This window comes from Aquarana catesbeiana, linkage group LG01 (genome assembly GCF_042186555.1).
Source record: "Aquarana catesbeiana isolate 2022-GZ linkage group LG01, ASM4218655v1, whole genome shotgun sequence".
Taxonomy (NCBI): Eukaryota; Metazoa; Chordata; class Amphibia; order Anura; family Ranidae; genus Aquarana; species Aquarana catesbeiana.
Window position 1 is genome coordinate 142,646,901 of NC_133324.1, and position 130,399 is coordinate 142,777,299.

The following is a 130,399-nucleotide window of genomic DNA, read 5'->3' on the forward strand; positions in this document are numbered from 1 at the left end:
CATCTACCATGGTAAAACTACTTGGTCTTGGGTCTTTTTTAAGACTTTTTGACAACAAACATACAAATTATCTGTTTTAAGGCAACATCTGACTGTGTGTATGCTCCATCGGACAAATTTTTTCAGTTTTCATCAGACAAATGTTGGCTGTGCGAACAGACAAACTTGGCGGCAACAAAAGTCCTACGTCGGCTAGTCCGATCGTGTGTACACAAAACCATTGAACTTTAGTCCAAAGTACAAACACGCATGCTCAGAACCAATGCAAAAAATCAGACAACAATACAGAAGTTACGAACAAAGAGGAACACAAAAGAGGGAGGAAGGAGGAGTGCTGCTCACCCCTAATGATCAGAGCGAAATTGGAAGGAGGGTTTCCCCAGATGGGGTTTTTAGGCAGCAAAATTAAAGTATTAAACCAATGTTTATAAAAAAGATTTATATTTTATTGTACAAAAGTTACTTCAACACAACGGTTAAAAAGATGAGCTCCATTATAGAGTGTCTACAAGTCTCGTGACATCCAACACGTATGATACAGACATATTTTCATAACAACATGGTATATATATTGTCAATATTAGAAAAATGGAGCTGACGCGTTTCGACCTATATATCCCAGGTCTTGGACAGAAATCCACGGAAAAGTTTGTTCAAAGTCCAATCGTGTGTACGAGAGTTCATTCTATGTTTGGCATTTTCCAAGCTTTAGCTATAGTCTGTTTAGCAGCTGTTAAGAGCTGTATTAATAATTTAAACTGTTTTTGTTGTAGAAATTCCGGTCTTAAGTTTAGAAGGGCCAATGCCGGGTCAGGTGTAATAGTGCTTTCGAACATTGCTGAGGCAAGCATGAAAATAGATTTCCAAAATTCTTGTACAAACTATTTCTTTCACTAACACATGCCTGTCAGGACTGTATGAACTGTATGTAGCATCAACTACATACAGTATACAGCATTTTGTTCCAGCAGCGGGACAAGAACTTCCTGTCCCTCTCTCAGAAAAAAAGTTGCGCTGAGCTCTGCACAGCTGTTCACAGGAGGCTTTGTATTATTTGAATGAACACAAGACTTCCTCTGATTGGCTGAGGTGACGAGGTTGGTGGATGACATTACGATCTCCACCTCAGCTAATCAGAGGAAGCCTTGTATTCATTCACAAAATTAATGTGACATGTGATAGCAATAATAATAATAATAATGATAGTTAAAGGAAAAAAAGTATAACTTTTTAAAAATTTTAATAGACTAAATAAAAATAATAAAAAATTTAACAGCACCACTGTTGCACTGTACATACATACGAATGCAAATGCATGTTCAGGTCCCACTTGTGTATGTAAACAGCTATTGCACCACTGGGGAGCGGGAGCAATAATCCTAGGGCTATAATTCATGGTTAGCTCTAAACTGATAAACTTTAAAAGATTTTACAACATCATTCATGTAAAATTTTAGATAAAGCGTTTTTTTGCCATTTCATGGGTGCATGCAATTTTGTGTCTTTGCGTGGTATGTTGGGTTTTGTATTGTGCTCCACAGAGGACACTGTAACTCGTCATCAACACGGGCAGCTTCCTGCAAAGTACTCTGACTATGCTGTTTGAATTTTGTATGGTACGCCTTTATACTTTTGGTTGCAATATTCATGTTGTTCTTTCTTGTATTTTCATGCTGAGGACAGCATCTGTCAAAGAGGGGGTGTAGGCAGGTGTAGTCCACTGCTCAACCACAACGGCATTGCAGAGGGAAAAACAGTCAAAAGAAACATAGTTCCTCTATGGTTTTCTGGGTCACTGAGGCAGTGATCCGGTTTAACGTTAGCTGCCCGTGTGATTCTGGTGGCCATCATAGGTGCGGCAGAGTCTGTTTAAGACCCTGGCTCCTGGGTTTGGCACTCATTTTAGCACGTAGGTAGTGTAGGACAGGTCACTGTCTGGCAGGGACATTATTAGCAATAGGGAAAGGTTCCAGATGAGGAGTGAAATCATGGGGATATGCCACTCTCCTTGAAACCTCCCCACTTGGCCTCGGATTAGCCAGGCCGCATTCTGCCCCTCAAGACAGTCAGTTCAGCTGAGACCTGCTCCGCTATACGCTGCTGTCAACCGTGAGTGTTTTCTGATTGCGCCCTTTTCTGCCAGGCTTATCGTCAACTGTTGTACTTTGACTTCAATAAATATTTTTCAACTGCATCTAGACTGAGTGTGTGCTACTGCCGTCACACCACTCTACACCCACCCACAGATTGGATACAAAGTACGGTAATGAAAACAAATCATGTTTATGTGTTCACTGTCTGCATGGAACTAAAAGGAGGAAGAACCGTGAAGATAAAATGTGCTTTGGAATGTTATTTGGGCTTCTGTTCCAAGAAACAAACTGACCTGCTACCAGTTCTGTAACACATATTGTATTTGATCACCTATATCATCTCTCTTTGGGACTAGGACATCAGTGAAAACACAAGTGGCTGCTTTCAATCAAAATATAGCGAAGAGGCCAGGCCGTATTATAAAAGTTTTCTTTTTCTTTGTCTCTAGCACAGATACTTTGTGAGTGACTCTTTCCCCCCAAACACATCCCACCTGGGAGAATCAGTGCCATGGGACCACTGACCACTACTGCACTTTCTCATTTCACTGACAGCCACTTAGGGTTGCCACCTTTTCTTCAAGCCAAACCTGAACACTTTAGCAAAAGACAGCATTTTTTTCTTAAATATACATACATAGTTGGTAAGGTTGAATAAACACACCAGTCCACCCAGTTCAACCTGGTATACACTATACATATATTACATTTCTAATCATATGGAGTTAATCACAATACTCCCCCCCCCCCCTTTCATCAGAGTCTACAGGGTCCTCTTTTACATCTGAATCTGCACCTTTCCCCCTTACATTTGAACCTGCAGTGTTCCCTTACACTGAAAGGGGGTGGGGGGGGACGACGACTCTGCAGACTCTGATATAAGGGAGAACTCTGGGGACTCTGATCTAAAGTATGCTCTATGAACCCTGACCCTGATTGATCAATAAGGGTGTACAGGTATACAGCTGTACTTTAGCGAGTGCTGTGCTACTTTTAGGATTATAATTCAATAAATAGTGCATGTAATTTACTGACTACCTATCACGTATTTGAAGGCCCCAAGGTATTTTTTAAGAGGCACGATGAGTCCCTTGAGGATTTTTTTTTTAAATAGGCTTTTAGAAAATGTGGAAAGAAAATTGATATTTATTGTTTTTCACAGTGGGGTTGATTTGTCTTATTAACACATTCTCACCAAAGCCGGGTGGTGGCTTTGCCATCCTGACTGAACGTCATATGACGTCCTTCACATCGAGCCGCTGGTGCAGGCCCCTGGCGGGTGTGCAGCATGGCGATCCCTGGGACACAGCGTATCACCGATCAGGATAAAGAGCCGATGATGTAGGCTTTTTGCCATGTGATCAGCTGTGTCCGGTTATCGGCATTTCCGCTGTCAGTGTCTGAGGAAAAGGAAAGCAGATAAGCGGCTTTCCAGTTACAGGGGACATTTACACTGATAATCAGGGCACTGATCACCAGTTTTTTGATTTTCAGTGCAGCTCTATCACTGCAGCATATCATTGTCCATCAGTGCAGCATATCAGTCTCAATCAGTGCAGCATATCAGTGCTGCCTATTCAGTGCCCATCAGTGCTGCCTTATCAGTGCAGCCTCATCATTGCCCATCATTGTTGCTTATCAGTGCCCATCAATGCAACCTCATTAGTGCTGCCTATCAATTCCTATACTTGGAGCCTCTTCAGTGCTGCCTCATCAGTGCCCATTAATGCAGCCTCATCAGTGCTGCCTCATCAGTGCCCATTAATGCAGCCTCACCAGTGCCCTTTAATGCAGCCTCATCAGTGCCCATCAATGCAGCCCATTAGTTCCCATCAGTGCAGCCTCATCAGCGCACATCAGTGAAGAAGAAAAATTACTTATTTGCAAACTTGTACAGCAGAAAGGAAGAGTTTTTTTTTCAGTCTTTTTTCGTTTGTTTAGCAAAAAATAAGAAAGCCAGTGGTGATTAAATACCCCCAAAAGAAAGCTCCATTTGAAAAAGCTGTTGTATTTACCAAAGGCAAATAGACTGTGCACTTTGTAAGGTCAGTTGCTCTAATTTTCCCCAGAACTTAGTGAATATGGTGAAGCATGACTTTGTAAAGAATACAATGGAAATCAGCAGAGCTTCACCACATTCACTAAACTCTGGGGGAAATAAGTGCATAGTCTACTGGCCTTTAGTAAACAAATTGAAAGTCATATATTATTAAGATATTTCTATCACACAGCATGGGCATACTTAGAATTACACTGATAAACACATTTTGTTGCATCCCCTGAGTATGGGGATGCCACATATATGAGATTTTTTTGGAGCTTAGCTGCATAGAGTTGACCTAAATCCAAGGAACACCTTCAGGCTTGCAAGGTGTATAAATTACACATCTAATTTCCTGACCACCAATCACATTTTGGAGGTCCTGGAACGCCACTAAATGACCACATTTTAACCACTAGCCGACCAGCCGCCGTCATTCTACTGCGGCAGGTCGGCTCTTCTGTGCAAATCGCCGTAGCTGTACGTCAGCCCTTTAAACAGCTATAGCAGGCATGCCCGCTGCATGGCGGGGGACCCGATGCGTGTGGCCGGCAGGCGCAATGTCCGCTGGCAAAGCGCGATCACGGGCATGAGAGCCAGAACGCAGATGTGTGTGTGTAGACACACACATCCCCATTCTGTCAGGAGAGGAGAGACAGATCGTCTGTTCCTACTAGCTAGGAACAGCAAACTGACTCCTCCTTTAGTCAGTCACATCCCCCCACAGTTAGAAACACACATGAGGGAACACATTTAACCCCTTGATCGCCCCCTAGCGTTAACCCCTTTCCTGCCAGTGACATTTACACAGTAATCAGTGCATTTTTATAGCACTGATCGCTGTATAAATGTCAATGGTCCCAAAAATGTGTCAAAAGTGTCCTACCTGTCCGCTGCAATGTCACAGACTCGCTAAAAAATCGCAGATCGCTCCTTCTGTTAAAAAAGAAATAAAAATCGCAGATCGCCGCCATTACTAGTAAAAAAAAATTATAATAAAAATGCCATAAATATAGCCCCTATTTTGTAGACCAATCAATATACGCTTATTACGATTTTTTTTACCAAAAATATGTAGAAGAATATATATTGGCCTAAACTGAGGAAGAAATTAGTTTTTTTATATTTTTTGGGGGGATATTTATTATAGAAAAAAGTAAAAAATATTGCCTTTTTTTCAAATCCGTCGCTCTTTTTTTGTTTATAGTGCGCAAAAAAAAAAAACGCAGAGGTGATCAAATACCACCAAAAGAAAGCTCTATTTGTGTGAAAAAAAGGATGTCAATTTTATTTGGGTACAGCGTCGCACGACCGCGCAATTGTTGTATCACAAATTAATGGCCTGGTCATTAAGGGGGCAAATCCTTCTGGGGCTGAAGTGGTTAAAAAGCGAACACCAAAAAATATTTTTTAAGAGGCATAGTGAGTGTCAGGAAATGGATCACCTGGAAGCATAGTGTGGAGATTAAAGTGGAGTTCCACCCAAAAATGGAACTTCCACTTTTTGGATTCCTTCCCCCCTCCGGTGTCACATTTGGCACGTTTCAGGGTGGAGGAGGGAGCAGATACCTGTCTAATACAGGTATTTGCTCCCACTTCCTGGCATAGATCACTTGCGGTGACCTACGCCACTTCCGGCGCCTACCCCGTCCTCCCCCGCTGATTTTCTTTCTGATCTCATAGGTGTTCTGCCACTTTGCTATAAACTTGCTCACTATAGTTGGCACTAACACTTAAGGCCCGTACACACTATCGGATTTTCTGACGGGAAAAGTGTGATGACAGGCTGTTGTCGGAAAATCCGACCGTTTGTATGCTCCATCGGACAATTGTTGTCGGAATTTCCTGCCTACAAATGTGGGATAGCATGCTTTAAAATTTTCCGACAACAAATGTGTGTTGTCGGATTATCTGATCGTGTGTACAGAAGTCCGTCAGACAAAACTCTAAAGTACAAACACGCATTCTCAGAAGCAATGCTAACCATAACACAACATTAGCAGAAGTTGCCCAAAAGGTGGCGCTAAAGAGCTGAAAAACTATGTAGTTTCGTGTTTGTTGGCCAACAATTGTGTGCCATTTGTATACAAGACAAATTCCTTGCCAACGCCCTTCGGACAAAAGTCCTTTGTCCGTGGAAAATCCGATCGTGTGTACCAGGCTTAAGACTCTGTCTCCTGATCTAAAGGCTTTGATTTTAGCAGACTGGTTATAAACTCTTAATAAGTGATAACAAAAACATAAAGTCCATAAGAAACTGTGAAGGTGCTTCACAAATAATATGTAAAAATGCAGGGAATGCTTCACATTTGGTGTGCAGAAAGTGCAGAGAAAATGTTGCAGAAAAATTTTCAGGTGTACCAAGGCACCCCCCCCCCCCACATGTGTCCCCACTCACCAAATCACAATGACACCCAGCTTTGCAGTCTAGGAGTCAATATAGCCTTATAGCGATATCCAGAGAATGTTGCAAGATGGCAGGTTCACTAATGAGATGATAAACGATCCTTCAACGTTAATACTCAGCCATGCAAAAGCAGATACCCAAAAAGGAGGAAAAAGGAGGGCACTCGGTACACCTGAAAAATTTTATGCAACATTTTTTTATCACTTATTATGGGTTTTTGTTTGTGAGCGCTGTATTTATATTTTATCACTATGTTCAGGTGTTTAGCACTTTGTGTATAGCAGCTTCATTCGTTTTTTATCACCCATTTTTTTACACCATCAGCATGACTTTATATATTTAGATTATATATTTTCCTGGTTATAAACTCTGGCATTATCTCTTAAGCTTACTGCATCTGTTGCTGAACTATGGCCATGATTGCTGCTATTACAGTGGAGACGGAAAGTATTCAGACCCCCTTAAATTTTTCACTCTTTGTTATATTGCAGCCATTTGCTAAAATCATTTAAGTTCATTTTTTTTCCTCATTAATGTACACACAGCACCCCATATTGACAGAAAAACACAGAATTGTTGACATTTTTGCAGATTTATTAAAAAAGAAAAACTGAAATATCACCTGGTCCTAAGTATTCAGACCCTTTGCTGTGACACTCATATATTCAACTCAGCTGCTGTCCATTTCTTCTGATCATCCTTGAGATGGTTCTACACCTTCATTTGAGTCCAGCTGTGTTTGATTATACTGATTGGACTTGATTAGAAGTGGCAATTAGAAAGTTGAGACAAACCATTTAACACTGGCAGTGGTGCTTAAAATGATTAGCTTTTATTCTTGTAGTTAAAACCTTTATCCCAAAAGGTAAAAAAAAACAAAAAAGCTGTTTTTGTAAAAAGTGCTACCTGTAGTTAGGCTTTAATTTGTTAGTCACTTACAGTATGTAAAGTCCATCTAAACCTATTGATCTTTCCGACACTACCCTCTCCGTACAATGCTGCTGTCCAAGGGTGTCCCGTTGCTTCTCCATAGATAGATGAGACACCCTAAGAAAGGAAACATGTTACTGGCCAGATCACCACAAAAGGGAAAAAAGCCTGAAAGCGGTGTTAAACCCAAAACCATGAATTTCATATATTGCAGCTTACCAATCCCAAGCCCTGGTTCACACCAGTGTGACTTTAAAATTGCGCTACTTTAGCGTTATTTTAAAACCACAGACCAGTGCAAATTGGACCTCCGATTTCACTGCGGCTTGTGACTTCATTAAAAGGAAGTCAATGCAAGTCACAATGAAATCGGCAAAAAGTAGTGCAGGAACCTCTTTCAAAGTCGCTGCGACATGAGTAATGGCGATTTGAACAGTTCCATTGCCGACAATGGGGTGCAACTTGCAACACTTCCTGTATTAGAGTGCCCTCATTCTCTATGAAGGATCACAGGGGGCACCAGGAGCAGCCGGTCTATTAAGGGCGAGCCCGTACCCACCCACTTGTGACAATAGCGAATTCACTACTATCTTCCGGCTTCTCCTGCCGGCCAATCAGGAGAGGAGGCAGATTGTGTTAGCCGGTAGGTGAAGTCGAGGAGTGGGGAGAAAAGCTGAGTGCGGGGGGGGGGGGGGGCGTCATTGTGGAGGGGCGAGTGCACCAGACGCCACTAGGGGGCACGTTTGGACAGCTGCATTGTCAGTCTGGGGGAGTGGAGTTTTAAGATGTTTTGGCAGATTTAAATACACAAACAAACCGAAGCAAAACTCCAGCTCACACTTTATAAGCAGTTACAGCCACTGTTTTTCTTTTTGAGATAAAGGTTTTAGATAAATAAATACAAGCCGATCATTTTAAACACCACTGTCAATGTTAAATGGCTAGTTTGATCCCTGTAACTGGTACAATCTGCAGGAAATCTTGTTCTTTTGAAAAACGACAGACTTACTGGCTGGGTCGTCATGTGAAAAAAAAGAAAGCTTTAAAAAAAAAAACGAATGTAACCATCACATCTAAGAACTGGTAAGTTGCAATATAATACATATTTACTTTAAATTTGGTTTAATACTGCTTTAAAGCATAAAACTCCTTTAAGAGGATTCAAAACAGGACTTTGTTTTTTCCACACAGCCATACAGTAAACCCTGGAGCTATACACATAAACAGAAGTGACTGACCTTTATTACAGAGGCAAAGTGCAGGAGTTGTGTCATGCTGGATTACTGTTGTGGAAGATATACCCCAATTCCAAAAAAGTTGGGACGCTGTGTGAAATCTACATAAAAATGGAATGCAACGAATTGCAAATCTCATAAACCCATGTTTTATTCACAATAGAAAACTTCCAAAATGTTTTAATGGAGAAAATGTACCATTTTAAGAAAAACTGAGGTCATTTTGACATTTAATGCAACAACACATCTCTAAAAAGGTAGGACAACCGCAAAACAAAAAGCTGGCAAAGTAACAGGACAGGAGTCACTTTGGGCAGGAGACTTGTGGAACCCAGCTTACCTTGGAGAGCACTGGAATCTCCTTGTCCTGCCCCCCAGCCCCTCCTATGTGTAAGTTACTCTGTGTCTATTAGGGGCACAGGGTGACCGAGAACCCCAGCCTGATCTGCACTAGTCAGACTCACTGTCCAACCACACTGGAATATTGTATATACTGTGTATATATATATATATATATATATATATATATATATATATACACATACACACAGGTGATACTCGAAAAATTTGAATACCGTGCAAAAGTTCATTTATTTCACTAATGCAACTTAAAAGGTGAAACTAATATATGAGATAGACTCATTATATGCAAAGCAAGATAGTTCAAGCCCTGATTTGTCATAATTGTGATGATTATGACTCACAGCTCATGAAAACCCCAAATCCACAATCTCAGAAAATTTGAATATTGTGAAAAGGTGCAGTATTTTAGGCTTAAAGTGTCCCACTCTAATCAGCTAATTAAGCCATAATACCTGCAAAGGGTTCCTGAGCATTTAAGAGGTTTCTCAGTCTGGTTCAGTAGGAATCACAATCATGGAAAAGACTGCTGACCTGACAGTTGTGCAGAAAACCATCATTGATACCCTCCATAAGGAGGGAAAGCTTCAAAAGGTAATTGCAAAAGAAGTTGGATGTTCCCAAAGTGCTGTATCAAAGACATTAATAGAAAGTTATGTGAAAGGGAAAAGTGTGGAAGAAAAAGGTGCACAAGCAGCAGGGATGACAGCAGCCTGGAGAGGATTGTCAGGAAAAGGCCATTCAAAAGTATTGGGGACTTTCACAAGGAGTGGACTTAGGCTGGAGTGCATCAAGAGCCACCACACACAGACGGATCCTGGACATGGGCTTCAAATGTAGTATTCCTCTTGTCAAGCCACTCCTGAACAACAAACAACATCAGAAGCGTCTTACCTGGGCTAAAGAAAAACAGACCTGATCTGTTGCACAGTGGTCCAAAGTCCTCTTTTCTGATGAGAATTTTGCATCTCATTTGGAAACCAAGGACCCAGAGTATGGAGGAAGAATGGAGAGGCACACACTGCAAGATGCTTGAAGTCCAGTGTGAAGTTTCCACAGTCTGTGTTGATTTTGGGGAGCCATGTCATCTGCTGGTGTTGGTCCACTCTTCTTCATTAAGTCCAGGGTCAACGCAGCCGTCTACCAGGAGATTTTGGAGCACTTCATGCTTCCTTCTGCAGATGAGCTCTATGGGGATGCTGACTTAATTTTCCAGCAGGACTTGGCAGCTGCCCACACTGCCAAATGCACCAAAACCTTGTTCAATGACCGTGGGATTACTGTGCTTGATTGGCCAGCAAACTCGCCTGACCTGAACCCCATAGAGAATCTATGGGGCATTGCCAAGAGAAAGATGAGAGACATGAGACTGAACAATGCAGAAGATCTGAAGGCTGCCATTGAAGCATCCTAGTCTTCCATAACACCTCAGCAGTACCACAGGCTGATAGCTTCCATGCCACGTTGCATTGAGGCAGTAATTGCTGCAAAAGGGGCCCAAACCAAGTACTGAGTACATATGCATGCTTATACTTTTCAGAGGTGCGATATTGTTCTATGTACAATCCTTGTTTTATTGATTGCATGTAATATTCTAATTTTCTGAGATTGTGGATTTGGGGTTTTCATGAGCTGTAAGCCATAATAATCAAAATTATGACAAATCACGGCTTGAACTGTCTTGCTTTGCATGTAATGAGTCTATCTCATATATTAGTTTCACCTTTTAAGTTGCATTCGTGAAATAATAAACTTTTGCACAATATTCAAATTTTTCGAGTATCAGCTGTATATATATATATATATATATATATATATATATATATATATATATATATATTGTATATCGTCTCATATACTGTTGTAGACTTTTTACTAGATTGTTTGAGGTGTGGCTGTATCCCATTGTTCTATTGTTTGTGTTTGCCTTGGAAGAAACCTAATATGGAATGTATATGTATATGTGTGTAGATTAGCTGTGAGAGGGGTTTTTTTTCCAGCAGCCCCTCCCAAAGACAGTCTAGTGATGAGAAGTTTAAATACCCCTGTGTCATGCTACTGGTGGAGGTAAAGGCTTCCCCGCCCTGTTTCATTATGCAAAGAAGAGGGGATTGTCCCCTGAGTGTATAACTCTGGGTGCCTTTGTTCAAATAAACAGTTCATGCTCCAGTTCAGCAGCCAAACGAGTCCTGCCTAGTTCTTGGTTGCAAGCGGCTGTAATATCTAATGTCTATATTCAGACTGGAGGAAGCGGCAAATGACGGAAGCACTCAATCGGAGTGTTGGACATTCCGTTACAAGTGGTACTAACAAGGAAGAGCTGGAAGAGCATTTTGCAACAAATTAATTTATTTTACAACAACTCGGTAAGGCTGGTCATACATTATACAATTTTCGTGTACAATTTTCTTTAGATTTACCAAAACCATATAATATGAGGTCAAACCTAAACACTTTCAATATGTATGCAATCAGGCAGGGCCCTGCACTACATGGTTGTATGTAAACCTAATAGAAATTAAACAAGAAAATTGTATAATGTATGGCCAGCTTCACATGGTCGGGTATAAAAAGAAAATTTAGAGAGTCAGAGTGTCTCAGAAGTAAAGAAGAGTAAAGGTTCACCAATTTGTGAAAAGCTGAGTCTGAAAGTTGAAATATCCAGATTTTAAAGCAGCATATGCTCCTCTCCATATGATGTCTTTTTCAGGGAAGGCCTTTCATATGTCAGCAGGACAATGCTAAAACACATGCTGCATCTATGACAACACCATGGCTTTATAGAAGAGTCTGGGTGCTTGACTGGCCTGCCTGAAGTCAGACCTTTCATCAATTGAAAATATTTGGTGCATTTTTTAATTAAATATATGACAAAGAAGACCCAGGACGTTGAACAGTTAGAATCCTATATCAGGCAAGAATGGGACAACATTCCTTTCCCTAAACTTCAGCAACTAGTCTCCTCAGTTCTCAGACATTTTCAGTGTTGTTAAAAGAAGAGGGGATGCTACACCGTTGTAAACTTGGCCATGTCCCAACTTTTTTGAGACATATTGCTGGCAACAATTTCAAAAATTATCTTTCCTTTTTTCTTAGTACATTTTCTCAGTTTAAACATTTGATTTGTTTTCTATTTTCTATTGTGAATAAAATATGGGTTTATGAGATTTTTGTTTTTATGTAGATTTTACACAGTACCCCAACTTTTTTGGAATTGGGGTTGTACACAAAGGACACCAAGATTCATGTAAGACTACACTGGAACTTGTATTTAGACAAATTTTTATCTAGATCTCAGTTTTAATTTTATAATTTTCCAATCACATTTCTAATCTTGAATGTTTGGAGGTAGGAGAGAGGGCATTTGCCAGAACAAGACTAAACTTCTGGACTGAGGGTGCTTCTCTTTCATGTTGTTAAACATATTTAGATCATCTTTATCCAGAAGCCACCCCAGCATCCATATTGTTGTCAGGTGCGGTAGTCTAGATACAAACCGAACGAAGGCGGTAACAGTGGTAGCATGACACTTCATAGATTTTTTAATGCTAACCATTCTTAGAAGGTTTAATTCTGGCATATCTCCAGCTGTTTCAAAAAATGTTCTCCATCCAGATTCTGACACATTGTAACTGGCATCAAGCTCAAGATGGGAAAGCCTTTTCAGGCAGCCTTTCTTTGCTATATTTCCTGAAAATGTAAGGTTTGAAAAAAGACATAAGTTTAAATTGTTAAAGTACAACTATACACAGACCTTTTTTTTTTTTACATTTTGGATAGCGTAAGGGAGGATTATAACTCCTGTCAGTTTTTTTTTTGCTGTCTGTGTCCCATTGGGGGGATTTACTTTCACTTCCTGTCCCATAGCCAAAATAGGAAGTGAATGGAAATCCCTGCCAATTAAGAAATCCCTTTAGGCCCCCCAGGTCACCAGAATTAGTATTACCATTGGAAGTTTTTCCCTCTATTAATTTTTCTGGGGGCAACCCAAAATTGGGGATTTTCTTTTACTTTTACTTTCAATTATAATGGTAAACAGGACAAACAGAGAGGGGGAATCTCCCTAATGGAGACACAGACAGAAATAAAAACCTAATAAGTGTTTTTATCTCCCTCCATTTTATTCAAAACAAAAACATTTTTTTTCTTATTTATGCTTTAAAGCGGAGCTCCACCAAAAAGGCGAAGCTCCGCTTGTTAGCTTCCTCCCTCCCACTATTTGGCACCTTTCGGAGGGGGGGGGGGTTACCTATTTTGACAGGTACACGCTCCTACTTCCGGGTGACTTTGCCGCAGCGAATTCTGCCAGAAGTTGGGCCCCCCCTCCTCCTTCCCCCACCGCCGAGCCATTCACAAAGCGCAGCATGCTTCGCGCATGCGCAGTGGGAAACCGGTTTTACTGTCAGTTTCCCTTACAAAAAACGTCGGCGGCAACACTCACTCAGTCACTATGAGATTTGTTTTCTGTATTCTGCAAAAAAACTGGCTCATCCTGTAGTTCTCTATCTCCACCTTCTGTTCATGTCCCCAATTCAGCTAGGGTTTATGCAGCTGTGGTGGCAACTCTACACATGCTCAGTTTTCAGTGAGATTCTATGCTGAGCATTTCCACCCTATCACATCTGAGCAGCCCATGTGACTAGAGTCACACATGTGGACGTATACACAGTGGTAAATGACAGCCCACTCCCTCCCTCCTCCTCCTCCATGCCCACTAACCAGCTAAACACAATAGGGGCTTCACCCCCCTCTTAATCTAAGACACAGGCTGAAGAAATTTGGCACAGCCTGTGACTGGCAAAAATCTGCCCACACCATGTTACTGCAAAAAAATGATAAAGATTTGATTTCAAATATATATTTGTATGACAATTTAAAACAGTTTATTGATATTAATTATTTATTTTTCCTCTGTATTCCAAAGGCTGTCTTTTTTTATTTTGAACATGTGACCAGCAGCAGAGGACTAGAAGCTCCTCCTGCTTATGTTTCCCTGCAGACAGGCTGGGAAAGAGCTGGGTCATGTGACAGCTGTAATTTGATTAGAAAAAAGATACTTAGATTTTTTATATTAAACTAATTACAGTGCCATTATCCATATACATGTTAAAGTGTGTTCTTAGTATCACTTTAATGCCCCCATAGACATCTGGAGGTGGCCAGACATGAAGGCATAATCTGACAGCTTCGGTGCATCTGACCTGGCCACTGGGTTCCTACATATATGAACAGTTGGATTTGTGCTTATTTTGTTAAAGTGGTAGTAGACTCAATTTTACCACTTGTACCTACAGGTAAGCCTATAATAAGGCTTACTTGTAGGCACTAACTGCAAAACCAAGGACCTGAGACCAGTGGCGTTGCTAGGGGGTGGCTTTTGGGGCTATAGCCCCGAATCTGGGGCCCATAGCCCCGAGTCTCTCAGAGACAGCCGTGGCTCCTCTGCAGTCGGGCCACGAGTGTGGCGGGCAGCACCGGAGAGTGGGCAGGCAGCACGGAAGAGTGAGGGGTGGGCGAGAGAGCAGAGAGATGACATAATCTCTCACTGACCGCCCTCTTTCTAGTGACCCTGATGTAAGGAGCGACTCTCTGGGGACCCTGATGTAAGGAGGAGAATCTCTGGGGACCCTGATGCAAGGGGGAGCTCTCTGGGGACCCTGATGCAAGGGGGAGGCTCTCTGGGGACCCTGATGCAAGGGGGAGGCTCTCTGGGGACCCTGATGCAAGGGGGAGGCTCTCTGGGGACCCTGATGCAAGGGGGAGGATCTCTGGGGACCCTGATGCAAGGGGGAGGCTCTCCGGGGACCCTGATGCAAGGGGGAGGCTCTCTGGGGACCCTGATGCAAGGGGGAGGCTCTCTGGGACCCTGATGCACGGGGGGGGGCTATCTGGGGACCCTGATGCAAGGGGGACGCTCTCTGCGGACCCTGATGCAAGGGGGAGGCTCTCTGGGAACCCTGATGCAAGGGGGAGGCTCTCTGGGGACCCTGATGCACGGAGGGGCTCTCTGGGGACCCTGATGCACGGGGGAGGCTCTCTGGGGACCCTGATGTAAGGGGGAGGATCTCTGGGGACCCTGATATAAGGGGGAGGATCTCTGGGGACCCTGATGTAAGGGAGAAGATCTCTGGGGACCCTGATGTAAGGGGGAGGATCTCTGGGGACCCTGATGTAAGGGGGGGATCTCTGGGGACCCTGATGTAAGGGGGGGGATCTCTGGGGACCCTGATGTAATGATAATATATAACATATAATGAAATATATATATATATACACATATATTATACATGTGTATGCCCGCCCAAGGGTATAACTTTCTTTACTTTGCTAATATGGGCTCTAGCCCCACATCTTTTGTAGTCCTAGCAACGCCCCTGCCTGAGACAAAGAGATGTCTCCCAGAAATTCCTCCTCTGAAAGTGAGAATAAGCTCCATCAATCTGTCTGAGAAGGACCAATTGGAAACGGAGGATCCTCCTCCATCCAGGGGCATCCTAAAAGAAGGCAAAATAGGAACCGTAGACGGAGGAAAAGGAAAAAACTGTGGAAATACAAAGTGGCTGGGGACCCCAGAAACACGGAACACACCACCACCAGGAGTCAGAGAAATCATTGTTAGATGATCCTACATTACCCGGACCGGAAACAACCGGCCCAAGTGATATGAGGGTCATCAATTTATCTGACTTCCAGCTTCAAGATGGCTATCTGAATCTTTTGATAAAGGGTTTGTCCTTCTCGCCAACATCCAGGATGGACCATTTTGAAGTCTATAAAGATATATGTATATTTCTGAGAAAAGTATAATATAGGGGCCTCTGTTCAGGGGGGCAGACTGCCAATTCAGCCACTCAAGAAACCAATCCTATGGAGACAGTGGCTGTTAGTCAACTTGTCTCTCTACTAGAGGGGGCTGGATTATCGTTGGATGATAATGAATCGACTGAAACTATACCTTGGAGGCGGAGTCCAGATTTCAAAATTAGATCGACATCTATGCCCCAATTTCGGAAAAATAAATGGCTCTGTGTTTTCTTAGACCTTGTCCATGAGGACCTTCAAAAGGTAATTGGGTGGCCAACACCATAGACAATTTTTCCCCTGATGAACGCCAAGCATTAAAAGAACTCCAGGACGCAGAGAGGTTAGCAATCAAACCCAGTGACAAAGGAGGGAACATTGTTATTCTATCTATTGAAAAATATGAAAGCGAGGTTTACTATCTGACAACTATAAAAGACTAAACTCTAACCCCTTCCTACAATTGGTCGTGTTAATTAATGATAAGTTACAATGGGCTTTTGACGTTGATCTACTTACTAAAAAAGAGTTAAACTATTTGAGGGTAGATGACTTTAACATTCCGATATTTTATATTATCCCTAAGATTCACAAAAAGCAGGAGTACTCCCCAGGGAGACCAATTGTCTCGGCAATTAGAGGCCCATTGGAACGAGTATGTAAATACATAGACTCCCTGATTAAGGATCTGTGGGCACTTTGTCTTCTTATGTGAGGTACACTGGTGATGTCCTCAATAAAATCAAAGACCTGACCTTCCCGTGTGAGGTTCTCCTGGTTGGCATTGGCGTTGAATCTTTATACATGTCTATACCCAACGAATTAAATTCAAAATACTAACAATAAGTTACAAAGCCATCCACAACTCTGCCCCCAGCTACATCACTAACCTAGTCTCAAAATACCAACCTAATCGCCATCTCCGTTCCTCCCAAGACCTCCTGCTCTCTAGCTCCCTCATCACCTCCTCCCATATCCGCCTCCGGGACTTCTCCCGAGCCTCGCCCATCCTCTGGAATTCCCTACCCCATTCTGTCAGACTGTCTCCAAATGTATCCACTTTTAGGCGATCCCTGAAAACTTTCCTCTTCAGAGAAGCCTATCCTGCCTCCATCTAACAACTGCACTATTTTCTCCATTAGCTCATCCCCCACAGCTATTACCCTTTTGTATAACTTGACCCTCCCTCCTAGATTGTAAGCTCTAACGAGCAGGGCCCTCTGATTCCTCCTGTATTGAATTATATTGTACTTGTATTGTCTGCCCTAATGTTGTAAAGCGCTGTGTAAACTGTCGGCGCTATATAAATCCTGTATAATAATAATAATAATACCCCATGAGTGGGGTATTTCCACAGTATATCACTTTTTGGACACATTTTTCCCCACCATGGGTGCCCAAAATGAGTTCATTATCGAACTATTAGATATGGCCCTAAACAACAACTAATTCCAGTTCCTGGGCGCGCAACTGTCAGCAGATACGTGGTACATCCATGGGTGACCCTTGGGCGCCTGCCTATGCTTGCCTTCATTTGAGATGGTGGGAGGAGGAGGTGGTATACGCCTCATCGAAGTACCTTGGCCATGCTTGCACTTAGCTAAGGTACATCGACGACGTCCTTATGATATGGGAGGGATCTATGACAGAATTAACTGCATTCTTGGAAGAACTCAACCACAAAACCCGCAATATACATTTGACCTATGCGGTGGACCCCCATGAAATTTCTTTCCTTGACCATTCCATTAGGCTAGAGACGGGTAAACTGATAACTAAAACCTATAGAAAGCAAACAGCGGCCAACACCCTCCTCTCAGCTGACAGCCATCACCCACAACATTTGATACGGGGGATCCTGGTGGGACAGTTCCTCAGAATTCGCAGTAACTGTTCAACCGAAAATGACTATAGACGCAAATCTGACCTACTTTATAGTCGCTTCAGGGAAAAAGGGTACTCCCATCGAACTCTTAGAAGGACTCAAAGAATTGCTGGGCAGAGGACTAGAGTTGAACTTCTCAGTACCCAGACAAAGAAAACTGGTACATCAGAGGGCGCCATAAAATTGATCATACAGTATGGTGCACACTGGGACCAGATTATGAAAATTCTGCAGAACCATTGGCATATACTTACATGTTCGAAAGGTATGGAAACCTTTGTTGGCTCTAGACCATATATGGTGGCGATACGTGTCAAGAATCTCAATGACACACTTGTCCAATCAAAATATACTCGCCCCTCAACAGAAATTGGTTCACTGATCTACCTAAGTTGACAGGGATGTATCCCTGCGGACACTGTGGGATGTGTTGCTATGTTGAACGTTCAAAAGTTTTCACTGATTCTGACAGACGACACAAATATGAGATAAAACAGTTTATCAATTGCGCTACAGGGCGAGTGCTCTACATCCTGCAATGTCCTTGTAAAAAACAGTATGTGGGAAAAATCAAGTGCCAGCTTCGGGTGAGGTTTGGCGAACATTTAAAAAGCATTAAGCAAAAAGAGGATACTCCTGTAGCACAACATTTCTTACAGTGTCATGGTGGTACACCTACTGGTCTTAGAGTTATGGGATTTTTTGCTCTGAACCTAACTGACCGTAGAGGTGACTATGACACTGTATTACTACGTAAAGAAAAATCCTGGATATTTAAGCTAGGGACATTACAGCCTAAAGGATTAAACAATGAGTTAAGTCTCAAGGTTTTTTAAAGCCTTAGAGGAATATGATATCATCTTTGATCCCTAAATGGGAATATTTGATCTTCAGCTTCGGAATATTAACCTGGGGACTTAATCTCATTAAGCTTTATTTAGAATTTTGCAATTTGGAACCGTAACCTGTGTAGACATGAGACATGTATGAATGTATGAACAAACAGATTGATACTGCTGTAAACATTCAATTGTCTTTATTTCCCCTGTGTTTTAAATATGATATGTCACCACAAGATGGCCCTAGAATGAAGTTCTGACATTCTTGATGCTGATTGGGCATTTGCCCTTTAAAAAGACATGGATATTGAATGTCATACGTCCTGACAAAGCGCACGGTCACGTGTGCGAAAAGCTTTGATGTAGGCAGCGCCATCTCCACCCCATGCGTTTCAACAAGCGTGTGCTGCTTTGAACCGCTCTGCTCACATGGACTGATTGGATGAGCTCTTGGTACACTCACTCACTGACGGGTTCAGTGACCTGACGTATCTACATCTGACTGCTCGGTGGCTGTTTGAGATAAAGCCGATGTAACCAACACAAGGATATACTCCGGATGTGCCTATCGCTGACTGCAGCGTTGATAAAAGAGTATATCATCTCCATTGCAACAACAATCAGGGAGTTGTGGGAGACCACGGGCATTATCTTCATCCCGTTTTTGAACGGCTTGCTAGACAAGCTCTCAGCGATACGCTATACCATTTTCATGCTGGACTGCTAAGGCTATTAAGGCGCATAATGCTATTGACTGCTATTGTCTACACACGATCGGACTGTATTATCCCCAATACACTGAGGGACGTATCTGTCCGGTCTCTGCATGGTCCTTGGTATAAACATACCCCAGCTTTTCAGCTATACGCTGAGCAGTGCAAGTCAGTATCATTGGTTCCTGATCATTGTACCATGTTAGCTTGAGTGATTAACACAGCTGTTCATTTGAATTTTTCTACACAATTACTGCAACAGTCCTGACTGGGATATACTCTGTATGGACTACTTAACTGTTTAAATCGCTCCAACAGCTCCAGTCACTCCACTTGGTTATGCATGTGTGTATGCATGGGACCCGGTATTTGGCGCCTTAGTGTGACAACTTTGTCAACATTTTATTAGTAGAGTGTTTTTAATAGGGTATCCTGGGGGGGTTATTCCACTAGCATGGTGGAATCTCACCCCTAGTGTTACTGTTTACATCACAAATCATTTAATAAAGGTGGTTTTTCTATAAATACATTTTTTGATATACTGTGGTTGACCCCCGTTATTGCCATCTTCTGGGAAACATCTCTTTGTCTCAGGTCCTTGGTTTTGCAATCATTGTCCCGTCCATTTGACGAATAGGTGTTGATATACTTACCTACATGATACCAATGGTCACTGGGCCCTTTGCTCTATTTTATTTTTGTAAATAACTTGTAGGCACTGTGTATATCTCCTAAAATTGCACCATTTAGGAAATATTCACACTGCATGCAGCCAGGGACATCACCAGAGCATACCGTGCCAGACATTCAGAGCCCGTGCCGTAGCCGAGGGCTCCCCTGCACATGCACGGGAATGACGTCATTGTGGCCCCGTCCAACTTTATTTTTCTAGGAATTGGCAGCCTGTTCACTGTGACTGAGAATCCCTGGGGAGTTCCATGTGAATCTACAAACACTGTTTGTTTGAACTACATTACCCAGCATTGCAAATTCCTTCTGTGAGCATCGTTTAGATGCCTGGGCATCTGAGATCCCGAGCACTTAGTGACCCATACAAAGCGAAATATACTGAACAGCCTGCAGGCTTTTTCAAGAGAATAGGGTGTACATTTTTTAAGTCAAAATTAGTGTGTGCATTTTGGGCAAATATTCTTTTACTGTCCTCAGGATCTTAGTGCTGCCCTGTGTAAATCTCAGAGAGGGAGGTTGCACAGCAGAACATCATGTAACCATAAATTGCTTTAAAACTCACAAGTACTATCAAAAGTCTGCTAAACCTGGATGTACACCAATTTTGTGCATCCTCTGAAAGTTACACCCATATGCCAAAAAACAGGAACTCACCTAAAAGTGCAATGCTGCCATCATCTAGAATCCCCGTCATGACGAGGAACTGGAGGTTAGGCATTTTCGGAAATTGTTCAATAATTAGTTTAGCAGCATTATCTATTCCTGGTCCAAGTGGTAACCACAGCTTCTCCAGGCGAGTAAGATAACCCAGAGCAATTGCTGGAAGGAAATACATATTTTATTTTACATAGCAAGATCACCTAACACACCTAGCACAGAATTGTAAAATACATGACTATAAAATTACTAATTGTTATCGTAAATCACCATACTAAGAAATGATATTTAGGTATGATGTACATATGTATTGTGAAGAGATGTGGGGACTGGGAGCTGGAGGGGAAGAGGATCAAAGCTAAAAGCCCGCTCTGTATGGAATTGGGCCATTACTGGTAGAAGATTAGGTCAGTGTGCCAGCTCCAGGCCACACAAAATCTGTGGAGAGTCACTGATGTAAGAGGGGAGTGAATGCACCAAGGTAAGGGGGGCCACTCAAATAAATGTTCTCCCTTATATCAGTAACACCCCCTCCCATCCACCTTAGTGTATTCACTTTGCAGACTCTGATGTAAGGTGGTCTCTGGTCACCAAAGTCCCCCCCCCCACATCAGAGTTCCCAGCATTCCCCATTATATCAGAGTCTTCAGGGTTCCCCCTTACATTGCAAGGGAAAACTCTGATGTAAAGGGGAATGCTGCAGATCGTGATGTAAAAGCAAACTCTGTGGACTCTGATTTAAGGTGGGGGGGGGGCTCTGGTGACCAGGGACCACCCTACATCAGAGTTCCTCCTTACACCAGAGTTTGCAGCATTCCTCCAGACAGAACAGTCCACAGTGTTCCACTCTACATCAGAGTTTTCCTCAGCAATGTAAGGGCGAACCCTGTAGAGTCTGAGGTAATGGGGGATGCTACAGATAGGGTTGCCACCTTTTCTTCAAGCCAAACCCGAACACTTTACTGGTGCACATCATTTTTTTAGTATACACTATAGACAATAGGATTGCTAAAGATCTTGGAGTGGGAGTGGACGGGGGGGGGGTTAGTGAGATGGACAATGCTTCTAAACTTTTTTCAAGGAATACTTTGCCAACTGTATAAATGTTAGGTTAAATCAGCCCAGGAGTGGAGTAATGTGTACCTTATGGGGTTGGTGGTCATTGTAGATGGCCTGGGTATAATACAGGAGTGTTGCTAGAACTATACAAGACCTGGGGCACCATTGGGTACCCAAACTAGAGCAGTAATTTGTCACACACAGCGCATTGCTGGGCATGCTGGGCGTTGGCCCAATTGCGGTGAACAGTGAATGGGCTTAAAGGAGTATGGTTTAATAAATCAAACCTTGGTTAACTCATTAAATAGGCTTTGATTGCTGTGCCACAAGAATATGCATACCCATCAGCTCTATCATTTAAAAAAATATGAAATGCTACCATTACATATGATTTTATGTGCACTGAAAATAAACAGCTAACTCTTTGTCTGTTTGCGGGCTTTCTTGTGCATCATCTTTAGAAGAGACATGCAGACCAATTTGATGCAGTGTGCGGCGTATGGTCTGAGCACTGACAGGCTGACCCCTCGCCCCTTAAACCTCTGCAGCAATGCTGGCAGCACTCACGTCTTTTTCCCAAAGATAACCTCTGTATATGAGGCTGAGCAGGTGCACTCAACTTCTTTGGTCGACCATGGCAAGGCCTGTTCTGAGTGGAACCTGTTAGACTCCTGTACGGTCTTGGCCACCGTGCTGCAGCTCAGTTTCAGGGTCTTGGCAATCTTCCTATAGCCTAGGCCATCTTTATGTATAGCAACAATTCTTTTTCTTAGATCTTTAGAGTTCTTTGCTATGAGGTTCCATGTTGAATTTCCAGTGACCAGTATGAGAGAGTGAGAGCGATAACACCAAATTTAACAAACCTGCTCCCCATTCACACCTGAAACCTTGTAACTCTAATGAGTCACATGACACCGGGGAGTTTAAATGGCTAATTGGGCCCAATTTGGACATTTTTACTTAGGGGTGTACTCACTTTTGTTGCCAGTGGTTTAGACATTAATGACTGTGTGTTGAGTTATTTTGAGGGGGACAGCAAATTTGCACTGTTATACAAGCTGTACACTCACTACTTTATATTGTAGCAAAGTGTAATTTCTTCAGTGTTGTCACATTGAAAGATATAATAAAATATTTACAAAAATGTGAGGGGTGTACTCACTTTTGTGAGATACTGTATACATACACACTCGGATATATACACATGCTCAATTACGTACAGTACATGCGCACACACACACATACTGTATAGACACACTCAGATATATATACTAAGATACATGCACACACACATATACACACTCAGATATATACATACACACATATACACACTCAGATATATACATACACACTCAGATATATACTATACACACACAGATATATACACTCAGGTACATGCATACACACACTCAGATATATACTGTACATATGCTCAGTTATATACATGCATACACACATATATTTACATACTGAGATATATACATGCACTCAGATACACATAAACATGCATAAATACACTTGACACAACCACAACATACTGTGAGATGACTACATACATGATTAGTCTGGTAATGGGCAGCCAATTTCTCTCCTCCCCTCTCTGTCCTGCTGTTCACTCATATTCCGTGCAGCTCCTTCATCTTCCTGCCCACACACACTCACAGGTCGTCTCCAATAGATCGGTCTGCCAGAGTGAGCAGTCCTGAGTGTGCACCAGAAGTGAAACTATAAGCAAAGCATCAGAAAATGGGGCCAGGAGGTTCTGTATCCCTCCACAGAGAGAAACAAATCCCTTGTAACTAGGGCTGTTTGCATCCAGGCAATTACATACAGTATATGTAAAGATAGGTGAACTTCTGATACATGTTATGGATGCTAGATTCTGATCTGTTTTTATGGGAGTGTTGGAAGAATTTTTTAAGGGTGCCCTGGTGTCCGGGTGTCAGAAACCCAGACAAAGGATGCTAAAAACAGACTGTCCGGGTGAATCTCTGACAGGTGGCAAACCTAGCTACAGACCATGATGTAAAGGAGAACTCGGAGGACACTGAGGTAAGAAGTAATTCTGGGGACTCTTGTGTAAAGGGGGCTTTGGTGACCAGTTGTATTGTAGACTCTTGGTGCTGGCTGCTTATATATTTAATTTTCTTTTTTGATTCAGTATATATTTAATTAATTTTTTAGCGCAGCGTTTGGCCATTTGGCCCTTTTTTTCTCCACATCTACAGCATTCCCCTTTATATCAGAGTCCGCAGTGTACCCCTTTATATCAGGGCCCACAGAGTTCCCCCTTGCACTGTAAGGGGGGATGTAGGGGAGAACTCTTGGAACTCTTGTGTAAGGAGGAACTCTGATGGCCTCTGATGTAAGGGGGCACTCTGGTGTAAGGGGGAACAATGGGGACTCTTATGTAAAGAGAGATTCTTGGAAGCCTGATGTATAATGGATGGAAATGCTGGGGACTTTGATATAAGAGGGGACTCTGATGTGAACAGAGGGTTCATCCTGACTGGTGTACTCTATATACTCGTTTGTGTGTTACTTACACCTGACCCCTGCACTCTATACATTATGTTGTACATTACATAATCCTAACCATGATATTCATTGTCCCAACAGTTGCTGGTTTTAATGGAGCTCTTCTTAAGGCTGGGTTCACACTTATGCGAATTGGATGCAGGTTTCCCCACATCCAATTAGAGTGACAGGAGATTGTGACCGGCTCTCAATGGAGCCAGTTCACACATCACCGGGGCGGCCGCGGAGCGCATTGCACAGGGGACCTGTGAGTCTTTCGCTCAGTTTCAGGTCTGAATTCAGGCAAAAATTTGAGCCTGATTCATCTCTGAATGGAGAACAGGTACGCACCAGATCCCTGCTGTGAGCCGCATCTGTTTTAAGTGTGAACCCAGCCTTAATGTAGGCTCAGTCAGACAAAATGGATGCAATGGAAATGTTATATTTTAAAAAAATTATCCTTTGTCCTGATGTTTATTTGTGTCTGTGAGGCTGCCAGTTGTGGTACAGTAATTAGGAATATTTTGTGGGTCCAATGACTATGTTATGTATGTAGTTTATATAGCAGCTATGCACAGATTCTGTTCAATGATTCCCTTTAAACCCCTCCCACTCCCACTAAAATTTGGCCATACATAGCCACTGATTGCTGAACTTATTTTTCTGTTTTATACTAGTGTGGCCCAGGTCTTTCATTATCCTAGTCATGCTCACATTTTGTTACTCTGTTGTGAGTTTTTCATTGCAAAGGCAGAAGGTAATTAACATCTAAATGCTATGAAATATAGAAGAAAGAATGTTTAATCTTAGATTGTGGAAAGGGTTCTTTACTGTTTGAGCAGTAACAATTTGGAATTCCCTCCCCCTGGAAGTGGTACCAGGTGAGAGCGCCTACAACTTCAAAAAGCATTTAAATGTCTTCCCCGGGGAGCAGACTGTACAGGGTTGTGGGAATTGTTAGATAATAAAAATCTTACACACATATACACACAGGTTGAACTGGATGAAGCTGTGTCTTTTTTTCAACCGTATATACTATATACATTTCTGTGAGCTTTTAATTGTGCTCTGTTATTATTACCTAATATTACCTATTTTAGTGTTTTAACCACTTAAGCTCTGCAAGACTTTACCCCCTTCATGACCAGGCCATTTTTTCTATTCAACACTGCGCTACTTTAACTGGCAATTACATGGTCATGCAATACTGTACCCAAATGAGATTTATATAATCTTTTCACACAAACAAAGCTTTATTTTGGTGGTAATTGATCACTACTGGGTTTTGTATTTTTTTCGCGCTATAATAGATAAAGTCTGCTGTAAAACATATCCAATGAAAAAAAATTAATAATACAAATTTCATCAAAAATGTATTCTGCTACGTCTTTGGTAAAAAAAAAAAAACAAAACAAAAAAAAAACCAATACGTTTATATTAATTGCTTTTTGTGAAAGTTATAGAGTCTCCAAACGTTGGTATATATACTGGATTTTGTTTCTTTTATACTACTAATGGCGGCAATCAGCAACTTATAGCGGGACTGTGATAGTGCGGCGTACTAACTGACACTTAGTGGGAACTGACTGTCACTGACATCTCCAGTGACACTAATACAATGATCAGTGCTAATAATATACACGGTCACTGTACTAATGACACTGGCTGGGAAGGGGTTAACATCGAGGGCGATCAAAGGGTTAACTGTGTGCATAACAACTGTTAATGTGTGTACTGTGTGCTGTTTTTAACTAAAGATTGTGCTGGTTTTTACACCCTGCTTTGCAGGGAGGAAAAACAGTGGCACACCTCTGCTGTTTGTAGAGCCCTGTGTTGTTTAGCAACACAGGGCTCTCTCTTTTCATTTACTCAGCTGATCAGCAGGTGCTGATTGTACATTATTGGCCCAGGACCCACTGATCGGCTTGTGCTGCAACAAATGGTAGTTTCTGGGTGCACACACACATGTGGAAGAAAGCCATGATGTACAGGTACGTGATTGTGCCTGTACGAGCTGACCTATCACAGTAAATGTACTGCGGTGGATTGGCAAACAGTTAAAACAATCTACTGAGCTGGCCAGAACCAGCTCTTGAGGGAGTCTATTCCACATTTTCACAGCTCTTGCTGTGAAGGAGCCTTTCTGTATGCGAAGGTTAAAAGTACAGTAAAACCTTGGTTTGAGAGTAACTTGGTTTGAGAGCGTTTTGCAAGACAAGCAACATTTTTTCTGAAATTTTGACTTGATATACAAGTAGCGTCATGTCACAACTGTGTATAAAAGAGAAGAGAGACGCAGAAATACAATTATATTTAATGAAGGTACAACATTTAGCAACTCACATGACTGATGATTAAAACAGGCACATCTAAGTATGCAGGCATCCGGGGTAAAGATGTCTACATAGACCATCCTCCTCATTGCTTTCAGATCGCTCTACTTCCGGGTAGTCTTCCCGGTCAAGATTGCAGACAGCTTTACCCCGGATGCCTGCATACTTAGATGTGCCTGTTTTAATCATCAACCATGTGAGTTGCTAAATGTTGTACCTTTAATAAATGTAACCATATTGCTACACTTAGAGGCGCCTCTCTTCTCTTGTATACTATGTAGCTCCTGCTGGAATTTGCTTCTAATCCCCTTTTGGAGGCTGCCATTTGTGGATGGACATTTTATAGTTCCTTTTATATGGACTATAAACTGAAGGACTTATGAATGGTTGTGGAACGAATTATTTGAGTTTTCATTATTTCTTATGGGGAAATCTGCTTTGATATACAAGTGCTTTGGATTACAAGCATGCTTCCGGGACGAATTATGCTCGCAATCCAAGGTTTTACTGTAGGTGAAAAACTCTACACCAAATTCACTATATGGGCCACTTATATATTTATACATGTTGATCATATCCCCCCTTAATCTCCTCTTCTCCAGAGTGAATAAATTCAGTTCCTCTAATCTTTTCTCATAGCTGAGCTCCTCCATGCCTCTTATCAGTTTGATTGCCCTTCTCTGCACTTTCTCCAGTTCCCCGATATGCTTTTTGTGAATTGGTGTCCAAAACTGAACTGCATATTCCAGATGAGGTCTTACTATTGATTTGTACGGGGACATAATGATATATCTCTCTCTGCAGTCCATGCCTCTTTTAATACAAGACAGTATTTTGTTCGCTTTAGAAACTGCAGCTTGGCATTGCATGCTACTATTAGGCTCATGATCTACCAAAACCCCCAGATCCTTCTCTGCCATTGACTCCCCAGCTGTTCTCCTGCTAGTATGTATGATGCATTCATGTTCTTAGCCGCCTATTGCATGACTTTACGATTATCAACATTAAACCTTATTTGCCACAATTGCCCAAAATAAACAGTGTATTGAGGTCAGCTTGTAAGTTGGAGACATCCTGTAAGGACCTTATTCCACTGCAATGGAATTGCACAGAGCAGCACCGAACTTTCCCTTCTCAGGTCTTGTTGGTGATCCTGGCTTTTCCCCTTCACAGAGTGCCCACATAGAAGGGCACTTTCTATAGGGGCACTTCTGCAGGCTTGCTCCCGAGCCTTGCTGTCTGCGTCTAATCGATACAGTCGGTAAGATTCAGCCCTTACCCCTCGCTCCCTTATCACTAATTGTGATTGACAGCAGCGAGATCCAATGGCTCCCGCAGTCTCAGCAAAGCCAGTGAGACCAGTAAGTGAGGGGAGAGAAAGAAGAGGTGCAGATGTGCACAGCGTTGGATTGAATGAGGGCTCAGATAAGTAAAATGCAAGGAATGCATTAAGGTAAAAAAAATGTGGCTTTAACCACTTTAAACAATTTCAAATGCATGGCAAGCACAAAGTGAACACAGAACAAACACATTTCAAGTGCTCATGTACATTCAACCTAAAGCTGATATCACACCTGCAAACCCGTTGCTCATGAAAATTTACCAGCAACAGCTTTAACCACTTGCTTACTGAGCACTTAAACCCCCCTCCTATCCAGACCAATTTTCAGCTTTCAGCGCTGATGCACTTTGAATGACAATTGCGCGGTCATGCTACACTGTACCCAAATGAAATTTTTATCATTTTTCCCCACAAATAGAGCGGGTGGTAATTGATCACTTCTGCGGTTTTTATTTTTTGTTAAAAAAATTTTAAAAGACCGAATTTAAAAAAAAAATTGCAAATAGGTAATTTTCATCTTCATAGATGTACGCTGATTAGGCGGCACTGATGGGCACCGATAGGTGGCAGTGATGGGCACTGATGGGTGGCAATAATGGGCACTGATTGGTTACACTGATAGGCAGCACTGCTAGGTGGCACTGGTGGGCACTGTGGGCACTGGCAGGTGGCAATGGCAGGTGGCACTGGCAGGGGGTACTGGTGGGCACAGATGAGGCATAATTGCCTCTTCCTCTTCGGAAACAATGTCCCTTGCAGATAAGCCAGTAATCGGCTTTTTTCTCCTCCAATTACCAAGCTTTTGTTTATATAATGTGATCAGCTGTCATTGGCTGACAGCTGATCACATGGTCAGGGGCCGGGACCGGCCCCTTGCTCGGATCTGTGATCACCGGAGTCTCAGTGGGGGCGCGCGCACAGGGGAGGCCGTCATATGACGGCCACCCGGAAATTTAGGTCCGCACTGTGGCCGTCATTTGGCTATAGCGCGGAAGCCAAGAGGTTAAATAGCACAGTGAAATGTCAACTGGACTTTCCAATAAGGAACAAAAAGTTTATGTGGGGCATACAACAATTATGTTCTAGATACGATTAAAAAAAAAGAATAGAAAAAAACATATACTATACCAAAGCACTCAGAAATGTCTGTTCCGAAAATGTGTTGGCGGTCCAGATTTAGAACTGTTAAAGATGTAAAATATTTCAATTCTTCAGCTGTTAAGAGGCCAAGGAAAACAAATATATTAAAATGGAAAAAGAAAACTAGTATTTTGACTGGAAAAAAGAGAAATAAAACTTAGAAGGGAAAATATAATGGCTCGGTATAGTGATTAGCTTTGGGTTTAAGTTGACCATGAGTTCACCCAAACCTAAGCTGTTTGCAATTTGCTGAATGGACAAACTAGCCAGATTTGGCTGCCTGGATCATAACAACCAATAACTCTGTGCAGCCTGCCTGCATCCTAGGAACTGATGCTCTGTGCCATTAGTTGCCAAGATGCAGGTGGCTTAGTGTTATTGTTTGCATCTGCATGTTGTTGGGGGGTATCCTTGGCAATAGTGTGGGAGGATACAATAACCTGAGTTATGAATATTTTTCCTTGTCAAAAGAAGTTTATTGAGTATACAATGTTATAAAGATACATAAAGTAAGTTTACAAGGATCTATAAAGTAAGCTCATTGTTTTACAGTAGGGTTTATATAGGTAAATATCATGAAATTTCAAATATTAAACATTGGGTTTACGTAAACCTAAATTAAAGATATATATCATTTCCTTAGTTACTTTTGTAGGTATTTAAATGATTTATACCTACTATACATATTGTTTACAAGTAGAGTGTATATACGTCAAATAAATTCTGATAATGAGCTTTAATCGTAAGGTGGAGAAAAGGAAAGAAAAAGAAGAAAAAGGGTTGAAAGGTAGAGGTATGGTCCACAAGGTTGTCCCGCTCGTCAGTTTATTATTCTTTTTAGTTCTCTTTGAAGCCTTAGAATGGGTGTCTCTGTAAGTCATTTAATCTGTTACCATGGCAACAGGACAGAGTCATTGAAGTTTGACAGGAACTGTTGTTTTATCCAAGGATGCCAAAGTTTTTCAAATTTTGGAATTTGATTTTGATCGATGGCTACCATCTTAGCATGGGACATTGTATTATTCATTCTGTGAATTGTTTCTGCTAGTACCAATGTAGGAGATTTCCATGCCTTGGCCACTGTTTGTTTTGCAGCCGTTATTAGTTGGATCATAAGTTTGAATTGAGAGAGTGTTAACCATTCCGGTTTTAGATTAAGTAAAGTTAAATATGGATCTGGTTGTATTATTTTTTTAAATATTTTAGATGCAATTACGAAGACTTCCTTCCAGAAGGTTTGGATTACTGGGCACGTCCACCATATGTGTAAATATGTGCCTATTTCTGGGCATCCTCGAAAACAAAGAGCTGAGGTATTAGGTGAATATTTTGCCACTCTAGCGGGTACAAGATACCAGCGAGTTAGGACTTTATAATTTGTCTCCAGTGCTAAGATGTTGGGTGAAGATGACTTAGATGTGAGCCATATGTTAGACCAGTCCGTGTCTTCTAAAGTTCGTCCCAGATCCTCCTCCCACCTCTGAACGTAAGAGGGTCTATTAAGATTTGCTACTCCATATAATTGATTATAAAGTGATGAAATTGTACCTTTAGCAAATGGATCTTTTGTACAGATTGATTCAAAAATGGATAATTGGGATAATGGTGCATCCCCCTTTAGGAATGGTGTATAGAAATTTTTGATTATTTGGAGATATCTAAATATCTCAGAGTTTGGTAGATCATATTTTTCTCTAAGCGATGGGAATGAAAGGAATGATTTAGATGCTATGAAGTCATTTAGTGTCTGAATGCCTGATGTTGTCCAAGCTTTAAAAGAATTTGGGTAAATCCATGCTGGATAAAAGGCCGGATTTCTGATAAAAGAAAGGAGAGGATTGTGTGGAGATTGTAACTGATATTTGTTTTTTAGTTTATCCCAGACAGATAAGAAGTGTTTAGTTATGGGATTATGAATTTTAAAGCGGTCTTTAGGATCAAGCCATAATAAATTTGATATTAATAGAGGGTCATTTTCTGAAGCCTCTATAAATACCCATAATGGGATTTCCTGTTTTGCATGGTATTTGGACAGACTGGCCAAATGTGCTGCTCTGTAGTAGTTAGTAAAATTAGGGTATCCCAGGCCTCCTTTATTTTTGGGAAGATGTAGTGTGTGTATAGGTATACGTGGTTTAGAAGAGCCCCATATAAACGAAGTTGCTCTTTTTTCTACTATTCTCAAAAAATAGGAAGGAATTGGAATAGGGAGGACTCTGAATAGATAAAGCAATTTGGGTAGAATAGTCATTTTGATTGCATTAATCTTCCCTATCCAGGATAAAGGAAGTTGCGACCATTGTTTTATTAGATTTGTGATCTGTCTTAATATAGGAGGATAATTGGTTGAGAATAAGTCAGAATGAGATGCTGTTAAATGAATTCCAAGATATGGGATTGATTTTTCTGCCCATGTGAATGGGAGTGCAGCCCTAGCCGGGATCAATTCCATGTCTGTGAGTGAAATATTAAGCATTAGGCATTTCTTAGGATTAATCATAAGGCCGGATAGGGCTGCAAATCCATCAAGAGCTGGTATTAAGTTAGGACCAGAGACCTGTGGTGATGATAGAAAAAGTAATATATCGTCTGCAAATATACATAATTTGTGTGTAATACCTCCTACTTCAATGCCAGTTATAGTTTGGTTTGTTCTGATGTATTGGGCCATGGGTTCGAGTATAAGGGCAAATAATAAGGGAGATAATGGGCAACCCTGTCGGGTACCTCTTTCGATATTAAAGGCTTCAGATTTGTATCCAGCATATTTTATATAGGCTTTGGGTTTATTATATAATGCTTTGATCCATGTTAAAAAGTGGGGTCCAAAACCCCATTTTTGTAATGAATATTGCATATATTGCCAGGATACTGTGTCAAATGCCCTCTTAATATCGAGAGATAGAAAACATAAAGGGATTTTCCGTTTTTTAGCAATATGTGCCAATAACACTGCCCTGCGTATATTATCGCCTGCCTGTCTATTTGGCATGAAGCCTACTTGATCTCTATGTATTAATTTTCCTATAATGCTATTAAGGCGTTTTGCTATTATTTTTGCTAATAATTTAATATCGAGGTTTAACAGAGAGATAGGCCGATAATTCACACAGGAAGTATCATCAGAAAGGGGTTTTGGGATCATACAAACAATTGCCATTAGTGTTTCTTGCCGAAAAGAATGTCCATCTAGAAGTTTGTTAAAAGTTTCAGTGAGAATGGGAGAGAGTATTTCTGAGAATGTTTTATAGTATAAGTAGCCGTCTGGGCCTGGTCTTTTGTTAAGTTTTAGGTCTTTTATGGCGTTAGCAACTTCATCTATAGTTATAGGCTCATCCAAACTGCTTTTTTGATTCTGAGATAACTCAGGTAAGGTTATTTTTGAGAAGAAGGATTCAGCCTCTGTAGGATTAAATTCATTGTTTGTCTTGTATAAAGTTGCGAGATGTGAGTGAAATTTATGGACTATTTTAACTGGATTACAAGTGTAAACATTTTTTGATAATTTCAAACGTATTGGTTTGAAAGATTTGTTAGTTGAATTTAATGCCCGAGCCAAATATGTACCTGGTTTGTTTGTATTCATGTAGAAATTGTGTTTGGAGCGTTTGAGGGATTTATCAACTGACTCAGTGAGAAATAGATCGTATTCCAATCTAGATTTTTCCAGATGAGATTTTGTACTCTGAGATGGATTATCTTGAAATGATATGTAGGCTGCATTAAAATTGAGTTCTAGTTTTTTTGCTAGATTTTTGCGTTCCCGTTTAAATAGTGCCATTTGTCTTTGTATTGTACCACGCAAGACAGGCTTATGAGCTTCCCACAGTGTTATTGGGGAGATGTCTGTTGTATTATTAATTGATATGTATTCTTTTAAAGCTTGTTCAATGGCCATCTGATGTAGTGGGTGTTTGAGCATTATGTCCGGTAAGTACCACGTTGGGTCATGCGCTTTTGGTATGGCTGAGGCTATAGTAGTGTATACTGCATTATGGTCAGACCACGGAATCGGAATTATATCTGATGCAATAATTTCTGGTATCATTCCTATTGTTAGAAAAATATGATCTATTCTGGTGAAGGTTTGATGAGGGTGCGAGAAATAAGTGAATTTCTTTTTCATTGGGTTACTTTCTCTCCACGAATCTACCAGATTGTATTTGGAAAGAAGTTGAGAAAAAGGTAATCTAGAGGTTATTTTGGATGGTGTAAAAGGTGATTTATCTAGAAATGGGAGGAGGACCTGGTTCGAATCCCCACACATTATCACTGTTCCTATTTTGTGTGTATTAATCACTTGTAATATATGTGAGAGGAATGGTGTAGGTTGTTTGTTAGGAGCGTAGTAGGAAATCACCGTGATTGCTGTATCCATTATATAACCCATGAGTATCAGGTATCTACCTTCTGGGTCTTTAATTTCTGATGATAAGGTGAATGGTGTGGATCGGTGAAATGCAATTAGAGTTCCCCTTTGCTTGGCACAGGCAGAAGCCGTGTAAATTTGTTGATAAAAAGGAGAAATATATTTTGGAGTAGAATCTTTGGTGAAGTGTGTTTCTTGGAGGCATACTATGTGAGCCTTCTTGTTATGGAAAGTATGGAAGGCTTTGGTCCTTTTTTGAGGGACATTTATTCCCTGAACATTCAGGGAAAGTATATTCAGTGGTGCCATGGCAATAGATCAAATAGTTTTGACTTACTTTTTGTTATGCAGAGCTGACTGCGCAGATCAACCTGTGTGGACTGAAGAGATGAATAGATAGAAAAGAAACCAGTGAATTCTGGAGTAAAGAGTAAACAAAAAACATATGAGATTAGATGATACATTGTATAAATTATTTTTTGCAAGTAATCACAATTTACCCGTGAAAGAGAATAAATATCTCTCTCAGGGGAATAAGTGCCTTCGTCACACTCCCACATAATATGGTTGGGAGAATGAGGAGGGCTAATGGGGGTACACAGATCTTCCGCTTACAGGAGAGAAGTGCTATGTCAAAAGACATCAAAATGATGTTTCATTAATTGGAGTGCAGAATATAGTTTTTGTTGAAATTATTTATTCCAGGGTGGTTGTATATGGTTAGTCTTGCCCTAGGCTAAATAATTCAGTTAGAAAGGTACTGTTAATAACTTTGGTATTAATGAAGATAGTTTGAATTATTTTGGGATTTTAACCCTTTTAGAGTAAACAATTACATATTTTATTCATATGTAACTGTTTAGATATGTTAACTCATAAAATTGAGGTTGTATTGCTTCAGATTAGAATAAACAAAAACATAATTCTAGGAACTAGTTAGGTAATAATATATTTGTTTTAAGAAAAGAAAGAAAAAGCTTCCATTACTTCTGGATTATTGAACATATTTGTCCTAAAAAGTAATAAATCTATTGTTATTACCTGATAATATATAACTGAACAAGAATTTCCTTATTTCACTTATATATTCTAAGGCTATATGAATCAGAAGTAATAAGAAATATAACTGGAATGTAACATGATCCCACACAGTGTGTGACTATCAGAATGCAGTTACATTCAGTTATAAATATAGGTTTTTTATAGAGAACCATCTCTTAGTATAATAAATGAAGAGATATCAGGAATTAGGATGTCAGTCCATTGAATCTTCTTGGTCCATGGATGATGTGGCATAATGGCCTCTTTTGTGAGAATGATGATTCCCATTTTGTTCTGAAATTTTCTGGGTGCTGCCTGAAGGTGAAGATGATGCCATTCTTCTGCGTGTGGGAGTGTTGCTGCTTGTGGGTTCTGTCAGATTTAATTTTAAAAGGGTTTGTTGTAGTTCATCTGCTGATCTGCTTCTGTAAATTGTACCTTGGTAGTTAAATCTGACTGAAAAGGGGAAGCCCCATTGATACATAATGTTGTGGCGTTGCAGTTCCATTAGTTGGGGTTTCATGGATCGTCTTTTAGTAATAGTAAGTTGGGATAGGTCAGCAAAAATTTGATAATTGTGTCCTTGAAAATTAAGTTCCTTTTTTTCTCTTGCAGCATTTAGTATTTGTTCTTTCGTTCTGTAATAATGAAATTTTGTGATTATATCACGTGGGGGTCCATCTTTCTTTTTGGCTGTGAGGGCTCTGTGTACTCTGTCCAGTTCTAAACGTTCAATAGGGATATCTGGCTTTAGTTCTTGTAATAGAGCAGTAATAGTAGATTGCAGGTCTGTCACAGTTTCAGGTATTCCCTTTATGCGCAAGTTTGAACGTCTGGCTCTATTTTCGTAATATTCGAGCTTAGTTTGAAGTATTAAATTCTCTTTTTTTAATTGTTCCAATTCTGTTATATTTTCTTGGGTTGTAATTTCAATTTCATCCATTTTTATTTCTAGGGCTGCGGTGCGGTTTCCCAGCTCTCTTATTTCTTTGGTTAGGCTTTTTGTTATTTGGTCTGAGGTTTGTTTTAAAGCCTTATGAAGCATCTTTTCAAATTGTAATAATATTACTGGGGATACTGAGGAGGCTTGTGCAGAAGTTTGTGAGAGGATTTGTTCTGTATCTGACTCAAATGGAGAGTCTTGCTGTGACATTTTCTGTCTGTGAGAGGGCCCTGATGCTGTATCTTGTGAGGTGACTGGAGCTGCTTCAGCTGCAGTGAGTGCCTGGGAGCTCTTTGTGAGGTGATTTTTATTTCTGCCACGGTTTCCTCCCAGTACCATATTTCCTGCCCAAACTTTCACAGTTTGTTCCCAGGGGCAAAAAGGTTCAAATGAATACTTTTTGAGCCTGCAGGCTCCGCTTTGTCCTTCTCTTCTCTCCTCAGCGGTGTGGAGCTCTAACAATGCATGTCTGCTCCGCTAGGCTCCGCCTCCTGCCCTCCCGAGTTATGAATATTTTTATCTTCCTGACCCTAGGAGTTTTATTGCTATCAGTGCATGCTGAGGAATGATAAAAATATTTGGGGGACCTTCTGAAATCTTTCTTATATTCCAGGCTCTGCCTGGGATGGGTGTATGCTAAAGCTATTACTAACTTTCCATGTATGTTAAAGCTAATGCTAACTATTCATGCAACCTGGGGGTCATCATTTGCTGCCTAGGGGTGTGGTGCGTTAGACAAGAACTATAAATGATAAATTACCTGTTGTGATTTTTATCAAATACATTACCTAGAAAATCCATGTCTTCTTCCAGGAGAATCGATCCAAAGAAGCTCAATTCCTTTAGCTTTCTGCATGTTAAAAGTGACTTCATTATGCCCTTAAAATCTGGATAATATTCAAAAGATAAGTGCAGAACCTCCAAATCTGCAAAGTTTTGGATAAAGCCAGCTGTAAAATAATATAGGTGATTAAGTATATTGTGTGTGTATATTAGATTTTATAAATGAATGCCATTATTATTACATTTAAAGTGTCACTAAACCCAGGACCCTGCATTCACTATATCTGGTCTCCCACAGTACACAGAACATGGAAATGCAATTATTTTGGTAAATACAAACTGCTATATAGCAGTATATAGCAGTCCTGTGAATTATATCAGTGTCCGGTTAAAGCTTGTAGGAAGAGTTTTCATTCTCCTCTGACTGTCCTATGAGGCTGCAGGACCCCTGACCCTCTGTTTGGACAGTGCTGATTGGCCCTGTGCTGATCACATGCACCCTCCCAAGAAAAAAAAAACTCTCTAGCTATACACACTAAACTGAGCATGTGCAAAGTGACTTCAAAGACTCTGTACTATCAGGAGATAGATTGGGGACTGTGGAAGAAGGGGAGGCTCAGAGAAGATGGGATCAAACAGCCTTTTTACACACTATGCAGGATTAACCCCTCAGGTTCCACAGTGAGTATAACAAGCATGCTTTACTTCATATACAGACTGATTTTAATGTTGTAGGTTTAGCAATACTTTAAGTAAAATGAACAACAATAGCTTTAAGTTGTGTCTTCCCCCTCAAGTGTTTATGTACCCTCTCCGGTGGCTGGTAAAAATCTAGAGCCGGTGCAAAATCTCATTTATGGGACATCAATGTGCAGGCAGTATGGCACTAGATTTTACTGGTTGGGCTGCAGAGAATGAAGAAGCGAACATGCATTGCCAGAGAGGATAAACATTTTGAGGGAAAAAGACATAATCCTGTATTGAGGGGGCTAGGAAGAGGGCTGGGCAAATATTTTGTAAAACCTAGGTTGAATAAAATATTTCTAATTTTAAAATAAATTGGTTCAGGATCAAGATTTTAAAATGTTTATTTGAGTCAAGGAAGTTAGAACAAATTGAATGTTTGTTTTTGTGTTTAGGTTTTGGAATGTCATAAGCCAAGGACTTATGCTGGCCATACACTATACGAAAAATCGGCCGAAAAATCGTTCATATAGACACTTTGTTCGTTTTTCGGCAAGTTAATGGGCACAAATTGATAATCGTTTGTGACGTTTTTGTGGAAAAAAAATGAACGGGAAGTTTGGAAAATTTCTGCCGAACGTACGATAAATTGCAAGGTTAATGTGCTTCCCGTCCGAACTGTCTGCACTAGGTATATGTAAAAAAATGAACAAAAAATTATTTATTCATGTCCACTGAACAATTTATCGGTCATTACATGATGGCACGATCGTTTGCGGTCACGGTCAAACGTTCGTTTTTCAAAAATGTGTTTGGCCGATTTTTCTTATAGTGTATGGCCAGCATAAGTCATTTTATATCGAACTGTGGTCTATTTAGCATTTATTTCATACACTTACCAAATTTTGTTGATTTGCTGCTATATCCTGTGCAATCAAAAGCAAGTGTTTTCATTTTATGCAGTGTTTCAAATTCTTCTGGCAAGTGGTCTAACACTTCAGGGTTTCCCGGGAGATGCAATGTAATTTCATGTAGGTTTACAAACGTATGGATGTTACGAATCAGAAGCTCTACAAAATAAACTGCATGATTAGAAATACAGATTCTCAATGGCATATATATACACTCACCGGCCACTTTATTAGTTACACCTTGCTAGTACCAGGTTGGACCCACTTTTGCCTTCAGAACTGCCTTAACCACTTGCCGACCGCTTCACGAACACATACGTCGGCAGAATGTACCTGTACGTTGCATTGAAAAGCCGCCATGCGGGCGCGCACCCGCCGCGAGCTCCATGACCGTGTCCGCGGGACCTGCAGACTCAATGTCTGCCGGTGTCCCGCGATTGTGTCATGGAGCTGCAGAAGCGACGCAGTTAGAGCGACGCAGTGCCGATTGGAAAAAAATGGCCCCGTCATTGGGCAGCCAATTCTTCCAGGGCTGAAGTGGTTAAAGCAGAGTTCCACCTGTAAATTTTTTTTTAAAGTCAGCAGCTACAAATACTGCAGCTGCTGACTTTTAATATAAGGACACTTACCTGTCCAGGGCGCCTGCAATGTCCTCCCCCGAAGCCGACCAGTCTTTGGCTCCAGACGCAGACATTCTTACTAAGGGAAACAGTAAGTGAAGCCTTGCACGAGTTGTGCTGCACAACCTGAATGGTCCCTGCTGTCTTCTGGGACCTCTGGGTCTCCCAGAAGACAGCGGGGGGAAGGAGGAGGGGACGGACATGATGTAGTTCGCTGCAGAAAGTGCAGGGATCTATGCCCGGAAGTGGGAGCAGATACCTGGATTTGACATGTATCTGCCCCCCCTGAAAGGTGCCAAATGTGATACCAGAGGGGGGGGGGAATCCGATGAGTGGTAATTCCATTTCTGGCTGGAACTCCAATTTAATCCTTTGTGGCATAGATTCAACAAGGTGATGGAAACATTTCTTAGAAATTTTGCTCCATATTAAAATGATAACATCATGCAGTTGCTGCAGATTTGTCGGCTGCACATCCATGATGCAAATCTCCTGTTCCACCACATGCCAAAGGTCCTCTATTGGATTGAGATCTGGTGACTGTGGAGGCCATTGGAGTACAGTGACCTCATTGTCATGTTCAAGAAACCAGTGGTGAGATGATTTGAGCTTTGTGACATGGTGCATTATCCAGCTGGAAGTGGCCATCAGAAGATGGGTACACTGTAGTCATAAAGGGATGGACATGGTCAGCAACAATGCTCAGGTAGGCCGTGACATTTAAACAATGCTCAATTGGTACTAAGGGGCCCAAAGTATGCCAAGAAAATATCCCTCACACCATTACACCACCAGCCTGAACCATTGATACAAGGCGGGATGGATTCATGCTTTCATGTTGTTTATGGCAAATTCTGACTCTACCATCTGAATGAAATCGAGACTCATAAGACCAGGCAAATTTTTTCAAACCTTCTATTGTCCAATTTTGGTGAGCCTGTGCAAATTGTAGCCTCAGTTTCCTGTTCTTAGGTGACAGGAGTGGCACCTGGTGTGGTCTTCTGCTGCTGTAGCCCATCTGCTTCAGGGTTCGATGTGTCGTGCATGCAGAGATGGTATTCTACATACCTTGGTTGTAACGAGTGGTTATTTAAGTTACTGTTGCCTTTTTATCATCTCAAACCAGTCTGCCCATTCTCATCTGACATCAAGAAGGCATTTTCCTCCACACAACTGCTACTCACTGCATATTTTCTTTTTTTCAGACCATTCTCTGTAAACCCTAGAGATGGTTGTGCGTGAAAATCGGCTCAGACTCAGACCGGCCTGTCTGGCACCAACAACCATGCCACATTCAAAGTCACTTACATTCCCTTTCTGATGCTCGGTTTGAACTTCAGCAAGTCATCCTAACAACACCTAGATGCCTAAATGCATTGATCTGCTGCCATGTGATTGGCTGATTAGCAATTTGCTTTACCAAGCAATTGAACAGGTATACCTAATCAAGTGGCCGGTGAGTGTATATCCATGTTTTTATAACTATATCTGCTTTATTTCTACATACTTACTATATTTAGGCCTAAAATATACATTTTCAGAAACATTTTTAAATTTTTTATTCCGGTAAATGAGATGTTGCATGTAAACAGTTCCTATAGGCATTGATGGGCAGCAGTGATGGGCATTGATAGGCAGCACTGATAGGCGGCACTGATTGCCAGCACTAATGCGCACTAATTGGTGGCACTTATGAGCACTAATTGGTGGCACTTGTGGGCACTGGTTGCTGGCACTGGTGAGCACTGATTGCTGGCACTTTTGGCACTATATTGTAATCAGGGCACTGATGATCAGTGCCCTGATTACATGTGTAGATGTCCCCCTGCGAGGAGATGCCGCTGATCGGCTCTCCTCACCACACACTCCGTCAGTGTGAGGTGAGGAGCGCCGATTACTGGCATCTCCGTGTTTACATGTGACCGGCTGTGATCATTGGACACAGCCGATCACATGGTCAAAGAGCCATGGCTCTTTACAGAGATCGGGGTCACGCTGTGTCCTAGCAGGCACGCGAGAGTGGCCGTTCTGGGATGACGTCATATGGCGTTGTCCCACAACGAGAGCCACACTGCCCTTCCGTCATTTGACGGTGGGCGGTCGGCAAGTGGTTAAACGATTTTTTTTCTTCCACCACAGGTGAAAGGAAAGAAAAGTGTTTGATTTCCCCATTAACACAGTGAGTGTTGATGGGAATCTCTCCTGCAGAGCTATTGTACTCTGCCGGCAGGGAGCCTTCCCTGCTTCCAGAACACAATGATCACTGCTAGCAGCTATAGCCACCAGCAATGATCACATGCAAGAAATCAGACAGGCTGCTGAAGTACTGAAGTTGATCGACTTTAGTATAACCAGCCTGCCTATAGATGGATCGAATGAGATCCATCTGTGGCCAGCTTTAGTAAATATAATTACTTGCTGTGCTAATTTACAGAGCATATATAAAAGCACTTACGCTTTAATACAGGCAATGGAAAGCTTTACACTTTTTTGCATACACTGCATGCCAGTCCCTAAATTCTGGCATCTACTGTATGATTTCAAGTGTGATTTACACCCCGCCGGGTAGACTGATTCTTTTGGGAAGAGGCAGTATCACAGAAAATCTAAGTAAATTTGTAGATCTACACCTTAGACCCCACGTCACTAATCTTCCCTTATATATTAGGGATACAATCTATGTATTAAAAAACCTAGAGGGTATTCATCTTTCTTCAGAGACACTGCTGGTAGCTATAGACGTTGAGGCGTTATACAGCTCTTTCCCCCACCATCTTGGTATTGCAGCAGTTAAACATGTTCTGTCACAGTCTCATAAAGATCACTGGAAAATCCATTCATTTGTAACTAGGGCACTAGGGTTCATCTTGTCACACAATGTTTTCACATTTGACAGTTTCCATTTTCTCCAGGTGCAGGGCGTGGCGATGGGGACGTGCTGTTCCCCATCATACACTAACCTGTACCTGGGGGAATGGGAACGTTGCTTCCTTGCTGATGAGGGCTTGTCCTCTCTGACCAACCACATCACCACCTGGTTCCGCTATATAGATGACATATTTCTTATCTGGGAGGGCTCACTTCAAGCTCTCAACGACTGTATGTTAGCTATTAACAAAAACAATTTTAATTTAAGTTTCACAATGTCACATAGCCAATCTATGATTATATTCCTGGAAGTAAATATTATCAAAAATGAGGATGGTAGTCTCTCCAGTGGCCTTTACCAGAAGTCCACTGCGGGAAACACCATCCTGCACACTACAAGTGCACACCCACAACCATTGGTGCAGTCCATCCCCTATAGCCAATACTATAGGCTAAAGAGAAACTTCTCAACAGACGAGACCTTTCTTTTGGAAGCTGGCTTGTTGAAAAATAGACTGCTCAATCGTGGATACTCCCTTACACGTCTGAAAAAGGCCTTTAAGCAGGCAAATAATCAATCTAGACTGGATTTACTCTTTTCCAGCAAAAAAGAGATGAAACCCCAGACTACTCGCATTATTCCAAGATTTAACAAACAACACAATGCAGTGAGAAGGATAATTGCAAAATATTGGCAACTATTACAAATAGACCCTACTCTAAATCCTCATATACCATCTTATCCAGCCGTCACCTATCGAAAAGCTAAATCTCTGAAAGATCAGCTTGTCCAAAGCGAGTTTGTGGGATCTTTTAGATCGGATCCCTGCAAACACCTGGGCACGTTCACTTGTGGGGGATGCCCTCTATGTCAATACATGAACACAAAATCCAATACTTTGCTACCTAATGGCCAGACATATAAACCTCAACATTATGCGAATTGCAAAACTATGGGAGTTGTCTATTTATTGATGTGTCAATGTAACAGATTTTACATGGGTAAAACCAAACTAGAATTTCATAAAAGGGCATACAGACATGTTACAAGTCTGACAACTACAAATCCAGAACTCCCTTTAGGAAGACATGTCAGGGATCACCATCATAGCATATTCCCCCAGATCCAGTTTCTTATACTGGACTGGATTCACCCTAATCCTAGGGGGGAGACTGGAACAAGCTCCTCCTCCAGTGTGAAGCACGCTGGATTGCTGAGCTTGGGGCAACCATTCCCCCGGCCTTGAACAACCAACTTAGTTATTGGCTCTTTTTGGAGGGATATGCATCAGGAGGCTGTGAGAAAGAACCATAACAACTCTCACACTCTCCTGGGTATGCAACCAAATGTAGATGGGGACATTTTGAGGACCTTAGAACTGGCTGTTATGGTCACCCCGTATGCCATTATACAATTTTTCGTATCTATATTAATTACTTGCTCCCATACAATATATGAAAAGTCTATGATATGTCAAATACAAATTTGAGATTGTATCATTAAACCCCAAATTACTGTTATTGACATAAATGATTGATATGTTCTTCCTATGATCCTGTTATATATGGGTTTCTTTCTATATTTATATTTATTTAGTTTTTTTTGTCTATTTTACAGTGACATGCCAAGGGTGAGTTCATATATACCATTGTGTTATACCATCTCAACATATTAGGATTTAATGCGTGCTTTTGAGCATGCTCACACCAGATGTCAATCTTAGTGGTTTCCTTGGGACCCTGGTGTGCTCCCACCCGGCGCACAAAGGCCTCCCGTCTCACAATGGGGGGCCATTTATAGGGACTATGAGTGGATGGGATGGCATCCCGGGACCCCATGTCCCGAGCCGTGTTCTCATCCACTGTGGTCTGCCTCTTTTTTATGTCGGTGGGTTGCCGGTGCATGAAGCCCCCCCATATCGCATTGGGTGGTGCCGTGCACTCGTGATCCGAGGGATCCTCTTTGCGCCTCACTCTCAACTCCCTCCTACATTACATACACCTTCGACTGACTGGATTGATCCCACCTACTCTCGATGACGCGGTTGTGTCACTCATGACGCAGCACGTCATCGGATGACACACGCTGGCGCGTGCTGTATCGTCACGTAGCAGACGCTGCTGCTCTGGGTCATCTGTGGTCGCGATTTCCTTTCCCTCCACCAAAGACGTAGATACTCACCCCTGTCCTTGGAGGATTTATTTGGTGGATAACACATTTTTGTTACTTACTGGGTAAAGACTATTTGCTTTGCGGGGGGGGGGGGTTCTTGCTACTTATACATAGACTAATAATATAGCTTATTCTTGGAATTTTCTCTTATGGCCAATCTACTGTATAAATTATTGAATCTGTACTAGTATATTCCTTTGTATGCAATGGGGTTCGCTTTGAGCTTTCTGCCCTTTAGGACTTAAATATGTACATACTCTCTTTGCATCTCCTCCCCCTATCCAGAGGATTATTAGTTTTTATTTGCCCCCTTTTTTTACTTACAGAAACTATCCTTTGCTCCTGCTGACAGTTTGCAACTTTTTCAGCACTTGAGGCTCTTATCTGTATACACGATTTGACATATATCTTCAACATTGGCTGCGAGTTTAGGGTCATTCCTATTTGGGGATCCTTGTGAATCATCTGGGCCCTCGAGGTTGACTGTCAGGTGGCGCTGTTGAGGGCAACCACTACAACTTTGGTGTCTGCAGAATTGCTAGCACGTTTTTATTCATGACAACCCTGGTATGGGCCGACTGATTGGTATGTCGTTTATTTACTTTTCCACTGTTCCCATTTTATGTCTCTGTTTCATGGTCCTTAATGTATGTTATGTTCTATTTTAGAGTATTTCAAAATCTATGACCTTCTCTATGAACGCCCCTGAGGAAAGGAATCTTCACTGTTCCTGAAACGCGTTGAGCATAATGCAAAGAGAACTTCTACACATGATTTAGCTTTACTAATAGTCATTTTAAGATGTATTGGAAATAATGTAATATGGTGATATATGCACCAATTTTATCTTTGTATATGAATTAAACCTTACATTTTATTATATTCTTTGTATTCAGAGTTGCCCTTAAAGTCTCGATGTACCGGGGGGTACTGTTCCTATTTTATTAAATGTATCTAATCCAAGAACATAAATGTAATATACTGCCACCTACCAGAGCTTACATGTAATGGTTGCATTATTTTTTTTTTTCCAGGCATCTTTCATTAAATTTTATCTGGTGATTTTGCAAGTAAATAATTCTTGTCCTAAAGTGATAACACTTACTCACTGTACTGTATCTATGGAGTAGCAGTGTTGCCATTCTAGGAAAGGAATTTCTGTGTAAGCTCTACAGAGCACTTTCCCCTTTCTTTCCCCTTTCTTTCCCCTGTTCAATAGTATAGGTTGAAGTTGTAGTTAAAAGAAGTAATAGACAGAGCTGGTAACATTGCTTAATATAGGACTACAGAGTTCAAAGAATACAGGTCAGCTCTGAACTTGTTACAGGATAAACAGGTATTTGATAACAAACGCTTTAGGTTTACGTAAACTTGATTTCTATTCTATCTCACCATATATGGCAATTTCTCAGTTCCTAATGAATTGTTTTGAAACTCATAATATCACAGTCAGACAGTTTGGCAGAGCAGAACACAAACTGATAGTTACGTTGTCTACAACAGTTGTGGTGGTAGTATAACTAATATTCTAATACCTGGGTAGTTTTCATTATGCTGGCATCTAATCTCAAGGCATTCCAATGATGACATCTTGAGTATAAGATCTTGTTCATCTGCTGTCAGATAGGAGTCATATATGCGTAACTTCTTGAAAAAATCTGAGAATTGCTCTATTGCAGGTCTGATGCATGTCACAAGATCTCTGCATTCATTCAGCTGCAGCTCTATGTGATCAGAGATCGAGAAAAGAACTTTGAACTTTTCATAGTTTAGCTGAGATGCATTGTTTCCATTGACTTTAATTACCTCCAATTTTAAATCTGGAACCTTGTGTCCCTTAATTGACATAAATGGTAAAACAATGTAGTCCCTTATTGCAATTTGCGCTGGGAACAATGAATAGTGTTCATCACCATCTTTCTTTGACTTCCTGATGCCTTCCTTGATTTTGTTCATTGACACATAAGCAGAAGAGTAATCTTTTTCTACAGTTGGTACTCCTAATTTTTTAAGAGATTTTTCTACCTTTGAATGATCTAATGGTGCAACTTGATTTGTGGCATCAATTACAAATTGAATACAACTCAACAAACTAATACACTCTGGATATTTCTCAAGAAAACTGAGAATGCTTTCTTCAGAATTATTGTCTATGAGATTTACTGAAATCTGGAGTGTTTTTCCGGCCATGAACTCCATGATTATGGGAGCACAATCAGGAAGACTTTGACTTTCCTGTGCAGCCTCTATTGCTTGTGTTGCCAGTATGGAAAGTTTGCTTGCAGGGTTTTGTCCACGTAACAGGAGAATTAACATGTCTTCTATCTGTTTAAGTTCTGGATGTCTCTGCAGGTGTTCTTTTTTTTCCAGATCACAGTCCAATGCCTCAGGATTGTCATAGAGTGTGAATAAGAAAGATAGGATCTTTATAGTCGCCTTTGTAGAAATCCTGCTGGCATATCTTAGGAAGTATCTGTAACATCCTAGAAGTTTGAGAAAAGTGTTTACTTGATGTAGGTAATGGTAACCCTTGCTAAGATCCTCTGGTTTATCAGACTCTAACAGTTCACTAAGTCTCTTTCCTGCAAGAAACTCCTGGAATGATGGGTCAAAAAACCTATAGGTGGACCAAAGTCTCTGTGCTGTGAATTTGCTCAAAAGTCCAAATTTGTTGGCTTTGTCACACTCCACCCCAGATGCTTTTAGGTCATCATCTGAGAACTGAAATTTTGATTGAAAAACAGCCTTGAGTGCAAGTTCACCACATGACACAACCTGTGCCATGATTGCGTCCATCTCAGCTGAAAATTTCTGCACAATGCATTTCAAGTAAGTTTTAAAAATATGGATGTCATCAAATTTACATTCACGATTTTCAAACCATGAGAAACACTGAGCAACAACAATCAGAGGTGTTTGCAAAATGGCTGGCAAATTTTCAGAATGTAATAAGTGCAATAAAAATGCATCTGTTTTGTCATTTTCATGTGAAAATATGCTCTTCACTAAATATATAGTACTGTATAAGGGAAACGTTTGGATACTCAGTATGGTTCTCGCATACTGTCGCAGTTTCCATGACTTGTGTGTACTCACTGTGACTGCCAGGCTCAGTCTGTTCCAGGGGTTCTTCAGTAAAAGCTCTTCTATTGCTTCAGGAATGCAGTCCACCATACCATAGTCATCCAAGAGGAACAAAACACTGTCCTTTAGATGTTTTATCATTTCCTCCAAGGACTCATCAGTAAGAAATGCTTTAGATTTAATCAGTTGATGGCAGATCATGTCACACAGAGACTGTTGGCTCTCTGAGGAAGGTACTGAGATATAGAACACAAGGCTGAATCTGTTGAGAATAGGACACTTTCCTGTAGCCCAGAGAATGGCAATCTTCCTGAGCAGAGCGGTCTTCCCACTGCCAGCTTCACCTTCTATCATAGTGATGTCCCCCAGCTCTGATAGGACATCTGGTAATGTTAGCTTTCTCAATGGATGATTTCTAGTGTCTTTTAACACAACAGAGATATCAGCAAAGAGTAATCCCAGATCTATCGAAAAAGAATCTCCAAATGGGAACATATTAAGGAAAGTGGAGTCAGTATACTTTTCAATGAGCTGTCTGTTCAGTGGTTCTACTTTTTCAAGCAGCAGAGAATGTCCATGGGTTGTGTCTATGAGAAAAACAATTTAAAGAAAATTGTAAAGACATACTTTATTTTCCTGTTAACGCCACTAGCGCCAAAATATAAACTGTTTAATATTGCTATACAAAGAAGCTTCCGGAGACTCATTAGCAAGAGGGGTTGCAACCTGGGTTTAGTGCACATCATTCTAGTCTCCCAAAGGCCAAGAACCACAGGTTCAGGCTTATCTTAAATGGAATGTATAAGTTTTTTGTATTTTTTCTTTATTTTGTTCAAGACGAAAAACATGTTGTACAACTGTAAAAACCTTTATCTTCTTTTATCAGTATTTTTTTTTTATAGTTTATATTGTTATATTTTATATTCATGATTTTCAGTCAGCCTGTAGAATATTTATATTCATTATTTTCATTCAGCATGTAGAACGCTGGCTCCCTTTCACAAATGTAGCACCCTCCTAGATAGGTGCTAGGCAGTGTTAATTTTGTCGACTAAAATATTTTCATTGACTAAATTAACACTATTTTAGTTGACTAAAATACGACTAAAACTAAAACAATTCAGATGACTAAAATATGACTAAAACGGCATTTTAATCAAAAGACTAAAATACGACTAAAACTAAAATGGCATTTTAGTCAAAGGACTAAAACTAAATCGAAATTTGACATCAAAATTAACACTGCACTAGCACATAACAATAAATAGGGTGCATCTACTAAACTGCTGAAAGAAAAACAAATTTAGGAAAAGGGCTTTTCTTATTTTTTTTTCTTAATATTTAATGTTGGTAATATATTCAGGTAATATACAGTATGCAATGACAATACAGCCAATAGAGTTTACAGGTTTTTCTTTTCTTTTTTTTATATTTTAAAGTTGCACTTCTGTTTGTCAAAAGACAATATTTTTGTTCATGGAACTTGTTTTTTTTTATAAAGACGTTATATATCACAATGGCTAAATCTGTGTTTTTAATGCATGTTCAAACTATATACCATAAAAAATAACAGATTACTAGAGTTTTTACTCAAGGAGTATATAATGAGTTTGAAAATTCTAAAGAAATGCTTAAATAATGCATTACAATTTAACTAAACACATTAGATTTTAGTCAACTAAAATGTACTGGAGATTTTAATCAACTAAAATGTACTGGATATTTTAGTCGACTAAAATATGACTAAATAAATTCAGATGACTAAAATACGACTAAAACTAAAATGCTATTTTAGTCAAAAGACTAAAATACGACTAAAACTAAAATGGCATTTTAGTCAAAAGACTATGACTAAAACTAAATTGAAACTGGATGTGAAAATTAACACTGGTGCTAGGTGAGGTAAATTTAGTTCTGGCTCACTAGAGCTGCATTTCGATGTTAGGCAGATTTTGTTTGGGCTCACTGTAGTGTAACTGTGTTTGATTGTTTTAGTCTGTTCTGTGTTTCAGTGGCTGCATGTAGGCAGGTGCAGTCTGTTTTCTCCACTGCAGGTGGTGCTCAACTGCAGTGGCAGTGCAGAGGGAGAGGAAGTCAGGAGGAACATGGTTCCTCTATGGTTTCCTGAGTCACTGAGGCAGCAATCCGGTTGGATGCTGGTCACCCATGTGACTCTGGGGACCATCTTAGATGTGGCAGAGTCTATTCCAGACCCTGGCTCTTGGGTATGGTGCGCATTTGTGTGAGGGTAGTATAGGGACCGGTCACCCGTTTGTCAGGCAGTATTAGCAGTAGGTTCCAGATGAGATGAGTAGGGAAAGCTTAAGGCTCCACACTCTCCTTGGGCACCTTCCCATATGGGCTCGGACTAGTCAGCCCACATTCCACTCCCCAAGACAGATACTGTCAGTTTGGCTGCAACCTGCTCCGCTACACACTGTTGGCATCCGTGAGTGTTCCCAGTTGGGCCTCCTTCCACCAGGCTTGTTGTGAACTGTTTCACCTTTACTTCAATACAAGTGCTATTAACCACTTCAGCCCCGGAGGATTTGGTTGCCCAAAGACCAGAGCACTTTTTACGATACGGCACTGCGTCTTTTTAACTGACAATTGCACAGTCGTGCGACGTGGCTCCCAAACAAAATTGACGTCCTTTTTTTCCCACAAATAGAGCTTTCTTTTGGGGGTATCTGATCACCTCTGCGGTTTTTATTTTTTGCGCTATAAACAAAAAAAGAGCGACAAGTTTGAAAAAAAAGCAATATTTTTTACTTTTTGCTGTAATAAATATCCCCAAAAATATATAAAAAAATATTTTTTTCCTCAGTTTAGGCCGATATGTATTCTTCTACATAGTTTTGGTAAAAAAAACGGAAAATTCCTATCATAATACTTACCGTAATTTTCCTTTCCTGATGGACTCCATGGCAGCAACGTGTGGGTTAAGTCCCGCCTCTACTACCCTATAGGACACTACTCCCATAAATCTTTGCTCCCTGCCCCCGGCCGTGTTCGGTAACTAGCCTACTTCAGCCATTCGGGGAGGGAACTCCTGCTGCCATGGAGTCCATCAGGAAAGGAAAATTACGGTAAGTATTATGATAGGAATTTTCCGTTTTCCTGACAGACTCCATGGCAGCAACGTGTGGGAAATAACTCACCATACACACCCGGGTGGGCTAAATGCTGAACAAAAGATTTATTTAACACTGTCAACCTACAGCACTTTTAAACCAAATTTAACAGAAGATAAGGTTGCTGGCTCAACACAATAATGGGTCATGAAGGTATGAATCGAAGACCAAGAAGCTGCTCTGCAGATCACATCAGGAGCAACATGACGTGAGGCCGCCCAGGACGTCGAAAGACTTCTCGTAGAGTGAGCTGTAACCGCCTCAGGAGGAGCCAAGCCTTTCTCTCTGTAAGCCCATTGGATGGCTTGAACCACCCAAGCCGCGATGGATCTGACAGAAGCCCTAGAGCCCCTGTTTTTCCCATGGAATAGAACAAAAAGAAATTCAGATTGACGGAAAGATGCCGTAACTTCCAGGTATTGATTGAGAGTAGCTCCTACATCGAGAGGGTGTGGATCTGGACCTCCAGTGGATTTGAAGGTAGGGAGAGTGATATCCTGGTTCTCGTGAAAGACCGAGGTAACTTTGGGATTTGTCCCAAGCATTGGTATTAGGACCACTCTGTCCGGAAAAAAGGTGATGAATGGTTCCTTGGACCCCAGGGATTGAATTTCCGAGACCCTCTTCGCCGAAGTTATAGCTATCAGGAACGAAGTCTTGAGGGTTAATTCTCTGACTGAGAGAGATCTGTTAAGTTGAGCAAAGAAATCCAGGACTAACGGAAGATCCCATTTGGGGAATCTGGGTTTCCTCTGTGGCCTAAGCCTGACTGCTCCTTTGAAAAATTGCTGGACCAGAGGGTGCTTGGCCCATGCGACTCCGGAGAAAGCTGATATTGCGGACACCTGGACACGAAGAGAACTGACGGACAGTGAGATGTCCAGACCCGTCTGCAGAAAACTTAGAACGTCCTGAATCGCCAGATTATCACAGGAGTTGGACCTGGAAGACATATGGCTGCTAAATTTCGCCCAGATCCTCTCATACACTCGGTTGGTACTATTCCTTCTTGAACTAAGGAGAGTGGGAATTACTTCATCCGGGCAGCCTAGCGCCTCCAACCTTCCCCTTTCAAAAGCCAAGCCCTTAGGCGCAGGTGATCCGGGCAAGGGTGTAGCCTCGACCCCTGAGACAGGAGGTCTGGTCTGGATGGAAGAGGGATCGGATCTCGGACACTGAGGAGTGTTAGGAGAGGGAACCAGGGCCTGTTGGGCCAGTAAGGAATTATCGCTAACACCTCTGCTGTCTCTGCCCTGAGCCTCTTCAGGAATTGGAGAATGATCGGAGTTGGCGGAAAGGCATAGGCTCTGTTGAACCACCATTTCTCCGTCAGGGCGTCCACCCCATACGCTTGAGGGTCCCTGTACCTTGAATAGTATCTTGCCATCTTTTTGTTGCAGGGGGAGGCGAACAGGTCGACTTCCGGAAGGAACCCCAACGAAAGAATCCACTCGAATACTTCTTCGTGGAGAGACCACTCGTTGTTGTCTAGGAGCCTCCGAGAAAGAAAGTCTGCCTGAACATTCTGAACCCCCGGAACATATGTCGCTGTCAGATCCTTCAGGTTTTTCTGGGCCCAGGACATAATTGGCTCTACCTCTTGTAGTAAGGAGAGACTTCGAGTCCCCCCTTGCCTTCTTATGTATGCCACTGCTGTGGTATTGTCCAGTCTGAGTAGGACCGAGGAGCCTTGAATGAGATGCCGAAACGCCAGAAGTGCCTGGAAGGCTGCTCTCAGCTCCAGGATGTTTGACACTATCCTTCTGGAGGGGAATTCCCAAGTGCCCTGAGCCACTTCCGCCAGACAGTGGGCAACCCAGCCCCTGTTGCTGGCGTCTGTTGTTATAGTCACCCAAGAAATGGGAAGGATGGAATGGCAGTTGGAGAGGTTCTCCCGTTGGAGCCACCATAGGAGAGAGTGCCTCATGGATGCAGTAATCCGAATCAGCTGGGTCTTGCTGCCCTTCCACTGGTGAAGGAAGCCCTTCTGAAAAGGCCTCATTCTCCATTGGGCCCACCTCACCATCGGAATCGTCGCCACCATAGTGCCAATGATCCTCAGGCATTGGAGAGCGTGAAGATGAGGAGTAGAAAGAGCTGGGTGGATCCTGTCTCTGAATGTCGAGATCTTCTCTTCCGGTAACGAAATGGTGCCTCTGACCGTGTCGAAGAGGGCACCCAAAAACACCAGAGACTGAGATGGGTCTAACTGGCTCTTCTCCTGGTTCAGAATCCATCCGAATTCCTGTAGTGTGGAAATCACTTGCCCTCTGTGTGCTATGAGTTGCACCCTGTCCTGTGCCAAGAGAAGCAGGTTGTCCAGGTAGTGATGTAGACGAATCCCCCTGGTTCTCAGGAGAGCTACTATTGCCAACAGCACCTTTGAGAAAACCCGAGGAGAAGTTGATAACCCGAAGGGAAGGCATGTAAATTGTAAGTGAAGCTTGCCCACGGAGAAGCGGAGAAATTGTTGAAAGTTTTCCGCGATGGGGACGTGAAAATAGGCGTCCTTGAGGTCTATGGACACCATCCAGTCCCCTGGTTGAACCGACTGTTGAATGGTGGAGAGTGTTTTCATCTTGAACCTCTCCTTTTTGATGAAGCGATTTAGATGGGTTAGGTCTATGACCGGCCTCCAGGCCCCACTCTTCTTCTGAACCAGAAAGAGGGGAGAATACATTCCCATGCCTTGCTGGCTGACCGGGACTGGGATGACAGCGCCTTGGGCCAACAAAGATTCTATGTAGGCTAAAAGTATTGTCCTTTTTTCTTCTGATGCCGGAAGAGTAGTGGGTACCCACCTGAGTCTGGGAGGGTCGGTAAAGGTCCAGGCATGACCAGAGGAGACTGTCTTGATTGTCCAGAAGTCGTGAATCGAAGCCGCCCAGACATGCCGAAAGTGGAAAAGATGGGCCCCCACACGGTCTGCCTGAGCGGGCCCACTTTCAAAAAGATTTGGAAGGTTGCCTCTCCCCTTTCGACTCACTACCTGCAGCCTTCTTAAAGGACGATTGCCTTGATTTCCAGGATCTGGAGAATTCCCGGCCTGGCTTGTAAGTACGAGCCTCTCTGGATCGGTCTTGATATTGCCTCTTCGGGAAGGATCTTCTTTGGCCTTGCAGGCGCCTATCCTGAGGTAGGAACCCCGACTTCCCGCCAGTAGCCCGTGTAATGGCCTCATCCAGCTTGTTGCCAAAAAGAGAAGAGCCCCCGTAGGGAATTCGGCACCAAACCTGCTTAGAGGCTGGGTCAGCCAGCCAAGGGCGGAGCCAAAGAGCCCGCTTGGCGGTGACCGACGAGAGCATCACTCGGGCCGCCAGACGAATGATGTCAATCGAGGCCTCACCCAGAAAGGCCGATGCTAGCCTTAATTCTTGAATAGGTGAGTTCTTCGCTGTGTCATCTGAAATATTCCTTAGCGTATCTTGAACACTATCCGTCCACACCTCCATAGCTTTGGACAGGGCTGCCAGGGCTAAGGCTGGTTTGCAAGCCATGCCTGCTGTAAGGTACACTCTCCTCAGATCAGCATCAATCCGTCTGTCCAGAACGTCTTTAAAGGACACTGTGTCCTCCAAGGGGAGTGTCACGTGTTTCACCAGCCTCATCACAGCTGCGTCCACCAATGGGGCTGATTCCAGATGCTTCACTTCTTCCTCCCTAAAGGGATAAAGCTTTGAAACTTTAGTAAGCATGGAGTTTTTCTTCTCCACCTTGCTCCATTCATCTGTGATGATCTCGCCCAACTCAGAAAAGAAAGGAAAGTTAACTCGCTCCTTCTTTAGCTGTTTAAAGAATTTTCTCTGTTTGGGAGGGACAGCCGTCGGATCCTCCCAATTTAAAGTTTCTCTAATAGCCTTGACCAAGGGAGGTAGCAGAGCGAAGTCAAAACCCACACAGGTATTATCTTCATCCGAGTCACTGTCAGAGTTGACCACTGAAGGGTGGCTAGGTACAGAGGACTCCCAGGTGTCCTGCAACTGAGTTTCCCTCACTGGGGAACCTGGTGGCTCTGCCTGAGGGGTAACAGGCCGGACTGCCTCAATACCCTTAAGTGATTCCTTCACAACCCTCTCAACTAGGGCTTTAAGTTGTTGGTCCGAATCACCTCTTTCCCTGGAAGCTTTGGCGAAGCAGGAATCGCACAGCGATTTACCGACAGGTACTTGTGATCTGCATCCCCAGCAGACACTTGATGAGTGGCTGGAGTGGGCCACTGAGGAGTGCGAGCGCTCCTCACTACGGTGTCCTGATTTTGAGGAGGAGCCGTAATGCTTAGATTTGGAAGAGGATTGCCGGTGATGCGACTTTGACGAATCACTTCCTTTGTGCGAGCTGCGACGCTGTTCTGACCTGGAAGGGCTAAAGCAAAAGACAGAGAACCACAGAAACAAAACAGAGCAGTTAGAAAGAACGATCATCTACGGAAATACACCCCCCCCCACCCGCCTAAGGACCCTCGGCAATGGGACCTGCCCCTGTACCTTGTGAGAGGAGGCTGGCCAGAGGCAGGCGGTGGAGAGCTCATGTCTTCAGAAATATCCATCTGACTGCAAAGTTAACGTAAAGCAAACAAATTAACTTGGCTATGAGCCAGGGAGCGAGAGCCCTCCTGTATGTAAAGCTACTTACCAGTAGCTGATTCACTGGAGCGTGGGGAAGAGCCAAAAACAGCCTGCAGGCATTCCCAGGGTCTGCAGGCTATTTTCCCAGTTTAAATAGGGCGCCCCAGTGACGTCACCGCCCGTGACGAGCGAACGCCAGTGCGCATGCGCGATTAGCGGCGATTTGCCGCTATCGCGCATGCGCGAAAAACCAAGCCTCGGTTTCGTGCCGTCCGCGCATGCGCAGTACGGCCGGACACAAAGTGAAAGTAAAAAACGGCGGCTGGAACGCAGGAAGAACCAGCCGCCATGCCTGCAACCACATAAACAGTAAGACGAAGGGGAAAGACACACAAGGGAGAGAAACAACAAGGAATTCCAACAGAAACTGCTGCCATGATAGCAAGGAAACATCTCACCAAACCCGCCACGATCATCAGGCCGAAGGTAAACACCGGACTTTCCAGGGGCAACAAGGGGTCACCTGCTAATAGCTGGCTATCCAACCCATGCGCGGCCTCGCCTGCCAGTGGCCAGGGAAAACGGCTTCTTCCTGCGCCTCTTTCAACGCCCCACTCCATACCCTGCTAATAGCTAGGGCTTAGCGGAGTAATGCGACTTATCCTGATCCAAGTCGCAGCTCGGCCAACCTTGATCGTGGGGATAAACATCTTCAGGTAGGAAGACCAACACTAGGTCTTGCGAGGAGGACAAAAAAAGAACACGGCCGGGGGCAGGGAGCAAAGATTTATGGGAGTAGTGTCCTATAGGGTAGTAGAGGCGGGACTTAACCCACACGTTGCTGCCATGGAGTCTGTCAGGAAAATCGCAATAAGCGTATATTGATTGGTTTGCACAAAAGTTATAGCGTCTACGAAAAAGGGGATAGATTTATGGCATTTTTTGGCATTTTTTTTCTTAATTTTTTTTTTATTAGTAATGGCGGCGATCTGCGATTTTTATCATGACTGCAACATTATGACGGACACATCAGACACTTTTGACACTATTTCGGGACCATTGTCATTTATACAGCGATCAGTGCTATAAAAACGCACTGATTACTGTGTAAATGACACTGGCAGGGAAGAGGTTAAACACTAGGGGGGCGCTGAAGGGGTTAAGTGTGTCCTAAGGAGTCATTCTAACTGTGTGGGGGCTGGGCTACGAGTGACACGACATTGATCACTGCGGCCGATGACAGGGAGTAGTGATCAGTGTCCTGTCACAAGGCAGAACAGGGAAAAGCCGTGATTACAATGGCATCTCCCCGTTTTGCAGCTCCGTGACACGATCGCGGGCACCTGCCAGACATCGAGTCCGCGATTCCCGCGGGCACGGTCACAGACCTCACGGCAGGTGCGCATGCGCACGGCAGCAAATTCAAACCAACGTATATATATATATATATATATATATATATATACACGTTACTTTGCGCAGCCGTGCCATTCTGCCGATGTATATCTACAGGAGGCGGTCGGAAAGTGGTTAATTGCACCTGGACTGTGTGTGTGTGTGTTTTATCATTTAAAGATTTTATTGAGTACACCGGACAGGACAGAGCAAATCCAGCAATGAAATGTTGTGCAGTAAGAATAGGATGATACACAAACCAATAAGAAAGTAGCAACATCTAATAGGAACATAACGAATCGGTTGATGTCAACATACCACCAACTCATCCACATTAGACTGAATTAGGATGCAGCGGTATAAAACATTAATATCGCCCCAAGTCAGGTGTACACAAACAAATTTTTCAATATGACGAAGAAGACATTACATCTCAGAAATTAGAAGACAGGAAGGTAAGAGTAAGCAGAGAAAGAACCAGAGCAGGCTCAATAGAAACCATCGGAAAATGAGGGTAAAGACTTAGGGGAAGGGGAGGGGGGGGAAAGTCCTGAAGAAGCGCACGGTCACGTGTGAGAAATGCATTGACGTAAGGCTGCGCCAGACCAGCCCCACGCTCTACCAAGCGCCCCAGCTAATGTGCGTGGTCTTCTCGCACCGCCATCTTTCCTTGGTCTGCCTGGATAAGCCTGCCCTGTATTGACTTCCGGCCACCGTAGCCAACCTCCCGGTTAGCTGATCGGAAACCTTCGAAGATAGCCAAAACATATCGGACTGCGACTACACTACACCAAATGGACACTCTCTATGCCCAATCAATGTGGCAACGTCTATACTCATTTCAGTGACACTTTTGGGAAGCACGGACTGGACAGAATTACGGCTGTTTCAGCCATTTCTGTGGAGCGGTGAGAGCCTTCGGGCTGCATTACAATTTTGACTGTCTCCCCCCTACCCGTCCCCCCTGTTATATGAAGTGAATACTGAGTGTACCTATATGAACTGTGCACTGTCGACTATGCTAATGAGGTCTGAAATTGCATGACTAACTGTGTCCAAATAGGTTATCAACCTTATCCTGATTGGCTTAAACTTTAGACCGGGACACCTGTCCATGGCATGATAGCACTAAACTAGCTTACTACTACTGTGCTCAGTGACATCACTATCAACTCTTTCAACCAGTAATTTCATCAACTTATGGACACTAGCATTAACACTAGTTCTAACGGACATCTAGCAAATAAATAATTGTCAGATTTAGCCTAGATACTATCTACCATAAGAGTATGAAACGCCTGGGTCTAGTTCAATACTAACAGCAGCACCATTTATTTCCATCCTGACTGGGTATGCATGTATGCGTGGGGCCCTTAGTTCTGGCGCCATATTGTGACAACGTTGTGCGTGGTCTTCTCGCACCGCCATCTTTCCTTGATCTGCCTGGATAAGCCTGCCCTGTATTGACTTCCGGCCACCGTAGCCAACCTCCCGGTTAGCTGACCGGAAACCTTCGAACATAGCCAAAACATATCGGACTACGACTACACTAATACCAAATGGACACTCTCTATGCCCAATCAATGTGGCAACATCTATACTCATTTCAGTGACACTTTTGGGAAGCACGGACTGGACAGAATTACGGCTGTTTCAGCCATTTCTGTGGAGCGGTGAGAGCCTTCGGGCTGCGTTACAATTTTGACCGTCTCCCCCCTACCCGTCCCCCCTGTTATATGAAGTGAATACTGAGTGTACCTATATGAACTGTGCACTGTCGACTATGCAAATGAGGTCTGAAATTGCATGACTAACTGTGCCCAAATAGGTTATCAACCTTATCCTGATTGGCTTAAACTTTAGACCGGGACACCTGTCCATGGAATGATAGCACTAAACTAGCTTACTACTACTGTGCTCAGTGACATCACTATCAACTCTTTCAACCAGTAATTTCATCAACCTATGGACACTAGCATTAACACTAGTCCTAACGGACATCTAGCAAATAAATTATTGTCAGATTTAGCCTAGATACTATCTACCATAAGAGTATGAAACGCCTGTGTCTAGTTCAATACTAACAGCAGCACCATTTATTTCCATCCTGAATACGTGTGTTTTTTATTATTGGGTATGTTGGGGAACAATTCCACATCAATGTCACTGTTTTACATTTAGTGGATTTTTAAATTACTATTGATACATTAATAAAGCTAAACTATGTTTCCACATACGGCATATCGTGGCTGATCCTCCTGATTGCTCTCCTGGGGCATCCCTTTGCTCCATCACCCAAATTTTTAAGCAGAGAAAGAACCAGAGCAGGCTCAATAGAAACCATCAGAAAATGAGGGTAAAGACTTAGGGGAAGGGGAGGGGGGTGGGTGGGTTGGTTGTGAAAGCAATTGGTTAGGGACACAAGCACAGTTACAGTAGCTCTACCGAGGTGGCCACAAAGGTGTTATAATCTTGAGAGAACCAGAAATCGTGCCAATAAAACCAGATTTTATTGAATTGTTCATGTGTGTGTGTGTTTCGCCGCCACACCACTCTGCATTCACCCACAAGCAAGATTGACTGTTTCCCCCTGTTTGTCCAGAAATGTTCTGGAAAACAGTGGATGGGAAGAGTCTAATCAGGAGCTGAATATTTATGCAGCCCTGGCTAATCCCAAGGGAATACTCTGAGACTTGGAGCAGCCTGGTCTTTTTTGCTGAGGAGGAGATCACAGCCAAGGGGGACTAATAGCCCCTTAGACAAGTCTGCCATGTGCCTGTGGGTTATGGAGGCCTCAGTGGAGCTAGTTGGAGGCCTACTTTACTAAGAGTTGCTGTAGCTGCTTGAGGGGCTGTCGTCTGTGGATCTAGTTTGGTACCACGGGGTGAAAGTGAAGGACATTGGAAGAAGGCAACACATTTTTCAAGGACAGTAGTGGGTACAGAATGGTGTGAAAGATCCTAGAGACTGTGTGCTGTTGTCATCCCTCTTATGCTAGAGTGAGCATGTATAAAGGGGACATTTGTGTCTATGTCCTTAAGAACTCAGTTTATTTAATTCTCAAAGGAATTTGCTCAGATGTCCAAGCAGGAAGATTAATCCCAAAGTATTACTACACAGCTCAGTCCATCAGCAGCTTGTGGAAGTTCTGAACAGAAAGTTCATTGTCTTCAAATCGTTGCTAAGGGTTAATGGAGAATCCTACCACTACCCACTACCTATCTAAGTTCTTATTAAAGCATCAAAAAAGCATACCCACAGACTGGTTATTGCATTTAAAGAGTGATCACAATTGTGTGCTTGGCTGTGAGGAAACTACTGGGGAAAAGGGATCCTGGCATCTACTTAGCGTCTCCTACAGGGGTAGCTCTACACAAAGTTACCAGGCTAATCAAGCTGCATTGCTAAAAAGTTGTTGTAAGGGGCGTGGCCTGGCCCCGGAGCGAAATGGCTACTTAGAGAGAGCACCGCCGTCCGGGATCCCAAGTAAGCCTTCTACAGCAGCTAAACCTCAACCACAAGCAGTAAAATGATGGGTAGGAGTCAGTCGGCCACCCGTTCTCAGCTGGACCAGTCTACCCAGCTGAGTAGGAACATTCCAGCGATGTTCCGGACTCAACACACAGATCCACAGGCCGCATCTCAAGCAGAAGTCTGTAGTTACACAGGCTACGCAGCCGCAGCTGACGCCCCTGCAGCCTCTCAGATGGGCACGTCCTTCTCAGGTCCCTCTCCCTTTCTGTGCCTGGCGGACCTCCAGAGTGTGGCCCTGCACATTAAGAACACGCTAACGGCGGCAATCGCGGACCTGAAAACGGACCTCAAAGCCGTTGTCTCATGTGGGGAACATGTGGAGGCAGCGGCCGTGACACATGGCGCGGCCATCCATCAGGTGCAGCAAGCAGTGTCTGTGCATAGCCAATATCTCATTGACATGCATAGACATATGGAGGACCTCGACAATCGGGGCCGCAGGCGCAACCTCCGTATCAGGGGGATCCCTGAATCTGTGGAGGGCCCCCAACTACTAGCCGTGGTCTGGGCTATTTTCAACACCCTCCTAGGTAGACCACCAGATACACCTGTCGAGATGGAGAGATGCCACAGAGCACTGAGGCCAAGGGGTAGGGACACCGATCCACCCAGGGACACTGTTTGCTGCCTAGTCAGCTTTACCCAGAAGGAAGAGATCCTGCGCCTGGCCCGCAATCATGTTCACCTGGAACATGAAGGGGCACGTATCCAGCTTTTCCAGGACTTGTCCGCCATTACTTTACAACACAGGAGGGACCTCCGCCCTCTCCTACAAGCCCTGCGAGAGAGACGCATTCCTTATCAGTGGAAGTTCCCATTCTGCCTTCAAGTGACGAATGGTAATCGCATGGCCCAACTGAGAACGCCAGCAGATCTAAGGCTGTTCTGTGACGCACTAGGAATCCAGATGATCCCAGTTCCAGATTGGTATGGAGCTTTTCTATGGCCTGAACCCTGGATCCCCACACAACCTGGAGACACCCCAAGGTCGCAGACAACGTCACCACAGACCCTCAGCTGACTCACCACCGAGACGCCGGGGAGATATGGAAACCGACAAAAGCCCATTGCGATGGTCCTGGGCACGGGGACTCTGACATTTCTATTTTGCCACTATGGAGGCAGCCTAAATGTTTAAATGTTAAAATGTTAATATGATAAAATGTCATTTGTTTGGATTGCTATACGTTATTTTTCTCTGTTTAACTACAAGTGGTCCTATACTACAAAGCAACATATTGCTCTAGGGTGGTACTCCTGACCCGTCAAGGCTCCCTAGGTTGCTGGTGAGGGGGGGCCGGTGTGGGTCCTTCTCACCTATTGTGGGAGGGTCTGCGCGGTATCACCTCACCCACTAAAGCTGAGGTCTCTTATGAACCTTTCAACATGTTTGCTTGGGTTCCTGGATGATAGGAAGTGTGCATATATTGTTTAGGTGCTAGGTTTCTTCCCCACCTCAAGGAGGCAGGTATCCCCCTTTAGTCTTCCACTTCTCCCCTCATTAGGTTACTCAGCTGGACTGTATTACCTCCGGTATTTCTATTGTTATCCCCGCATAGGGGGTAGCTTGTTTGTTCAGAGGGTAAGCCTCTCCTGGGTTATTGGTAAGCCCCGAGTGCTTTCCCGGAGTGAGCTTAACCTTGACTGTAGTTCCCTCTCTTTTATTAACTCCCCCTTTCCTTTCTTTCTTCTTTCTCTTTCTTTCCCCTCCATTTTTTTTTCTTCTCGCCCTTGGTCTTTGTTCCCTACCCCCCTCCTTTCTCGCCTCTAGACCCCTCCCCCCTGAAGTTTGGGGGTGGCACTGATAAGCACTTCTGACCACCGAAACATGCCTTCTTCGGTGCAATCATCGGCACCTCTGTCCCTCAAGGTCTATTCTTTGAATGCTAAAGGCCTTAAGGTCCAGGAGAAGCGGAGCAGTATTCTTGCTGAGGCAACCCATTTTAAATCAGGCTCCATCCCTCGCTTATCCAATAGCCGATTCCCAGAGGTCTATCATGCGACTTGTCCCAACTCCAAAACAAAAGGGGTTTCCATAGTATAAATCTTTCCCGTTCTGCCTTACGGACCAAGTCCTTGACCCAGAGGGTAGATTCCTCTTCCTAAAAGGGACTTGGAAAAATAGACTGGTGACTTTTGCGAACAAACTCTAAACAGGTAACCTTCCTAAAAGAGGTCCTCTTACAGCTCACCACGTTTAAGATGGGCCTTTTGATACTATGGGGGATCTCAACATGGCCTTAGATCCACTTCTTGATACCTCTACAGGTACCTCCTCACTCCCATTTTCTGCCTTGCACCAAGCCAAGCTCGCATTAGCCTCCCTTGCGCTTCACGACACCTGGCGTATGCTGCAGTCCCAGGGGAAAGACTACACATTTTTCTCGCCTCCACACAGCCGCTACTCGAGGCTAGACTATCTATTTATCCACCAGACAGACTTGACCTTCCTGCAAGACGTGACCATAGAGAGTATGTACATCTCCGACCACCACCCGATCACACTGACCTTGCAGTTTCCACAATGGGAAATGACTACCAGGACCTGGAGATTGGATGCTTCCCTTCTCACTGACCCTGGAGAGTTGGCTGAAGTCACTAAGACCATTACAGACTACTTCCAACATAATGACACCCCAGACGTATCTCCCATGACCCAATGGGAAGCGCATAAATGCGTTGTACGGGGACGCCTGTTAGCTATTGCTGCCAGGAAGAAAAAATCATGATTCGAGACCTGTCTGACAAAATAGCTCTACTGGAAGCACAGCATAAACGCTCACTAGCAGTAAGGGTAGCCCAGGAACTCCTAGAGGAACTACTTAAACGGGCACGGAAGAGACAGGTACTTTCTCAGAAACTATTTTACGAACAGGGTAATAAACCCGGAAGGTTACTGGCGAGTAGGGATGAGCCGAACACCCCCCGGTTCGGTTCGCACCAGAACCTGCGAACGGACCGAAAGTTTGCACGAACGTTAGAACCCCATTGACGTCTATGGGACTCGAACGTTCGAAATCAAAAGTGCTCATTTTAAAGGCTAATTTGCATGGTATTGTCCTAAAAAGGGTTTGGGGACCCGGGTCCTACCCCAGGGGACATGTATCAATGCAAAAAAAACTTTTAAAAACGGCCGTTTTTTCGGGAGCAGTGATTTTAATGATGCTTAAAGTAAAAAAAAAAAAGTGAAATATTCCTTTAAATATTGTACCTGAGGGGTGTCTATAGTATGCCTGTAAAGTGATGCGTGTTTCCCGTGTTTAGAACAGTCCCTGCACCAAATGTCATTTTTAAAGGAAAAAATCTCATTTAAAACTGCTTGCGGGTTTAATGTAATGTCGGGTCCTGGCAATATGGATGAAAATCAGTGAGACAAACGGCATGGGTACCCCCCAGTCCATTACCAGGCCCTTTGGGTCTTGTATGGATATTAAGGGGAACCCCGCACCCAAATTAAAATAAGGAAAGGTGTGGGGCCACCAGGCCCTATATACTCTGAACAGCAGTATACAGGCTGTAGGTTTGTTGTTAAGTAGAATCTCTTTGTAATTTTGAACGGGTACATTTTTAACGTGTTTAGCTCCAGCCAAAAAATCTTTTTTAAGCTTTTTGGAAAACATAGGGAAGGGTTATCACCCCTGTGACATTTGTTTTGCTGTCTTTCCTCCTCTTCAGAAGATTTCACCTCACTTTTTGTCCCAATGGATTGGAAAGCATCAGTGGAAAGGAGAAATGTTTTTCCCATATTAACTCTTACAGGAGAGAATTTCCCTTCCTAGGGGTAGATTTCACTTCCTGTTGTCTCCTTCCGTTTGCAAGTAGGAGTCGTTTGTAAGTTAGTTGTTTGAAAGTAGGGTCCTGCCCTATATACTCAGCAGAAATTTGGGCCTTAGGTGTTGCTGTGGCCACAACACTGTAAGCCCTCACAGGGCTCTGCTGTGAAATATTAGATCAAGAATTGTAATTACATGCCCCTGTTGAACAGGAGCTGAAAAATTAGGCCTTAGGCACTGGTGCTGGTGCCACAACACTGCAACCCCTCACAGACACTCTAGTTGGAATGCAGGAACGAGCCCTGCTGCAAAGTATTGCATCAAAAATTGTAATTACACGCCCCTGTTAAACAAGGGCTGAAAAATTGGGCCTTAGGCACTGGTGCTGGTACCACAACACTGCAACCCCTCACAGACACTCTAGTTGGAATGCAGGAACGAGCCCTGCTGCAAAGTATTACATCAAAAATCGTAATTACACGCCCCTGTTAAACAGGGGCTGAAAAATTGTGCCTTAGGCACTGGTGGTGGCACCCAGAACCAAAAATGTTCTTACAAGCTATCAGCGTGATGATTGAGGAGGAAGAGGATAATTACTCAGGGATAGTCACTCAGCATCAGCATAGGCAGTCTTTGAAGGGATCTGAGATTTCAAAAAAAATTATTCGGTTACATCAGCATCAGGTGCTTGGTAGCTGGTGGTGATCCAAGACTCATTCATTTTTATGAAGGTCAGTCGATCGACCGAGTCAGTGGACAGACGCACCCTCTGATTGGTTACCACGCCTCCAGCAGCACTGAATGTGCGTTCCGAAAGAACGCTGGATGCAGGACAGGCCAGTAGCTCAATTGCATACTGTGCAAGCTCTGGCCAGTGATCCATCCTCAAGACCCAGTAACCCAGAGGATTTTCGGTGGGAAAGGTGTCCAAGTCTGATCTTGCCCCTAGGTATTCCTGCACCATGTAAAACAGACGCTGGCGATGGTTGCTGGAACCCATCATACCTTGGGGCTGCGGACCAAAAAATTGTCTGAACGCATCGGTCAGACGGCCACCTTCTCCACCGCTCCTTCTTTGACTGACCGAAGCCTCAGCAACACGTTGTCCAGAAACAGGAGTTTGTAACCTCCCAGTCTCTGGGAACGCGTTGCACAGACCTTTCTGCAAGGCCTCCCGAAGATGTTTCATCCTCTGCTCCCTCTGCGATGGCAAGATAAGGTCCGCAACCTTACCCTTGTAACGTGGATCAAGGAGGGTTGCCAGCCAGTATTGGTCCTTCTCCTTGATACCACGAATACGAGGATCCTTACGCAGGCTTTGCAGGATCAGGGAGGCCATGCAGCGTAGGTTTGCTGAGGCATTCGGTCCGGAGTCCTCTGGGTCACTAAGGACGACATGGTCCGCAGCCACCTCCTCCCAGCCACGTACAAGTCCATGTGTTTCTTGGGACTGATCCCTTAAAGACTGCTGCTGATGCTGAGTGCCAGGCTCCACCTCCATACTGACACAATCTTCCTCCTCCTCCTCCTCTTCCTCCTCGTCCTCTTCCTGTGTGATCGGCGGGCACGCAGGAACACTGTCTGGATAAAGGGGGCCTTGAGAGCTAAGGAAGTCCTCCTCTTCCTGCCTCTGTTCTGCCTCAAGTGCCCTGTCCATTATTCCACGCAGCGTGTGCTCCAACAGGTGGACAAGGGGGACAGTGTCACTGATGCCTGCACTGTCACTGCTCACCATCCTCGTGGCCTCCTCAAATGGTGACAGGACAGTGCATGCATCCCTGATCATGGCCCACTGGCGTGGGGAAAAAAAACCAAGCTCCCCTGACCCTGTCCTGGTGCCATAGTCGCACAGGTACTCATTGATGGCCCTCTGCTGCGTGTGCAGCCGCTGCAGCATGGCCAACGTTGACTTCCACCTGGTGGGCATGTCACAGATTAGGCGGTTCTTGGGCATGTTAAACTCCTTTTGGAGGTCCGTCAGCCGAGCACTGGCATTATATGACCGGCGGAAATGCACACAGACTTTCCTGGCCTGCCTCAGGACATCCTGTAAGCCCGGGTACCTGCCCAAGAACCGCTGCACCACCAAGTTAAGGACGTGAGCCAAACAGGGCACATGGGTCATTTGTCCCTGTCGGAGGGCAGAGAGGAGGTTGGTGCCATTGTCGCAAACCACCATTCCTGCCTTAAGTTGGTGTGGCGTCAACCACCTCTGAACCTGCCCCTGCAGAGCTGACAGAACCTCTGCCCCAGTGTGGCTCCTGTCCCCCAAGCACACCAGCTCAAGCACCGCATGGCATCTTTTGGCCTGCGTACTTGCGTAGCCCCTTGAACGACTACGGAGCACCGCTGGTTCCGAGGAAGAGGCCATGGAGGAAGAAGAAGAGGAGGGGGTGGAGGAGAGAGGTGTGTCACAATCATTAGCATTTTGGAGGCGTGGTGGCGGAACAACCTCCAACACTACTGCACCTTGTCCTGCATCCTTCCCAGCTGCCAGCAGAGTCACCCAATGCGCCGTGAAACTTAGGTAACGTCCCTGTCCATGCCTGCTGGACCATGAGTCAGCGGTAATATGCACCTTACCGCTGACCGCCCTGTCCAGCGAGGCATGGACATTGCCTTCCACATGCTGGTAGAGAGCCGGAATTGCCTTCCGTGAGAAAAAGTGGCGTTTGGGTACCTGCCACTGAGGAACCGCACATTCCACAAACTCACGGAAGGGGGCAGAGTCTACCAACTGAAAAGGCAGCAGTTGAAGTGCTAGCAATTTTGCCAAGCTAGCATTCAACCGTTGGGCATGTGGATGGCTGGGAGCAAACTTCTTTCGGCGGTGCAGCAGCTGGGACAGGGAAATTTGCCTGGTACAATCTGACGTCGGTGTACCAAAATCAGATTGCCCACAAGTACGTGGCTGTGACACACCTAATTCTACACCTTCATTCCTCTCAGTGCAGGTCTCAGAGAGGACTGAAGGTCTAGTGGGGTTGGAAATCTCAGCTGATGAGGAGCAAGCAGAGGTCCTCTTTGTTCTTTGGTGTAGGTCTTTTAGATACGCTTGCCAACGAACTGCATGGCAGGTCAACATATGTCTGGTCAAGCATGTGGTACCCAAGCGGGAGATGTTTTGGCCACGCGAGATACGCTTGAGACATATGTTGCAAATAGCAGCGGTGCGATCTGATGCACTCGTCTCAAAAAAGGCCCACATCAAAGAACTTTTTGAATAACGCGCAGAGACTGCAGCGCCCTGCACATGTGGAGCTTTGGGGTGTGATGCAGTCAATGTGCTGCCCTTAGGCTGGCCCCTGGAGGGCATCCTGCCTCGTTGGTGATGTGCCGCCTCCTCCTCCTCCTCCTCCTCTCTCCTATCAGGCACCCACGTTGAGTCAGTGACCTCATCATCCCCTCCCTCCTCATCACTGGAGCAAACCTGGCAGTATGCTGCAGCAGGGGGAGCATGACTGCCAGATTGCTGTCCTTCTTGGGCACCCCCTCTGTTCGTGCTCGTGTTACTGCCTTCATCGAGCTCAGTATCATCATCAGAGCCTTCCAAACGCTGGGCATCCTCCTGGAGCATGTACCCAACACTGTGGTCAAACAGTTCGAGGGACTCCTCAGGAGGACATGGTGGGGCTAGGGAAGGAGTCACTGATGACATTGAGCCAAGGGAAGAGGCCGCTGCTTTGCCAGACAAAGTACCCTGGGCATGAGTGAGAGAGGATGAGGAGGATGAGGACGGCTTGGTCATCCACTCGACCAAGTCTTCCGCATGTTGCGGCTCAACATGGCCAGCTGCCAAAAAAAAGGCCAAGCGTGTCCCATGGCCACGTGCTGATGAGGATGCACCGTCTCCACGACCAGCACTAGACACAGAGCCTGCTTGCCCTCTCTTATTGGCTTGTGACTGTCTGCCTCTCCTTCTTGGCCTTCCAGACATACTAATGGCCTGTAGCTGCACTAAGCTGGGATATATATATATATATATATATATATATATATATATATATATATATGTACTGATACTGCAGCTAGCAAAATCAACTGCCTGCCTGTAGTATGAGAACACCACCAACCTTCTACAGGTAGCTTTAGCTGAACACTGTGAGGTGGACGCACCCCACTAACTTGTAGGTTTAGCAGAACACTGTGAGCAGGACGCACTGCACTAACTGTAAATAGTCTAGCTGCCTGACTGTGGTACTAATAGGATCAAAAGAACACCAGCAATTTTCTTCAGGTAGCTGTATTTACTGTAACAAGACAAGCCTGCCTGTCAGTAAGAAGATAACAGGAACGGATCTAGCTGAACACTGTGAGCAGGACGCACCCCACTAGCTTGTAGGTTTAGCTGAACACTGTGAGGTGGACGCACCCCACTAACTTGTAGGTTTAGCTGAACACTGTGAGCAGGACGCACTGCACTAACTGTAAATAGTCTAGCTGCCTGACTGTGGTACTAATAGGATCAAAAGAACACCAGCAATTTTCTTCAGGTAGCTGTATTTACTGTAACAAGACAAGCCTGCCTGTCAGTAAGAAGATAACAGGAACGGATCTAGCTGAACACTGTGAGCAGGACGCACCCCACTAGCTTGTAGGTTTAGCTGAACACTGTGAGGTGGACGCACCCCACTAACTTGTAGGTTTAGCTGAACACTGTGAGCAGGACGCACCCCACTAACTTGTAGGTTTAGCAGAACACTGTGAGCAGGACGCACTGCACTAACTGTAAATAGTCTAGCTGCCTGACTGTGGTACTAATAGGATCAAAAGAACACCAGCAATTTTCTTCAGGTAGCTGTATTTACTGTAACAAGACAAGCCTGCCTGTTAGTAAGAAGATAACAGAAACGGATCTAGCTGAACACTGTGAGCAGGACGCACCCCACTTACTTGTAGGTTTAGCAGAACACTGTGGGCAGGACGCACTGCACTAACTGTAAATAGTCTAGCTGCCTGACTGTGGTACTAATAGGATCAAAAGAACACCAGTAATTTTCTTTAAAATACTGTAACAAGACAAGCCTGCCTGTCAGTAAGAAGATAACAGGAACGGATCTAGCTGAACACTGTGAGCAGGACGCACTGCACTAAATGTAAATAGTCTAGCTGCCTGACTGTGGTACTAATAGGATCAAAAGAACACCAGTAATTTTCTTCAAAATACTGTAACAAGACAAGCCTGCCTGTCAGTAGGAATATAACAGGAACGGATCTAGCTGAACACTGTGAGCAGGACGCACTGCACTAAATGTAAATAGTCTAGAAGATAACAGGAACGGATCTAGCTAAACTGAATACAGTGTATATATATATATATATATATATATATATATATATATGCAACACCTGGGATGCATATATATACACAATACACTTTAAGTGCAGCTAACTGACTGACTGTCCTGCCTAATCTAGCTAACTCAAATGAAATGACACTGTCTCTCTCTCTCTCTAAGCACACTGGAACACACTGCACAGGGCCGCCGTGCAGGCGGCCTTATATAGTGTGGGGCGTGTACTAAATCCCCTGAGCCATAATTGGCCAAAGCCTCCTTGGCTTTGGCCAATTATGGCTCTCTGTTAAGGCGGCGCTGTGATTGGCCAAGCATGCGGGTCATAGTGCATGCTTGGCCAATCATCAGCAAGCAATGCACTGCAATGCCGCAGTGAATTATGGGCCGTGACGCGCCACACGAATTTGGCGCGAACGGCCCATATCGTTCGCAATTCGGCGAACGATCGAACAGCCGATGTTCGAGTCGAACATGGGTTCGACTTGAACACGAAGCTCATCCCTACTGGCGAGGTTCACACAGAGACGTACACTTGCATCCACTGTCCACCACGTAGTGGACACAGGAGGAGTAACCCACTCCAGAAATGAGGACATTGCTAGCCAATTTCACTCTTTTTATAGCAAATTATATAATCTTGAATTACACGAACAGAGACCCATATCGGCATATGCGTGCTTGGAGCTCATAAAGGAATTTCTGGCCAAATACAGCCCCCGGCCGCTATCTGCTAGTGACTGGCAAGCCATGGAGGTGCCACTGTCATTGGAGGAGTGGGGGGAGGCCTTGAAGGCTACAAAACCTGGCAAAAGCCCGGGGCCAGATGGCTTCTCAGCACAATATTATAAAAGCTTTGCTGACCTCTTGGCACCGAAATTTCTTAAAGCCTTCAACGCCCCCTCTCCCATTCACCATGTGCTTCAGGTAGCTTACTAGAGGCTTATATTTCGGTAATCCCTAAGGAAAACAAAGATCCCACCGATGTAGCCAATTATCGACCCATATCCCTCCTGAATGTCAATGTTAAATTGTTCGCCAAGATCCTGGCTACTCGTTTGTCCTATCATATTCCCGCCTGGGTAGGACTGGACCAGGTTGGATTTGTCCCTGGAAGAGAAGCCAGGGACAACACCATTAAGGCGCTCAATTTACATCATTGGCTTACATCAACCAATAGAGAGGGTTGCTTTCTGGCCATGGATGCAGAGAAGGCGTTCAACAGGGTGGCCTGGGATTACATGGATGTGGTCCTGGAAGCCCTGGGCCTGGGAAGCGTTATGCAGACTTTTATTAGAGCGCTCTACACCAGGCCCAGGGCTAGAGTCCGAGTCAACGGCCACCTGTCGGACGCCTTCCCCATCCATAAAGGGACCAGGCAGGGATGTCCCCTCTCTCCTTTATTATACATCCTCACCTTGGAACCCCTCCTCCGGTGCATCCGTGCGAATCCGGACATAAAAGGGATAGAGGTGCATCAGCGGGAATATAAGATTGCCACTTTCGCGGATGATATTTTGCTCTTTCTTTCATCCCCGCTGATGTCTCTACCCAATCTAATGCCAGTGTTAGAACAGTTCAAGATCATCTCGAATCTAAAAATTAACCTTTCAAAGTCTTATGCGCTAAATGTTTCTTTGCCCCCTAAGATAGTACAGCTCTGTCAGGCGAACTTCCCATTCTGTTGGAAAGCAGATGCTATTACGTACTTAGGCATCCAATTCCCTAGTAGACTTAAAGATCTATATGAAAAGAACTTCTTGGCGGAATTGAGGCTTATACAGCAGGATCTACTTAGGTGGGAGGCCCCCACCATCTCATGGTTCGGTCGGGCCTCAATTTTAAAGATGACGGTGCTCCCGCACTTACTGTACAAACTACAGACTATCCCAATTCATTTACTGCCCTCCTTCTTCACAGCTTAAAAGTGCATGTACAGAGCCTTTCTATGGGGAACTAACGTAGCGCGAGTGGGGTGGGCTAAGCTAGTTTTACCAAAGTCGAGGTGTGGAATTGGACTCCCAGACCTCCAGATATACTACTGGGCAGTTCATCTAACCCGAGTGGTGGATTGGCGGCTCCATGCTAACTATAAGTGTTGGGTTTTACTGGAAAAACTGTTTTTCCGTACCGTACTCCAATACATTTCCTGGTTCTCAAAGACACACATACCGACTAATATACACTCTCATCCTCTTATAGGAGCAACCTTACATGCTTTTTGATAGGGCATGCAAAGTACACTCGCTTTCAAATTCGCACATTCGTGCGATCACACCGATCAGAGGTAACCCAGACTTCCCCCCGGGCATTGAGGGGGCCTTCCTAGCAGCAGAATGGCCATATGCAGAAATGCAGGCTAAGCACTTCTTTTGCAGAGGAAGGTTCCTCCGACAAGGGGAACTGGCATCATTGTCAAACACAAAGTCTTTCCCCTTTTGGGCCTATATCCAATTAAAACATTTCTGGGACAGTCCCTCGAATAGATGTAACTTTGCAAAAAATCCTACTTTCCTGGAATCAATGTGCTCTAGCTCCTCTCCCCAGAGTTATTTAATTTCGGGGCTTTATGCCACAATGTTCGGGGAACCTTATGCCTCCCTGAAATCGGAACATGCCTACTGGGAGACCGAGCTGTGCATGGTGATTGATGATACCACCTGGGATCGAGTACATTTATACATCCACAAGGGCTCTCTGAACGTTCATACTCAGGAGAACGGTTACAAAGTTAAAACAAGGTGGTATAGAACACCGGAAATGCTACATAAATTCACCATGACAGTATCAGACCAGTGCTGGAGGTGTGAACAGGGTCTAGGTACATTCCTCCATATTTGGTGGACATGCCCATTGATTCAGCCGTATTGGCGTAAAGTACACAAAGTGGCAACGGAGATATCCTCGCTCTCGTTGGAATTCTCACCATCATCATCTCCAAAATCTTCCGTAAAAAATACTATAGGTCAATAGCTATGCACATGATTAATGCCGCTAGGCTGTGTCTTCCAGTACACTGGAGATCCAAGTCATCCCCCTCCATAAAGGAATGGGTGGCACGGATTAATCGGATAGCAGCGATGGAGGAGTTGATTTGCACCGCACAGGACAGAATAGCACACTTTTCGGCAGTATGGGCACCATGGCTCGAATACCGAAACTCACAGCGATGTCAGGACTTACGTCGGGATAACCCTTAAAAGGCACAGTAATTACCATAATGCCTAGGGTACACTGGAGAGGGTAGCTGGCGGTAATCCCTCCCCCTCCTCACATACTCCCCTTGCAGTGCCCCCTCATTCCCTCCCCCCCTTCCCTTCCCCCTCCACTTTCTTATCTCTCTGTTTTTTGTTCTTTTCCTCTCTCTTCTCCTCTCTTCTCCCTCTTCTTTCTTTTTATTTTTTATCTTGCTTCACTAAAAGGTTTAAGAGTCGAATGCCGACATAGCAGTCGGACGCATATCCTAATCCCTGCCTATCTTATAGTATTTTCAGAAGCAACATTGATTACTTTTCTAAGAAGTCTCTCATTCCAACGTAAACCAAGCAGGCCTGAAATGCACTCTTCACTACTGTAGGTTTCTTTATGTGGCCGTCTTAATAATTAACTTAGAGGCAGCACCTGCTGACTCCTACTCTCTCGAATTTTGAACTCCTCTGAGCTGGAATATCTACTTGTAACCTGGTCATGTGTTCTATGGTACTATTTGTATTGTCTATGAAAAACTCTTAATAAAAATTTTTTTGTGGAAAAAAAAAAAAAAAGTCTGTTGTTTACTGAGCTCTGTATCTGAAGCTCAGAATATACACACAACAGAGTGGGTCAGAGATTTAGCCTAGTAGGGACAGACTCCCTTCTGTGACAGCATGACAACATAATAGTTAACCTGAACAGAAACCACAAACCTAACCTTTAAAACACAGCCTTAAAAGTTAACCTGAACCTAAACTTAACACTTAACCTCATCTAAACCTAAATGTAACCCTTTAGTAATCTTTCCTCCTAAATTTAAAGCAACGAAGTGTATTATCACAAGGGAATTTTGTGCTAAAGCATCTGATGCCTACTAATCTGCAGCACAATATCAGTGCCAAATCCCAACTTCTGGAAAATTATAAATGACAATAGATGTCACACTTTCATATAGTAACTATGTGACTAAGGCTATGTCAGCCGAATAATTCTATCGCTGGTACCAATTTGTCAATGGAAAGATCACAAATGGCCTACTTATCTTTTCCTATGGATTTTCTCTATTACTAGCCAGACAAGCAAGATCACTCCATTGCTAGCAAGTAAATTTTTTGCTGCATTCTAGGGCCTGGGTGATTTGTCCGTCTGCCATCACCCTTAATAAGTAAAGGCCACTGTCAGGCTATTTGCTATAAATGATATATAAGGAATATATTTACCTACTATAGGTAGAATTTTTTCCTCCAATACACTTGTTAAAGATGCACCCTAAAAAAAAAAACACACATAGATGGTGAGCATAGATACACAATTTTAAATTTCAATTAAATATAGTAGCAGTATTTATAGACCTCCAGATTTGGTTATATTCCATAAAATTATCAGAACTCTAATGATTCCTTTTACCAGTATGTGGTAATATTAAAGTGTTGCCTGTCAAAACAGCCCAGCATTTGGGGGCGAAGCACAAAGTACTCATAACTGCAGCAGGTATGTACCTGTGGGTGTTTGCACTTCATACCTGTCAACAGTTTTAAGTATGCAATATTTTCAACTTTTCAAGCCTGAATTTATACTAGGATGACACTTGGCCTATGGCAACCCTAGTAACTACCGATATTATTAAAAAGACAGGGATCATAAGGTTGGTATTTATTACTCAGAAAAGGGGCCAACACACAGCTGGTGCTACTGTGGCTTTTACACACCACACACACACACACACACACACAAACCTGAATCGGTGATGCACAGCCACAACATAAATGAAGATGGTCTGTCTGTTTGGTGCAAGGTGGGGGAACGGACATTAAGAACTATGCCACCAAAAATGTAAGTTTAATATTGTTGTGATGTGTGATATAATTTCAAGCCAAAAACGTTTCTTCTCGTTTAAGAGCGGTGAAGGATTAGAACCCCTGCTGAGCTTTTACTACTATAAAAGAAAATCAACCAGTGCAACAAAAATACCTAATAATAGCAGCTAAAATACTGAGGGTCAAAATATCAAATCCCAAAATAGACAATAGAGAAAGGCAGTACAGCGCAAACTAATTATACAGAACTAACAAACAGCAATAAAATTAGCACCAAAAATGAATAAAATGCAAATAAAAACAGTCCTTAAAAGTTCTTCATAAAGCAAGTTGATTGCAAGAGCGCTAGCAGGTATCCAGTGAAATGAGTGATGAGTAAAACATGTACGGTGACTTATGTGACACCCTCCACCAACAAGCGAAATGGCCCCTCACCTTATGTGGTGGACACCTTTAATGAGTTAATCAGTCAGCTCAAAACAGCAATTATGGGTAATTGGGTCCGCAAACTTTCACAGCATGTGAAGTGCAATGCCGGTGTAGGTAGCTAGACATGGATTCCTCAACTCCTCAACTCCGAAATCGATACATGGAATAGAAGCAATAATATCTAGTTCTCTCTTTGCCTAATACATTTCTTCAATGCTTGGATTCAACATTTACAGCAGTCAGATCACCTTACGTTAAGATTCCTTTGCATGTAAAATTACACAACGCAGGGCCGGGCTCTGTGCTCATACACCTGCCCGGTGCTCCCCCTCCTCCAGCCCGGTACACGCCGCTCCACCTGTAAGCTTCATTCTTTCGGGTTGTTTCTCCCACATGGCTGGCACTGCCTACTGATTGGCTTCTCTGCTACTATCTCCCTCACTTACACCAGCACCGAGATAGAGAGCACTGACACCAGCAGCAAGATAGAGAGCACTGACACCAGTACCTAGATAGAGAGAGCTGACACCAGCACCGAGATAAAGAACACTGACACCAGCACTGAGATAGTGAGAACTGAAAACAGTACTGAGATAGAGGGAACTGAGACCAGTACTGAGATAGAACACTGACACCAGCACAGAGATAGAGAGCACTGACACCAGCACAGAGATAGAGAACACTGACACCACCACTGAGATAGAGAACACTGACACCAGCACCGAGACAGAGAACACTGACACCAGCACCGAGATAGAGAGCACTGACACCAGCACAGAGATAGAGAGCACTGACACCAGCACCAAGATAGAGAGCACTGACACCAGTACCTAGATAGAGAGAGCTGACACCAGCACCGAGATAGAGAACACCGACACCAGCACTGAGATAGTGAGAACTGAAAACAGTACTGAGATAGAGGGAACTGAGACCAGTACTGAGATAGAACACTGACACCAGCACAGAGATAGAGAGCACTGACACCAGCACCAAGATAGAGAACACTGACACCAGCACCGAGATAGAGAACACTGACACCAGCACCGAGATAGAGAACACTGACACCAGCACTTTAAAGCTCTTAATATATGCAATTTATACAGTTCATTTTTTTATTGCTTGAATTATTTTTCCTATTATGGGCATGAGAGGGGCCTCATGTCTAGGTTTTGCCTAAGGCCTCACAAAGCCTAGAGCCGCCTCTGCGATACCAGCTCCATCGCGGTTACTTCATTCTCCAGGCATCCTGTCCTGGCCCTGGGCTGGCTATGGGCTCCATCATAAGACTAGCACCGAAGCCTCTCACCCCCCATGGCACTGCAAGCTGAAGGCCTCTGGATGTCCACCTCTGCTCACTCTGGGGGGGTTGCCTGCCTGGTCTGCACATGGAGATCCCTCCTGGCAGACCTGAGGCTCAGGGAAAGTATGGCTCCGGGATATGAAATAAGGAAATAGGAAATAAGGCTGCCAGGCTCCACCTGCTTCCCCCTGCGTCTCCTCCTCGGCGGCCAATGCGGTCGCTTCTCCACTCGGCGAATCAAGTCTTACAACCCGCTTCCTGATTGGTTGGAAGGAGAAGCAGGAAGACAACAGCGAACATTAATTCGCTACTGTCACACAACTGGGTGGGTTTGGGGCACAGTGCTCTGTGCTCCAAACCCACCCTTTTTTTAAGCCAATTAGAGCCTCTGGCTCTAATCATTATTATTATTATTATTATTATTATTATTATTAATAAACAGGATTTATAAACAGTTTGCACAGCGCTTTATAACATGAGGGCAGACAGTACACTTACGATACAAATCAATACAGGAGGAATCAGAGGGCCCTGCTCGTTAGAGCTTACAATCTAGAGGAGAGGGTCAAATGGAAACAAAAGGTAATAACTGTGGGGGATGAGCTGATGGAGAAAATTAAAAAACAGTTGTTAGGTGTGGGTAGGATAGGCTTCTCTAAAGAGAAGGGTTTTCAGGGATCATCTTAAAGCTAATAGAGTAGGAGATAAGCGGACAGATTGGGGTAAGGCATTCCATAGGAATCATGTACTTCAAAAAAAAAAAACATTGAAATCCATGTGTCTGGCACCCTGCATGTACATTAGGAGCCAGGAGCATGAATTAGGGGGGCGACGCCCCTGGGCCCTGTATATACAGGCCACTACTGGTGCAGATGCTTCTCTTGGTACAGCATAGTGCATTATTTCGGACACATAGACTTCAAAGGGAGCATATGAAAAATGCCTGAAAAAAGCCTTAGTTTGTTTTTGCCAGGGTTTTATGCTTAACAACCAGTCTCCACCGCCTACAAAAAAAGACATGAATCATGAAGACATCAGAAATACACATACAATGCACAAAAAAGCACTAAGAAAACCACACTGAAAGATGCATGATTATTCAGCAGGACTAGCGTGAATCAAGATGCTTTTGCCGTCATATTAAAGAATTAGAACAAAAGGGTTGAGCAATGAAGATTTGATGAACCCTAACAGTCTCTTTTTCTGCATCAACCACGCAGACTATTGCTCCTCCTCTGCACAGCTCCTACAGACTGTTGCTCCCAGGATCTTTCTCTCCCTCCTGCACATACTTCCACTATGACCTGTTAGTCTCTCTGTTCCATCATCTTCATACTGACAAAAAGGGATCACTCTGAATAACCCCAACTTGCTGGCTGTAATTAGTTGAACTTGGTGATAGTTGGCTGCATAGTTACTAGGCCAGAGGCCTGCAGTAGCTCTCCCCGGAGGCCTAGCAATTTAGCAGCTTTGGAGGACTACTGATCCCAGCTAGTCCGGCCTGCAAATCCTGCGCCCACAGGCCACAGTGATTTGACACGAATCCCACAGTCTCTCCTCTGGCCTCGCACCCAGCTCCCCTGGCATGCCTCTTCCAGAACATCCACTGTTCCACACTCACCGACCTTCACCTGCCCCGAGTTCATGGTGGAGAACTTTACATGCCTTTCAATAGCTTCTCCAGCCCTTCAGTTCTAGGAGACCTCTTCCATGACCGTGTAAGGTTGAGGCTCCCTCCCTGCTCTCCCGGGCTCCTCCACTGGGCCTCGAACCCCCCTCCAGATGGGGATGGGCCCCTGCTGCTATTAGCACTCCATTCTCTCTGTCACCCGGCCAACAACTCCTCCCCAGTGAGCTGTTATCTCAGCTTATATGGGAGGCCTGCCCCCTGCCAAAACCAAGTAGGGATTGGTCAGAGCTAGGGTGCCCACATGTCCAGGATTGCCCGGGATTATCCCTTAATTCATATTTGTGTCCCGGGCACCTTCATTCCGGGACAATACAGTGTCCTGGAATGAAAAAAAACCAGACCGCCACCCTGATAAATATTGCCGAACTGGTTGCTAGGGCCGCCCCGCCTCTCGTCTAGCAAACAGTGACGTCGGCTGAGCGAGGCTTACCCAGAGCTGCCCTGCGCTGAGCAGCGCTCCGAGTCCACCCACCTCCTCTCCTTCTCCACCTCCGGCCACAGTAGCAGAGATAGAGAGAGAGAGCGTCTTCTGTTATCTCCTCCTCCTGAGTCCTGACTCCAGTCTATTCTGCAGTGCTGGTAGTGGCACTACTGGTAAGCCAGGATCCACAGCAGCCTGTGTCCAGTGCCAGTCCCGGGGCCAACTAATCTCACTGCCTGCAGCGCATTGCCACTGCCAGCAGCCCGACTTCTCTCCTCCTGAGCCTCCTCCCGCCCACGAGGGTTGCGACCCGAGCCACCCGACTGAGTGCCTGAGCCCTGAGAGGGCCCCCCCAGCCAAACTTCCAGGTTTGTACTCACTATTCTATGAGAACATGCATGCTTGCAATTGCAATGCAATCATGCATTCCTTTTAACAATGTTCCTTCTAGATACTGTATGTTCGTAACAATAACGTTTCCTTTTTTTTCTTTTTTTTTTTTTTACATATGTATTTCTGTGTGGCACCTTTTAAAGTCTGGCTATCTATTCCAAATCAAGTTCTACTGAGCTGAAAATACAAATAAAGTAGCTTTCATTGACATCCCACAGGAGGAGCCTCTTGCTTGGTGTTTTAGGAAATGCTCCAATATATACACCACAGAACAATTATTATTATTATTATACAGGATTTATATAGCGCCGACAGTTTACGCAGCGCTTTACAACATTAGGGCAGACAGTACAAGTACAATACAATTCAATACAGGAGGAATCAGAGGGCCCTGCTCGTTAGAGCTTACAATCTAGGAGGGAGGGTCAAGTGATACAAAAGGGTAATAGCTGTGGGGGATGAGCTAATGGAGAAAATAGTGCAGTTGTTAGATGGAGGCAGGATAGGATTCTCTGAAGAGGAAAGTTTTCAGGGATCGCCTAAAAGTGGATAAAGTTGGAGACAGTCTGACAGATTGGGGTAGGGAATTCCAGAGGATGGGCGAGGCTCGGGAGAAGTCCTGGAGGCGGATATGGGAGGAGGTGATGAGGGAGCTAGAGAGCAGGAGGTCTTGGGAGGAACGGAGATGGCGATTAGGTTGGTATTTTGAGACTAGGTTAGTGATGTAGCTGGGGGCAGAGTTGTGGATGGCTTTGTAACTTATTGTTAGTATTTTGAAATTAATTCGTTGGGCGAGTGGTAGCCAATGGAGGGATTGGCAGAGAGGGGTAGCAGACACTGAGCGGTTTGTAAGGTGGATGAGTCTGGCAGCAGCATTCATGATGGACTGAAGGGGGGATAGTCTGTTTAAAGGTAAGCCAATGAGGAGTGAGTTGCAGTAGTCAAGGCGAGAGATAACCAGGGAGTGAATCAGGAGCTTTGTGGTTTCATTGGTTAAAAAGGGACGTAGTTTAGAGATGTTGCGGAGGTTGAGGCGGCAAGCTTTGGAAAGTGATTGGATGTGGGGCTGAAAGGAGAGTTCAGAATCCAGGATAACACCTAGTACCCTGACATGTGGGGACGGGTGGATGGTTTTGCCATTGCTCTTGACAGAGAAGTCGGGGGAAGAGGAACGTGGGGGAAGAAATATTATAAGCTCGGTTTTGGACAAGTTGAGTTTGAGGAAGTGGTGTGACATCCATACAGATATGTCGGTTAGTAAGTTAGTGATGCGTGAGGAGACTGATGGAGTGAGTTGAGGGGTGGAGAGATAGATTTGTGTGTCATCAGCATAGAAATGATATTGGAAGCCGTGAGAGGCTATCAGCTGACCCAGGGAAGAGGTGTAGATTGAAAATAAAAGAGGTCCAAGAACAGAACCTTGGGGGACCCCGACAGAGAAGGGAAGAGGAGTGGAGGAAGTAGAATTGTAAGTGACACTGAAGGTGCGTTGGGATAGGTAGGATGAGAGCCACTGAAGAGCACAGTCACGGAGACCGAGGGAGTAAGGAGGAGGGGGTGGTCAACCGTGTCAAAGGCAGCTGAAAGATCCAGAAGTAGGAGTACAGAATAGTGTCCGTTGGTTTTTGCAGTTAGTAGGTCATTTGTGAGTTTTAAAAGAGCAGTTTCTGTGTAGTGTTGAGGGCGAAATCCAGATTGAAGGGGATCAAGAAGGTTGTTTTTAATGAGGTGGTCACTCAGTTGGTTGTAAACCAGGCGTTCAAGGAGTTTAGAGGAAAAGGGGAGCAAGGAGATTGGGCGTAGGTTGTTAAGATTGGTAGGGTCCAAGGACGGCTTTTTGAGTATGGGGGTGACCAGTGCATGTTTTAGAGCATCGGGGAAGATGCCAGAGGTGAGGGAGAGATTGAAGATGTGGCTTAGAGAGTGTAGGATGGGGTCAGAGGGTGACCGTAGCATTTGAGAGGGAATAGGGTCCAGGGGACAGGTGGTTAGGTGGGCGATAGAAAGGAGTTTAGCAACTTCATCTGTAGTAGTAGATTTGAATAGGGGGAGTGTCAGTTGTACCTGTTGACATGGGGTCTTAGCTGGGGGAGATACCTGTAGAATAGAGATTTCATCACGGATTGTATCAATCTTGTTTTTGAAGTGATTAGCGATTTCCTGGGCAGTGAGTAAGTCAGTGGGTGGAGGCGGTGGAGGACAAAGTAGAGAGTTGAAGGTAGAGAAGAGTTTACGGGGATTGGATGAGAAAGTGTTAATAAGAGTTGTAAAATAGGTTTGCTTGGCAGTGTGGAGGAAAGAATAGTATATTTGGGGGGCAGATTTGTATTGGTTGAAGTCTTTGAGAGACTTATGCCCCGTACACACGGTCGGATTTTCCGATGGACAATGTCCGATCGGAGCGTGTTGACGGAAATTCCGACCGTGTGTGGGCGCCATCGGACATTTTCCATCGGATTTTCCGACACACAAAGTTGGACAGCAGGAGATAAAATTTTCCGACAACAAAATCCGATCGCGTCAATTCCAACCGTGTGTGGCCTGTTCCGACGCACAAAGTGCCACGCATGCTCAGAAGAAATTCCGACACGGGACAGCTCGTTCTGGTAAACTTAGCGTTCTCAATGGATACAGCACTTTCGTCACGCTGCAATGTTCAAAATGGTTTAATACAGCGCACTCTCTTCTTCTTTATAATGTGACAAGAATTAAGTAGTTTTGATGCTCATATTCACACACACTTCTCACAAACTTTTCTTTGTGTTTTTTTAGTGGGATTCCCTCAATATATTGTTATTAGTTGTCACATCTGACAGTTTTATATTTTTTATGGTTTTTTTTTTTGGATTTTAAGCCTTTTTTTTTCTTTAATGATTGGATTTTTTCCAAGGCTGATCTTTGTTCAATGTTATTTTTATTTTTACTCCAGAATATTTTTGTGTGTGTTTTGTGTGTCAAGTTACCCCAACACCATTATTATCTTTTATTATTTAATCTCCAGGAGATTTTTTGTTGTTGGTGTCCCTTGTTCATTTCACATTGTATATTTGAAATGTACCTGAATCCTCACAAACAAACTGTCATTTTTGAAGGAAAACACATAGGAGAGTATAATTCAAAACAAAAATCCTTTATTAAGGGATCAGAACCAAACAAAGAGGAAGGCAACACTGGATCAACAGCAGAAATTAGTGAAGCCTGGGACCCCCACGGCAGACATCAATTCTTCAACATCAAAATTGGTGGCCTGAGGAGTCCATATCTAAGGGAGGGCAGTCTGGTCCGGGATTCACAGAGACTCGGATAGCAGCAGATGGCATCTGTGTCCCCAGGCTGTGGTACCACAAGAGGCTGCATTTTTTGGCCGACCAGACTGGACCCAGGGCAATCACTGTCTAGTCTTCCTTCCACGCTTCCTTCCGGGCTGTGGCTGTGCAGTTGGAGATGTGGCAGGAGGAGGAGTAGGACCTGGAGGAGGAGGAGGACTGGGGGGACCTGGAGGAGGACTGGGGGGACCTGGAGGAGGACTGGGAGGACCTGGAGGAGAGGGAGGAGGAGGAGGAGGACTGGGGGGACCTGGAGGAGGACTGGGAGGACCTGGAGGAGGACTGTGGGGACCTGGAGGAGAGGCAGGAGGAGGAGGAGGACTGGGGGGACCTGGAGGAGGACTGGGAGGACCTGGAGGAGGACTGGGAGGACCTGGAGGAGAGGGAGGAGGAGGAGGAGGACTGGGGGGACCTGGAGGAGGACTGGGAGGACCTGGAGGAGGACTGGGAGGACCTGGAGGAGAGGGAGGAGGAGGAGGAGGACTGGGGGGACCTGGAGGAGGACTGGGAGGAACTGGAGGAGGACTGGGAGGACCTGGAGGAGAGGGAGGAGGAGGAGGAGGACCATCCCAAAGCTGTGTGTGAGGTGTAATTTGGCCCCTCATACCTTTCTCCAGAGCCTCTGATATGAAGGCCTGACACATGGCTTTTTGGCCCTCCTGCATCCTCTGCATTTTATATGCTATGAATGCAGCAACGTTCTCCTGCATGGTGTGTGGTGCTCCCAGGACCTCTGTAGCCCTCCAAAAGAATCTGATAGCCGCCTCCTCTAGGGCACTCTTCCTACTGCCACTTTCTCTTTTCAGGGGGGGTGGAGGGACCTGCAGATCAGCCAGCCGGCTCGGCCCGGCCACCTCCTGGCTGAGACTTCCCTGTGTATGAAAAAGGGACATAGTTGTAATGTTTTGCATCATCAATCACAATCCTAAATTAGTACTCCCAACTAACATCTAGTTAACATCATTGATTGGACAAGCAGAAATATTTAGAGGAATGCTATACCTGGCTCAATCTGGGCTCCTCCACATGTGGCCTGGAAGGCCCAGGTTGGGCGTCAGAAGCCTCAGCCGGGGGGGAAGGAAGCGTGGAAGGAAGACTGGAGAGGGATGACCTGGGTTCAGTCTGGCCTGCCAGAAAGTGCAGCCTGTCGTAGTACAACATCCTGGGGACATAGATGTCATCTGCTGCTCCGGATCTCTGTGAATCCAGGACTTTCTTGCGCTCCCTCAGATATGTACTCCTCAGGCAACCAATTAATATCTTTAAATAAGTGATGTCTGCCGTGGGGATCACCTGCTTCACAATTTCACACAATTGCTCCAGTGCTGCCTTCCTCTTTGCTTGGTTCTTGAAATGGGGGTGGGTAATCTCCCACAGACAGGGCAGCTCCCTTAGCATATCAATGAATAGTGACATGAAGTCAGTATCTCTCATTAAGATATCCATGTTCACTGCAAGACACAACACAAGACAAAGCTTAATGTCAGACAAAACTCTCCTAATCTTGTTACAATATAGGCCTCAATCTAGAAGCAGTATAGGCACAAGTTTGTCTCTTACCTTCGTTCTTACGATCGGCGCGTTCAATGCACCTTCCTCCGCTCACAGATCGTACGTAATACGCACGCGTGTTACGCTTTATACACACTGCGCATGCGTGTAACTCCGCCCGCCCCTGACGTTCTTTCTAGTGTATTCCCCGCCCCTTTTCGTTCGGCGCAGTGGGTGAAGAGCATGATGGCAGAGTTACAGCAGGTGCATGCTAATTCTAGCAACGAGGAGGAGGAGGAGGAAAGGCCGGATCCAGGCACGTCCCAATCCAGAAGGAGACGTTTTAAGGCCACAAATATGTCGTTTGGGGAGATGTTGGAGATGGTAGACATCATGAGGAAGTCCGACTATGACGGAAAATATGGGCCTTACCCCCACCCCAACATCCGAAAGGCCAAAATCATTGGTAAAGTGGTCCGGAGTCTGGAGAGGAATTTCGGGGTACGAAGATCTAAAGATCAGCTCAGGAAGCGGTGGTCGGACCTGAAGTTGAGAGAGCCAGAGCAGTACCGAAAGATCCGGAGAGTGCTGCAAAAAAGTAAGTAGTTGTGCTGTGTTCCTATTCTTTCTGTCTTTATTACGTTCGTTCTGCTCCATATGCTTTTATTAATTGTAACGTTTAAAAGGGCAACTTTAATGTTCATGGGCCCATTATTCGTTCGTATCAAACATTTTTATTTCAGCCTCTAGAACACCATTGTTTAGGCCATATGCATTTTCACACATTTTTTGGGACCTACTTGGATGCCAAATATTTGTTTGTGTAGATGGGTTTGTTACTAGAATGAAATGACAACTAGATTCTGTGTAAGGAGAGGACACAGAGCAGCTGTTTTCACATCTGGACACTGGAGCACTAGTGTGGGTCCCCAGAACACCATTTTTATTAGGGGGGGCACACAGGTGCTCCAGTGTATACTACTATAGGTCTCCATCTGTGAAGCTTGTACCAAACAGGTAAAGTATTGCAGCTTGACAAAGGGCAATAAAAAATATATACATCTTGGAACTCGGCTAAAATAGACAATTGTACCCCACTTCCAAGCAATGTTTCCTATTTCTAGTTCTGCCATCAAATATCTGTGTGCTAATTATACCATTTTTGTTTTACATAGGGGAGAAAAGACTCGGAGGACACCCCTCATCCGAGGAGACCAGAGACCCCCCCCTCTGGAAGAAGGGGAAATACCAACCCAAGAAGCTGAGCAGGAGGAAGAAGAAGACGTGGTGGAGATTGGCACCACAACAGGTGAGTGTCTGCGACCACAGACTCAGGTAAACGAGATGGATGGTGGCAGATTTTTGAGACCTTTTTTTTGTTCTTTATCTCTTTTTAGGTGATCGTGATGTGAGGGATCCTGAACGCTTTACTTCAGAAAGTGCCCAGATCCTGATCGGGGAGATCATGGGGTGTAATCTCCAATTGCAAAACATCCAGAAACAAATCAGTGATGTTATTAAAAAAAATAATAACATCATTGATGTTTTGGGGCGAATTTAAACCCCACAAAATCACCTGTTTTATTGTGGTCCAATCTTCCAAAAATTTTTAAAATGTTTAGAAAAGCCAAATTTGGAGGATGCACACAGTGTGCCAACATGTGCTATCTGCCATCACGGGAGATCAATGGACGCGTTTTGGGGGTGCAACACCTTCCTCAATTATAAAGTAGCGGTGAGGAAGGGCTTTCTCCCCCAAAACACGTCCCTTGATCCCCCGTGATGGCAGATAGCACATGTTGACATTCGTAAATTGGTGTGCATCTTCCAAATTTGGCTTTTCCAGGGGTGATTTCCCCCCATCTGAACGCTATATCAAACACAGTTCCTAAATACTGATGTCTGATATAGCCTTCAGGTTTTACCTAATGTGAACTTTGTAAGTTCAAGTTTTTTGGCTTTCTTGTTGGTTTTACACAGGCCTGTTTTATCTGAAATGGTTATTTCGAGTTTTGATAATGCTACTGCAAAAATTGTTATACAACAAACATGTTGGTTTGTTTTAAAAACCTTTCGTAAATGCACATGTGATTGTGCAGGTATAAAAAAGTGCCTTACTCAAGAATGTGTGGATTATTGTCTCAACACTACAACACTTTTGGGGTGATGTAATTGCTGTTTTATGCAAAAATGGGGGTTATTTCCTAAGGGAAAATACACTTTGCACTACAAGTGCAGGTTCAGTGCAGTTGCAAGTGCACTTGTAGTGAAATGTGTTTTTGCATTTAGGAAGTACCAGCCAACAGTGTTTTTTATAAGGTTACCCAATCACGCCATTTTCTGCACTCCACACATTTCTGTCAGGGTCAGCTAAAACAAACACAAGCAGTAAATGGCCACAAAGAATTTCTTTTGGTTGTTTTTTATTTGAAAAAGGTGTCACAGATTGTCTGGCATATTGATAGCCCCCTACCCGCAAAGAACTCCAGGTATCGTAACCGGACATCACGGGCATTCAGGGAGGGCAAGCCAGGACGGCCGCTTTCAAGCGCCGTCAGTGTTGATGGATTTGGGATTCCGGCCTCAGGCCCAACTGAGCCAGCAAGTTACAGTAGTATAGACTCCCCCTAGGTCTATTCTGGCATATGTTCTTTGCCTTTATCCGATAGTTGTTCAATAAATAAGGGGGGAATAGAGCAACAAGAAACTATGATACTAACCATTCTATTGCCTTTGCAACATGTGTTATAGAATAATGGAGGAGTAGGGGACAGCGATAGCAAAATCTTAGATAGAACTAATATGGGGTTGGCACATAGGCCTGAACATAGCCAAATACCCTTAACGATTATGGGGCACAGGTGCATGTACGGATGTATATGGGGATACCCACACATAGGTATGGGGGACTAGGTGCAATTTATATGCACCAGGTTAGTGTTTCCATATACATGTAGGTGCCCTGAATTATGCCCTCTATGCCGTCCTCCCTCTGTTCTCACTAAATGCTATTTATGGTGTTTTCGTTTATATGTTTCATCTCTTTAATACAACTCACACCCCGGGCTGATATCATGTATCCCAATCCCTCGGGTTCTCCAGCACCCCAGAATGTTATGAGGGGTCTGGGATGTGGAGAAAGTATACTAAGGAGTATGTAAGTGGGAGAATACACTACCTAACATATCACTGGGAGGCTAATGTACGTGGGTTATCAACCATGTGAAGGAGTATTCTATAGTCGGAAAATGCCTACACAGTAGTTATATCTAGGAATACACTGGCCCTACATAGGAATGCCTACAGGCCAATCTGTAAGCCAGCCAGTTTTTTATGTATAATATTCTTTGGGTATACAACTCTAATTATAATTTCTCTGGAGGGTTTTGGGTGGTTTCAGAAACATTATTTATTTTGTTTTAAATCTTAGATGAAGAAAAAAGGTTATTTTTTGTTATCTGTTATTATTTTTATTTTTATTTATTTTTTGTCTTTTGAAGTCTGGAGATCGGAAGATGATATTCATATAGATAGCAATACATATCCAACATCCTGGTTCCGCATCCATACCATGGTGGATCCTGAACGGGACTTGGGTTGATATTCCATTATATCCACTTTTACAAGATAGACACTGGGTTTGCAAGGTGGAGGACATGCATTACCGTTATCCACCACTGCGGGCTGTGCCTATACGATATACTTACCTGGCTTATAACCAAAGATGATTTTCACTCAAATTTAATCTACATTATACAAGATGCCTGATGTTTACATTGCTTCATGTGAAATATGTCTGCTAATCTATGTAAAGGGTCAGCGGAGATGTATGGGTCAGTAATAACTATTAAAACCTCGACCTATGTTCACAGGGATCTGATTAGTGCACCGCCAAATGGGGATGTACCGGGAGGGGGAGCCACGGGTTTGAATATCCAATCAAAATCCCTATAGGGACGGGAGAGGGGAGGATCCAGCATGTCCGCTTACCTTATAACCTGTGAGGTGTAGTAAGATGGCGCCGCCTTTGAGAACGTCGATGACGAAACGCGTAAGGCGGGGCTACGCACTTACGTCATTTCCGGGTACGGAGCGAGAGAGCCTGGAACGCAGCTGGACCGCAAGCCGCACGCTGCGGGGAAGCACTTCCTGGCTTTCAGCTTCACCCTTAGTGTAGTGCGATGTGTTTTTTTCCCTGAGGGGAGTTTTTATACCATTAAAGTTTTTAATTATACTACACTATGAGGTGGCATCTCCTTTTATGAGGGCTTTGCTGGCGATCCCCTTCCTGGACATGGTATGAGGTGATAATCCGGAACTCCTGGGAGAGAGGCCATTCCATCTCAGTAACCACGGGATACCGGATAAGAGGACGGCTTTGGGATCCTAGAGTGTCTGTCACCCCTGCAGGGGTAGTGGAAGCTGGTGAGTGGGGAGCCAAAAGGGGAGCACAGAAGTCACGGATTTACCTCTGCGGGCACCAAAGTCACTAAGCTGTTGGAACGTTTCTGCTGCTATTTAAAACTGGGACGCACCACTTGAGATTATACTCTCTTTTTTTGCAATTTTGATGTCATTTACAGTTTTTTTCCTTTTTGTTTTTTTTGGACTTTATTGCACTATATTGCACTTTATTGCACATCTATATGTTGGATTTCACGGTCATATATATACGTATATATGGCATATATATGTTTCTGCATTGTTATATGTATATGTCACTAATTTTGCATACATATAAGTTGGATTTATTACATCAGCTGCTCAGCAGCAGCACCTAGTGGCACCTTTTGACACTACTTGTGACACAGAGGTATATGCAATATAATAGGGGTTGCATATACATATACATATATTTTTATTGCTTTTTTGATTTACATAATATGGGTTCACCGAGCAAGAGTTTCACAGTCTTCACCTTTTGCGTTTGGAATACTATTTAACCTATTTGGTATAGTCACTGTTAAACGCACATAAAATTAATAGTCCACATCTCACAAGGAAGCGCCATACCCCCACCTACAATCCATAGTTGGCTGAATGTTTTCGTAGAAAATTATGGAGAACACAGCAGGCAAGTATTATATGGTTCAGTTTATACTCCGCCATATGGATGGGTGTCAGAAATAATCGGAACCGGCTGGCCATGATTCCAAATGTGTTCTCCACCACTCTTCGGGCTCTGGCCAGCTGGTAATTAAAAACCCTCTGTTCCGGGGTGAGGGTCCTCATCGGGAATGGCCGCATCAGGTGGTCCCCCAGCGCAAACGCTTCATCAGCAACGAACACAAATGGGAGACCTTCAACATTGTCCTCTGGAGGTGGCAAGTCCAAGCTGCCATTCTGGAGACGCCTGTAGAACTCCGTCTGGGCGATCACTCCACCATCGGACATCCGGCCATTCTTCCCCACGTCCACATACAAGAAGTCGTAATTAGCCGACACCACCGCCAACATCACTATACTATTAAACCCCTTGTAATTATAATAGTACGACCCCGAGTTGGGTGGTGGGACGATGTGGACGTGTTTCCCATCAATTGCCCCTCCGCAGTTAGGAAAGTCCCACCACTGGGCAAAGTGGGAGGCCACAGTCTGCCATTCCTGTGGCGTGGAAGGAAACTGTTGAGGAAAAAACAATAAACATTACTATTTTTTCACAGAAACATGGCAAGCAGATTAGACACAAACATTATGGGGCAACCTCCAGATAGCATTTATTAAGGGGAATTTAACAACAACAAAGTATAAGGTACACCTATCATATTCCCCCTCCCCCCCTCTCATGGGCCATTTCTAACATTATAGGGGGGGAACTCTTGGACAGGTAACCCTCTTCACTTCATTTAGAGATGAATGCCTAAATAATGGGTATTACTTGGAACAGCCCCTCCTTAGTTACACTATTGGCAGCCCACTGGACAGGTAAGAAGTGTCATAATACAAAGATATAAATACACACTGTACACATTTGAGCACATTTGGACATTCTGCTATTACCTATCAAGATCATAATAGGATACAAGAACTTTAAACAGTACCATTGGAAAGTATACAGGCAGGCCCTTGCACTACATGCTTTGGGCAATTCATCCATAAATCTGAGCACTAAAGAGATGGGTATAGTGTGTATGGGTTTGGCAAAGTCAGCAGATAGATGATTGAGGATAGATAGAGAATTGGGATCAGCTGACTTAGCAGTTGGGGGAGGGAGGGTTACAAAAAATTTGGGGACACCACAAAAAAAAGCCTCTGGCCCTCTGCCTGAATTTAAATCAAAAATAACATTTCCAAACATTTTAGGGGGTGTTTGAGGTAAAGCACTACTATGGAGCTGAAAAAATACATTGTTAAGTGACTACATGAGGTGAATATAGGCCAGGAGACACCATGCTGGGGAGGTTATTGAAGGGCAAATATGTATGAAGGACCTAAAATAATAATTATATAAAAATCGAGCATGCATGAGAACAAAGGGGACATTCACAGCATATTACAATCATGGTAATTAGGGAATGAGGAAAGAAATACAATATATTAGCAAACATTCAATACCATAAAATGTGATATAAAAGGATAAAAATCTTACCTTCATATACTCCTTCTGCAGGACCAGGATGATGGCAGAACAGGTCTCTGGGATAATGATTCCCAGAGCCTGGGGGGAGATGCCTGTCGAGAACTTGAGGTCCTGCAGGCTTCTCCCTGTGGCCAAATACCGCAAGGTAGCGATCAACCTCTGCTCCGGAGTGATGGCTTGCCTCATGCAGGTATCCTGCCTGCTGATATAGGGGGTCAATGAAGCCAACAGACGGTGAAACACGGGGTCCGTCATCCGGAGAAAGTTCCTGAAATCATCAGGATTATTCTCACGGATCTCACGGAGCAAAGGCATGTGACAGAACTGGTCACGCTGAAGCAACCAATTCTTGGTCCATGAACTCCTCTCCACCCTGTTCATGGACTGGACTTGTGTCAAGGTCAGGACCCCAACACCAAGCCCCCGCACTACGAGGAGTACGCATACGAAACATGGCTAGAAAACGGTTGGCTGCTCAGAACGAAGTAACAGAACGCACTGAAGAACAGCAAGGCCTGTGAAGAGCGACCTGAAAACCAGTAACGAACGAACAAGAATACAGTGACTAAAGTCACGCGGAACTTGCTTGCACGCACTGAAGAGCAGATACAAACCCACAAGCACAAACTGAACGGCAGAAAACGATCTGAAAGCCACGAGTCTGAAAAAGCGCGAATCGTCTCTCACCAAACTTTTACTAACACGAGATTAGCAAAAGGAGCCCAAAGGGTGCCGCGCTTGGTTCTGAACCGGCCTTTTCTAGTCTCGTCGTACGTGGTGTACGTGACCGCGTGGTTGTCGATCGGAAATTCCGACAACTTTGTGCGACCGTGTGTAGGCAAAACAAGTTTGAGCCAACATCCGTCGGAAAAAATCTGAGGATTTTGTTGTCGGAATGTCCGAACAAAGTCTGACCGTGTGTACGGGGCATTAGTCTTGTGCCACAGACGTTCAAGAGCGCGACAACGTTTTTTGAGAATTTTAGTGTCGTCTGTTTGCCAGGGTTGTAGGGGTCGAGGCCTGATTCTGCGTGTAGTGAGGGGATCGAGCTTATCCAGGGTGGAGGACAGAGATTTATTGTAGATGGACATGGCTTGGTTGGGGCAGGACAGGGGAGAGATTTTGTCATAGAGGTGGTCAGTAGCAGAATAGAGGAGAGAGGAGTTGAAGTTGCGAAAGTTTCTTCGGGTGATGGTTAGGCGATTGGAGGGAAAGGTGGTGGAAGACAGGGGGAGAGAGAAACTAATAAGGTGGTGGTCCGAGAGAGGAAAAGGATTGTTTGAGAAGTTGCATGGAGTGCATAGGTAGGAGAATACAAGGTCAAGGGTGTTGCCATCAGAGTGAGTAGAAGCCTGTACCCATTGCTTCAGGTCAAATGAAGAGGTTAGACTAAGAAGTTTAGAAGTAGCAGGAGTGTTTGTATTAGCAGGGATGTTGAAATCACCGAGAAGGATTGTGGGAATATCGGAAGAGAGAAAGTAGGGTAGCCAGGCAGAAAACTCATCAAGGAAAATCGATAATGGTCCAGGGGGCCGGTAGATCACAGCAATTCTTAGGGAAGTAGGAGAGAATAGACGTATACAGTGGGCTTCGAATGATGAGAGGGAAAAAGAGGGAGGAGGGTGAATAACCTGGAAGGTGCTCTAGGGGGATAGGAGGAATCCCACTACACCTCCCTTGCGTCCATTAGGCCTAGGGGAGTGAGTCCAGTGAAGGCCACCCTGGGAGAGGGAAGCAGGAGAAGGGGTGTCATATTCGTGGAGCCAGGTTTCGGTGAGAGCAAGTAGATTAAAGGAATTAGTGACAAAGAGGTCATGAACAGCAGTGAGTTTGTTGCAGACAGAGCGGGCGTTCCAGAGGGCACAGGAGAGAGGGAGGCTGGCGTTGGGAAGAAGAGGAATGGAGACTAAATTGTGTAGATTGCGACTACTGCCAGAGGGTGTAGGGTGATGGTGATGGTGATGGGTGTGTTGGGCACAGTTAAATAAGGGAGGCCCGGGGTTTGGGGAAATATCTCCAGCGATTAGGAGAAGCAGAAGAGTGAGGGAGGTAATATGAGAATATGATTTGTATGAGGGGACATGCTTTAGTATCCTGGGGGGTATGTTAGCAAGTGGGCTTAGAGTTAGAAAGAGGTGATGAGTGCAGTAGTAGGGGGAGGGGAGAAGTGAGGGTGATATGTACAGATTGTGTGGTGGAGCAGAGGGATGTAGAAAAGAGAGCTTGAGGAGAGAGGCTGCAATTGTGAAGAGGAGGAGAGGTAAGGAGAGCATGTTTCAGAGAAGGTGAGATAATATGAAAATGAGATCACCTGCAATCTGCTATGGTTAGCTTTGTGCAAATCGCTGAAGTGCAAGAGCAGAAGTGTCACTTATTTTCAGAACCCCACTTCTTTGGAAGAACCCCCTGTATGTGCAGCCCCCTGTATGTGCTCCCCCGTAAAGAAGGCCTTGTTATATACTGTGTTGTATAATGTTTGTAATCCTTAGTATTACATGGAAAGAAAACAATTCTTCAGTGTGATGAAATGTCTGATGTAAAGCATCTTATCCTACTGAAGGACTGTACCTTCAAGAGTTTGCCTACATACTATTACATAATACATAATAGCAAGGATTACAAAAATCGTTGTGTTGTGTATATATAAGAACCCTTTTACACTGGGGTGGTGCGGGCGCCAGCGGTAAAACGGCGCTATTTTTATCGGCGCTTTACCGTTGTTTTAGCAGCGCTATTCGAGCGCTAGCGGAGCAGTTTTAACCCCCCGCTTGCGGCCGAAAAAGGGTTAAAACGACCAGAAGAGCGCAGATTTGCCGGCGGTTCTGCAGTGGTGCCCATTCAGATCAATGTATACACCGCTCCTTCACGGCTCCAAAGATGCGGCTTGCAGGAGTGGTTACCACTGTTTGCTTTTTTTCCCCAAAAACTGGCAAAAAAAAGTATCAAAAACCATCTTTTTTTGGGCAGGCGCGGGTGCGGGGGGGGGGGGGTCCCTAAATGGCAGTTTGGAAATGTGGTTACCCTAGTCAGGGCTCCTCACCTGAGCTGCCTGTCACTCCAGCTCTTGGCCCTGCCCCTCTTCCATAACAATCCACTGGAAGCAGGTGAGGCGCCCAAGTACTGAAGCACAGGTGGTCACACCCACTGCTACACCAACCACTCCCTGCCCCCAGATCAAAACAAGCAGGCCTAGCCTGAAGCATAGGACTGCCTTAATTTACCTGCACTGACAGTTCTGCCTCACAAAAAAATCCTAGCTAGCACTTACCTACGGTAGAGGGTGCTACAGTTACATTTAATGAAGGTACAACATTTAGCAAGTCACATGGTTGATTATTAAAACAGGCAATTCTAAGTATGCAGGCATCCAGGGCAAAGCTGTCCACATATACCGTCCTTTGCACCACCGGCTCTCACCGCTGTCAGTCTTTAATCGTGCCTGGGAAGACTACCCTATAAAAGCGAGGCCTGAAGCGCTCATGGTGCGCAGCGTGGAAGGGATGACTTTGATGGCAGTGAAAAGGAGGGTTTATGTGGACAACTTTACCCCGGATGCCTGCATACTTAGATGTGCCTGTTTTAACCACTTGCCGACCAGCCGCTGTCATACTGCGGCAAGGTGGTGCAATCCCGCTAATCACTGTAGCTGTACGTAGGCTCAGGATCTCGCTTTTGTGGGCAAAAAAATTATATCCAAACTCACATGTTATAGGCGAAATACAGGCAATAGGAAAGCGTCCAGCACTTCCTACCAACAAAATGGCGGCCACTCCTCCGTCCACAACGCTACGTCACGCGTCCCTTACTCAACCCTAAGGATGCTGTCCTATTGCCTGTATTTCACCTATTACATGTGAGTTTGAATATAATTTTTTTACACAATAAATTTGCTCTTCTGTCGGATGTCTGCGCAATGAGAGTGTTTCTTCCATTTTCTATGTGGCCGCCGTGCTATACCTTTGGGAGCTTACTGCTAAGTCAAGTTTTTACCGAGATTGGGATGATTGCATCTGGTGGGTCAGTGGAAGAAGGGCCTCTTGCTGTAACTAAGTTGGCCGTATGATGAGTAGGAAGAAACATGGATTTGACCAATTATAAATCTTTTCACTGTGTATATCCAATGCACTGGTGGTAAGAGTCAGTTATATTGGGTGTTGGTGACGGCATTTTCTCTCCAGTCTTTTGAGCATTCCTGATGGACCATGTTCTGACTAATATGTCAATATTATATCATTGATGAACTTTTTGTTTAATATCACCATTTCTTAGCGCTACACCTCTTATCCCCTATTCTTATTATTGTATCCAACAATATTGCGTTAGCAGCTATTTTTATTATTTTTTTTTTGTTCTTATTTTAGTGCAACAAATCTTCTTTTTAGGTGTCTGATCTGTCTGCTGCAATGTCGTAGTCCCACTAAAAATCACTGATCGCTGCCACTACTAGTAGAAAAAAAAAAAAATGCCATCAATCTATCCCCTATTTTGTAGATGCGATAACAATCTATCCCCTATTTTGTAGATGCGATAACTTTTGCGCAAACCAATCAATATATTTTTACCAAAGATATGTAGTAGAATACATATTGGCCTAAACTGATGAATAAATTTGTTTTTTTTTTTAATTTTTTTTTTTAATTTGGAAATGTTTTATAGCAGAAAGTAAAATGTTTTTTTTTTTTTTTCTTTTTCAAAATTGTAGCCTTTTTTTTGTTTATAGCGCAAAAAATAAAAACCGTAGAGGTGAACAAATAACACCAAAAGAAATCTCTATTTGTAGGAAAACAATGACATCAATTTTGTTTGGGTACAGCAACGCACGACTGCGCAATTGTCAGTTAAAGTGATGCAGTGCTGTATCGCAAAAAAATGGCCTGGTCAGGAAGTGGGTAAATCCTTTCGGGGCTGAAGTGGTTAATCATCAACCATGTGAGTTGTTAAATGTTGTACCTTCATTAAATGTAACCATATTGCTACACTTAGGGGCGCCTCTCTTCTCTTTTACACTCTGTTGTGACATGACGTTACTTGTATATCAAGACATCGCTTGTATATCAAGTCAACATTTATTAAAAAATGTTGCTTGTCTTGCAAAACGCTCTCAAACCAAGTTACTCTCAAACTAAAGTTTTAGGCCCCTTTCACACTGGGGCGGTTTGCAGGCGTTATTGCGCTAAAAATACCGCCTACAAACCGCCCCTAAACAGCCTCCACTGCTTGTTCAGTGTGAAAGCCCGAGGGCTTTCACACAGAAGCGGTGCGCTGGCAGGACGATAAAAAAAGTCCTGTCAGCCGCATCTTTGGAGCGGTGAAGGAGCGGTGTGTTCACCGCTCCTAAACCGCTCCTGCCCATTGAAATCAATGGGACAGCGCGGCTATACCGCGGCAATACCGCGGCTATAGCCGCACTGTACGATCGGTTTTAACCCTTTTTCGGCCGCCAGCGGGGGTTAAAATAGCACCGCTATCGGCCGAATACTGCCGCAAAAACGATGGTAAAACAGTGCTAAAAATAGCGCTGTTTTACCGCCGATGCCCCCACCGCCCCAGTGTGAAAGGGGCCTTACTGTATATTTAAAATCTCAGAGTTCTCAGGCTCAAAGATGCACAGTCACCAGTACATAAGCAGGCTACTAACACACCAGGTTATATTTACCATCAATCCAGCAAATCCACAATAATTTGCCATATATTGCTCAATTTCATCCTTGGTTTTTTGGCTCTGGAGAAATAAACACCTGTTTAAGAAAATACAGGATTACAATACATTTATCTGTTCGCTTTCTACCAAACCCTGATATTTCAGTATATATTGGCTGTTCTTTCCTGAATCATCCACTGGCTATTTATCTTTCAGGGACACCAGCAGTACAATAGTTACCTGCTATGGTATCTTAAAGTGGAAGTAAAGGCAAAACTTTTGTTTTTCATTTGTACAGAGTAAGGGATTGTTATAACCCCTGTCAGGCTCCCATTAGGGAGATTCCCCTTCACTTTCTGTTCCATAGTTAAAGCAGAAAGGGAGAGGAAATCCCTCCAAAAGTGAGGGAATCACTGGTTGTCACCAGAACTACTGTCACCACTAGAAGATTTCCCCTCTATTCCTGTTCTGGTGACAACCCAAAATTTGGGATTTTCTTTTACTTTCATTCCCTGTGATAACAGGACAAATAGAGAGGGTCAATCTCTCTAAGGAGGGCACTGGCAGATGTTCTTATCCGTTTCCAATCTGTCCAAAACTAAACAAAAAGTTTGCCTTTTCGGGATACTTTAATAGTCCTTTGGTAGCATCCTGTCACCTTAGATCTCCATTACATAAAACAAGTAATCCAACAAGTAGAACAAGCCCTCGATTGGATAGGTTTGGAAGAGACCCCAACGGAAGCCTTTGAGTTATTTGCATCACTGGAATTTAACCAAAATACTTGCTTTCAGGATATAGGGAATGCATTTAAAATGTATTTATGATGCATTTGTGAAACATTTATATTATGTTCGTGATTTGTTTAAGGGGCATCTGTACTATATTTACAATGCATTCAGGATGCATTCACATTAAATCGCTATTGATTTCTACACAGGAAAAAATGTATGGCCAATGCCCAAGTTAACACTACTCAACAAGGTCCTATACTAAACTTAAACAAAGATCCTTCTAAACTGCTTCACAAATCCTCGTCAAAAGTGAAAATGATTGGAATTTTAACAGAATATTTACACTGGATCTGCATGTACTGTATGTGGTTTATAATTCATCATTGTTCTCAGAAAACAGAAAATTTAATCAAATATATACTGTAATTTTCCTTTCTTGACCACAATTCATGGCAGCATACATATGATATAGCTCCACCCCTATCACCACCCACAGGACCTGTTTAAATCTACAAAAGTCTGACTGAGGGCATCCTCCCCCATTCTCTGTATAAGGCTGGGTTCACACTGATGCGGCCATGGGTAACAGCAGGGGGTCCGGTGCGTGATTCTTGTGTGAATCAGGTCCAAATTTTTGCCTGAATTCTCACCAGGCCAAAGACGCACAGGACCCTTTTCCAATGCAAACTGCAGCCACCCTGGAGCTTTGTGAACCGGATCCATTGAGAGTCGGTCACACTCTCCTGTTATGCGATTTGCATCAGTGTGAACCCAGCCTAAACACAAGATCAAAAGAGGGAGGGTTTGTAGGCTGCCATGGGTTGGCATCAGGAAAGGAAAATTACAGTCATTTTCTGTTTTCCTGATGCCAACATGGCAGCATACAAATGATAAATAACAAGCTAAACAGGGCCTGCTACAAATTTAATTTTTATCGACAATGGACATGAAGAATGGGGGAGGCCACTCTCTGTCAGACTTTTATAGATTTAAACAGGTCCTGTGGGTGGTGAAGGGGCAGAGCTATATCATATGTATGCCACCATGTTGGCGTCAGGAAATAGTCATAGAGCGAAAACTTCACTTAAAATGTACAATACGGCTGATTCTCTTTCTACCCCAGCCTGTAACTGTGTTGGAGGGTTTTTTTTTGTTGGGGGGGGAGTGCTGTTTTTTGTCTAGGCAAGGATGACATTTCTTGTCCCATCCCCCTCCCCACCCACTGCCTCTCTGGGACACATCACACTTCTGAGGAGACTGCGGAACCAGTCAGTTGATCTTGCACATGTGCAGTGGAGAGTTGTCTGTGATTCCTGAGGATTTCAGACAGGGGCGTACCTAGAAATCACAGGGCCCCATAGCAAAATGTTGCATTCCCCCCCCTGCAAACAGCCCCCCCCCCCCCACAAAAAAATGAACTAATGCCATTGAACAACAGATTACCAACAACAGATTACCACACCCATGTGGCACAGTACCCAGGCAACAGCTTATATTAATTTAGAACAACAAAGTATGCAGTATATTGTATGCGGCCCCTGCAGGACACACGTTGCTGAGCTCCATGCCTTCTAACCAATTTCTGCTCTGATTAAACTTATGTGTAAATACAAAACAAATAGGGAAGAAATAAGATAGCAATGATGAACAGTGGCCCTAATGGTAGTTTGATCAAATTTAGTCTTAAGGTCTTAGGAACATCTGCACCCTTGCACTTGGCATTGCTCCCCTTCTCTTTGTGCCGAAATTATCCTAATGAAAAAATATAGCTAACATTTTCTTCACAAAAATAGCAAAACAGTGCAAAACAGATGACAGTCTCCCACTCCCTTCCTACCTCCTGTCCAGACTCCAGAGCCTTCTTATGTGCCGAAAACAATGTCCCTTCACAGCCCCGCCCACTCTGCTCCCGCCCACTCTGCTCTCTGCTCCTGCTGTATGCGGCTGCGTGTTTCGGGACATGGCCGGACTCGCGGGGCCCAGGAGGCTTAACAGTAAACTTACATTCCTCATCCTCACCCAGGGGCGGATCCAGAGTCTAGTCTCGGGAGGGGCACTGCCAGAAAATACGTTTTTTTGGAGGCAATTTAACAGGGCAATGGCTGATGTTGGAGCTTCAATCATCACAGTACCATGGTTAATATGGTTTCAGGATGATTGAAACACATTATTTCTATTATTACATTGTTATATAAAATGAAATAGTTCAACTCACAATAATGCAGAATCAGTGAGAGTCCCGAGTGTGTCACTTGCCACCATCGCCTGCCACCAGATGCAGATTGTCACTTGTCACACGTTGCAGATTGTCTACTTGCCACGTCACCTGCCACAAGTTGGGGATTGTCACTTGCCACAAGTTGCGCATTGTCCACTTGCCACGTCACCTGCCACAAGTTGCAGATTGTCACTTGCCACGAGTTGTGGATTGTCTACTTGCCACGTCACCTGCCACACATTGTGGATTGTAATTTTCCACATCACCTGCCACACATTGCGGATTGTCCACTTGCCACGTCAGCTGCCACACATTGCGGACTGTCCACTTGCCACGTCACCTGCCACAAGTTGCGGATTGTCACTTGCCACGTCACCTGCCACACGTTGCAAATTGTCCACTTGCCACGTCACCTGCCACCCATTGCGGATTGTCCACTTGCCACGTCACCTGCCACCCATTGCGGATTGTCCACTTGCCACGTCACCTGCCACACGTTGCGGATTGTCCACTTGCCACTTCACCTGCCACACCTTGCGGATTGTCCACTTGCCACGTGACCTGCCACAAGTTGCGCATTGTAACTTGCCACAAGTTGCGCATTGTCACTTGCCACATCACCTGCTAAAAGTTGCAGATTGTTCACTTGCCACAAGTTGTGGTTGTCACTTGCCACAAGTTGCGGATTGTCACTTGCCACATCACCTGCCACAAGTTGTGGATTGTCCACTTGCCACAAGTTGTGGTTGTCACTTGCCACAAGTTGTGGTTGTCACTTGCCACAAGTTGCGGATTGTCACTTGCCACAAGTTGCGGTTGTCACTTGCCACAAGTTGCATATTGTCACTTGCCACAAGTTGCGGATTGTCACTTGCCACGTCACCTGCCACACATTGCGGATAGTCCACTTGCCACATCACCTGCCACAAGTTGCAGATTGTCACTTTCCTGCTAAGGTGGGGAATGGGGATTGTCACTTCTTGTGTCCCAGTCTGAGTTAGGCAGCAGAGAGATGATGTAATCTCTGCTGCCTGCACAGTGAGGGAGAGCGGAACTTCCGGGATGCAGGGCGGGCGCCAGGCGGTGAGAGATGATGTCATCTCTCTGCTCCGCCACCCGCTGATTGGCCAGTCCACCCACCGAGCCTCCCAGCTGGCATCTTCCCGTCCGTTCTCTCACCCGCCCGCCGAGCCGCCCAGCTGCGTCCACTCGCACAGTCAGTGTGACTGTACGGGCGCCAAGCGGATGGGCAGCTCGGATGCTCACCCGCTGCCCTCACACTTGCACGCCGACTCACCAGGCCACACTCAGCTGCAGGCCCCATAGAGCCCGCGTGGGTCGCTATGGCGGTAGTTCCGCCACTGATTTCAGAGCAAGCTCACAAATCCAAGATGGCAGCGCCGGGGACCCCTCAGCGGTGAAAGGAATTGACCATGGAAAGACAGCACATAAGTCTATGGACTGGTAAGTACCTGATTTTTAAAAGTCAGCAGCTACAGTATTTGTAGCTGTAGACTTTTCCATTTTAGGCCTTATGTAAACTGCAGCTGATAAACAGATGTATAGAAGCAGTTGGGCATTTTTTTCAGCAGCCGCTGAACTCTCCTCAATATTATCTTATGTGTACATGTACACATAGTAGGTTAGAGGCAGTTGAGGTTACAGAGGCGTTTTTTGCTTGTAAACGTGTGTTAATGGTTCCCTATGAGAGCCATCTTAACTGATCCGACTTTCAGCCCATTGATTAGAATGGAAATCGCATGCAAGTCGGATCATCATGATCCGACTTGTGGTGTGACTTGTGCTCTGAGGATCTTGAAGAGGAACCCCACACCAAAATGGTCCCCCCCAAGATCCATTACAGGCCCTTTGAGTCTGGTATGGATCTTGAAAGGGAACCCCATGCAAAATTAAAAAAAAAGGTGTGGGGTCCCCTCTAAATCCATACCAGTCCCTTATCTGAGCATGCAGCCTGGCAGGTAAGGAAAGGGGGGGGCGAGAGAGCACCCCCCTCCTGAACCATACCAGGCCACATGCCCTTAACATGGTTGTAGGTGCTTTGGAGTGGGGGGGGGGGGGGCACAGAGCCCCCACCCCAACCCTAGGTGGTTTTTGTGGGGGTCTGCGGGTACAGGGCTTATCAGAATCTGGAGGCACCCTTTAACAAGGAGGCCCCCAGGACCAACCCCCCCATGTGAATGAGCATGGGGCACACTGTACCCCTACCCATTCACCAAAAAAAAAAGCAGTGTAGTGTAAATAAAAACGAGATGGTTTTGACAATTCTCTAATTAATAATCTTCCTCTGGTCTTCTCCCTCTGGTGTTCTTCCTCTGGTCTTCTTCCTTCAGTCTTCTGGTCTTGAGAAAAATAAGAAGACTGCCGTTGCTGACCTCATATTATTACAATCTCAGTTATCCTTCTGTCTTGCTGATCCCTGTATGCTTCTTATGACTTTAAGTAGCTTGTATAGAGTAAGGTGAAGCTTCAATAATATGATTGGTAAACTTTGGATAATGCTATTATTAAGGTTTGGCACACTGGCAGACAGTGTCTAGGAGGGCTGATAATAGAAATGTATTGTTTCTTATTAATTTTTTATTTCTATACAACTTACTCAGGAAACCATTTTGCATGTTCTTTCCATGGATCATCATTCTCCTCCCAGTTCCCCAAACATCCTCCACAGGAGAAGCACTGCACTGTGTCTCTTGTACCTGCGTTATTTTACATAGAAATCAAAAATCATCATCTTTACCAGATCATTATATACTGTATGCAATCTTGTAAATCAATGTATAAAAAATGGGAATTATGGAGCAATTACCAGTGAAGAAAAACCCAGCTTGTGAAAGAGCAGAGGGCTCTACTAAAGCATAGACAGGATAGCCAGAGAATGACTGCAACCTGGTTTGCTCATCTTCCATAGCTTCCCCGTGGCTGGCTTGATATGTGTTAAGCTGCACACGTACTTCATACTTTGATATATTCCCAACATCATTGCCCTTAACAAATTCACAGTTGGGGTTAAATTTTCTGTGCTGGTCCATTGGGGTAAAGTATAAAAACTGCTGGCAGAGTACCAGTCCACAGCAGAAGCATTGACAACTGTTCTCTAGGCCTGTGCAAAAAAATCCTGCACGTGCTATCTCTTTTGGAGACCAGCTGGACAAAGGATTTTGAGCCAAAACACTCTTTAGCCTTTTTAATTCACTTCTCATGGAGTAGTTGGGTCTTCTTGGCAGTTGCTCTCGTATTTTCCTGTGTTTTTCTTCAGCAAATTGGACAGATTTACTTACATCCATGTGAATTATAGATGGTGGTAAAGAAATGTTGTGAGGTGACTCAAACTCAGATATATTTATCAGGTCCATTCGTTTATGCCTGCAAGATAGGTTAAAAAAAAGTTGATAGTTTTTAAATGATAATTATAATTGTAGAGAGCAGCTTCCCTCTAGTGTGTATATTTGTAAATAGCTGTTTCTTGATGCCAACATGGCAGCATACATATGATATAGCTCTGCCCCTATATCCACCCACAGAACCTGTTTAGATCTATAAAAGTCTGACTGAGAGCTACCACTTGTGGCATGCCTGCTGTGGGGGTCTAGCGGCTGGGACTGCATGGCGTCTGTGGCTTTTCTATGGAACTCTTTCAGGTCTGGCCTTTCTTTTTATACCTTTTACCCTCTCATGTCTCCAGTGATACATTTTTTTGTTGTTTATGTATATGGGCTAAGGGGGAGGTTGAGCTTGTGCAGGGGTCCCTCTAGCATTTTTCTCCCTCCTTGTCCCTGGGGCTTGCGTGCGGCTCTCCCTTAACTTTTATCTGGCCGCGGCAGCCTCAAGCATTCCCACTCGTCCACGCATGCACGGTGGACTCCGGGACCTCTGATGGCCAAGTTTTTGGGGGCCTAGAGATGTCGGCACATGTGCGATGGCCATCTTGGAAGAGGGGAAAGGCTTCCCTCAGATGGCGCAGAACTCCTGGATAGGAGAATGGACGGAGGGGGGATGGAGTTTCACAAAAGGCACCCTAATTAAAAGGGCACACAGGTGCAGCAATGGATGCCGTTTGATTTAGGCATCCGAACAGGCAGCATCTTAAAGGAGCAGCCAGCAACCATGTAAGTCATTATATTAGGAACTGGGGATATGTGTACGGAAATGTGTATGTATATATATATATATATATATATATATATATATATGTAAATATACTCATGTATGTATGTATCTTTGTGGGTATATAGAAAATGACGGATGTGTATGTGTATGTTTATTTATATATATATATATATATATATATATATATACAGGGCTCAAAATTTCAAGTCCTGAGCTACTAGCCAGGCCTCAAGGGTTACTCGCCACAAGTTACCCCACCCAACCCCTACCCTGCCACGCCCCTAATTCCGCCCTTAAACATGCCCTCATAAACTATCTCATGAAATTACACTTAAATGTTTTATGCAGAATTAAGCAACGTTATCCGTGCTCATCAATGCAGCCTCACCCGTGTCCACCAATGCAGCCTCACCCGTGTCCACCAATGCAGCCTTCCCATGTCCACCAATGCAGCCTCACCCATGTCCACCAATGCAGCCTCACCTGTGTCTACCAATGTAGCCTCCCCTGTGTCCACCAGTGGAGCCTCACCTGTGTCCACCAATGCAGCCTGCCCGTGTCCACCAATGCAGCCTGCCCATGTCCACCAATGCAGCCTCACCCGTGTCCACCAATGCAGCCTCCCCCGTGTCCACCAATGCAGCCTCACCCGTGTCCACCAATGCAGCCTCACCCGTGTCCACCAATGCAGCCTACCCGTGTTCACCAATGCAGCCTGCCCGTGTCCATAATGCAGCCTGCCCACGTCATGACCATGCTGGAGCGACTCCTGTTCCTAAACTTTCTGCTTCCCTACTTTCCCCCTAATCCTTCTCCTCTTCGTATAAATGTACTCCTCAGAATCCAGATGCAAAATACGACCCCCACAAGCTAATCCTCTACAACATAACAGGTTTCTGGAATAAGTTTGATTGTAGTAACACATGAAGTGCTTGGTTATCCATGTTATGTCTCAACATGTTGTTTAAAATAATGTTTTTTCCTTGTTATCTGCACACATAACAAACTTGGTACGATACTACATTATGTATCCTTCGAATACACTGGATTTATTGTCATCACCTACTACTATTATTAATGATGTTTATGTGGAATACATTTCCTTGTATGTTTCTTTCAATAAAATAAGATTGAACCATAATGCAGCCTGCCTGTGTCCATAATGCAGCCTACCCGTGTCCATAATGCAGCCTACCTGTGTCCATAATGCAGCCTGTCCGTGTCCATAATGCAGCCTACCCGTGTCCATAATGCAGCCTATCCATGTCCATAATGCAGCCTGTCCGTGTCCATAATGCAGCCTACCTGTGTCCATAATGCAGCCTACCTGTGTCCATAATGCAGGGGAGCAGAGGAGAAGAAGAGCACTGCCGTCCAGATGATAAGAGCGCCGAGGGACATCACTGGAACAGATTTCATTTCAATTCCCCGCCGCTTGGCGACACATACAGCCCTGCCCCTTGTCCGGGGAACTTCGATACACATCACTCGTCCCGGGAGTGCGAGGAACAGTCGGCTATTGAAATGAAAGCCGCTTGTGATGTCCCTCGCGCTCTGATCAACCAGCCGGCTCACTCCTCTTTCTTCCCCTCCACGAGCGCTAGGAGAAGGACTATAACCTGACTACAACCTGCGGGCCGGCGGTGCTCAGCCCTTCCTCGCCAGCCCTCAAAATCCACTTGCAAAATGCGAGCAGGAGAGTGGATTTTTTGAGGGCTGTATATATATATATATATATATATATATATATATATATATATATATATATATATATATGTGTGTATGTGTATTTATATGTGCATATTTTGTGTTTTTTGTTCTATGGCTTTTTTTCCATTCCTTTTCTTCTCTTATTTTCTTTTCGGTTGCAATGCAGTCCCCTTTGCACCTTTCGCCTTTCGGTTCTTCTGCCAGCATGAGCTTACCACCAAACAACCAAGACCACCTCAGGTAAGGGCCAACTTTAGGTAGGTAAGGTAAGATGCGGGAAAAAGAGTGCATTATGCCTTGATGAGCGTGCCTTCTTGCCTATTACAGCCCCGGCTGCTCACACTCCCGCTCTAGGTGGTCCAGAGGCCCTCTGGATCGTCAGGATTTTTCCAGGGCAGAAAATGACTCCTCCAGTCCTGGCAGACCCCAGTACAAAGGGCGCAAATGTACGCTTAAAGGAGAAGTCCAGCCTGAGCTTTTTAGGCTGGGCCTCTCCTATGGGTCACAGGAGTGCAATTTGTTTTGCACTCCTGTGACCCGTTCTCAACAGAGAGTGGTCTGAAGTCCGCTCTCCGCTGATGTCACTGCTATCAGTCAGGGCAGCGCGTCATCCCGACTTCCAAGTCTGGATCCGCCAGCTGCCTTGATTGATAGCAGTCTCAGTGAGCTGCTGAGATGGCCGCTCCCTGCCCCTCCACTGCTTAGCACTCCAATGAGCACGGAGAAGTAGAGCAGAAGCGATGCTGACCTGGGAGGAGTGAGAACCGAGCCATCGTCGGTGTTCGGTGGCTCGGTTCTCAGTGCAGAGACGCCGGGGGACAGATGCAGCATCGGTCTGATGCTGCATCCACCAAGGTAAGTATGAATAGTAAAAAAAAAAACCCCATACTTCTCTTTTAAGAGAAAGCACACAGCTTCTCCTCCGAGGGCTCAGCGCCCGAAAGGCAAACATTGGTAATGTGGAGTTGACCCTATGCCAGGAAAGCTACTTTGAAGTAACTGCTTCAGGCAGCTTGCCACAGACCAAGAGTCAACAGGTGTCAACCTTGCTCAAGAAAGAAGTCTGCGCCTCCCTGGCAGAATTTCTCCGGTCATCTCGGACAACCAGGGACAGAAGTGGATGAACAGAGTGTAGGCCCTACACCAGGTCTTAACCGAACCATTTAGCCCTCTCTAACTAGAGGGGTACCAGGCACTTCAGGGGTGACTCCAGCCCAGCAGATTAGGCAGGCTGATTCCCCAGACCCAGTATTACACTTCCAGGCATGTGGGAGAACGCGCCTTTAAAAAAATTATGCAAAGCTTGTTCCCCCTAAATAGAAGCAGGGGCATGATGGGACGTCACTTCATAAGGGGTGGGGTCACTGGATGACATCACCCCAGGACCACGGCCAGTGCCTATATAAGTCGTTGTGCACCGCACACACAGCATTACAGCGGGAGAGAGCGTTGTGTCAACATCGGACGAAGAGCAGAGGGAGGAAGATGACAGAGAAGACCAGGCAAGAGCTAGCAAAAGAGTGGGCAAAAGACCAGAAGAACCAGGCAGAAGACAGTGGGAGAAGAACCGGAGAGCGCAGAGAAGAGGCCGGAGAGGGCGGGGAAGTCGGAAGAGACCCCCGAAGTTGAAAGAGACCCCCGGAGTTGCCTAATAAATTACTTTAAAAACCTGTGTAGTATGTTTTATTTTTGACACTTTTTATTCCAGGTGAATGGGTAGGGGTACGATCCATACCAGACCGAAGGGTCTGGTATCGTCTTGGGGGGAACCTCACGCAAATTTATTTATTTATTTTTTTTGCGGTGTTCGCCCTTCAAGATTCTCAGCACACAAGTTGCACCGCAAGTCGGATGATCTTGATCCGACTTCTGGTGCGACTTCTATTCAAATCAATGGGCTCCCATAGGGAACCACTGATTTTGAATAGAGACAGAAACGCCAGACAAAGCTTAACACAGAGTTAAGCCTCGTTAAATCGCATTTAACACCTTTTGCTGGCATCTGATGTTTTTACAGCCCTAGCGCTGGAGCCTCAGAACGTGCTGGTCCTGGGTTTTTTTTTTGCAGCTTAAAAACGGCTATGCCATTTACAGCTGAAAAACGCCATGGTGGGCATGGGGCCATAGGCTAACATGGAGAAGCGTTTTTAAGCTGCACAAAATGCTCATAAAAGCAGCTGTAAAAACGTCCGTGGGCATGAGGCCTAAAAAATAAATACAGTTTTCTCTTTTCTATTTTTTCTGTTTTTTAGTAATCTAATCCTAACTAATGTCACATTTAATGCTTAAACTTTCATACTGTTAGACAAAATGCATACATGTAATTAGCTTGGAGGAGGAGTGGGTGACCTTTTATCCCTATTTAACACAATTCCATGGGGGGGAGGGGTCTTTAATTACTCCCAATGACATCAATGTCTTGGGAAGGGGAGATCTTTTATTACGCTTACCCACACCAGTACTGGGGGATTTCCAAATTCCACCAAAACTGATGATGGGGCATTATTCCCTTTATTATCACAGGGAGCTTTTCTTTTTTACTCCCACTGACAAAGAGGCATTCCTTATTTCCACTGACCATCAACTTAGGGGCATTTTTATTCCCTCTGACCATCAACTCAGGGGCATTTTTATTCCCACTGATCATCAAATTAGAGGCATTTTACTTCCACTGACCAGTAATATAAGGAAATTATTTACTCATACAGACCACTGTCATAGGGGCATGTTTTACTCCTGCCGACCACCAATGTAGGGACATTTTTTTACTACCCCGATCACTGATGTAGGGGTATTTTTTACTCCCTCGCATAACCAATGTAGGGTCATTTTTTTTTACTACCCCTGGAGACTGAGGAAAGGGCATTTTTTCCTCCCCCTGACTACTGACGCAGAGGTATTCTTTGTTCTCCCTAAACACCAACATAGGCACATTATTTACACCCTCTGACCACTGATGTATGAGCAATTTTAACTCCAACTGACCCCCTATTATGCAAGGTATTTTTTTTTAATTCTACTGACTGCAGTCCATTCGCTAAACAGTCTGATGGACAATGAATTGGTCCTTTGTTTAATATGTTTTGAGACTGTGCTGTACATTCCACCACTGTTAGTGTTCAGTGGGTGATAATGCTCCTATTTGGTAATTTTACCTTCATAGGGATCTCCAGCAATCCCTGAGAAGAATACTTTAAGCCCCCCTCTACTAGGCACTCCTATACTTCTGTCCTATACTTGTCAATGTTTATGCAGAGAAAAAAAATCCCTCTTTGGTAGTATGAGGAGTGTGCTGTACATATGACTACAATGCAGTGATTTTGAGCAGCGTTATTTAATTTAAAATGCACAAAACATTGAATATGGACTTCAAGGTCCAAGAGATGTTCAGTGGATTTACAGGCAAGCAAACAAAATCTCTTGCACATTGCCAAATAGACTTTGGTAAACGTTTGGTCAGCTCAGCATAACGCAGGTAGAAAAGCGCTTTCATATAGACATCTTGACTAGTAATTCAGTGCACACAAACTGTATTACTTCACATACTATGGCAAGGAAAATAATGTACTTACCAAAGAAAACCAAATGAAGAATCAAAGGAAGAAATCTAGGTGTTTAGGTGATATGTACAATCCGATCACTTCACTTAAAAAACATGAAGGACATTACTTCTGAACTGCTGCTATAAGTGACTGAGGAGAAAGAACCACCCAGATAAGAAAGTGGTATGTTGATAGGTGGTGCATTGTTAAGACAGAGCCTCTGGAACTTTAAAGAGAAAGTATAGCATATTTTCAGAGAATGCATGGTATGTCCCATAAAAAAACATTTTAAAAATAAAATTGCACTGAGTAACATGACAGGAACTAACTCAGAAGTCCAGCTCTTGACCATTTACATTTTGTCTCAGCATATTTAGTCTTCCTATCTAATACTAAGAATATATAAATATGCTAATAGAACATAAATTAAATATAATTTTACTTATGTAGTAATATACTACATTGTATATAAAGGATGTATATGCATTATACAGAAAGAGATATACAGTATGAACATCAGTATTGCCATGAACGGTCAAAAGCGCATAATGATTATTCCCATATTGCATTCACAGGACCATGAAAATAACTCCTGACTATTGACCTCTCCAGTCACTGATATACTGAAATACTCCATGTTGTCCCAAGAAGCATGAGGAAACATGCCCATAGCATAACTCAATTGTATTAAAAAATAATAGCATGTGCACTTACATTAGGCATGTATACTAATCACCATGCATACCGGTAAGTAATCAGTCCCCAGTGAATCTTCAGTTTATGTCCCAGCCAGTTCTTCATACAGCGGACCTCCTTTTGGTGGACCTACTTTCAGTACGCAGGGCTGGCGTGATGACATTTCCTGTTTAGACATGTCCAACACGTTACGACACTCGAACCTCATCAGGGACACACACAGGAAGCATCTTATTGTTTTTTTTTATGCTCGCTCATGTCCATTAACCCTTTGTTCGCCAACATCCAATGTCATTTGTTTTAACCTTAAATATACAATTACCAATGTCTGACCTGATTATTCACTACTCCAACCCACTCTAAACTATGAATACCAGTCCAAAAAAGTGTATGATATTCATGGATTAATATTGTATGACATTAGACATTGCTCTATTAGCATAAGATCCAATAAACCCAGGAAGAAAAAACTGTGGAGGAAACAATATTCCATGCTTAAATACATTAACTTAAAAAAGGCAAATATATACTGTGTATAGCTGTATATACCAAATTAGAAAACATCAACATCTGCAACATCTTACAGACTGCAGGTTATATTGTTTCCCCCTGCAATCTGGAGGCTTCCAGAACATAGAGAGTGGGAAAGTCAAATGAGCAGCCTGAATATTTATAGTGCTTCAGCCAATCCCTGGGGAGGTGTGTCCAGTAGGTGACTGAGGAGAATATAAATAGTCTGAGGCCTAGAATATCCCTAGTCTAGTCCTGCGGGGATGGGGCAGCCTCAGGGGCTCTGCCCTTCTGAGGCAGGTTGTTGGAGTTTGCTGTACGTTCATCGAGATCTCGGCTGTGACATAGCTGGGGGCTTATGTTTAAAATATTTTTTGAACTAAGGATCTGATTTGGAGAACTCACTGAAGAGTGCACAATGGAAGTTGGAAAGTGCATAGCTGTCCTGTGGCATTGTGAGCATTAACCTTTCACTCACTCAAGAGTGTCTGGTGGATACTGGGAAGTGTTCAGTAGTCCTGTGACATTGTACTGACCTGAGCTCAGGATTCTAATGACTGTGTGCTGGTTTCCTTTGAGTGAAAGTTCCAGTTGTAGCCCTAACTAAGACAGGTCTTACAGGGTCTCGGTTCTGGTCTTCCATTTTGCCCCTGGCATAAAGACTGTTCAGAGAAGCCTAGCCTAATGAAGAGTGTCCTCCTGTTACTATTTAGTGTTATTGTAATATCCCATACTATTGCCCCAAATCCTTTCCCAAGTTTCTCTAAGCAATAAATACTAAGAAGACATCCTTTAGACCGTTTATGAGCCAGAGTGAATGAACTGTTGCTGTGTACCTGGCTGCCTCTGCACTAGCTTAGAAAAGAACCAAGTAAATTTCAGTAGCTCTTTCAGGGGTAGTGCTAAACTGATATATTTTATACCCTCTTCAATGTTTAAACCTTTTGAAATGAGTGTATCCATAGTATATGCTTTTGGTCTTATTCTTTGAAATTTCCTTGGTTAAATTAGATACTCTCCAAAATGTCTTTATTGTATATGTTCCACAGAATTGGCTCCCGTTTGTGATATCTCTGAAATGTATTGATAAATTGAGTGTTTAGAGGTCTTTTCTGATATTTCTCATGTTTCCCATACAAACTTGTAGTGCCCTACTTTTATGCCAAATATTTTGAAATTTGCATGGGCATTCAATGAAATAAATTTAAAATGTTTTTCAAGAGATGAATTGATATTGATAGTAAACTTTACATTCATGTTAGAAACAAACTCAGTTTTCTGAGGAATCTTGTTACAGTTTCTACAATCTAGGCATCTCCCAATCTCTTTCAAAGAACGTTAAAGGGGTTGTAAACCCTCAAGGTTTTTCACCTTAATGCATGTTATGTAGCAGCGTATGTGTAGCAGCCCCCCAGTGCCCCATTTTACTTACCTGAACCCTGTCGTTCCCGTGCCGGGAATGAGCGCACCAGCTCTAGCCGGTGTTTTGTGTCCTGATTGGAAAGGTTGATAGCAGCACAGCCATTGGCTCCTGCAGCTGTCAACCAAATCCAATTATGTGGGAGCGGGAGGAGGGCCGGGTCCTGCTGTCTATGTCAATAGACACAGCAGCAGGACACGGGAGCATGCCCACACGGGTGTCTTGAGGGAGAGTGCTTCTCCAACGGGGCACTCGAGAAGAAGAGAGCCAGGAGCGCCACTGAGGGACCCAGAAGAGGAGGATTGGGGCCACTCTGAGCAAAACCAACTGCACAGTGGAGGTAGGTAAATATGACATGTTTTTTTTTTACATTTACCTTTAGATATCCTTTGATTTTTTAGCAAAGAAGATCTACCATGATAGGTGCCAACAGCCGTAAAGATGGTATCTTCCTATATTTCCTTTCGGTACTCCTCAGTAACAGGGGACCAATTACCTCATCTTTCAATAGAATGTGTTTTTTTATACTGGTTAAAATAGCCTATTCAAAACTGTCCTTTTATTACTATTCTTATACTTGTATTTACTCAAGTAATTTCTATGTAAATTGTCAATTTTCTTTCTATTTTTTTTTTTTTCTTCCATTTAACCCTTTTCAAGTAGTGTGGTTTTTAGCGTTCCTATCTGCTCATAAATTTCCTTAAAGTGGTTGTAAATCTCATCCTTGTACTTGTACCTATAGGTAATAAGGCTTACCTATAGGTACTGTAAATATCTCCTAAATGTGCACCGTTTAGGAGATATATACTATATATGCAGCTGATTACATCATCGGCGCATGCGCTCTGATGGAACGGCCACCTGGGCCGTTCCTTTAGAATCCTGTGCCGTAAATAATGGCTCCCTCACACATGCGTGGGAGTGACGTCATTGTGGCTCCAGCCAGTCATACAGGACACGGATGGAAGAAGGGTGGAGACAGAAGCGGTCTTTTGTGATGAGATTGCATCGCTGGAATGCTTTGTTTTCAGGTAAGTTTCACATAATGAGGTAAGCTTCGTTTTCAGGTAAGTTTCACATAATGTGCTAGTATGCGATGCATACTAGCACATTATGCTTTTACCTTGCAGGTCTGAAAAAAAAAAGCACCCAGAGGTTTACAACCGCTTTAATGGAGCAGCAATGTCACCTAATCGTTGTAAACTGACATCCTGGGATATTATGAATCCACCAAGGGTGATGCCAAGCTTGAACATGACATGAAATCATTCCGATCAGACCCATTGAAGAAGGTTTTAGTATAGATAGTGTAGTCTTAATAAAAACTGTTAAATCTAAAAAAAAAATAGACATTTTGGCTATACAGAAAGATAGTTGAATTCCACAATCATCAAAGCCCAACTTCAGTCAAATATGACATTAAAATAGTGCATTATGCATCAATTTCCTTACTCCTCTTGATTGCAAACACTTCTTCCTCAGCCACCCTGCAGTGTAATGGATCAAAATCACAGTTCCCTCTATGAGCCAAGATAATTTCCTGCCCTGGGGACTAGGCATTTTTTCCTGCTTATTATCATCTTGGGCACTGGTCCCCCTTGGCTCCCATGCAGAGGCGTAGCTTGAAGCTTGTGGGCTCCGATGTAAAAGTTGACCTGGCCCCCCCACTACCACCCACCACTTTCACCGTGCGTGCAGATGCACTGACCACACGTCAAGATACTCAAAGTGGTTTAAGAGCTTTGAGTTCCCAGAGTTCCTCCTTACATCAGAGGACAGGGATCACCACTGGCAGGTCACTTGGCAGAGCTCCTTTCCCATCCCAGCACTGTATACAGCTCCTGCCCCCCCCCCCCCCCCACACACACACACACACACACACACACACTACACAGGGCTGAAATCACATTCCTTTACACACAGTCTGCCAGCCTTCACAGGGTGTATCTGGCTTGTATGTTGCCGTTCTGACCTGTGAAATTCTCTGTTCGGAACGGCAGTGTAGTTGCAGTAGGCAGATACACCCTGTGCAGATCGTGGCTGACTTGCTTTTTTGTAAAGGAATGTGATTTCAGCCCTGCAGAGGAGGAGCAGTATAGAGTGCTGTAATGGGAAAGGATCTCAGCAGCCAGGCATAGCATCCAGGGCAGAGGGGGTGGTCAGGGGGCTTTGGGAGCTCAACTTAGATCTGGGGGGGGCAAGACCATGTGACACAAAATCTGAAGAGGAGGTGTTAGGGGATTCGTTTTAGCAATTTCTGAAGGTTTCTCTGTCAGTGTTGGCAGGTGTTGGGGGAAGGTCACCTCCAGGAGGTGTGTGTCTTTTCCCCAGTTGTCAGGGAAGTGGGGTAAGCAGACATCCCTGGGTGGGGTCGTACAGAGAATCCCAGCTGGTGACTAGGAGACACTGAGAGGTGTCTTACCTCACCAGTGACAGCGGTCCCATCGTGGCTACAGGACGGCACTCTCCTCCTCTTAACTCGCTGAGCTCAGGTCCCAATCCATGTTGCCAGCACACAGCACAGACACTTCCCCATCCTGGGAAGTTCTCACCCCGTGCTCCCCTCCATTCAGGAAATGGCTCACAACTTCCTCCCAGCCAATGAGAACGGAGGGGTGTGGACTGTGGAAGGCAAAGTGGAAGCCCTGTACTGGAGCGTGGCTGTGGGGCCCTAGGGCAGATTAGAGCTGGACTTTGTGGAGAATATGATAGTGTCATGGTTATGCAATAGAGTTTGTCGATCAGCATACCTGTCTCTATGTGTTCATCTCTAGGGACCAGCTGACCTCACCTGACTGCTTTTGTAACCTCTCCTCTAAGTATGGCCCCACCCCAGGCCCTATCAGGGAACCCTATATTAACCTGTGCACTGCAAGCCAGCAGTGCTGATCAACCATAGTGTGTTAGCCTCTGTGTGTACTTGCTGTGTTTCCTACATCTGATTCCTGTTACCGACTTTGGCCTGTTCTTAACTGTTCCTGTCTGCTCGTGACCCCGACCTTTGCCGTGTCCCCAACCATTCCTGTTTGCCTGTCACCCTGAACCTTGGCATGTACTCTGTTGTCCTTGTCTGCTTGTGGCCCAGACCTTGGCTTGTCCCTTACTTTCCTTGTTGTTCCAGCCAGCTGCCTCCTTCCTCTTCTCCTGTAGTCTACCGTGACCGTGAGCTGTGAGACCCTGGGGGCCGCGACCTGGAGCCAGACTGCAGCGCAGTCCATCCTTACCATTAAAGGCTCTGGTGAACACCTGCTGGCTCTAATGCCGCGTACACACGGTCAGACTTTCCGGCGGACCAGAGTGTGCCGGACAATCCGCCCGTGTGTAGGCGCCAGCGGACTTTTCCGGCTGACTTTTTCCCCAAAGTCCACCGGACCAAGATTTGAAACCTGTTTTAAATTTATCCGCTGGACTCAGTTTCGGGCGGAAAGTCCGCTCGTCTGTGTGCTGGTCCAACGGAAAGCCCGCTCGTGTGTATGCTGGTCCGACGGACCAGATACAACGCGAGGGCAGGGTATTGCATCTCGCGCTCGCTGCAATAGGAAAAATAGATTTTCCTATTGCGGTGAGCGCGGGGCATACCAGGCCCTTAGGTCTGGTATGGATTATGAAGGGGAACCCCCTACGCCGAAAAAACGGTGTGGGGTCCCCCCCTAAAATCCATACCAGACCCCACTCCGAGCACGCAGCCCGGCCGGTCAGGAAAGGGGGTGGGGACGAGCGAGCGCCCCCCCTCCTAAACCGTACCAGGCCGCATGCCCTCAACATGGGGGGGTGCTTTGGGGGAGGGGGGCGCCCTGCGGGCCCCCCCACCCCAAAGCACCTTGTCCCCATGTTGATGAGGACAAGGGCCTCTTACCAACAACCCTGGCCGTTGGTTGTCGGGGTCTGCGGGCGGGGGGCTTATCGGAATCCGGGAGCCCCCTTTGATAAGAGGGCCCCCAGATCCCGCCCCCCCACCCTATGTGAATGAGTATGGGGTACATGGTACCCCTACCCATTCACCTAGGGAAAAAGTGTCAATAATAAAACACACTACACAGGTTTTTAAAATAATTTATTAAACAGCTCCGGGGGGGTCTTCCTCCGGCTTCGGGGGTTCCTCCGGTTCCTCTTCTCCCGGCGTCCGGTTGGTTCTTCTCCGCTCTCTTCTCCCGGTGTTCCAGTTCTTCGGCCGGCTCCTCTGCTGTCTTCAGGTAGCTCTCTTGCCAGCAGAGGTCCGGGCTTCTGGGCTTCTGGGCTTCTTGGCTTCTTCCCTCTTCTCTTCTCCAGATGTTGACACGACGCTCTCTCCGGCTGGACTGCTCTCTGAGGGCTCCGTTGTGACTTATATAGGCGGAGACCCCGCCCCCTAATGATGTCACAGTCCCTGGGCATGCTGGGACTGTGACGTTTTAGGGGGCGTGGTCACTGGGCGATGTTGACCACGCCCCCTAAAACGTCACAGTCCCAGCATGCCCAGGGACTGTGACATCATTAGGGGGCGGGGTCTCCACCTATATAAGTCACAACGGAGCCCTCAGAGAGCAGTTCAGCCGGAGAGAGCGTTGTGTCAACATCTGAAGAAGAGAAGAGGGAAGAAGCCAAGAAGCCCAGAAGCCCAGAAGCCCAGAAGCCCGGACCTCTGCTGGCAAGAGAGCTACCTGAAGACAGCAGAGGAGCCGGCCGAAGAACTGGAACACCGGGAGAAGAAAGCGGAGAAGAACCAACCGGACGCCGGGAGAAGAGGAACCGGAGGAACCCCCGAAGCCGGAGGAAGACCCCCCCGGAGCTGTTTAATAAATTATTTTAAAAACCTGTGTAGTGTGTTTTATTATTGACACTTTTTCCCTAGGTGAATGGGTAGGGGTACCATGTACCCCATACTCATTCACATAGGGTGGGGGGGCGGGATCTGGGGGCCCTCTTATCAAAGGGGGCTCCCGGATTCCGATAAGCCCTCCACCCGCAGACCCCGACAACCAACGGCCAGGGTTGTCAGGAAGAGGCTCTTGTCCTCATCAACATGGGGACAAGGTGCTTTGGGGTGGGGGGCCCCGCAGGGCGCCCCCCTCCCCCAAAGCACCCCCCCATGTTGAGGGCATGCGGCCTGGTACGGTTTAGGAGGGGGGGCGCTCGCTCGTCCCCACCCCCTTTCCTGACCGGCCGGGCTGCATGCTCGGATCGGGGTCTGGTATGGATCTTTGGGGGAACCCCACGCCGTTTTTTTCAGCGTAGGGGGTTCCCCTTTATAATCTATACCAGACCTAAGGGCCTGGTATGCCCCGCGACGGGGCTCGCAAGGTGTCAATCTTGCCGATAAAAGCGGCAAGATTGATTTCCTTTTCTAGTCCCGTCGCACATGAGTCACGTTCAAAATGAACGGACTTGTCCGTGTGTGGGCAAGTCCGTTCATTCTGAAAGTCCGCCGTACCTCCGGCGAAAGTCCGTCGGAAAGACGGGCGGACTTAGCCCGCCGGAAAAGTCCGGTCGTGTGTGGGCAAGTCCGTCCGTTTTAAAGTCCGGCGCACCTGGCGGACAAAGTCCGTCAGAAAGTGTGCCGGACCAAGTCCGCCGGAAAGTCCGACCGTGTGTACATAGCATTAGACTCCGCGCCCTGGGCAATCTATGCTCTAGCTCCCAGTGGAATCTGTGTCAGTGATCCAGTAGACCTGCTTCCTGAATCTCCCAGGGTTCAATCCGCAGCAGTCAGCCGTAGGGTTCACTACCTTGCGGTGCACTCCTGATCCCAACGGTGTGCATCTGTCACCCAGCCTCTAGGTGACCTGACAGTTTGATCAGCCATGGATCTGGCTGATGTGCCGCTACCCGCAGATGATCCGCTGCAGGGCTTAGTTCGCAGACTTGAGACCCAGGAATCATATCAGACCAAAGTGATGCGATTCCTTCAGGATTTGGCATTCCGTTTTGAACAGGTTCAGGCCTCATTAGGACCCCAGGTTCAACAACCTCAACCGCTATCTGCTGATGCACCTATCGCACCAGTCGCAGCCACACATTCATTACAACTGCCAGCTCCGGCCCATTTCTCTGGGGACTCAAAGGCTTGCAGGGGGTTCCTTAGCCAGTGCACGATTCATTTTGAACTTCAGCCCCAAAACTTCCTGTCCGATCGGGCGAAAGTAGCCTATATTATATTCCTTCTGTCCATCGAGGTGTTAGCTTGGGCTGCCCCTCTGTGGGAACTGAATGATCCAGTGGTTTCTAGCCTGTCTGATTTCTTGAAACTTTTTCGAAATACCTTCGAGGAACCGGGTCGTGTCTCCTCATCGGCTAGCGCTCTTTTACGTCTCCGTCAAGAGTCCGCTTCTGTGGGACAGTATGCTCTTCAGTTCCGTATCCTCACAGCTGAATTGAGCTGGAATAATGAGGCCCTAGTTGCAACCTTTTTACATGGCCTCTCTGATAGAGTGAAGGATGAATTAGCAGGAAGATCCCTTCCTGCTGATCTGGACGGTATCATCACCTTGTGTAACCAGATCGATATTTGCTTTCAGGAGAGGGCCCTGGAAAAAAGACGCCAGCACTCCCCGTTCCTTAGGCAGCTTGAGCTCCCAGTCCCTTCCCTTCGATCCGAGGAGCACCCCCTGCCCGCTGAGGAACCTATGCAGCTGGGCTGGACCAAGTTGTCTCCTGAAGAACGCGCTAGGTGCAGAACTCTGGGCCTGTGCCTCTACTGTGGGGCCAAAGGTCATTTTCGTGACACTTATTCTCTTCGTCCGGAAAAACGATCGGGGCTAATACATCTGGAAGGTGGAGTATTAGACCCTGAAGTATCACCTTTACCTTCTCGTCTTCTTCTTTCTGTGTTCCTTCATGTCGGCGCTTCCTCTCGTTCAGTCTCGGCACATCTGGATTCCGGAGCCGCTGCCAATTTCATGGACTGGGGAACTGCGTCTTCCATGAGACTTACCCTTTTGCCCCTTACAACGCCATTGGTGGTCTTGTTGATTGATGGCACTGTTCTTCCAGGGGGCCCTATCCGTTTCCAGACCATCCCTGTTATGCCCCATACACACGGTCGGACTTTGTTCGGACATTCCGACAACAAAATCCTCGGATTTTTTCAGACGGATGTTGGCTCAAACTTGTTTTGCCTACACACGGTCGCACAAAGTTGTCGGAATTTCCGATCGACAACCACGCGGTCACGTACACCACGTACGACGAGACTAGAAAAGGCCGGTTCAGAACCAAGCGCGGCACCCTTTGGGCTCCTTTTGCTAATCTCGTGTTAGTAAAAGTTTGGTGAGAGACGATTCGCGCTTTTTCAGACTCGTGGCTTTCAGATCGTTTTCTGCCGTTCAGTTTGTGCTTGTGGGTTTGTATCTGCTCTTCAGTGCGTGCAAGCAAGTTCTGCGTGACTTTAGTCACTGTATTCTTGTTCGTTCGTTACTGGTTTTCAGGTCGCTCTTCACAGGCCTTGCTGTTCTTCAGTGCGTTCTGTTACTTCGTTCTGAGCAGTTTCTAGCCATGTTTCCTATGCGTACTCCTCGTAGAGTTCGTGCTGTGCGGGGGCTTGGTGTTGGGGTCCTGACCTTGACACAAGTCCAGTCCATGAACAGGGTGGGGAGGAGTTCATGGACCAAGAATTGGTTGCTTCAGCGTGACCAGTTCTGTCATATGCCTTTGCTCCATGAGATCCGTGAGAATAATCCTGATGATTTCAGGAACTTTCTCAGGATGACGGACCCCGTGTTTCACCGTCTGTTGGCTTCGCTGACCCCTTATATTAGCAGGCAGGATACCTGCATGAGGCAAGCCATCACTCCGGAGCAGAGGTTGGTCGCTACCTTGCGGTATTTGGCCACAGGGAGAAGTCTGCAGGACTTGAAGTTCTCGACAGGCATCTCCCCCCAGGCTCTGGGGATCATTATCCCAGAGACCTGTTCTGCCATCGTACAGGTCCTGCAGAAGGAGTATATGAAGGTAAGATTTTTATCCTTTTATATCATATTTTATTGTATTGAAAGTTTGCTAATATCTTGTATTTCTTTCCTCATTCCCTAATTACCATGATTGGAATATGCTGTGAATGTCCCCTTTGTCCTCATGCATGCTGGATTTTTATGTAATTATTATTTTATGTCCTTCATACATATTTGCCCTTCAATAACCTCTACAGCATGGTGTCTCCTGCCCTATATTCACCTCATGTAGTCACTTAACAATGTATTTTATCAGCTCCATAGTAGTGCTTTACCCCAAACACCCCCTAAAATGTTTGTTAATGTTATTTTAGCTTTAAATTCAGGCAGAGTGCCAGAGGCTTTTTTTGTGGTGTCCACAAATTTTTGGTAACCCTCCCTCCCCCAACTGCTAAGTCAGCTGATCCCAATTCTCTATCCTCAATCATCTATCTGCTGACTTTGCCAAACCCATACACACTATACCCATCTCTTTACTGGTCAGATTTATGGATGAATTCCCCAAAGCATGTAGTGCAAGGGCCTGCCTGTATACTTTCCAATGGAACTGTTTAAAGTTTTTGTATCCTATTATTATCTTGATAGGTAATAGCAGAATGTCCAAATGTCCTCAAATGTGTACAGTGTGTATTTATATCTTTGTATTCAGACACTTCTTACCTGTCCAGTAGTCTGCTAATAGTGTAACTAAGGAGGGGCTGTTCCAAGTAATACCCTGTATTTAGGCATTCATCTCAAAATGAAGTGAAGAGGGTTACCTGTCCAAGAGTTCCCCCCCCTATAATGTTAGAAATGGCCCATGAGAGGGGGGGGGGAATATGATAGGTGTACCTTATACTTTGGCCTTGTTAAATTCCCCTTATTAAATGCTATCTGGAGGTTGCCCCATAATGTTTGTGTATAATCTGCTTGCCATGTTTCTGTGAAAAAATAGTAATGTTTATTGTTTTTTCCTCAACAGTTTCCTTCCACGCCACAGGAATGGCAGACTGTGGCCTCCCACTTTGCCCAGCGGTGGGACTTTCCTAACTGCGGAGGGGCAATTGATGGGAAACACGTCCACATCGTCCCACCACCCAACTCGGGGTCGTACTATTATAATTACAAGGGGTTTAATAGTATAGTGATGTTGGCGGTGGTGTCGCCTAATTACAACTTCTTGTATGTGGATGTGGGGAAGAATGGCCGGATGTCCGATGGTGGAGTGATCGCCCAGACGGAGTTCTACAGGCGTCTCCAGAATGGCAGCTTGGACTTGCCACCTCCAGAGGACAATGTTGAAGGTCTCCCATTTGTGTTCGTTGCTGATGAAGCATTTGCGCTGGGGGACCACCTGATGCGGCCATTCCCGATGAGGACCCTCACCCCGGAACAGAGGGTTTTTAATTACCGGCTGGCCAGAGCCCGAAGAGTGGTGGAGAACACATTTGGAATCCTGACCAGCCGGTTCCGATTATTTCTGACACCCATCCATATGGCGGAGTATAAACTGAACCATATAATACTTGCCTGCTGTGTTCTCCATAATTTTTTAAGAAAACATTCAGCCAACTATGCTGGCTCAGTTGGGCCTGAGGCCGGAATCCCAAATCCATTAACACTGATGGCGCTTGAAAGTGGCCGTCCTGGCTTGCCCTCCCTGAATGCCCGTGATGTCCGGTTACGCTACCTGGAGTTCTTTGCGGGTAGGGGGGCTATCAATATGCCAGAGAATCTGTGACACCTTTGTAAAATAAAAAACAAACAAAAGAAATTCTTGGTGGACATTTACTGCTTGTGTTTGTTTTAGCTGACCCTGACAGAAATGTTTTGAGTGCAGAAAATGTCGTGATTGGGTAACCTTATAAAAAATAGTGTTGGCTGGTACTTCCTAAATGCCAAAACACATTTCACTACAAGTGCACTTGCAACTGCACTGAACCTGCACTTGTAGTGTAAAGTGTAATTGCCCTTAGGAAATAACCCCCATTTGTGCATAAAACAGCAATTACATCACCCCAAAAGTGTTGTAGTGTTGAGACAATAATCCACACATTCTTGAGTAAGGCACTTTTTTATAGCTGCACAATCACATGTGCATTTCCGCAAGGTTTTTAAAACAAACCAACATGTTTGTTGTATAACAATTTTTGCAGTAGCATTATCAAAAATCGAAATATCCATTTCAGATAAAACAGGCCTGTGTAAAACCAACAAGAAAGCCAAAAAACTTGAACTTACAAAGTTCACATATGGTAAAACCTGAAGGCTATATCAGACATGAGTATTTAGGAACTGTGTTTGATATAGCGTTCAGATGGGGGGAAATCACCCCTGGAAAAGCCAAATTTGGAAGATGCACACCAAGTTCAGAATGTCAACATGTGCTATCTGCCATCAGGGGGGATCAAGGGACGTGTTTTGGGGGAGCAAGCCCTTCCTCAATGCGACTTTATAATTAAGGAAGGGGTTGCACCCCCAAAACGCGTCCATTGATCTCCCGTGATGGCAGATAGCACATGTTGGCACACTGTGTGCATCCTCCAAATTTGGCTTTTCTAAACATTGTAAAAATTTTAGTAACATAAAACAGGTGATTTTGTGGGGTTTAAATTCGCCCCAAAACATCAATGATGTTATTATTTTTTTTAATAACATCAGTGATTTGTTGCTGGATGTTTTGCAATTGGAGATTACACCCCATGATCTCCCCGATGAGTATCTGGGCACTTTCAGATGTAAAGCGTTCTGGATCACGATCACCTAAAAAGAGATAAAGAACAAAAAAAAAGGTCTCAAAAATCTGCCACCATCCATCTCTTTTACCTGAGTCTGTGGTCGCAGACACTCACCTGTTGTGGTGCCAATCTCCACCACATCTTCTTCTTCCTCCTGCTCAGCTTCTTGGGTTGGTATTTCCCCTTCTTCCAGAGGGGGGGGGGGGTCTCTGGTCTCCTGGGATGAGGGGTGTCCGAGTCTTTTCTCCCCTATGTAAAACAAAAATGGTATAATTAGCACACAGATATTTGATGGCAGAACTAGAAATAGGAAACATTGCTTGGAAGTGGGGTACAATTATCTATTTTAGCCGAGTTTCAAGATGTTTTTTATTGCCCTTTGTCAAGCTGCAATACTTTACCTGTTTGGTACAAGCTTCACAGATGGAGACCCCCCTATAGTATACACTGGAGCACCTGTGTGGCCCCCCTAATAAAAAGGGTGTTCTGGGGTCCCACACTAGTGCTCCAGTGTCCAGATGTGAAAACAGCTGCTCAGTGTCCTCTCCTTACACACAATCTAGTTTGCATTTCATTCTAGTAACAAACCCATCCACACAAACAAATATTTAGCATCCAAGTAGGCCCCCAAAAATGTGTGAAAATGCAATGGTGTTCTAGAGGCCGAAAGAAAAATGTTTGATACGAACGAATAATGGGCCCATGAACATTAAAGTTGACCTTTTGAAACGTTACAATTACTAAGAGCATATGGAGCAGAACGAATAAAGACAGAAAGAATAGGAACACAGCACAACTACTTACTTTTTTGCAGCACTCTCCGGATCTTTCGGTACTGCTCTGGCTCTCTCAACTTCAGGTCCGACCACCGCTTCCTGAGCTGATCTTTAGACCTTCGTACCCCGAAATTCCGCTCAAGACTCCTGACCACTTTCGCCATGATCTTGGCCTTTCTGATATTGGGGTTGGGGTAAGGCCCATATTTTCCGTCATAGTCGGACTTCTTCATGATGTTGACCATCTCCAACATCTCCCCAAACGACATATTTGTGGCCTTAAAACGTCTCCTTCTGGATCGGGACGTGCCTGGATTCGGGCTTTCCTCCTCCTCGTTGTTCGAATTAGCACGCACCTGCTGTAACTCCGCCATGTGCTCTTCACCCTCTGCGCCGAACGAAAAGGGGCGGGGAATAGACTAGAAAGAACGTCAGGGGCGGGCGGAGTTACACGCATGCGCAGTGTGTATAAAGCGTAACACGCGTGCGTATTACGTACGATCTGTGAGCGGAGGAAGGAGCATTGGACGCGCCGATCGTAAGAACGAAGGTAAGAGCCAAACTTGTGCCTATACTGCTTCTAGATTGAGGCCTATATTGTAACAAGATTAGGAGAGTTTTGTCTGACATTAAGCTTTGTCTTGTGTTGTGTCTTGCAGTGAACATGGATATCTTAATGAAAGATAATGACTTCATGTCAGTATTCATAGATATGCTAAGTGAGCTGCCCTGTCTGTGGGAGATTACCCACCCCCATTTCAAGAACCAAGCAAAGAGGAAGGCAGCACTGGAGCAATTGTTTGAAATTGTGAAGCAGGTGATCCCCACGGCAGACATTACTTATTTAAAGATTTTCATTGGTGGCCTGAGGAGCACATATCTGAGGGAGCGCAAGAAAGTCCTGGATTCACAGAGATCCGGAGCAGCAGATGACATCTATGTCCCCAGGATGTGGTACTATGACAGGCTGCACTTTCTGGCAGGCCAGACTGAACCCAGGCCATCCCTCTCCAGTCTTCCTTCCACGCTTCCTTCCCCCCCGGCTGAGGCTTCTGACGCCCAACCTGGGCCTTCCAGGCCACATGTGGAGGAGCCCAGATTGAGCCAGGTATAGCATTCCTCTAAATATTTCTGCTTGTCCAATCAATGATGATAACTAGATGTTAGTTGGGAGTACTAATTTAGGATTGTGATTGATGATGCAAAACATTACAACCATGTCCCTTTTTCATACACAGGGAAGTCTCATCCAGGAGGTGGCCGGGCCGAGCCGGCTGGCTGATATCAAGGTCCCTCCCCTACACCTGAAAACAGAAAGTGGCAGTAGGACGAGTGCCCTAGAGGAGGCGGCTATAGCATTCTTTTGGAGGGCTACAGAGGTCCTGGGAGCACCACACACCAGGCAGGAGAACATTGCTGCATTCATAGCATATAAAATGCAGAGGATGGAGGAGGGCCAAAAAGCCATGTGTGAGGCCCTCATATCAGAGGCTCTGGAGAAAGGTATGAGGGGCCAAATTACACCTCACACACAGCTTTGGGATGGTCCTCCTCCTCCTCCTGCAGGTCCTCCTCCTCCTCCTCCCTCTCCTCCAGGTCCTCCCAGTCCTCCTCCAGGTCCTCCCAGTCCTCCTCCTCCTCCTCCTCCAGGTCCTACTCCTCCTCCTGCCACATCTCCAACTGCACAGCCACAGCCCGGAAGGAAGCGTGGAAGGAAGACCAGACAGTGATTGCCCTGGGTTCAGTCTGGTTGGCCAAAAGATGCAGCCTCTTGTGGTACCACAGCCTGGGGACACAGATGTCATCTGCTGCTATCCGGATCTCTGGGACTTCTGGACCAGACTGCCCTCCCTTACATATGGACTCCTCAGGCCACCAATTTTGATGTTGAAGAATTGATGTCTGCCGTGGGGGTCCCAGGCTTCGCTAATTTCTCCTGTTGATCCAGTGTTGCCTTCCTCTTTGTTTGGTTCTGATCCCTTAATAAAGGATTTTTGTTTTGAATTATACTCTCCTATGTGTTTTACTTCAAAAATGACAGTTTGTTTGTGAGGATTCAGGTACATTTCAAATATACAATGTGAAATGAACAAGGGACACCAACACCAAACAATCTCCTGGAGATTAAATAATAAAAGATATCAATGGTGTTGGGGTAACTTGACACACAAAACACACACAAAAATATTCTGGAGTAAAAATAAAAATAACATTGAGCAAAGATCAGCCTTGGAAAAAATCCAAACATTAAAGAAAAAAAAAGGCTGAAAATCCAAAAAAAAAAAAATAAAAAAAAATAAAACTGTCAGATGTGACAACTAATAACAATATATTGAGGGAATCCCACTAAAAAAACACAAATAAAACTTTGTGAGAAGTGTGTGTGAATATGAGCAGCAAAACGACTTAATTCTTGTCACATTATAAAGAAGAAGAGAGTGCGCTGTATTAAACAATTTTGAACATTGCAGCGTGACGAAAGTGCTGTATCCATTGCGAACGCTAAGTGTACCAGAACGAGCTGTCCCGTGTCGGAATTACTTCTGAGCATCGTGGCACTTTGTGCGTCGGAACAGGCCACACACGGTCGGAATTGACGCGATCGGATTTTGTTGTCGGAAAATTTTATCTCCTGCTGTCCAACTTTGTGTGTCAGAAAATCCGATGGAAAATGTCCGATGGCGCCCACACACGGTCGGAATTTCCGACAACACGCTCCGATCGGACATTGTCCATCGGAAAATCCGACCGTGTGTACGGGGCATAAGGATGTCGGTAGAGACACTCCAGCAGGACTGGATATCCTTCCTTGTCTTACCTAAGGCTTCGTCTCCTATCATTTTAGGTCTTCCTTGGTTACGGCTCCATTTTCCACATGTTGACTGGACTGCTGGACAGATCTTGACTTGGGGTTCCTCCTCCTGCCTACTCAAGGTTACCCCAAAAGAGAATCCCAGTATCTTCTGCTCTTCCCACTGCGTATAGCGATTTCTGGAATGTCTCCTGCAATAGTCGGCCTGAGGCACTCTCTGGGTCATGTGGTACTCTGGATGAGGAGCCTACCTGTGAACCTGAGCCGATCAGTCACTCCAGTTTGCATGGCCATTTCCCTTTGCCTGTCCCTGGACCCCTTGGACACACACCCAGGCTGACTCGTTCACCAGTTCCACAGTCGCTACGCCCTGCGATGCAATTCTGGTGGTCGCTGCACCTGGCAATGCTGTTCAGTCGGCCTCTGCACCAGTCCAGCCTATGCCCAGTGAGCTTCCTGCTTCTTGTTCAGGACCTTCTGTATCCTGGCCTCACCCTACTGCTACTACGTCCGTTCAAACCTGTTTAAGAGGCTCAATCCATGCTTTGGATAGACTGCCTCATTCGGCCAGGTGGGGTTTTCAATCTTTTGTTCGGGGCTCTCTGCATTCTGTTTGTGTTCCAGCTATCCAGCTTAACTCTTGTGACACGTCACCTTTTAACCAACTTGACCTCAGGGATCCACTGACCTCTACCCAGTCTGATGGTCCTGTGTTGGATGTCCAGCACATCTTTAAGGGTCTGGGGGACCCTGCTCAGACTTCTGATGGTCTTCTCGTGCCCTTACCCATTTCTAAAAAGCCTTTAGTCCTCAATAAGTCCTTTCGTCCTCTCCTTACCTCGGTTCCGGCCTCTGAGGATAATCTAAAGTACGAGGTTAGTCAAGTTTTGGATTCCCGGCTCCGTAAAGGCATTCTTCAGTACCTCGTACATTGGAAAGGGTTTGGTTCTGAGGAGAGGTCTTGGATCACTGCATCTGAGATCTTTGCTCCTCGTCTATTGAGTAGGTTCCATCTGGAGTTTCCCTTTAAGCCTGGACACAGGCGGGGGAGGGGGAGGTCTTAAGAGGGGGGTACTGTCATGGTTATGCAATAGAGTTTGTCGATCAGCATACTTGTCTTCATGTGTTCATCTCTAGAGACCAGCTGACCTCACCTGACTGCTTTTGTAACCTCTCCTCTAAGCATGGCCCCACCCCAGGCCCTATCAGGGAACCCTATATTAACCTGTGCACTGCAAGCCAGTAGTGCTGATCAACCATTGTGTGTTAGCCTCTGTATGTACTTGCTGTGTTTCCTACATCTGATTCCTGTTACCGACTTTGGCCTGTTCTTAACTATTCCTGTCTGCTCGTGACCCTGACCTTTGGCGTGTCCCCGACCATTCCTGTTTGCCTGTGACCCTGAACCTTGGCGTGTACTCTGTTGTCCTTGTCTGCTTGTGGCCCCGACCTTGGCTTGTCCCTTACTTTCCTTGTTCCAGCCTGCTGCCTCCTTCCTTTTCTCCTGTAGTCTACCGTGAGCGTGAGCTGTGAGACCCTGGGGGCCGCGACCTGGAGCCAGACTGCAGCGCAGTCCATCCTTACCATTAAAGGCTCTGGTGAACACCTGCTGGCTCTTAGACTCCGCGCCCTGGGCAATCTATGCTCTAGCTCCCAGTGGAATCTGTGTCAGTGATCCAGTAGACCTGCTTCCTGAACCTCCCAGGGTTCAATCCGCAGCAGTCAGCCGTAGGGTCCACTACAGATAGTTTGACAGGGAGGCTGCAGGGGCCCCCTGGAGCTCGGGGTGGGGTTGCAATTGGGGTTGCAATTGTGCTCCCATGAGTTCTTCTGTATCTAGAGCCTATGAGAAGGACCCAGCTGCTAGAAGTGTTGCCTCCTCCAATAGGAATTTTGGCAGGTGTCCACATGAAGAAGAAAGACACCAGGAAGTAAACAGAAAACAAAAGAATGGTCGAATTACTATAGCTTCAGGTAAGTAAAATGGACATTTGGATATTTTTTTTAATAGCAGAGGTTAGTTAGAGGGGGGTGAAAAGGAGATGGGACTAATAGTAGCACTTGCAGCAGAATGAGATTTTAGGGGTTAAAACAGGTGGTAAAGAGGCAACATAATGCCTTCTCAACGCCTGTCAACCACCCACTGAAAATCCATCTATTGTAGATTTCGCTTCAGAGGGCAACCACAAGTGTAAATGAGCCCTAAGGGAGGGAGCTCTTGGGGGAGGGGGTTCTGATGAGGAGAGGGAAGGTCACAACCCATTCTCAGCATAGCGCCTAGCAGGAATGAAGGCAGAAGTAATTATGTTGTAGAGAAAAGGTTAAAAATTCCAATAAAACATTCTTCTGTGTTTGTAGTATGCACCCATCCTTCTCTAAAAAAAACTTTTTACTGCTTGCAGACTTGCTGTATAGAAGATCATTTTGTATAATATGGAAACACCAGTTGTGCATTGTAAATAACCCTGGTTATACATTAACTAACTTAACAGTTGCATAAAGTGTTTAGTGTCTTTGGTTTAAAACTTTGTATTAGCCTCCAGCAGCTGCAAGAAAAAAAAACTCTTCCTACTCTCCCAACTGTGAGGTTAATGAATTGACTTAATTCATGATGGACCTGCCTGGGGATGTGCCAAATGTTTGTGCAGGATAAAGGTAAAACGTATATGACTAAAATTCTTCTAAAGGAAGGAGTAGTATTTTTTACTTTCCCTTTCAGATACAATTCCACTCTTTTGACACCTATCAATATGAATCTTTATCTTAGGATCCTGTAGGAGTTCCTTTTATAACTTAAAGGAGATGTTTGAGGTTACTGAAAATACAAACATACATACCTTTGTGCTGCAGTGTCGCTGTGATCTTGCAGCTGTTCCCTGCCAGCTCTAATGCCCTGTACACACGGTCGGACATTGATCAGACATTCCGACAACAAAATCCATGGATTTTTTCAGACGGATGTTGGCTCAAATTTGTCTTGCATACACACGGTCGCACAAAGTTGTCAGAAAATCCGATCGTTCTGAACGCGGTGACGTAACACACGTACGTTGGTACTATACACGGGGCAGTACCCAATAGCTTTCGTCTCTTAATTTATTCTGAGCATGCGTGGCACTTTGTGCGTCGGATTTGTGTACACACGATCGGAATTTCCGACAATGGATTTTGTTGTCGGAAAATTTTATAGCAAGCTCTCAAACTTTGTGTGTCGGAAATTCAGATGGAAAATGTGTGATGGAGCCCACACACGGTCGGAATTTCCGACAACAAGGTCCTATCAAACATTTTCCGTCTGAAAATCCGACCGTGTGTACAGGGCATAAGACTTGTTCGGTTCTCAGCCTTCTGGGAGTGGAGAGCAGTGACTGTCAGTCACAGCTCTCCACTCTTTACCTCCAGTACTAAATGGGGCACCCGGCTGGACAGAGCTGGAGCCAGCTGTCACTCAGGAATGTGGTTGTATTCCGACAAAAATTCCGACAAAATGGCCAGGGATCCTCCACCTCTCCAAATTGTCACCAAGGTAATCTCAACACTAGTTATCATGCTGCTATATTCCCCCAGTGGGTACAATATACCTAATGTGGATTTTTTATCCATTTCACTTAGATCATATGCTGGCTCTTTGCACCCTTGGCATATCATGACATGGTATGTGGAGTATACCACTCACCCCTCCTTCTCGGCAGCCCTGTGTAACACACCTCAACTGCATGCGGCCCCACTATACCCCAGCTTCCGGGACGGACATTTTTCTGCTGGACTTGGTCCCATACTCCACATATCCTCTTTGCTTATCAGTTTCTATACGTAAGTACTTAGGATGGGCCTTTTTTTGCCTCTGTTTTACTATCACTAGTACTACATTAGATTGAACATTTCATCATTTTTTCTAGATTATTGGGAGCATCTGCCCCAGATGAGTGTATAAACATGAAACGCGTCAGGCTATCTAGGATGCCTACACATATCTCCACCAGCAACCAACCAAGTTTGAATAATCACACCCTTACTCATTGACATCTTGTCATTATATGCACTTTGCCGCTTCCACCACTGTTACTACATATATGTACTCATGGGATTTGCTCATTGATCTCTATTATTGCCATGTATTTATTAGGTTGACACTGTCGCATCCTTGATGTACCATGTTAGATATATGCACTGTCATATTGTCATGCGTTTCCAAGTTGATATGGTCATTATGTCTCTTATTATTCATGCTGTATTTTGTACCTATGCGCAATCCTATGACCCATATTTGTATTACTTTCCATGATAATAAACGTGAGCTTTTTAAACATTCTCTCACCAAGTCTTGTACCTCAATCAAAGTCCCACAAATCCCTCCTTTTTTAATTATTGTTGTGTAATAGGGATGAAGGCACACACTATGTGCGCCTCATTTAAAGTCCCACCCTGGGTTGCTACATAGCTCCCCCTCCCCCCTTTCTTTGCTGCTGATTAGGGATGGAGGTATCTTGACTGAGCTGGCAGTGTCCCCCTGCCGCTTAGGTGGAAGTCGCAAGGCTCCATGTGGCCCTACACCACATTTTGGGGCCTGGTTGCACTTGGTACATATTCTTTATGTCCATGTGCCAGTTGGCACTTAACTGATTTTGCTAACCTGGTTGAGCTATTTGCTATTGTTACCAACATTGTCTTTATTTTGTCACTTAAATCTTGCATTGTATGGCACCACATGCTTCCGGTACTGTTCTATCCCGGAAGCTGCGATGCGCTCTGAGTCCCGCCCCTCTCCCCCTCCTTCCCACCCAGTGGGGCGGATGGTTCGGGGGACTTGGACGGGATCCATGACGCATCGACGCCACGCTACATGCCTCACACGTGACGTCACTATGCGCGTTGTCGCGCGGGGCGCGGTTATTACCACCCTAGCTGCCACAATAGGAAGGTTCAGCCCCGGCCATGGGCGGAGCTTCCGCCCAGGCTGGAGCCCCTCCCTGCACATGTTGGGCTGCGTGACGCCGGTAGGAGCCAGCGTACAGTTGCACGGCGGGTACTTAACACGCCGCTCGCACACAGCCATGACTCCCATGGTGAGTCATATACCAGATGACACAGGGATCCTCCACCTCTCCAAATTGCCACCAAGGTAATCTCAACACTAGTCATCATGCCGCTATATTCCCCCAGTGGGTACAATATACCTAATGTGGATTTTTTATCCATTTCACTTAGATCATATGCTGGCTCTTTGCACCCTTGGCATATCATGACATGTTATGTGGAGTATACCACTCACCCCTCCTTCTCGGCAGCCCTGTGTAACACACCTCAACTGCATGCGGCCCCACTATACCCCAGCTTCCGGGATGGACATTTTTCTGCTGGACTTGGTCCCATACTCCACATATCCTCTTTGCTTACCAGTTTCTATACGTAAGTACTTAGGATGGGCCTTTTTTTGCCTCTGTTTTACTATCACTAGTACTACATTGGATTGAACATTTCATCATTTTTTCTAGATTATTGGGAGCATCTGCCCCTGATGAGTGTATAAACACGAAACGCGTTGGACTATCTAGGATGCCTACACATATCTCCACCAGCAACCAACCAAGTTTGAATAATCACACCCTTACTCATTGACATCTTGTCATTATATGCACTTTGCCGCTTCCACCACTGTTACTACATATATGTACTCATGGGATTTGCTCATTGATCTCTATTATTGCCATGTATTTATTAGGTTGACACTATGTCGCATCCTTGATGTACCATGTTAGATATATGCACTGTCATATTGTCATGCGTGTCCAAGTTGATATGGTCATTATGTCTCTTATTATTCATGCTGTATTTTGTACCTATGCGCAATCCTATGACCCATATTTGTATTACTTTCCATGATAATAAACATGTGATCTTTTTAAACATTCTCTCACCAAGTCTTGTACCTCAATCAAAGTCCCACAAATCCCCCCTTTTTTAATTTAATTAATTTTATGTGCGCCTCATTTAAAGTCCCACCCTGGGTTGGTACATAGCTTCCCCCCCCCCTTTCTTTGCTTTCCAGTAGAAAAATCTTGGATCTTGGATCCTGGCTAAGTTCTGATTAATCCGTGCCACAGATTGATCAGCTTTCTTTTCAATATTGTCCATTCTCATCCCCAATTGCTGCAGGTCAGCATGGATGGATGAGGTAATTTGGGCTGCATTTAGGGCCCTTTCACACTGGAGCGGTTTGCAGGCGCTATTCTGCTAATAATAGCGCCTGCAAACCAACCCGAAAGTGCCGCTGCTTTGAGGGCTTTTACACTGGAGCGTTGCGCTAACAGGACGGGAAAAAAAGTCATGCTAGCAGCATCTTCGGAGCGGTGAAGGAGCGGAGGCGCTTTGCGGTGGTTTTTAACCCTTTCTCGGCTGCTAGCAGGGGGTAAAACCGCCCCGCTAGCGGCCGAATAGCAATGGTAAAGCGCCGCTTACAATAGCGGCGCTTTACCGCTGCCGCCACCCCCGCCCCAGTGTGAAAGGGCCCTTAGGGCTAGGCTTTTTGAAAGTAGTTAGGAGAAAGCCTCCATCATGGAAGGGAAGTCATTGGGGATGGGAGCTGCAGCATTTGCCTCACTCACAGACAGGAGCAGGCCTGTATGTGGGTCTAGCATGGGGGTGGGCGGGAGACCGGCGCTCATTCTGCCCAGCAGGGACTCTGTGGAGGCAGGGGATGTTGCCAGGGGAGAGAAGG

The 130,399-nt window shown here is 44.7% G+C and overlaps 1 protein-coding gene across 1 annotated transcript; it reads right to left on the minus strand.

Moving 5' to 3' along the window:
• Positions 1-12,394: 12,394 nt before the first annotated feature.
• LOC141135121 (baculoviral IAP repeat-containing protein 1-like) lies at positions 12,395-100,819 on the minus strand. The gene is given in 11 exon segments (XM_073624403.1): positions 12,395-12,756; positions 20,649-20,813; positions 29,031-29,117; positions 36,184-36,345; positions 37,762-37,932; positions 44,970-47,105; positions 69,589-69,608; positions 71,724-71,738; positions 94,495-94,590; positions 100,063-100,162; positions 100,273-100,819. Coding segments are annotated over 11 exon segments (3,861 nt in total).
• Positions 100,820-130,399: the final 29,580 nt, after the last annotated feature.